The 139640-nt window shown below is 38.8% G+C and overlaps 3 protein-coding genes across 3 annotated transcripts; 2 read left to right on the forward strand and 1 right to left on the reverse strand.

The window, feature by feature from the left end:
- The first annotated feature begins 2279 nt into the window (after positions 1-2279).
- Positions 2280-103369, forward strand: LOC117296560. Its single transcript, XM_033779548.1, has 50 exons — positions 2280-3628; positions 29752-29907; positions 46316-46447; positions 51026-51163; positions 51935-52042; positions 53784-53947; positions 56741-56867; positions 58317-58349; positions 59900-60219; positions 60595-60739; positions 61818-61955; positions 63325-63515; positions 64680-64827; positions 65877-66031; positions 66585-66761; positions 67932-68073; positions 69204-69608; positions 70479-70604; positions 71264-71476; positions 71950-72112; positions 72774-73015; positions 74054-74280; positions 75143-75317; positions 76375-76797; positions 77313-77522; positions 78059-78164; positions 78718-78884; positions 79652-79702; positions 80227-80553; positions 81296-81421; positions 82554-82682; positions 83768-83884; positions 86821-86940; positions 87240-87383; positions 88135-88251; positions 89197-89313; positions 89763-89871; positions 90256-90375; positions 90763-90834; positions 91566-91637; positions 92465-92536; positions 92942-93013; positions 93529-93603; positions 93981-94052; positions 94790-95123; positions 95504-95899; positions 96217-96443; positions 97726-97844; positions 98437-98675; positions 99419-103369. The coding sequence occupies exons 1-50, from the start codon at positions 3553-3555 to the stop codon at positions 99587-99589; spliced, it is 8205 nt and encodes a 2734-aa protein (XP_033635439.1). The 5' UTR covers positions 2280-3552; the 3' UTR covers positions 99590-103369.
- Positions 103370-106503: 3134 nt separating this feature from the next.
- On the reverse strand, positions 106504-119155 carry LOC117297021 (dynein assembly factor 3, axonemal-like). The gene is made up of 10 exons (XM_033780145.1): positions 118956-119155; positions 117086-117201; positions 116357-116544; positions 115589-115735; positions 113876-114092; positions 111735-111857; positions 111084-111303; positions 109532-109646; positions 108595-108751; positions 106504-106739 (listed from the first exon to the last, which is right to left on the reverse strand). The coding sequence occupies exons 1-10, from the start codon at positions 119023-119025 to the stop codon at positions 106674-106676; spliced, it is 1419 nt and encodes a 472-aa protein (XP_033636036.1). The 5' UTR covers positions 119026-119155; the 3' UTR covers positions 106504-106673.
- A 63-nt stretch (positions 119156-119218) lies between these two features.
- On the forward strand, positions 119219-126626 carry LOC117297022. Its single transcript, XM_033780146.1, has 7 exons — positions 119219-119304; positions 120416-120540; positions 122029-122093; positions 122811-122848; positions 123993-124072; positions 125365-125427; positions 126398-126626. Exons 1-7 carry the CDS (start codon positions 119247-119249, stop codon positions 126500-126502), a joined length of 534 nt encoding a protein of 177 aa, XP_033636037.1. The 5' UTR covers positions 119219-119246; the 3' UTR covers positions 126503-126626.
- Positions 126627-139640: the final 13014 nt, after the last annotated feature.

Consider the following 139640-nt stretch of genomic DNA (forward strand, 5'->3'; position numbering starts at 1 on the left):
CACATTTTAAACAATACTGCAGCCGACCGTGTCTGACTCCATGTTATACACAATAACAAAAGTATTGCTCGGTTGGATGAAGTGATCAGGCGATTCTCTCTCGCAGCCTTAGTTAGAAGTTTGAAAGAAAACAACAACAACGACACCAACAACAGCAGCAACAACATCAGCAGCAGCAGCAGCAACAGCAGCAGCAGCAGCAGCAGCAGCAACATACAGAAGAACATTTTACTTGTTTGAGCTTTGCAAAGGAGCAAATACAATTCCGGAAAAAGGATCTATCTGTGTTGTTACTTTAATCTTTGGCGAAGTGTTCATCATTGATAAACCAAGACCACTTTGGGAATATTAAAACCCGCGGAAAAATCATTCAGCAGATGGCACTGGTATATTATGGTTTTCAGCTTCAGTGAAGCATATGGTGTCACTTAGAGTTTATTGGCTTCGGTTTGAACTCAAGTTTTGGAACTGAATTTTGTCTTAGATTAAAGAAAAAAAAATAACACAGTTTAAGAACTCGTCGCTACCCTTTTATTCTCTTGTTAAAATATGGTTCTCTATTGTGAAGTCAGCTTCAGAGGATTGCATTCTATTGGGACCTTCCCCGCGCTCCATCAAGTCAATGCGTTCTCTTGTACTATAGAACGTGCGGGAACTGAACAGGTTTTTCAGACAATTTAAGTATACTTAAATTGTCCATAATGTCCTTTCGTTTCTTATGTCTATACAATTTAACATGTCGTAAACAATTATCACGAGAAATAATATCAAATAAATGGGTCCATCAACGGAGCTCCGTAGTGGACTATCATTTGATGTTAACAAGAAACTGATAGCAGCGCTCGATTGGGTTAAACATTAAAAAAAAAATCAAAAACATATTTTTTATTTCATAACGCAAGGCCATTCAACATTATTGGTAGTTAATGATGTCTCCACACATGGGAGCTATTGCGTTAAAACATGTACTTAGTATGCCTAACGTTTCAAGGGTCGTTTTGTCCCAAGATTTGAGAGCCAAAGAAAAGGGATACAAAGTAAACATTTTGCCCATGCAATTGTGACCTGGGCCAAATTTCATAGAGCTGCTTAAGCACAAAATGTTGCTTAAGCAAAAAAAATCCTTGCTTAGTAACATCAGATTACCGGCCAAGACTCCACTAAATTGTTATGCTAAGTAAACAACAGCTAAATACCAGTCACAAACAAGCACTGTTTATGGCATGAAATTTAGGCCAGTAACATGTGTAAAATCAGCGAGCTATTTTCGTACTTAAGCAAATGTTTTGCTTAAGTAGCTCTATGAAATTGGCCCCTGGTTCTTGCTATGACGTAGGCCCTGAAATAATGGTCCTATTTGCCCAGCAGAGGTGTATGACGTTGTCAAAATTGGTCCTCAGACGTTACACTTGGTTCGGGGTGTTTTTATTTTGGAGAGAGGATAACTCGACGGGCACTGGGACTCCCCATATCAAATGGAGTGTAGAAGATACTAGTTCAAGACTCAATTGATAACTTCCTTTGAGACTTCTTATTATTTATATTTTATTTATTAATATTTTATAGAACTTTGCACTGTATGCTGGGAGATAATTTAGTTGGGTTCACCCATTGGCCCTGAATGCCCGACGATCTATGGTAAAACATGACGAGTTTTCTCACGGGCGATCATGAGCATATTGATTGAAACGTTGAGTCGTTAACCACCGTTTCGTTTCTGAACCAACACTACTCAAAAAGAGATATTCAAATAAAGTTACTTTAAAATCCTACTTTATGAGGCGTTATATTACATGATCAATGAACGGGCAGACATGTCTGCTCACGAAGACGTTAAACGTATACAGGGTCACTAATGTCATCTTATAATTACAGAAACAGTCGAACAAAAAGTCCACTTTGAAGGCAAAGTAAACCTTCTGGTTTTTGGAACCGTCGTTTTAATCCTATGCGTAATTAAAGTACCTAGAACTAGCTAATTAACTGCATTGCATAATCTCGGTTTTGAGATGTCGCCGAAAATCAGTCCCGAAAATCATGTCCACGCAGGAAGAAAAGTCCCAGCTAATAGGAATACACAAAATGATAAACGTTTCTCAGAGCTGCAGTAGCCAACTAATGACCACTGGTTCTCTTACGGCGCCCCCAATGTCGGGAGAGAGAGATAGAAAACAGGTGGTCGCTATTCCACGCTACAGTTTGTAACTCTTGCCGTCTCCCGCATCCCCTAGCCATCATCCACGTCTCATCAAGCACACAGCCGCGCAATGGAGCGAGACACTAGTCGCATCACCCAGAGTCATCCTCGCTTAATCTCCAACAAACCACTGTCAGCTTAATTTCATTTTGTCCCCCTCTCGTCAAATTCTTAGAACAACAGACGCGAGAACGGCGACCATCTGTGGCATGGAGAGAATTATTATGACGGGAGCTTCGCGATAGTACGACCGTCGGTTTGTTTCTTATAGCGATTGTTTCTGAACCCCTGTTGTCGCTGTTTCCGTTAAGGTGGTTTTTATACGTATAGTCAACCACAGATGGAGTTGGGTTTTGATTTTGAGAGTAATTATTTTGACGGTCTTTAATGAGACCGTCATTTCACGTCAACTGTGGGACTGGTTGTGGATGTTTTCTGCTTTGACAGCTCAACGAAACGTGCTCTGGACTGTTGGTTGAAAAGAGACACAGATTTATGGTAGAGTTGGAACATGGTCTTGATACCATTACGGTATTATCTGTGGTTATATTGCTCGATTGTGCACACACCCGTCCCATCTCTAACTCTGCGGCTGCAATTAGCTGTGTACGGCAAACTCTTTACAAAAGATAAAACGACCGTAAACAACTCGCCAACTATACATCTAAAGTTTCTTGGATGTTGCAGATTTGAAGAAAGAAAAGAACATACTGGAAATAACGATGCCTATAGGGAGATAGACTTGAAAGAAAAGACGGTTAAGAGGGGGGAATTTAGTTGTTATCAACAGCGATCGGGAAGTTCGATTTTAGCTCATTCTCTCCCGGGTGTTTTCCCCAGCGGCGGTTTAAGGAGGGCCGTAACATCCACTTGAGCGCCTTTTAAATGGTCTGGAGGTATCTGTGGACGTGTCAGAGCATCTCTATCATCAGATACTCCGAATCGATGTTGCGAGTGCTATTTAAAACCGTATGGGGTAAGCTGTGGCTGAGACAGGAACTTCTCACTCCGGTAATAATCGCTAGCAAACAGGAACTTGCAGATTTTTAGGTAAAACACATACAACAACTGATATTTTTTTAAGTAACCTCTACGCCGAGTGTCGTTTAAGTCCGTATGGGGGTAGGCTGCGCTCAGCAGGAACCTGTTACTCCGGTGTGTTCCGGATAAATCACCAGCAACTACCAGAAGAACTATAACACACTTTTAGGTTGATAAAACAAAGATCTATCTGCGTCAGTGAACTTCTTGAACTCCTTGGAGTTGGGCGGTACTGACAGAGACACCAGAGAGGGTACCACAGACGAAGGAAAACTTTCAACTTTATTGGTTTATTTTTTCTGAGAAGGGCAGAAATGACTTTGCAACAGAGGAAGATATTGCTCCTACGTGGTATTTGCACGGTGATGTTGTTCATCGGAATTGCATCAGGTGAGTTATGCATTCATTTCATCCTTTTTTTTTGAGGGGGTTAAATTTCATCTGTCAATCTTTTTTCAATATTTATTCAAATATTTTCTTCATTCCGGTTTTGCCGCGGCTACGCTGCCCTTTCGGTGGTTTGCCCTTTCTCGAAACAGGATATTGTGTCTCATGTTTTGCTCACATATTTAAATAAAAAGTACTTTCCGGTATGCCCTGGGCCCAATTTCAGTGAGCTGCTTAAGCACAGAAAGTAGCTAAGCACAAAAAAAATGTGCTGACCAGAATAGGGTTATCCAAACTACTATGTCACATGTACGATTTGTGACTTGTATCCTGTTCAATTCTGCTAAGCAGACATTCTTTTCTGCTTAAAGCATATCTCTATGCTATTGGGTCCTGCTTGGTTGACTCGTGGAACAGACACATTCTATTGTCAAATACGACAGTATTTCCTGCCCGAGCAACTCAAGGGAGACACCCTGTGAGCCCTCGGCAGTAGGACTTCCAAGCGTACTTTGGCGTAGCTTCAAGCAGTTGTTGACACAGATTCAAACCGGAGTTAAATAATAATAACATCGAAGTCTTATATAGCGCACGTTTGAAGTTACTAAACTTCCAACTTACTCGATGCTCTAGGTGCTGCACGTCTTCGTGGAATATTTTATTTAACTCTGACAAATAATAGGTTACATTTGCATCGGGGATAAAGAATATTCATATTGGTATAACCCTTATACACCGATGTGTGTTAGCACTGTGTACTCAGTACTTTCCCGAGCTCTGTGAAACAAAAGTCACAGGCATATTACTCGGGTGGATTCGAACCCACGACCTTTGCAATTCTAGAGCAGTGTCATACTGTAACAAATAAGATGATGTTTTACTGTGATTTACCTTGCAGTATTACGTTGCCTCAATCTGAGGTTAAACTTATAGTTTAGTACATAGACATGCAGACTATACTGTTCAAACGTCGAGACCACACCGGCACTTTTCAGAGTCAACACCCCTCTGAGGTTTAAACTATTAGTTAGTAAAACAAACAATGCTATAATGTTACAATTGATTAGAAAACAAATCTGTCTTCCTTAAGTGCATTACTCTTGACATCACACAAAAAGTGCACTCTGTGTATACACGCAACCGGTTCTATGGTAGTGTATTATTATGAAATCTTAACTTCGAAACATTTTGCTGAAGACGAGCAGAGTTTACTGTTCGAAACGGCGAAACCACACAGACATATAGGCGCTTTTGAAAGCTAACACTTCTCCTAAAATATGTTTTCGATTCCAGTCGAAATATCAATTCGTTCTATGAAATAATATTTTGTTCCATCGAAATACGTTCCGAAGAAATATTTTCTAATTCCATTGAAATATTAATTCAAGTGAATGAAATGTTGTTCCGATGTAACAAAAAGGTATATTTAAGTAATTTTTCTTTATTCTCATCTCGTTAAGACACATGTCCATAAAAATAACGTAAAACAGCCGTTGTGCTGATACTTGTATCATGTATAAAGATCTTGAAACAAATAAAGAAAATAAATACATAAATATATATACATAGCCCCATACTAAGAGTCCTGTTTGGGCGAACTTAAGTCGATATAACATTTCGAGGGAACATCCAAATATATATAAATAAAATGATTGCCTTCCTACGGGTTCCTTACTATACATATATAGTCTTGTGTAAATAGCGCTCGTTCTGAACAAGCTATATAGGTTATCATCGCCACTCAGCATAGTACCTATAATTATGTATATTATTTCCTTTATGGTCGAAGTCTTCCTCCGTCTGACGACTCTCCTGATTCTCCATTAAAGGGACTGGAAACTATTGGTAATTACTAAATCTACTTGTTAAATGTTAGCATGGAAACAAACTTGGTAACGCGCAATGGAGAGCTGTTGATAGTATACAACATTGTTAAAAATGGCTCCCTCTGAAGTATTACAAACGTAGTTTTTGAGAAAGAGGTAATCTCTTACTCAAATAATACAATACTATAGCTGAAGTCTTTTATTATGCATCTGAAAGCACACAAAGTAACGTAACAAGGGTGTTTTTTTTTTTGCTTTCGTTATTCTCTTTCAACTTCGATGACCAATGATTCCTCATTTTCACAGGTTTGTATTTATGCATGTTGGGATACACCAAGTGAGAATACTGGTCTATGGCAGTTACCAAACGTGTCTAGTGCCTTTAAGGGGAATTCGGGATAGTCGTCAGACGTAGGAAGACTCCGACCATAAAGAAAGGAATTATCTTAATTTACAAAAACAAAACATTTATTGATCGCCATTCATGACCTTACAAGTCCAACCAGCCGCAAGAATCAAGAAAGAAAAAGGGACAAATGAATTAAAACGTAAATGTGATCTTAACGAGCAGGTCCCATTTCTGCATCAAGTGAATCCCGATATCAAATTTCAAGATTTCTGTCGCCACTATCCTGGACAATATTTCGTCAAACAAAAAAACATCTCCAATTATGAAGCGCAACGACAATTCTTTAGATTTGCGCTGTAAGAGCCTATTTATACGTTAAAGTCACTGGATACTATTGGTAATTACTCAAAATAATTGTTATCATAACGACTTACTTGGTAACGAGCAATGGAGAGCTATTGATGTTATAACACATTTTTAGAAACGGCTTCCTCTGAAGTAAAGTAGTTTTTGGAAAAGAAGTAATTTCTCACTAAATTATTTGAATTTAATTCGAGACCTCAGCCGAGGTCTTGAATTCAAGCATCTGAAAGCACACATGCTTGTGCGACAAGGGTGTTTTTTCAAACAAACTAACTAGCGCTGACTTGTGATGATAATGACAACGATGATAATGATTACTTGTTGACATACAAGTTAATTGACTCCTAGTTGATTCATGCATTAATTAAGGAACTCGTGGAGCAGGTGAAGTAATTATAGATATAGGACTACCGTTCTTTAAACACGTTTCACATCCTTGAACATGTTCATCTCGCGCAATAAAACATCCAGTTACTAGGTCAGGTTGCGCTCCACGTGAAAGCATACAGTAACAAACCTGTGACACTTTGGACTCCATTGGTCATCGCAGCTGCAAGAAAATGGAAAAACACCCTTGGTGCAGAAATTTGTGTGCTTTTAGATGCCTTAATAAAAGGCTTCATGCCTAAAGTCTTTTATTATAATGAGTGAGAAATTACCTCTTCTTCAAAAACTATGTTACTTCAGAGGAAGCCAATTCTCACAATGATTTATACTATCAACAGCTTCCCATTGCTCGTTACCAAGTAACCTGTTATGCTAACAATTATCAATAGTAATTGCTTAGTGCCTTTAAAACCTTGATTGTTGATGTTGATTGTATGTAAGCTTACAGCTTTCTGTCTGGGGTTTGTTGAAAGTCTAAGGCCCACACTTCATGCTTTTCAACGTTTCTTGATCATCAGCTGTTGGTAAGATATAAGATTGCATGCAAGAGCTGTGACTGGACATGACGCTGCAAATAAATGTCTCCCGTTCGAACCAAAGGAAATAAATAAATAAATACGTGCAACTTCTTACTGCGAACTAGTGGGTTTGAAAGTGAACCTCTGACGTCACGCGTGACCTCGACCACGGTCCCGATTTCATAACGCCGGCCGGTGCAATAAAGTGCCACCAATGTTTTCAGTAAAAACATTGACGCAAAACAAAGTTAATGGCCTGACGTTTTGACCGTAGCAGAGTCTTTCTCGAAGGCTAAAAAATAAAATAAAACAAATATTGGTGTTAAAAATCTGTACCTTGAAATTGGCTCGCAACTCTATAAAATAATATCATTCTGCGGTGTCGTCCGAACTGGCGATCACAGCTACGGCACCGGCCACGGCTAGATTTCCGCGTCATAATGCGTTGAAGTATAGGACGTCATTAGCAACACACTTAGCAAGAGTCGTATCCGTAGCTGATGATGACACCTAATAGGGTACGGCCTAACTATAATTATGGTAAGACGGTTATCCATTATGAGCCACGCCCACTGTTCATAGTGCCTCCTTCTTAAAGACACTGGACACTATTGGTAATTGTCAAATACCAGTCTTCTCACTTGGTGTATCTCAACAATGCACAAAATAACAAACCTCTGAAAATTTGAACTCAATTGGTCAACGAATATCGCCAAAAATGCCAGACGTCGGCATAAAACGCTGGCTAAAACGTCAAGGTGTTACAGTGCCTCTAGGCTATGTTGCTTCTTCATGGCGGATAACTTTTGCGTAACTAGGTTGCTTTCATGATTGCAATGAACACGAAACTAGAATCGAACAGGCACTTTAATTATTTAGGAGGCCATGGTTTATCACACTAAGTAACTGCTGAAATGGATCGATCTAAAACCATACATTCATCATGATAATATCCAAACCAATTCGTAACACTAGTAGGAACTTTATGTTGGAGAAGAATAGTCAATCAGTGTCAGAGATTATTTATTAAGCAAGTGTTGTGTTTCCATTAGTGCAATATAACACTGTCAACTGGGACGCTACACAGAAACCCAATGCGATCTGCGGAAATTGGCAGCGGACAAATTCTACGTGACACAAAAAATGCATTGTTAAAGGGAAGTTATAGGACTAGAGATGCTACCTTTGTTTTATTTTATTTTCTCTTGGGAGTTAATATACTAGGGCAAATATACAGGTATTTACGGAAGCGTAATTTTTCTTCTCCCTTATCGTGTACGTACACGATAAATCCAAACTTATTATGTACGTACACGATAAATCCAAACTTATTATGTACGTTCACGAGAACTTATCGTGTACACACGATAACTTATCGTGTATGTACACGATAAGTTCGTGTGCGTACACGACAAGGTTGGAGTTAATGTGTACGTACATCATAAGTTATCGTGTACGTACAGGATAAAAGAGAAGAAAACAAATTCATGTGGCGGCAATACACTTCCGTAGGTAGGCATTCCTGCAATATTGTATATTATTCCAAAGACTACGAACAGATGAAGATGACAGGAAAAGAAAGGTCCTCTCGGTTCGTTCGCTCAGAATCGTCATTTGCGAACATTTCTCTTTCCTCAGTCGAACGGAACAAAACAAGAGAACATAATGAACGTAGGGTTATTTTATTTGGGCTGTTGAAAGCTTTTTGTGTAATGCGGCAATGAAATCGAAGTCGAGAGGCTGCCTGTGAAGTTTTATTCCTTTGGAGTCTAGTGACTAAAAGCTTCGTATATTGAGGTAGTAAATGGCGTTGGTTTCCTTTGACAGGGGAGATGTCATGACCATAAATAATGTCCACCTCAGCAACAAAGTGAAGGTATTTCTCATTGTGCAGCTCCTGATGATTCCTTTAAGTATTACTTAAAGACACTGGACAATATTGGTATAATTGTCAAAGACCAGCCTTCTCACTTGGTGTATCTCATCATGCATAACATAACAGATCTGTGAAAATTTGAGCTCAATTGGTCGTCGAAGTTGCAAGATAATACTGAAAGAAAAAAATACCCATGTCACACGAAGTTGGGCGCTTTCAGATGCTTGATTTCGAGACCTTAAATTCTAAATCTGAGGTCTCGAAATCAAATTAGTGGAAAATTACTTCTTTCTCGAAAACTACGTCACTTCAGAGGGAGCCGTTTCTCACAATGTTTTATACTATCAACCTCTCCCCATTACAAGTTACCAAGTAAGGTTTTATGCTAATAATTATGTTGAGTAATTACCAATAGTGTCCACGGCCTTTAAATGTATTCTACATTGAGGCTATAGTGACAGCATGCACTTGCCGTTTTTTCCAATCAATTCTTCACCTCAATTTTGTTGTAGTTTTATTTGTCACACATGGAAGACGAATTGAATTTAAACATGGCACCAGACGCACATAATTTCGCATAACCTTTCTGTGTTCCACTTTTCCCATTCTCTAATGTGTTGTAAAACCCAAAACCGTGAACTTATTACCAATTACCCATCAATATTCACGAATTTAAGACACCACTTCGAAACTCGAAATTCAACAAAAATTGTGGACGGACTTTTAACAGACTTTTAAGCGGGATACACACTAGGGACACCTACAGAATATTATACAGGTTTAAGAGAGCCCATTTATGGCACCAGCAAGAAAATTTAAATTCCAATCTGTTATTAAGGGAATAAATATGTGGATGACCGGTTTTAAACACTCTGTGTAATACCGGTTGCAGTCCGGATGCGATAATTACAGGTGCAAGCTCGCGTGTCACGCCCATGTTTAAACACTTCTGGCTGTGGTTATATCGTCCAAGTGATATGTCCTTTCAACCAATCATTTTTAGGTATTTATGTATACGGATTAAAATCCATTAGAACGCCACCATAATAGGGATTCGCAGTCCGTACGGATTCGCAATCAGTTTAATATGGATACGCAATGCCTTATTACGGATTCGCAATGCATTTTCAAAGATTCGCAATCCGCTACTTATACTGATTCAGAATTACGGATTCGCAATCCGTTATTACGTATTAACAATTTGTTATAACTAGATTCGCACTTTGTTGTTACGGATTCGCAATATGTTATTACGTATTAACAATTTGTTATAACTAGATTCGCACTTTGTTATTACGGATTCGCAATATGTTATTACGGATGAACAATATGTTATTACGGATTCGCAATCCATTTATACGGATTTGCAACCCCTTCTTTATACAAATTGCAGATTGTGAAAACAGCATTATAAGTTATAGGCCATACAAATTATTCGTAGTTGCAGACACATCACATGAAGTAGTGGTACAATCTCCTAGCTAATGCAAATACCCCCAAAAATATCTGCTTCAACTTCAGACTATATTATTATTCCCGTCTCTGAAAATCAAGCAAGACTCGAGAATCGAACAATAAACACGCGTTTGATATCGTCGTTTAAATTGCTCCCAGCGTCTTGAAGTTGAGACTAGAAGCCACTATTAGAGCCGCCGTTTCTCCCCATGAAGGACCTGATTTATATGTACCATTCGTCTTCAAGAGGTTGGACAAGTGTCCCATGAAGCGCCTTATGTGGAAGTGAAATATAACTCATCTTGTGCCATGGGATTTATTTATTGTGTGGCATTCTTAGTGGCACCTGCCGTCTTTAGATGGGATGCTATTTAGGGAGATGTTAGAACATGGTTGGACTGAATAGATCAAAAAGGAATTCTGCAAAGGATTCATGCGTAAAGCCATTATACACTTTCGGTACAGAAAAAAATTAAAAGTTCACAGATTTACAAATAATTTACAGGGTTTTAGAAGGTGATGGTGAAAGACTTATATTGAAATATGATTCCATGATATGCTTTACTTTTTGAGAAAACATTAAAACAATATAAATTCTCGATAGCGAGAATTACGGATTTATTTTAAACACATGTCATGAAACGGTGAAACGTGGGGAAAGAAGGGTGGGTTTTCCCGTTATTTCCTCCCGACTCCGATGACCGATTGGGCGTACATTTTCACAGGTTTGTTATTTTATATATAAGTTGTGATACACGAAAGTGTGGGACTTGGACAATACTGTACCGAAAGGGTCCAATGGCTTTAAAGGTAGTGCGGAGATGAGTTTGTGATTCACGCAAGTAACGTGGAGGATCAACACCAAATTATTATATGCTTCTCTGCAAAAACTTAACTATGAGCGGTCCGTGGTGATACGGTCATCGTGGACCAGTGGTAAGACTTCAGGGCCCAATTTCATAGAGCTGCTAAGCCCAACAACTTGCTTAGCATGAAATTTCTTCCTTGATAAAAACAGGATTATCAAACCAAATTTCCATTTTGTTGCATATTGTTGGTTACATGGTATTCAGCTGATGTTTGCTTCTATTGAAAATCATGTGGAAATTTGGTTGGTAATCCTGTTTTTATCAAGGAAGAAATGTTATGCTAAGCAAATTTTTTGTGCTTAGCATCTCTATGAAATTGGGCCCAGGACTTGCGATCACAAGGTTGTGGGTTTGAGATCTACCAGCAAGCTAAACGCCGATTTCACAATGACTAGAATAAGTATTGCTGTCTAGTAACTCGTGGTTTCCCTCCTGGTTTCTGATTTCTTCCCATTGTTGTTTTTAAATGGTGTTATTATTATTGTCTGATTAGCATTCACTGAATATTTACATGTATTTTTGTGTTTACATTGTCTCTGCTGCGCCTTGAACATATGTAAAGATTGATTTGGCGCATTACAAATACCTACTGTTATTATTATTATTATTATTATTATTAGTAACATACTCAGAATTTCTTGATTTTGTGCCATACGAAATCATAGTCGTCAAAACCAATGTTTGTATGAGAGAGATTGGTTGTTGCCAGCTTGGTGTTTATATTCCCTTGTGGGAGTTTGTCGAGCTCCCTTGATGGGAAGATTATTTTAAACAAACAGGCAAACAAATCTTCAATTACAGAAACCCCTTTGTTTCATTTGAGCTTGATTCCCGCTTCTGGATCGTTACAGTACTTCTATGACTTTAAAGATCAGTCAGTTTGCAAATTGAAATTACTGAGAATTGTCACCGTAACAAATAGCTCACTTTATTTTTGCAAACTCAATTTCTCACTTTAGCCTGACAGTAAACCTAACTGTGAAATTACTTTAAGGCACTGGACACTATTGGTAATTACTCAAATATTAGCATAAAACCTTACTTGGTAACGAGTAATGGGGAGCTGTTGGTAGTATAATACATTGTGAGAAACGGCTCCCTCTGAAGCAATTGATTCCGAGACCTCAGAATTAGATTTTGAGGTCTCGAAATCAAGCATCTGAAAGCACATAACTTCGTGTGACAAGGGTGTTTTTCCTTTGTATAGTTATCTCGCAACTTCGACCACCAATTGAGCTCAAATTTTCACAGGTTTGTTAATTGATGCATATGTTCAGATACACCAAGTGAGAAGACTTTGACAATTAACAATAGTGTCCAGTGTCTTTAAGCCCGACAGTAAACCTCAATGTGAAGTTACTTTAGGACAAATCAATTCATGCTATCCCCGGCAATAATAGTCCAGATCGAGTAGCAGAGAGTAATAACCTCAACTCAAAGTCCAATTTCCGTAAATCCATTCTGCAGAATGGCTCTTGAGGACTGAATCTTCACATAGAATAATGAGTGTAGGTTTCCTTTGCCTTCAATGAAGTCTCAACATTGATCAAAATATTTTCTACAATGTCCTCTCATGTGAACAGCCCCAAAGCACATCATGTGTTTTTATGTAACCTTCTGTACTACTGAGTTTCTTTTAAAGGAGACGCATATCTCCCTCTGTGAAAACGAAGTTTTTTAGAAAGAGGCATTTCTTTTCTCAAATACTAAAATACTTCAGGTCCGAAGCCTTTGATATGCACTAGAAAGCACACAAACGTTATGACAACAACCTTTCTCTTGCGTGGACCAATTCAGTCAAAATTTTCACAGATTTGGTATTGTTTGCACATGTTGGGATACACCAAGTGAGAAGACTGGTCTTTAACAATTACCAAAGGTGGCCAGTACCTTTAAGCAAACATATATATTCTCAGCGCAGTAAATATTCATAAGCAATACATGTTCCTTAACAAGCCAATATTTTCGTAGCGCAGAAGAAAACTTTCCTTAGGGAACAGGGAATGCTCTAGATAATTCTTTTTTTTTTTAGCACAAACATGATTCTATAAAGTAACAAATAATATTCTATAAAAAGGGCAGAAATTGAGGAGGCAAATATGCACACTTGATGAACACATTATGACGTGTGATTAAAACAATGATCTTAGCGGAGAGGGTATTGTATTCCTGAGAAGTATAACCCACGTACTTAGCGCAGAGGTTAGGAATTAGAAATGTTCTTTGTTTAAAGACACTGGACACTATTGGTAATTGTCAAAGACCAGTCTTCCCACTTGGTATTACCCCAACATATGCATACAAAAACAAACCTGTGATAATTTGACTCAATTGGTCGTCGAAGCTGCGAGATAATAATGAAAGAAACAACACTCTTGTCACACGAAGTGCTTTCATATGCTAAATTTTGAGACCTCAAAATCAAATTCTGAGGTCTCGAAATTCAAATTCGTGGAAAACTACTTTTTTTTCCCGAAAACAACGTTACTTCAGAGGGAGCTGTTTCTCACAATGTTTTATACTATCAGTAGCTTACCATTACTCGTCACCAAGTAAGTTTTTATGCTAACTACCAATGAGTAATTACCAATAGTGTCCAGTGGCTTTAAACAGTATTCCTTGGGAAGGAAATTAATGTTCTTGAGCCCGAAACCACCATATGCGTGTTCTTGGTCCCAAGGATGGAAACGTGGGCTTAATGCAAACATTTTCTCAGCGCAGAACTTATCCCTAAGGAAGCAAATGTTTTCTCAAGCCAGACAAATATTCTTTATTAGGAAGTAGACAATGTTCATAGCGGAACAAATTATTCATTGGGAAGCAACACTATTCCTAGGGCAGCAAAGTTTCTCCTTATCAGGAAACAAACAAAGCAAATAATAGAGTAAATATTCCTTCGGAAACAAACAGCATTTATAGAAAAACATGCAGACAGTGTTCATAGCAGAGCAAAATATTCCTTAAATTATTGCCAACAAATATTCTTAAAAGATCTGAAATTACTAAAAGTTGTGTTTCAAATTATTACTTTGTTCAAAAACAAACGAACAATTAAAACACAAACGAACAACAATGAAACAATGCAGTCAGAAAACAAAACAAAACCAAATAATTACACACAAGAACAAAACGATTACACGACAAAACAAAAAGCAAAGAAACACAAAAAACACACAAAAGAACAAAACAATTACACAACAACCAATAAATCAACAAAACGCCTCAACCCCCCCCCCCCACCCCTCACAAGAAAAAAATACATCTACAAAATTTGACAATCATACGAATGTCATATTATCTTCTTTGCTTGCCTTCTAAAAATTGCTCAGTATTTATCTGCTTATCGGGCTATGAAATGTAAGGACTATTCTTACCCCTGTCGTGATCGGCAAAGTGGCAATAATAATGATCTACAGGTCACCTGCACCTGTATGCATTAACCCAATTAGAGCCTTTTGAAATATTCCATATTTTGAACAATGAGTCAAAACGTTTGACATAAAACGCGTCAGTTCAGTGCGAATGGCTGCTTTTACATTTTCTGAGCCACGATATTGCGAACTAATGCTACTTACAGTGCGGTAGTCATCGACAAAACTACAAGGTGAAAATTTAAGCGGGAACAAAAGTGCACCACTTTTGCTTGGGGCACTTGTTGTCAAGTAAAACGTTAGTTTCCATTTGAATATGGCTAAGAAAGACACTCTCTTTATGTTATTTACTATTTTTATAAACTCAATCTGATTTTGAGGTAAAAATACAAAAAAGCAAATCTGCCGTCTTGTATACGTTTTCAGCTGTCTTGTACGTTTTGATGTTGTAGTTGTTTCTGTTGATGATGTTGTTGTTGTTGTTGTTGTTTTTGTCGTTGTTGTTGTTGTTGTTGTTGTTGTTGTTGTTGTTGTTTTTGTCGTTGTTGTTGTTGATGTTGTTTTTGTTGTTTTTGTTGTTTCATTTAAACACCAAGGATTGGTAAATAAACATTAAGGCTTCGAGAGGAAATGGTCTGATCCCTTTATGTTAACCTTGAATTCAAACTGTCGGCGTCATTGTGTATACAGGGAGTCAGACACAGCTGGCTGTAGTGTAAAGGTTTAAACTGTGTGGTGGATATAAGTATTCTTCTAACAAGGCTCGGTGTGGAGAATAAAGTGTCCTCACGGCCTCGTAATCACAGGTGGTAAAATAAGACACCCTCTTCACATGAATCGGGGCGCAATGTTAATGATTGATTTCTTTTGAACAAGTCCTAGGCTTTAAAACAAGAAAACTGGTATTTTTTTATTTCGCCGTGCAAATATCTTCGAGAAAAAACAAATGACTCTGATATGATCATTTGCCACATCTCCAATAAAAACATTTTCCAACCACACACTCCCATTTCATGCTCCAAAAACCAGTCCTGTTTGTTCCGTCACGACAAATCCACCGATCCTTGGTCAACAAATTAACATAATTTGATAAGGTAACCTTTACAATATATTCTTGCCATTGTTATTATGAGAGACTAGTGCAGTATTGTTATTGCCATTATGAGAGCACAACTACACGGTATCGTCAACGTAGCAATGTGTACCAAAGACCCGCAAGTGGGCATCGAAAACATGGGGAGATAATGTCAACGGCACGCACTGCTTTAGGGAAATCTAGGAAAACGGGACAAAAGTTACGCAAACACGTGAATATGGAAAGCGATCCATTTAGCCATAATAGAGTGAAGTCTGTAAATATGGATCCGGGCATCCGGGCATCCGGGCATCAAATATGGATCCGGGCATCAAATCGATGGCGGTTTACCAACATAATACTCTCGGTTTTTTGTTAACGAAAACAATGGGAGACTTTGAAATGCTAGGTGGCAGCAGACCTTCCAGGTAAATGTCCATAGACCTTATCGCAAATACCAATGCGCAAGCGCAGACTGTTGAATGAGGTGCATTGTGGGATAGATATGAATCAAATTTGGATACCAGCTAGACCACAATGCACCTAATTCCAAGCTTTACGCGCGCGCCCCGGTATTTGCGATAAGGTCTATTGTTTACGTAGCTCTGAGCATGCGCACATTACCGAGAACAACAGAATTTACCCGGTAAGTCTGCTGCCACCAAGCGTCACAAAAGTCTCCTATTGGCCTGCACCCTTAAAACTTCCGGGTCAGATTTGAAATGTTTTATTATCCTAATATAAAAAAGAATACTTGGGTCTGTACATTTATATAAGGGAACTGTTTAGTTAATTCTGAGTGTTCATGGTATTCAATGAAACGGTGTTAACTACCAAACAAAATTAGAATAAATTCGAAGTAATTTCTCGTTGGTGATGATTCTTTGTATTTAGCCATATCCCAAGGTTTAGTATCTCAATAAGCAGGCCAGCTCTTTTCAGAACTATAGTCTCTCAAATTCCAAAATTTACTACGCGGTAGTAGAACAAATGGCAAGACAAGTTCTCAAAGAACATAACAGCAGAGCAGGATAGTTCTTTTAAGAACTGAGAGTTCTCCCGAAATCCGAAAATCTCACTCCGCGGTAGTAAAATATAAAGCAAGACAGTTCTCTAAAGAACAAAATCTACCATGCAAGTAGACACACGCATGGTGTACTGCAAACCAAATATATATTGCCTAAAATCCCATTTAGTATAGATGACACTTGGTGTTACCGCAAACCCAGTACACATTGATACCTCACGGGCAATACCTCAAAACCCGTACTACCTAATGGTTGTATTACAACACTTACACGATAGTTTAGTTCGATGAACCACCTTCCATCAATTCGAGATTCTGAAACTAACTCTAATGTGGTTCAATTACCAGTAAACATACACCCCCTTTGAAGCCAACTTTCTAATAGACCTTACTAGCTTCCCCTGGACTCATTTCACGGAACTGTATCTTAAAATATGGATTTTCATTTATTACTCCCGAGAGTGTCTGTTCTACATTTGAAAGGCAAACACCCGTTCAGTCGCAGTTTTTCCAAATTGCCTCTTCATTTGCCTAGAGGGTTAGATAGATCTGTTACAGACCTCCACTACTACCTTGGGGGCCGTCTTGAGGGCCCTTGCTCCCCCACCATCTGCAGGGGTATGTGAGCGCGACGTCTCGGTGAAAAAAAGAAGAAGAGCGAGGCGTATGTTAAAGGCACTTGAGTGGATTTCACAAAGAGTTAAGACTAGTCTTAGAGTTAGGACGAGTTATAACTTAGGACGCCTTAAGTTTTTAATATCTCCTTAGGATTAGTCCTCAGTTAGGATTAGTCCCGACTATTTGTGAAATCGACACGTTTGGTAATTGTTAAAGACCAGTATTCTCACTTGGTGTATCCCAACATATGCATACAATAACAACCCTGTGAAAATTTGGGCTCAATTGGTGATTGAAGTTGCTAGAGAACAATACAAGAAAACACGCCCTTCTTCCACAAAATGTGCATAAAAGATGCATAACAACTTCAGCAGAAGTCTTTTGTTTTGTTTTTGAGTGAGACATTTTCTATCTTAAGAACTACTAAAGAGAGTCGTTTCTCACAATGTTTTATACTCACTGACCAACAGCTCTCCATTGCTCGTTTCTAAGTAAGTTTTTATGACAACAATTATTTTTGGTAATTACCAACAGTGTGTCCAGTGCCTTTAATGCCTGATGTTTTTCAAGTCTGATACATTACACCGTAGAAGTATCAAGGCGAAGTCCTGGACGGCCGAGGGAAACCTGAACGCCAAGCGAGGATGTACCAAACAACGCCCAAGGGTTGGGAGCTGGCGACGGTTAAGATTCTTCTCGCCGTATCAACAACTCCTCCAAACGAAGCTTGTTTAGACGGGCAGGTAGTTTGTAAAAGGGCTATGAATCCGGGTGTAGATTCTCTCTATGTTATCTTTCTTTCTTTCCTCAGCTATATACTGCCGTGTTTTCCGCGCCTTATATTTAAGGCACTTGCCAGTTGCTACTATTGGTAATTTCTCAAACTAGTTCATTAGCATACAAACTAACTAGGTAACGAGTAATAGGGAGCTGTTGATAATATAACAATGGTGAGAAACGTATAGTATAAGAAGTAACGTACTTTTTGAGAAAGAGGTAATTTCTCACTCAGCAAGGCGTGTAATTTGAACATCCAAGTGAAGATCTAAATAAACCAAGTTAACATGAATGTTGTGTTAATGTTTTTGACGTAAAGTCAATCACACGGATGTTGAGTTTTGTTTTTGAATTTCTCCTTTTCTCTCTCACCCTCTTTCTTTCTTTCCTCGGCTAAGTTCTACCCTTTCTCCACCAATGACTTAAATCTACTGCGGCGTGAAATCTGAACGTTTAAGTGTAGTTCTAAAAAGCAACATGAATGTTGTCTTAATGTTTTTTGCTGTGAAATCAATCACACGGATGTTGAGTTTGTTTGAGTTTCCCTCTCACCCCCCCCCCCCTCACCCCCTCCCCCTCTCCCCTCCCCCTCCCCTCTCTCTCTCCCCCTCTTTCTTTCTTTCCTCAAGTATATGCTTTACCCTCTTTTCTCCGCCCATGACTTAAATCTACCAAGGCGTGAAATCTGAACGTTCAAGTGTTGCTCTAGAAAAGCAAACATGAATGTTGTCTTAATAATGTTTTTACGGTGAATTCAATCACACGGTGTTGATATTTTCTAACCAGAGTACATAGCATGACCTACTCCGCAGTAACGTCCATTGGAAACTTATCCATTGGGCCCGGGGTATTTTTAAAGGCACCGGACACTGTTGGTAATTATTGAAAAATAATTGTTAGCGTACAAAATTACTTGGTAAACGGGCAATGGAGAGCTGTTGCTAGTATAAAACATTGTGATAAACGGTTCCCTCTAGATTTTGAGACAGAGGTTATTTATCACTCAAATAGTGAAAGACTTCAGGACTGTGGGGCCTTTTATAAAATGCATCCGAAAGCACACAGAGTTATACAACAAGGGTGTTTTTCTTTCATTATTCTCTTGCAACTTCGATGACCAATTGAGCCCAAATGTTCACAGGTTTGTTATTTTATGCTTATGTTGGGATACACCAAGTGAGAGTACTGGTATTTGACAGTGACAAAACATGTCCGATGCCTTCAAACAACATGTTACCGCATTCTTTACCTGGGGCACAAAATAAATCCACATGAGGCGAAGTATTGCTGTCCGGAAGTGCAATTTCAGATGTCCTATACGCTCGCTCATGAAAACATATATCCCTCGATGGAAAATTTGAAACCAAAACGATTCGTTAACTGTCACAATATTATCTTTAGGACGTCATGGACATTTCTATAAAGGATAGGATTCCCGTCCCCTCAAAACGCGAAATAAAAAACGACTAAATAACTCAGGAATTCATTGCAAAGGAGGAGCGGGGACGACGTGATGAGGTCGACCCCATTGGTAAGAGACCCGGGGCCAATTTCATAGAGCTGCTAAGCACAAAAACATTGCTTGGCGTGAAATTTCTTCCTTAATAAAAACAGGATTACCAACCAAATTTCCATTTGTTGCATAACTGCTTGTGACTGCGGCTGTTTGCTTATATGAAATTATGCTGAAAATCACGTTAAAATTTGGTTGGTAATCCTTTTATTTTATTTTATCAAGGCAAACGTTTCATGCTTAGCAAATTGTTGTGCTTAGCAGCTCTATGAAATTGAAACCTGGACGTTTCTCTCTGCCTTTATTACATCAGGGACAGTGGGACACCCCAATAACTGGGAATTGTTCCGAAACACGGAACTTGAGACTGAGAAGAGGAGGAGGGTTGTCAGAAATGGAATTCACTGGGGAATAATTCACAAACGGTCAAGAAGTACGACGACTTTTTGTTTTGATGTCTTCAGCGTGTCTTAAAAAGGACCCACTGCCGCTGCTGCTGTTTATTTAATACTTAGTGACACGTGGTTGTAATAAGAAATTTCATGTTTGAAGCTTTGTATTGTGTGAATAAACAATTTTAAGAAACTATAAATAAAATAATAGTCAACTTGCGGGTACAACCATGTGTTTGTATATGGCCTACTCTCCGAGGTCATTTGTTGATAGAGACAATAGGTCCTCACTAGTCGGTTCTTTGTTTTCATGGGTTCTCACTGTGCGTGCGTAACCAACAGGGACTGCTTCAATACAGGAACAATAGGTGTCCTCGAACGTCATGGTCAAACACGACTGTGTCTGTTTTACTGTGGGAGTGTTGGCTCTGAGAAGAGCCGGTGTGGTATCGACGTTTCGAACAGTGTACTCTGCCCGTCGTCATCGAAAGAGGAAAGTGTGATTACCGCTCTTCCATAATTTTGTATTCGGGTCAGATCTGACCCACTTAGAGTCAAAGTGTCCAGAGTGGACTTTACGAAGAGACGAGACTGTAGTCTTCTCGATTTGGACGAGTGATTCGTCTTAAAGGCAGTGGACACTATTGGTAATTACTCAAAATAATTATTAGCATAAAACCTTACTTGGTGACGAGTAATGGGGAGAGGTTGATGGTATAAAACGTTACATAGTTTTCGAGAAAGAAGTAATTTTCCACAAATTTGATTTCGAGACCTCAGATTTAGAACTTGAGGTTTTGAAATCAACCATCTAAAAAAATATTGTAATAATTTTACAATTTGACTCAAATAGATATTGACTTTAATATATATTTTGTAAGGGTAGACTGCATGTAGTTCTTTCTTATTGAAAACAAAATTACTAATGGGACTTATTTGGTCCGCTTCACTTATAGCATTTTGACCTTGGCTCAAGCAGGGAGAGCACCTGAGCTTAAAATTGACAATTTTTAATATAACAGGACTCTCGTCAAACCAGTTGGAGTCATGATGCGCTTGCATATCAATCACTTAAAATAATCAGAATTTTCTAATTTGATTTGCGATTTTAAAATTGAGGATTGCTAATTTTAATATCTGGTAAATGTACGGACTCGTTGTCTCTAATCACTGCGTCCAGTTCGTTCAGGGGCCAATTTCATAGAGCTGCTTAAGCAAAAAAATTGCTTAAGCACGACACTAGCACGCTTGTTTTACACATGTTACTGGCCAAAATTTCATGTCATATACATTGCTTGTAACTGGTATTTAGCTGTTGTTTACTTAGCATAACAATTGAGTGTGGAGTCTTGGCCGGTAATCTGATTGTACTAAGCAAGGATTTTTTTGCTTAAGCAAAATGTTGTGCTTAAGCAGCTCTATGAAATTGGGCCCTGCTCTGTTTGGGATCAACACAGGGCGTTTTGGGGGTGAATAATAATAATTGTGGCTAATTCTTATATAGCGCGTATAACCGTCACTCAATGATGCTCCTGACACTGCTGTGAAATACAGTATTTCCTGCAAGGTATGTGGGACTACGTTTGAATTACGAGACCTACTCCTTTTACATAGCACCGTGTAATGGTTTACAAGGTGCTGTGGCGCAATATGCTGCTAATCAAACCAGGAACACCGGGGCGAACCCCGTCTCTTTTCAAGAAGTGCTCTAGGTTCTTTAGCGCACTGGACCAACGGCTTTACGTCCCACCCGAAGGACGAACCACCATGGTTAAGTGTCACGACTGGGGCTCGAACCCACACTCTGCTGAACATAACCACCGAAGTTTGAATCCGGTGCGTTCCGCTAGGACATGGCACTACGCTTTCGTCCCTTACAGGTGGGGATCGGTTTATTTTAGCGCAACCCTAATTAATTTAGGTACAGGCTTGGCTACATTAGGTCTCAGAATACATATGCTTGGGTCTTAGACGGAGGTCTGGCGCTACAACGTTTACGGGCCGCGCTAGCAAAGAACGGTTCATTTAGCAGAACTCTCATTCACAGCCGGTCTCTATACCGTCGCGATGATGAGCACTCAACGACCAGTCAATAAACTGAAGTCACTGCCAATTACGAAGGGGACGGGGGGGGGGGAGGGGCAAAGGAACTTTCAGATTAACCTTGACCGTTCGGCAACTGTAAAAGGGCGAGAGATGTAACAGTTGCAGCATGCTTAAGAAAACTGATTTGATTCTGTTCAACTAGGTTGCGATAATCAAAAATGAAAATCATTACGGGGTGGTTTGGCTTGAAGCCCCGTTAACACGACCAACAAACAAAAACAAAAACATGGTCCCTATGCCAACGTACGCAATGTTCGATAATAACATTTCACTGGATATCATCCAAATACAAATTAACAGTTAAACAAAAGACATGTTAATATTTTCCGGGTAAGCGTGATCCAGAAATGGGATACACCAACTCAGAAATCTGGACCCGTGTTGAAAGTATCCCTAATCAGGTCAGAATCTTTGTCAGTTTCCTTTTAAAAGTGTCATAGATTTGACATACCATCCGTCAAACTGTATTAAATTCGACAGCTTGCATTCCATACATATATTCTGACAAGTCCGACGCCCAATCACTTTTACTTTCACAAAAAGGGCTTCTAAAGACTAATTTGCCAAAGTCACCCCCTCCCCCGTATTCCTACAATAAATTGAAATACATGTTCATACACACGTTTTCTAAACAATGTTAAATGGTTTACATACGATATTCCCAATGGCCATAGCGAATTCCTAAAATATTTAAATTGCGGGACACGAGAGCAAGACTAGACGGACTAGCATTTTTAGAAACTTTATACAGTCTTCTCAGGGGACCTAAATACGCCAGGGGCAGATCAAATTGCCCTCCCCTCTCTCGTGAGAAGCTAAAATGAAATTGTACGCAAATTTTTTTTTTAGCCTTCTAGAAGGTTTAACTCAAATATCTTTTATATAAGTATGTTTTTTTTTTTTTATATTATACGCCCAATACAATATCTTTCAATCAGTCAACAATCAATAACTGTCATTGTTCTTTTATGAGAGTATGGAAATAAATGTCTTCTTGACTTGAATTGAAATTGAATAGAGCGCCAAAGTCAAAAGTTTGCTTTGTAATAAGGCGCTTTAGCGAACCTGCTGGAACAGGTGAGCTTCAAGTGTCCCTAAAGTGTGATCTAATAATGTCTGCTGGCGTCGCACATGAAGCTTATTTCACATTTTGGGGCCATACACAGAGAACGACTTCTCTGCAAAAGTCGAATAGCGGTTTGTTTTCTTTCTTAAATCAACTTAAGATCTTGTGGTTTCTTTAAAGGGACATTGCGAACCAAGCAACTTTGTTTTCGAACTGCATGCGCAATCCCTTTGTTTGAACCATCGTAATTAGCTGACTATTATAGCTGATACCAAGTTAACGCCATGCATAAAGTTAATGATGATTGTGAAGATGGTAGTAACACACTTCAGCTGAGCTTAGTAAGACAATTTCAGGGATTGCAACTCAACATACGAATTTTCTTTTGAGATCCCCGATGCACTTTCCCTTTAAGTGACAACAAAATTGCCACTGTCGCAGCGCAGCGAATTTTTGAGCATAGAAATTCTATACTACTACCAAAAAATGAATCCGCGTGAACCATCGCAGTTTCAAGTTGATATTGAAAACGGAATAAAGTTTTTCTAGACAAAACTAATCTGCACTCGAGGACTGTACGTGCAAAGTGTACACCTGAGCACAGTAAGAATAGACTGTGGGAGTCCGTGACAAATCAAACAGCACAGCATTTTGCCATCTGCGACATCTTTTTCAGAGCCATCATAATTTCCAGAAAACGAAAAATCAAGTTAGTGCTAGACAAAACTGACGTTGGCTTTTTGAATTCTAGGCCATTGTAGACAGTACTTGCAGACAGTAAACGCAGCTGGAATAATGTTTGCACACATTGGTCAACATATCAGGTTGCACAGTACAAGTGCTGAATGTTCAATAGTCAACTCAATTCAGTTCACTTTTTTTATCCCTGAATTCATTTCGGCCACTACATCATATCTACAAAAATTACATACAACTTATGTTTACAATGTTCAGTACAAAATACACTACAAGCCACAATGCTATTAACAAACAAACAACAAAAACGAAGAATCCACTCACTTATTTTATAACTTTTTTCTTGACTTATTTTTGGCTGGCAACATGTGCATCTTATAACAGCATACTGGACTAAGCTCTGCTGTTCTCCTAAGCACAGTGTTGTCTTGGGTCCTAGTCTTGACACTGAGTGTCCTGAAGCGATATGCATACACGTTAGTCAATATTGCTTCGTCCGTCGGATGGGACGTAAAGCCGTAGGTCCCGTGTGTTATATTATACATGTAAAATAACCCATGTGCACTTATGGGAAGGGGTGTGCCAAGGTGTTTCTGACAGTGGCTGCTGAATGCACTGCATCAACCCGCGAATCTTAATGTGCTGTGAAATATAAATCGTTCACATAGTTTACAAGTTTCACATGTGTCTGAAATGTTTATCTTTGTTTAAGCGCATTGAGAGCACGCGTGCGCCAAGGCACTGGACGCAAGTGGTAATAGGTGAATCCACACTCATATATTAAATACTTCAGGCCCGGTGCCTTTTATAGGCCTCACAAATATGTGCAATAAGGTTTTTAAAAAAAAATTATTCAATTTTTCTCTTGTAACTTTGATGGCCAATACTGAGTCCAATGTTCACAGATTTGTTATTTTATGCATAAGTTGAGATGCACCAAGTGACAATAATGGTCTTTAAATATACTGCCGTCGATTTCACAAAACTCTTCCTAACTTAAGACTGATCTTAGGACTTAGGACGAGTCCCAAACCTGCAGTGTACCATGCAGACCTTAAGATTAATCCTAAGTTAGCCCGCCCCCAGTTTGCTCAGGCCCCTGCCGCCCAAAACGAAATTCACCCTTTTGCGTCAAGAAAGAATAACACTCCATCCCGATCGACTGAGGGACTCGAGACGCTTTTTAACCTCTCCTGTCCCGGTTCATAGTGCACTCTCGAACAAACTTCCAAAACACTCATCGTTTTAAGACCACACAGAGTCCGGACTATCGGCATTTTAGGGAGGGTATTAATCAAGCGTTTCGAGGGTCTTAATTGGTGCAGTTTCCAATAATTGGTGACACTGGACCCCCTCTCGACATTGCGAACATCAATACTCGATCCGCAATGTTTTGATAAACCTGTTCATAGGATATTGTGATGTACTGAAGGGGGGGGGGGGGGCGTGGGCTGGAGTACATACTTTATTTGAAATTTACCTGGGGAAAAAACTTTGTTTTATTATTATAAAAACCGGACACTTTGCACTTCGGTACCACTGAAGAGACTATTAAGTGACCGTTAAAGGAACACGTTACCTTGGACCGGTCGAGTTGGTCTTTGAAAAGCGTTTGTAATCGTTTGTTATATAATGCATATGGTTGGAAAGATGTTTTAAAAGTAGAATACAATGATCCACACAAACATGCCTCGAAATTGCATGGTTTTCCTTTTACCTCGTCGACTAACACGGTCGGCCATTTATGGGAGTCAAATCTTTGACTCCCATAAATGGCCGACCGTGTTAGCTCGCAAAGCAAAAAGGAAAACCACGCAATTTCAAGGCAAATTTGTGTAAATCATTGTATTCTACTTTTCTTTTAAAACCTCTTTCTAACCACATGCATTTTATAAAAAACAGTTCCAAACGCTTTTTATAGACCAACTCGTCCGGTCCAAGGCAACGTGTCCCTCTAAAGTCGTACCATTCAAGTTTATGTTTAACTACTTATAATACTTTTAAAAAGCAGGTATACGTTTAGCAACCACTCATAAAGTTAATGGCTATGACAAATACAGCGGAAAATAAAGTAATTTGGTTATGGACAAATATATCATCCCCCCCCCCCCAAATATTAGAAACGATACTGTCGATAACGATAACTTCTCAGAAATGTATTCCGAAAACGAATAATTCTTCCTGCGTGGACAAACTGCTCCGGATTTTCGGATATATCTCGAAAATGCGACCACGTTTTGAATTAAAATTTTGAGATGTTAGTTTTAGTGTATAGGCCTACATTTACATTTAGGATTGAAACAATCGAACGGTTAAAACAGGTATTTATTCGCCTTTAAAGTCAACGTATACATGAAAACTCAATATTCCTATAATAATTAAATGTAGTCAAATCTGTGCACGGCCTGTCAACAGCCACTCTGTTACCATAAGAGCTCCAAAAGCACAATGTAATTGCAACCCACTCATAAGATACAATGATAAGGAAAGGATGACATTTGATGACAAACAAAAAACAGTGTTAAAGGCAGTGGACACTATCTCAACATATGAATAAAATAACAAACCTGTGAAAATTTGAGCTCAATCGGTCATCAAACTTGCGAGATAATAATGAAAGAAAAAACACCCTTGTCACACAAAGTTGTGTGCGTTTAGATGGTTGATTTCGAGACCTCAAGTTCTAAATCTGAGGTCTCGAAATCAAATTCATGGAAAATCACTTCTTTCTCGAAAACTATGGCACTTCAGAGGGAGCCGTTTCTCACAATGTTTTATACTACCAACCTCTCCACATTACTCGTTACCAAGTAACGTTTTATGCTAATAAATACTTTGAGTAATTACCAATAGTGTCCACTGCCTTTAAGGAACAGTACAGAATTGGTTTTTGCTAACAATGCAGTTGCTAGCAGTGTAGGCACTTTATGTAATTCACCATATATATAAATTGACAAACCTGTACAGGTTTGAGATCGACCGGCCGCCTGGGTCACGAGAAAATAGTGAAAACCCGAGTATACACACTCTGATGCAAGACATCGATTAAATTGTTTTTAATAAAACGCTCACTGAGCGATAAACTCCAAACGGGAAATTATAGTTTAGATATTTAGATATAAATATTTCAAGGGATGTTTTCTACTATCATCATCATTAGACCGTGTATGTGTTGTGTAAATATGTGATCTTAGACGAGATGTTACCAATTCTGTAATGTTCCCTTTAAACATACTTCTGGAGGCCACCAAGCCTGATTCAAAGACCGATAAACAATGTTGTCTGATGTGAGATCATGTTGTAATGCATCACGCGTTGACTGATGCATTGAACCAGTGGGTGTACTTTTCTTGTACAAACACAAAGTAGTTCTTGATATGATTATAGTTTAAAGCCATTGAATGGGCCCTCTCGGTACAGAAAAAAAAGGGTTCACAGATTTACAAATAACTTACAGGGTTTACAGAAGGTAGTGGTGAAAGACTTCTCTTGAAATATTAGTCCATGAAAAGCTTCTGTTTCCAGAAAACAGTAAAACAATATCAATTCTCGATATCGAGAATATACGGATTTATTTTAAACACATGTCGTGACACGACGAAACGTGCGGATACAAGGGTGGGTTTCGAAATCAAATTCGTGGAAAATTACTTCTTTCTCAAAAACTACGTTACTACAGAGGGATCCGTTTCTCGCAATGTTTTATACTATCAACAGTAATTACCAATAGTGTCCAATGACTTTAAAGATGATATGTCAATGGTTTATAGAAAGTGCATTTCATTCCATGACTCTATAATGTTTCAATTGATACTCAAAAAATCAGCCTGTCAGAAATTAATATGTGACTGCTCTTTTTTTCTCGACATCTCTAGGTTTCAAAATACCTATGTTCCGATAACCCATTGTGATTCGCAAGGTTTTCGAGAAAGAAGTAATTTCTCACTAAAATATTTGAATTTTATTTCGAGACCCCATTATTTGATTTTCAGGTCTCAAACTCAAGCATCAGCTGAAAGCGCACAACTTCGTGTGACAAGGGTTTTGATTCTTTCTCGCAACTTCGACGACCAATTGAGTTTCACAGTTTTTGTGTGTGTATATGTTGAGATACAGCAAGTGAGAAGACCGGTCTGATGGCAATTACCGAAGGTTTCCAGTGTCTTCAAACTTTGCCTGTTTAATTAATTCGTCAAGCCTCTAAACAGATTGTGCTTCGTTCCAACGCGTTTAGATTTCACCCTTTAATGCTCAGAAAGAACTAGAGCAACATCTTCGCTTTCATTAGCCTCCTTTAACACTGGATGCCTTTCCTTCCACGCTTTGCAGTAATGTTTACCTGACATTGAGCATGTAACTAATATAATATAATGATATCACTCGCTTAAACAACCACTTCTACAGTCAATACTATAATACTCCATAACTATCGCCACAGCAACTGGCTAGGTTGCATTGGATAGGGCGAGTTGGTTTATCAAAAGCGTTTGAAACCGTTTATTATGAAATGCATGTTTAGAAAGATGTTTTACAAAAAGTAGAATTATAGAATACACACAATATGCTTTGAAGTTGCACGGTTTTCCTTTTAATTTGCGAACTAATACGGTCGGCCTTATAGTGGCGTGTCAAAGATTTGACTTTTCAAAATGGCGTGGTATTATAACTTTGGGAAACATTTTGGAGCGTAAATGAGTTTAAAGACACTGGACACTAATAATTATTTTGAGTAATTCCAATAGTGTCCATGCATTTAAACAACCACTTCTACAGTCAATATTACCATACTTCATAAACTATCGCCAAAGCATCTGACTAGTATAGTGAAGGGACTCCACGTTGCCTAGGATCGGGCGAGTTTGTTTATGAAAAGCGTTTGAAACCGTTCGTTATGAAATGCATGTTTAGAAAGATGTTTTACAAAAAGTAGAATATAAATAACACACACATATTCCTCGAAGTTGCACGGTTTTCCTTTTAATTTGTGAACTAACACGGTCGGCCATTTAGTGGAGTCAAAAATTTGACTCAACAAAATGGCGTGGTATTGTAATTTTTTGGAGCGTAAAATAAATGAGTTTACGGGTATTAGAAAACATAATCGTGCATTCTTATTAAAACCCTTTGAGGCAGAAGTTAATGCTTCAAAAAACACCATGTGCTGAAACACACCAACGCTAATTAAACTGCCATGAAGGAAATTTCTTTTTCTTGAACAATTAGATGATGCATTTATGAGATGGCAATTGCGGCAATTTTTTGAAATGGCTCTCATTTACAACAAGACAGTCAATATAATGGCAGCACCCATAGATAATGAACTTATAGTCGGTTTATAGTCGGTCGCGCGATGGTCGCGCGACGGAAGACTTGCGCGCAATCCTAAGACTGAGGCCTAAAAACCATGTCTTTTTATGATCGCGCGTCAAGATTTCTGACGCCCGACCATCGCGCGACCGACTATAACTCGGCCTTTAGACTGAATATGGCTTTGAATCAAACTACAAATAGGCTGTCGTCTGAAAGCGCAGAATAATAGGCCGTATTCATAAAAAAAATAGCAATTGCTTTTTCTAGGCTTTTGCTTACATCTGTGTATAAAGATGGAAGCAAAACCCTAGAAAAAGCAATTGCTATTTTTTTTATGAATACGGCCCATTGAAATGTAAATAAAAAAGAGCTTCATGTAGTGTTCAGTATGCCAATAATATGTTGAATGTGTCTCAAAATGACAGTGAAGTTGAACTGAGTATAATTCTCTTATTCCAACGTACAATATTCTGCTGGCGTCTTGAGTGCCCAGAAAAACGAAATGTAAAATGTTTGTTTTTCCGTTATACAGGTCAGTGGGACTGTTACGACCCGAACCGCAAGGAGTACCAGGGTAGTGTATCTACGGCATGCACGACCAGTACAGTGGAATCAGCCTGCATGGAGTGCCTACAATGGCAGACTGTGCTAGACAGGATTGAGAATCCGTCATTCAACACGTCTGTTGGTAAGTTAGAGCATCAATATCAGGGCTTAGTTTTATCATATCATGGTTTCTATAAAGCCAGTAAGCACAACAACTTGCTAAGCACAGAAATGTACTGCTGAACAGAAATGGTTAACCAGCCAAAACTACATCAGTTTACATTGTTGTGACTGGTGCCCCACTTATTTGCGCGCCCAAAATTTATTTCAGAGCCCCAGGTGCCCCCCTTAACCAGAGAACCCCAGTGATTTCCTCGTCATGTTTCATAATATCTAAAATGAAACAGTTTTGACTAATCGAAGTCGGTCCGTATGATCCATGCCTGGGCAGTGTCGGACTGTCATGCTCCGTCAACCATGAAGGAGAAGTCAGTCTGTTCGAATGACATCACATTTTATTTTTTTAATTAGAGGAACTCCTTTGCCGCTGCCCGTATTTATCAGCAATAAGTTTCGCATGTGGCTGATTAATGACCCGTATATGATGGATGGCGCTCGCATAAAGCTGCATTTATAAAAATGGTTAACTGTAAAAACGATAGCAGCCAAATGGCTAATTTTTTTTTTTTTTTTTTTTTTTTTTTTTTGCAAATTGTTTAAAAGGCTACAATATAACAACGTTTGACCAATACTATGTTGCATACATCGTTGAAAACTGCATTAAATACCCCACACTCAACACTCATGGCATGTAATTAACTATTTCTAAAAAGGAAAACAACATTGGTACATTTTCATGAACTGATACCGACAATTTCCTGTGCGTTGAAATGGGTTCCATTGGTTAATAATTTATGGAACAAGAACAACGACGACGACAAAGACGCCATTAATAACAACAGCAGCAACAATAACAATAACAACAACAACGACAACAACTGCATCAGTACACCAGCAGCAGCTATAGCTGCAGCTACATCAACAGCAACAACGAAGCAACAGGTAAAACAGCGATAGAAGCAACAACAACAAATTGCAAAGTGGCCATGAATCGTCAACCATATTTTTTAAAACTAAATAATGCAACTTCCAGTAGAAAACAAAATCCCTCAAAAAAGCAAGGAAGAGATAACGCACACCGACTCCTTCATTTCCCATTCACGTATAAATGTTGAAGCAGTATGCAAGCATTGACATCTTTTGTGATATATAGTGTATAATATTTCACAGAAAAGTGTCAGACATTTATAACAGCATGAAACAGAATACTGGTGTTTCTGGACGACTGATGGTTTACAACAGACTAAAACCCTAAACACATCTGTCACTGTCCAAGAATTTATCTTATTTAATTACATTCTAGCTCTTCTGCTGCCGTATTGAGGAAATATTTCCGGCTATTACTATTATTCATAAATACCTAAGACAGTTTCGCTATTCCTATTGGTGGAGAGCGCGTCACGTAGGGGTGTTTAAACCTTTGTTAATGACCAGTAATACGTGTTGAAACATGGGCGTGACACGCGAGCTTGCACCTGTGCTTATAAGACAGTTTCTTCATCGAGACCAACGGCCGGGACAGTGTTGCGCCACATCACGCGATACGCGCGAGGCGCACAGCAATCTCCTTATAGACATTTTCGCAAATACTGGGGCGCGCGCGTAAAGCTTGGAATTAGGTGCATTGTGGTCTAGCTGGTATCCAAATTTGATCCATATCTATCCCACAATGCACCTCATTCAACAGTCTGCGCTTGCGCATTTGTATTTGCGAAAAGGTCTATTACGAGTTGTTTACCCGAGGGCCTTACCATTTCATAGCTGGAGGGGTGTTGTGTTGAAAGAAATCTTTGAACAACGACATTTTTTGCATTTATTTTACTTTTTGACAAAAAGTGTTGATGTTTTTTGACCAAAAAGGTATTTATGAATGGGAATCAAAGTGTGTTAAATCGGTTTTCAACTAGTGGTTTAAACCCGCCGAGGCCTGGTTCTTGATAATTTACATCGACTTCGTCTCGGTAAAATTATCAAGAACCAGGCCTCGTTGGGATTAAACCACTAGTTGAAAACCTCTTCACCACACATCGATTCCCTTATTATTGTTCGATGATGACTTCATTTCAAAGAATTGTATCTTCGATTCCCCTCAGATATCCTTTGTCAGGGCCCAATTTCATAGAACTGCTTAAGCAGAAAATATTGCTTTTATGCTTAGAAGGAATGAGCAGGATACTAACAAATTGTACAGGTGTAATTTCGTTGGTAATCCTGTTCTCGTAAGCATAATTAAGTTGTGCTTAGCTACTTTGTAAGCAGCTTTGTGAAGATTGGCTCTGGAACATGCGAGTTGTTGTTGTTGAGTATCTGTTTTCATCATCTGCGTCTAGGGGCAAAATGCTGAAAATGTCAAAATCTTGAAATCGTTTATTCTTAAAAGAAATTCAATACAGTTTAAGGAATGTTTTTGGTAAAATGAAGTAGGTAAGATTTCACAATGATGGTGGTACGGAAAGCTTCTAAGAGCTTCTGCTTAGGAAATCATATTTGTGGAGCAAATTACTGAAAATGTCAAAGGTGGAATTCGTTTACTTGAGGAAGAGTTCAAAACAATTTGAGGAATGAATTTGACAAAAAAAGCAGGCCAACGGTTCTACAATACTGATGATACTGAAAACAGTAGCTTTCCTGAACGTTCAGTAGCTTTTAAGGAAATCATGTTTTGGTAGCAAAGTGCTGAAACTGTCAAAACCTGGAAATCGTTTATTATTAAAAGAAAATCAATACAATTAAAGAAACGATTTTGGTAAAATGAAGAGGGTATAGATTTCACAATGAAGATGGTACTAGACGCTACTAAGAGACTTCCTTAACTCACTAAGGACGTAATGTTTAAAGAGCAACTTGCTGAAAATGTCAAAAAAAATTGAAATCGTTTATTCGTAGAAGAAATTCAATACAGTTTTGTGGAATGAGCTTGACGAAATTTAAAGTGCAAGGTTGAATACTGATGATATATTGAAAGACACCAGGAGTTTTCCTGGGCTTACAGTTGTTGTTCAGGTTTTGTTTTCATTGCTGACATTCAATTTAGGGATTCAGAAACTGTCTAAGATAATAAATACCCACAAATTAAAAAAAAATAATAATAATATACAAATTAAAGTCACCTGGAAGTGGTATTTTGTCAAAATAAATCTTCTGTCACTAAAATGTGTGTTTTGGTGAGTGGAATATGAATAAACAATTAACTAAGGTTTCAGAAAATTAGTTTCCATGTTATTTACAAATTAATTTGAAAATAAGCCCGACCCGAGAGGGCGCTGTTCGTGACGTCAATCGAGGCGCGATGAATCGCATGCACTGCGAACACAAGATAGTGACTTGAATGTACTTGCACGTACGTGTATTCGATGTTCGATCGAGGCAAAGTCTGCCTCGACTGACGTCACAAAAGGGGTAGGCGGAGTCACCCCCACACAACTTTATTGATTTGTTTAAACATATAAATCATTAAAAACAATTACTCAAACAATTATTTTATTGTACAAAAACATATACTCTAATGTTTGAAGAAGAAAAAATCTATTTCCAGGTGACTTTAAATAATAAATTTATAAGAATATATTATAAATTTTAAGAGAGAAAACTCTTTAAAATATAATAAAATCACCGTAAAAGATAAATATATACATAACACAGTCCCTTATATGAAAAACAAACAAAACACAAGTCGCCTATTCACAACAGAACGTGACTAAAAATAATGGCATCGAGATAACAATAAACTGGTACAAAGAGAAATATAGGTGTCCACATGGAATACAACCCGAGCAATTATTAAATCCTCCAGGCATTTCATGTCATCATGTGAACACTCCTAGAAAGCAAGTATGTATGTTCAAGTAGTATTTACTCTCCCCGTTTCGTGTTTTGTGGCTGTTTTCAGGCAAGGTAAATTGCGATATTTTTTGACAAACATTTGTACAGCCTCTCTTAAAAACGTAAAAAGCATTGTCCTCCGTTCGAAGGCTGGTGCGTCGTCTTACCATTTGCAAAATATTTTCCACCTAGTTGCATTTTGTTTTAATTATTCTTCATGTTTGTTTGTTTTGTGTCTGGTAAGTTGAAATTGTAGACATGGTCGTCTTTTTACACAAGGATGTTTTCAAATTGTTTACTTTACTTTCTTACATCTGAATGATGATTAATTCAAGCTTGATTTGGATATAGTTTATAATTCACATATATTTTGTTATTAATATTAGTTATTGTTCAGAATTCAAACTTTTTTATTATACTCATTTGTTATTTTGGGTTGCATTCTACTTATTTATTTTAGAGAACTTGTTTGGTTAAGGTTGTGATGTTGCTTGTCATATATTTATTTATTCATTAAAACTGGCCCTGAATTACCAATGATAATCAAATACATATAGTTATAAAGTAACATGCCTTGTGTTTTAAAGGCGCTATTTTAATCAAGCCTAAACTTAAATAAAAAAAATCAAAGGATCGCTCCAAAAATCAAAACAGACCCAAGACATGTATGCTATGATACGAATTATGAGTTATTATAAATGTATGCTCTATAAGGAGTTAAACCAGACTACCTGTCGGCTGACCGAAGCTCAGCAAGGTCGCACAGCGCAACTTTTAATTATACTTCCCAGTCCCATCATTTAAAGGCAGACAAGCGAAACATTAACTGGTGATAATTACAGGGAGCCGTCTAACCTGTTATTTAATGGACCGTCTGTAACATGATGGCCTTGTCGGGGGGACTTTGGAGTATTTCCTGGAAAATGTTCGGCGAGGCACAAGCTAAAGTTCGCCCGCGAAGACCCTGAACCCTGACAGTTCTACCATAAAACACCATGGGTCAGGCTGAAGCAAGAAAAAACACTGATCAAGTTTTTCACTTTTCTAATTCTCGTTAATACATGAACTCACACTTTTGTTTTCGGTAGGAGGTTACAATTCGTGTGATATTTAGTGAACAGATTAATTTCCTCAATGTTCAGGTCTAACTTTCAATTTGTAGTAATTGAAGTTTTGTTAGATTTATTCCAAGGTTTACCTATCGGCAGATTTAGAGCAAGCAGAAGACGTAAACCTGTTACACGGGGCAAAGCCTTTCCTTTTCAGTTCAAAAACTCGTGGCTCGTACTTTAAAGTCACCTTTCAGTCAAAAATCACAAATTTATGCACACTCGTTTTTTATACGAATTACTTTATATACTTATTACTATTAACATTTTCAGCAAGTTTCATGACCTTATTCGTAATTATGAAGTCACATGACTTTCAAAGATCACAAATTTATGCAAATTTGTTTTTTTTATACAAATTACTAAATTATGCTCATTACTGTTAAAAATTTCCATCAAGATTCAATAGCCAATACGTATTGGATTTGTAGTTACATTTAATTAATTGGTATAAACGACCTATCACTTGGTGTTCAATTATTTTTTTTTTTTCCAAAACCTTCTCGATACGCCACGAATACAAAGCGCAATTTTGTGCGTGTGACATTTTTCATTTTCACGAAGTGACCTATCTGAGAGCGAATCATATTTTCACGAAGTGACCTATCGCGATTGGTCCAAATTTGTATTGGTTTGTTATTAGCGCTTTCCTTCACGAAGTGCACTTGCAAGTTTAGGAATTAATTAATCATTTGGCTATAGTTGTAGAAATGAAAACATTGGCACTTCTGTACGGATAGAAGTCAGCTTTATTTGTGTCCTGACAAATTAAATAAAACAGTATAAAGCGGACTCCGAAACAGCAGTTTGAAAAATAGAGAAACTTCAATTTTATTATTATTATTATTATTTTTATTTTTATTTATTTATTTTTTTTTTTTTTTTGGGGGGGGCTTCAAGATAGGTTGCGTCGAGCTACGAATTGTACAAATAAGGTCAAGTTAGTGCCTACGTCACCCCATCAAGAACAACATAATATGTCCCTGTTGTGAATTGCATTTCATCTAAAAATCTAAGCCCTCGGTTTAATTTTAAAGATTTTTTTCTTCTTCTTCCTTCAGCAAATTGGCAGGTGATATGCCTTTCGTAATACATGCATCGTGGGCGATGTGATTCTGATTTATACGTTTCTTTATACATGGAAGGAATGCCTATGGGAGCAAGGGGGTGTTGAACCCCTTACAAAACGAGGCTTTTAGAAGCCCTCATTGTGTTGTGACACAATAACACCAAATGTTCGAACTTTCTGACAGCTCAAGTGCGAAATTAAAGGCGAACTTAACCATTTAACACAGATTGATGACACTTCAGACAGAAATATACTTCAGGGGATGTTTTCTATCATCATAGACCGTGTAAGTTTAATGCAAATCTGTGATCTTACACGAGTTTTTTCTTACAAATTCTGTCATGTACCTTTACAGACACTAGACACCTTTGGTAGTTGTCAAAGACCAGTCTTCTCACTTGGTGTGTCTCAACATATGCACAAATAACAAACCTGTGAAAATTTGGGATCAACTGGTCGTCGAAGTTGCGAGATAATAACGAGAGAAAAAAACACCCTTGTCACACGAAGTTGTGTGCGTTCAGATGCTTGATTTCGAGACCTCAAATTCTAAATCCGAGGTCTCGAAATCAAATACGTGGAAAATTACTTCTTTCTCGAAAAGCACTCCACTTCAGAGGGATGTTTTTTACTCCCAACCTCTCCCCATTACTTGTTACCAATTAAGGTTTTATGCTAATCAATATTTTGAGTAATTACCAGTAGTGTCCACTGCCTTTAAGAATCGAGTTTGGAGTGATTTTAATGCGATAGGAATCCAAAGTCTCCACCTAAGCCGCAGCGTAGTAATGACATTCTATTTTGAGGAAATTGTTTTATTTTCCTGGTGTTACTTGACACAGTGGAGAGGTTTCCAATACCACCCACGGTCATAGGAAAAAAAAAAAGATTAGCAGCAAATCACTTGGTTTTAGTTCTGACTTTTCCTTATATGCATACGGCATTTTTTCAATCGTCTGTCTGGCTCTTTAACTCGATCTCTTTCTCTGACTGAGAAATGTCAGAGGCGAAGAATGTTATCTCGTACGTTTTTAATGAGCGGAAACTGCCATTTTATATTCTGTATAACTCACTGCATAATTCGTTTATTGGAAATACGATACCGGCGTGCGATGGTTGTTCTTAAAGGCACTGGACACCTTTGGTAATTGTCAAAGACCAGTCTTCTCACATGGTGTATTCTAATACATCTGGACAAAAATCACTGGGCAGGCGACTTTACAATGGTGAATATGATAATGCATGGACTAACAAATCTGTGAAAATATTTGCTCAACTGGTCATCGAAGTTGCAAAAGAATCATGAAGGAAAAAACACACTTGTTGCACAAATTTGTGTGCTTTCAGATGCCTAGTAATAAGCTTCGGGCCTGCAGCCTTAAATATTTAAGAGAAAAATTACTTCTTTCTTAAAATCTACGTTACCTCAGAGGGGCCGTTTCTCACAATGTTTTCTACTATCAACAGCTCTCCTTTGCTCGCTACCAAGTAAGTTTTTATGCTAACAATTATTCTGAGTAATTACCAATAAAGTTTCCAGTGTCTTTAACGCCACTAACTGTGGAACTCCATGTTCAGCACGAGTTAATACCAAGGGGTAATTTATTACCGAATTTTAGAACTCGGTTCCGGCGCTTTAATCTAGCATGCTAAATGTTTCGCATTAATTAGTATAATATAACGCTAATTGCTTTTTTCTTTTTTTCGGGAGGTTGTGGGTGAGGGGGATGGAGGGGGCTGACTATCAGTAATGATAATTTGTGTTCTGAGGAAAAAGAACAGTGAACTTTTAAAATGGACTGACTGGTAGAGCAGAGGTCAATTAGGAATCATAATTAAATTATTCATAATTAAAGTCAGAAATGTTCAATCCTTTGCACGCTACCATTTCCTGCATACCCTGTTTCCTGCACGGTAAATCTCTTTTATCAAATCACTCTAAACATACGTGTCAGTGCTCACCAGCGTATTGTTCTGTGTGAAGACATAATGTTATTGCAAAATGCAAAGTTTTATAAATGTTTAGTACAATATTTGCAACTAAAAATAATAATTGTGGCTTCTTATAATATAGCGCACATGTCTATCACTCAGTGACGCTCCTGGCGCTGCAACATCAGTATTTCCTGCAAGACTTGAGACTATGTCTTTGAATAATGAGACTAAATCCTTTTAAACCACCATGTACTGTGTACTGTTTTTACAAGGTGTTGCGGCGCAATTTGCTGCCGATCGGACCGGTACAAACAAACTGATTGTGTGTGCAGAATTGAGAAAATGCAAGCTTTCGCATGTTATTTTTTATCAAGGCAATTTGTTGGCAACATCGCTGACATTGCTCATTCGTACACGCGGAGGGTAATTTGCAATTGAAAAAAACAAAAACAAACCTTAAAGTCAATTGGAAAAATTTGAAGGGGCAATTGGAAAAATTTGAAGGGGCATCAAGGCCACCACCAATGATATGTATTCAGGGGAGGGGGGGGGGGGGAGCTGCAGCGGCTTTATATATATAACGAGCCGCCAGTGACTTTGTGCCTTTCGTTAATTTGGTGTTCTTGTGTGAACTTGTTTGATGTGTCAAAGACATAATCCAATTCATGTTTGTTCATTTATTTATTGAATTTGCTTCTGATTAAAATATTCAGCTTGTAAAGATGTCTCCTCTCCTTAAAGTTTGCATAATATAAAAGACAAATCTGAGCAAAAAGCCAACCACAAACAAACTGTTAGACTTTAATATTTGAGCTTCTAACAAAAATAGCAGTCTTCGTAAATTCCCATGATAGCCTTGTATGCAAGAGCAAAAGCTCACGAATGTCCAAAAATAGTTTTAATCCAAGAGGAAAAACACCCTCCCAGCCGACAAACTGTCGAGTTTTGAAAGTATAAATCAAATATTAACATCGACTCATAAGATCGTATCATTAATGATTTAATGATGACCTTTTTACAAAATCGGTTCATCGCAAAATCGGTTCAAACCAAGTTCAATGACTGATTATTAAGTTGACATGTTATCTGTTTGACGTTCATGGTGAATGAATGTCTGAATGGCGTTGTCGTTGTCGTTGTTGTCGTTGTCGTTGTCGTTGTCGTTGTCGTTGTCGTTGTCGTTGTCGTCGTCGTCTTCGTCGCCGTTGTCGTTGTTGTCGTTGTCGTTGTCGTTGTCGTTGTCGTAGTCGTTGTCGTTGTCGTTGTCGTTGTCGTTATCGTTGTCGTTGCCGTCGTCATCGTTGTTGTTGTTGTTTTTTGTGTAGTTGTTATTTCATTCAAACACCAAAGGATTAGTAAATGAACTATAAGGCTTCGAGAGAAAATGGTCTGATCCCTTTATGTTTAACCTTGAAACTTGGAGCCGATTTCTGAAAACATTTGAACCCAATGTAAATAAGAAAGAAAGAGATGGGGCTAGACTTTGCAATGTCTTAATTTCTGGTGCTCTAAACCTCTACCGGACAATCAAGTCAATCGAGTTACCCTCCTTGTCCTAATGATCGGTGCGTCAAAATTGAGCCCCGAGTCTGTCAAAAAATGTCACTCCTCTAAAAACAAAATGTGCACATTCCGGTCGATATGTCCCAACATTGGGAGCACCCTCTGGGCATTTTGGACAAGTTATGTCTTCTTCTTTTTGACGAGATTTGTGTCAAGTGATCTGAACAGTCAGTCAATCGAGTAAGAAGTGCGATCATGGTAAACTCGACCATATTGCTGGGCGCGTACTGTAATGTAACCACAGTATGAACCGGTGAGAGCTGAAGTGCCAACCTGTGCAACACTGAAATGTCATGCTGTATATCACATACAAAAACATGCACTGATTCAAACTTGAAGTCTATGCACTCTCGTGGTGGATGGAATCAGTTTTGTATAACTGTTTAAAGGGAAGGTACACGTTTGGTAATTGTCAAAGACCAGTCTTCTCACTTGGTGTATCCCATCATGTGCATAAGATAACAAGCCTGTGAAAATTTTGGCTCAATCGGTCATCGAAGTTGCGAGAAAATGATGAAAGAAAAAACACCCTTGTTAGACGAATTTGTGTGCTTTCAGATAGGAATAAAAGACTTCTAGCTAGAAGTCTTTTGTTATTTTAGTGAAAAATTACCTCTTTTTCAAAAACTACATTACTTCAGAGGGAGTCGTTTCCCACAATGTTTTATACTATCAACAGCTCTCCAATGCTCGTTACCAAGTCAGTTTTTATGCTAACAATTATTCTGAGTAATTACCAATAAAGTGCCCAGTGTCTTTAAGTTAATATTTGTTTTGGGTAATTACCAAACGTGTACCTTCCCTTTAAGCACAGTGCGTCAAATGTAATTCTCCAAAGATCAGTATAGCATTTTGTGTGAGCCTGAGCCAACATACACATGATTAAAAAAACAAAAATTGTTGAATAAATAAAAAGACAAGTTCTAAAGAACATATTTTCACAGCACTAGATATACTACATACCGAACCTCACCAAGCAATGTCTTAAGACCCATAGCCATTGATATAACTTTAAAAAGACAAGGTGTACACCATATAGGTTTAAAAGCTAGGACACACGAACTTAAAATCAATTCAGCATGCTCATAAAAATATATCATTTGTCTGAATTCTAAGTTTCCAATCCGAATATATCAACCTACAAAATCCAGAAAAAACACCTGTATTCACGTATTAGGTCAGTTATCAATAGATTCTCGTCAGAATGACTGACTGACTCGTAGCCTTGTTCCAAGGCGAATCAATATTCACGAATGATAACAAAACTGTACATCGATCCGGCCACATGTAGACAAATTTGACAGCTGAAGTATTGAGGGTAGACTATACTAATCACATTTTGTGCTGTCCCCCATTGTTTACAGTGGCGTGAATACCCATGTATTCGTTACGTCCGGAACTTGAACCCCTCTGGCCATGCGCCTTTAAAGCTACTTATAGAGAAATCGTGATAAGATTGCGCTGGAGCAACAACAAAATAATCATATCTAGTCTTTTCTCAAGGCCCTGTTAATTCCATGTCAATTTCCTCTGAATGTCACGGCCCATTAGGATAAGACACTAGGGGCGTGGGGGACACCCCCTTCGGGAAAAAGGGATGAGATGTGATGATAACTCGGAGGTCTTGTCTTAAAACGCGAACTGGCGTCTGTAGGATTTTGATTAGTGTGACAATGAACTTTACTTGTTTTAAGTCTGTTTTCGTATGGCATGATGGTGTGGCAAGTGGACAAAATTTAGTGGTGAGCTCTCCTTTATGAAAGTGGTCATTTGGATGTTATCTAGCCTAGTTTTGAATGAGTCTATTGAAGGAGCTTCTCTTATACATATGTATTTGTGTACAAAAGGGTTCTAGTTGTCTAAAAAAGAGCCACAAATCCCCGTTATTCATTCAATTCTGAACACCACAAACTATATATCTTAAAACATCATGCTTTGCCGATAAACACTGACACTCAGAGCCAGTGTGACTACTGTGGCGAATCCAGGCAATGTTTTAGAGGGTGGGGGCTGTGAAGGACTGTCACGGACAGATTGTGTGACTCCACACAGCAAACACCTTGCAGAGATTGACAAATTTACTCTGGCAGGAATGAGTTCGGTCATTGGAAAGGATACCAAATTTACACAGTGTATCATTCATTACTCCTGACTGACAGTAATGCATACTACATAGATTGATTGTTCAATGTAATATTACCTGAATATTTGCTTTCTGAACAGTTGGAGATAATATATCGCCATCTCTGCATTTAAGGGAAGGTACACGTTTGGTAATTACTCAAAACAAATATGAACTTAAAAACTGACTTGGTAACAGGCATTGGAGAGCTGTTGATAGTATGAAACATTGTGAGAAACGGCTTCCTCTGAAGTAGCATAGATTTTGAGAAAGAGGTTATTTCTCACTAAAATAATAAAAGACTTCTAGCCAGACACATCCGTCCAACAAGGGTGTTTTTTATCTCATCATCTCTCGCAACTTCGATAACCAATTTAGCTCAATTTTTCATAGGCTTGTTTTATGCTTATGTTGGGATACACCAAGTGAGTAGACTGGTCTTTGACAATTACCAAACGTGTACCTTCCCTTTAAACAAAACTATTGGTAAATACTCAAAATAATTATTTGCATAAAACCTTACCAACAAGTAATGGGGAGCTGTTGATGGTATAAAACATTGTGAGAAACGGCTCCCTCTGAAGTAACGTAGTTTACGAGAAAGAAGTAATTTTCCACGAATTTGATTTCGAAACCTCAGAATTAGATGTTGAAGTCTCGAAATCAAGCATCTGAAAGCACACATATTCGTGTGATAAGGGTGTTTTTTCTTTCATTACTATCTCACAACTTCGACGACCAATTGAGCTCAAATTTTCACAGGTTTGTTATTTAATGCTGTTGAGATACACCAAGTGAGAAGACTGGTCTTTGACAATTACTGACGATAAAAAAAAACGTTGGGCTTTCATGGTGAGAAGCACTGCAGCTGTTTTTGAGTCACTTTGAAAAAAATAAGGTTCGGACATTTTTCCCTCCTAAAACATTCCTACGTCAATGCATGTACACGTCTTTCAAAACCCTCTTTAACGTGAACTTCCATTGCGAAAGTATAATTTTCTACGTGAGGCATGTAGGCATGTCGTTCACACCCGTCCTTCGAAATCCTAACTCACAGTACTCTTGGCAAAAGCCCCTTTCACACGAGAGCAATTTAGCAAGGGTCCCTTGTTAAATTGTACCATGTTTGTAAAATTTTACAGAATGGTACATTGTGTGAAAAGACAACAATTTATTCTACTGTCCAAGTCATCTCGCAAAATCTTGTCACACATTGCTACGTTTTACAACCTTGCTAAAACTAAGCAAGGGACCCCAGATAAATTGCTGTCGTGTGAATGGCACCAAAGTATCATTTTCTACGTACTTTCACACTACACGTCCTTCGAAATCTTAACCTCACAGTTGGCAAAGTATCACTTTCTACAATAGAGAACTCGTCTGATCCCCTATATAGCCAGCTCGATAAAACTGCTAGACACTATCCCCTAAAGATGCTCTCCTGCGTTATCAAAACAGACCCGTGCTCATGGCAACGTCTCTATACAGTTTTCAAGAAAACTTATTGATTCTCGAGAACAAAATGATAGAAGACTGTCACTGCACCCTCTGGTAGCTCTTTTGGTCTGGTGGGTTTATGTGTCAATCGCCAAACAGTCAGGATTCATTCGAATGTTTGCAATCACGACAACTACCACCTCACCAATACTCTGGTAATTCTATGGCCCTTTTCGAAACCACGGCTTCCGTGAGGATTCGGCTCAGGCTAGCTTGGCCCCGCAAGCGTTTGTGACATTTTGCGCGTGCATTGCCTGTACGTGCCCAAGGCTTCAGACGAGAGAAAGGAGCATACAGCCGAATCCAAAGCCGGAGCCGTGGTTTTCGATTCGTAACGGCAAGGGACCTCATTATGTGAAGTGTTTTACGTTGTTTAAGAGATCTCTCTCTCTGAAGGTCACGGTGAAGTATGAGGGAATTACTATCTTCGATTAAAAGCAGAAGAGGTCTGTACACATAATACACTACTGTTCCATACCACATGCACCAAGGGTGAGGGGGAATTCCGATTGGCAGGGATTCTTGTGTGATTTGTCAATTCACATTGACGAGGATGTGTCAAGGATAACAGACGGCAAAGCCGAGGATTTCATCAGCGGCAGTTTTGTTTGGACATGCTTGACAGGTGTTTGTAATATGTTTAACTTTGATCTTCGGACAGAAAATAATAATTGAAAGGAAACGGGAAACAAAATCCCATTCGAGAGAGACCCGGGAGTTTTTAGGGGGTACGGATGACATTGACATTGCACGTGTTTGTGTGTGCTATAATATTTCAGCTCCAATATAATAATAATAAACAGTTCTTATATAGCGCATAATACAAAATAAAGTCTCTATAAGCACTTCTGTAATTGAAGAGATGGGTTTTAATAATATGAAAACATCTACCTACTCGTAAATATAACTTAACAAAAATGAATAATACTAAAACAAACGTGTGCACTAAAAGAAAAGTAATCGACAAGCTTTTGCCTCTAGCTACATCATTTGATCAACTTGTATTTCTCGAAAACTACGTTACTTCAGAGGGAGCCGTTTCTTACTCTCTTGTATGATGTGAATGTGAAAATAAATATTTGATTGATTGATTGATTGATTTTATACTATCAACAGCTCTCCATTGCTCATTACCAAGTAAATATTTATGCTAACAAAATATGTTGAGTAATCACCAATATTGTTCAACGCCTTTAAATTGATGTATGTATACAGGTTTACACTGCAAGCTTCAAACAATAAGGCGACTACGATAACGGAAGATTTATTCAAAACAATGAAATCCATTTAAAACACAGATTAAGTTGAAGGTACTTCTTGTCAACACATTGAAAGGACAAATCGACATCTGTAAATTGAAGTCCACATATAACGTAAGCTTTAACGCGCCTCAAAAATATTGATTTGAGACTTGTAAAAGGTTTTTACTTTGTGTATTTCGAGGAAACACTATACGCTTGGAGCTGTTTGCCCCCATAATAATATTGCTACAGCGCAGCTTTCTCTGTGTACGCTGCCCGATTTTGTGTGTTTACTGTAAACTTGTCGGGATTTTAGACTGCCCTAATGCTGTTAATACAGAGGTGAGTAGGTTTTCAAATAAAATCATGACCAGACGTTACTTCAGAGGGAGCCGTTTCTCACAATGTTTTTATACTACTACTCTCTAAATGTAAAAGAGTGCAAAAGAACTCTTTGAAGAGCCATATATGAAAGACACTCTTTTTCGAGTGGTCTTCCACTCTTTAAGATTGAATTTTGCATCTTTTTGAGTGATTTTTCACTCTGTCCTGGAGTGAAACCCCTTTTAAAGAGTGGAATTATCACCACTCTTTTAAAAGAGCCATTATGGAGGACAGCTCGAAATGTAAAGAGTGGTGTTTTTCACTCTTTTACATTTAGAGAGTATCAACATCTCTCCATTGATCGCTAACAAGTAAGATTTTATGCTAACAATTATTTTGAGCAATTAATACAAATGGTATCCGGTGCCTTTAATGTAAAAGAGTAAAAACCCACTCGTTGTGTCTGCCATACCACTCTTGCAAAGAGCCATTATGGCGGACAACTCTTTTTAGAGTGAAAGACGGGTACTTTTAACTCGATTTAGAGTGAAGGTCGTTCCAATATCACTCAATAAGAGTGAGACAGATTGACTTTCACTCTCAAAGAGCGAAATTTTCACCGTTTTACATTAGAGAGATAGCTTACATGTTTCATTTTTGTCCTGGTCATTACTCCATTTGACCATAAAATGTATACTGCGTGCATTTATTCAGGGCCTGTCTCTCTCTATATGTCCCATCTGCTCCTTGTAAACGTGGTTAGAGCGTCCAAGGTAAATTACGGTTAATTTCAAAATTATCTCAGGGCCCACGTGCCTGCCGAGTCTGTTTTGTAGAAGGGTTTGTGATGTATAGACTTATGGCGCTATGCGAGAGGCTGTAGGCAATGAATAATATTATGTGTTTCCGTTACATCGCGGATGCATGATACAGCTTATATGTATATTTTATTACACATCAATCGTTTGGGAGTTTGAGTTGGGGGGGGGGGGCGGTTATTGCTTGTGACACCTAACTATTAAGGGAATCCTGCGGAATGTTCTGTATTCAACAAACAGACTTCTGCTGTGAAACCATGGTTTGTGGCCGGTTAACGCGCAGAACACATGTAGCGTAACAAACAGATTCGCGCCTATAAGGTGCCAACAGTTTTAATCAACTTAAAGAATAACTTGATATACGTGTACCCATTCTGAAAAATATTTAACCCCCGCCCCCCTCCACACATACCCACCCAAGCTTTTGTATACGCCCTGCACCTGCAACCGTATACCTCCTATTGTCCCAGGTTCTTTTGTTTATACTCAACGGCTCCTATTGTCCCAGGTTCTTTTGTTTATACTCAACGGCTCCCATTGTTTCCAAGCTGTGGACCTCTCCCGAACTCTGGACTCTAAGTTTCCTCTTTTGTTAATAGGCCCCCAGTTTGAATGCGTATTCCTGAAAATATTATTGCTGAGGTACTGTAGTGTTTGAGAAACGAGTAAAACAATGTCATTAAAATAATGTTTGTCTCAGTGATCATGAGATGATAGTTATTTTAGCATGTAAAAAAAGTATTTTCATGACATTGTTTTACTAATTAATTTCTCAAAAACTACAGCACCTCAGCAACTAGTATTTTAAGGCACGCTTTCTACTATCATTATTTTCATAATCCTTTAAGCGTAGTACGAACTGGTACCAGTATTTGTGTATCTCGACAAAGTTTCACCAAGTTTTGTTCATTCCCTCTCAATTATTTACAGTAAAAGACATAATGGACAAGAACTACTGCCGCTTCTTGAACAAAACTACAGACATGGCGCCCAAGTGTTTCTTCTATAACAAAGAGGAGAACTCTACGCTGATGACAACGTGTTACATTCCACCGTGTGATGGTAAGACTTGTTGTTAGTAAAAACAAAAAAATAATGAAAACAGGGAAAGGGAAGAGAGTGTTTCCAGTTGATAATCATACTTTTATGTAGTGCATTTTCACCTTTCTCGTGTGGCCAGTGTAGAAAATTGGCTGGAAAATGACAAACAATTCATTACTCGAGGCAGCATTGTTCATAGCTGATGCCCACAGTGCGAGAAAAGCAGGACAAAGTCAAACATGCAGATTAGAGCTCAAATTTATCGAACCAAAAAACTTTACTTTCAGCAAACTTTGTCACAAGTTTGAATTACATGGTATTTACCTTAAATAATGTAGGCTAATTGGTATAACAGTGTTTTTAATTGGCTTAGTAGTATTGTTTAGCATTGCTCATGCCATCCCACTTCTGCACCCAAATCCCCGGCAACCGCTTCAGACCCTTCCTGATTTACTCAAGTCCCCTTAGCAATTGTTCACGCTAATGTGTTCGAAAACCAAGATTGTGTAGTCCGGCAATTTTTGTTTTGCACTTTAGAATTCCCATCCTCAAAAATTTTCCTGATTCTTTTGTATTATTTTATTATTCCCTTTTCATAATCGCTTCAGAAGACAATAATTCCCCTTTGAAAAGCACTACGACAGTGGCAATTTCTTAGTGCAAACAAAAATTGCATCGCGGAAGACACAATATTGAACTAAACCTTCTTCTTTGAATCTAAAATTATAAAATATAAAAGCAGTCGAGTTGTCCCGAAGCACACAGAAACTAATAACGTTTTCCTGAAAATCATGAGGCAATGTATGACCTATTGATCTCATGAGAGAATAACATCAAGAAATAAAGGGAATAACGTCAAGAAATAAAAGAGAACAGTGAAGATTCCAGTCAACTAGAGAGGAAATTAAAGTTGACCAAACAAGGGAACTATACTATGAAGTGAAAAAATGTGAAGGGGGGAAACGTTAATGCACGAGTATTAACTTACCTTTAAAGGCACTGGACACTATTGGTAATTACTCAAAATAATTGTTAGCATACGAGCAAGAGGTTGATAGTATATAAAACACTGTGAGACTCTGAAGTAACGTATTTTTTTTAAGAAAGAGGTAATTTAACACTCAAATTTTAAAATACTTCAGACCTGAAGCCTTTTAGTAGGCATCTTAAAAACATACAAGTTTGTGCAACAGGTGTTTTTTTTTCTTTCATTATTCTCTTGCAACTTCGATGACCAATCGGGCCCAAATTTTATCAAGTTTGTTATTTTATGTTGGGATACCAAGTAAGAATACTGGTCTTTGACAATTACCAAAGGTGTCCAATACCTTTAATGCAATAGGGGCTACTCATATAATTCACTCATGATGAGAAACAGCCCTCGGGACGTGTATCATTAGTTTCCACTTGTGTACAAGTACTCTACGGGGGCCGGTAGGAGACATCGTTTCCACCGTCCTCATATAGGCCAAACTAAACAAAAACATGTTTAGCGTCATGTACCTTTTACAAAAAGTATGGAAGATTCTTCTTTTTTGTTTTTCAAAATTTTTCAAAATGGCCGGGCGACACATTTTTAAAGGCAGCCGGCTGGGCTATTTTTCGTCTGAAATCGTTAAAATGTATCATTTTCTTTTCGTTAAAAAAGACAATTCAACATTTTCTAAAAGGAAAAGGACGGGGACGTTAAACTTTGTTTTCTTTTAATTTGGCCTTATTCGATCTTTGGTATTTCAGCCTCGTAACATGACGCAGGTAGCCAGAGGCACCGGGTGGCGTCAATTGATTCGTATGGGGGTCAGAGAATTTGACCCGATATGAGATCAAGTTATACCACATTATAAAAAGCTCTGGGGTTTCGTCTTGCAAGAATCTTATTTGCAAGAATTTCACCTGCCAGGGTCAAAGACGCTGGAAACCATTGTCTCTTTTTTCATATTATTATGTGTGTTTTCTTTTGTCAACTGATCAGATTTTTGTAATAAAAAAAAAATCATAGTTTTAGGATATTGCGTTACTACAGCCGCGGAAATGCCCAAAGCGTAAAACCACCCCAAGAGTTCATTCTGCGGTCATAAATCCAATGACGTGGGAATTGTTTTTATTTTGATTTATTTGTTTTAAATCCTCGGACATAACTCTTTGTTTGTTGGTGGGGGTGAGGGGGGGGGGTCATCAAACCAATGTGCCCTGCAAGACCCCATGCCAAACAAATGACATACATGTGTATACAAATAAATAGACAACAGAAGTATGAATATTACAAACATTGAGAATGTTTCGCCCTCACACTTTGGGGACTGGGGATTGACCGTAAGATCATTTACCTCTTTCCAAAACAAGTTAAGAACGCGGGTGTATGGATGCAGCAGTTTCAAATGAGATGACGAAGATGTGTCATCTCATATAGCTGTGCTGGGAGATATATGAAGGAGATGGGCAAGATCCAGAAGTACCAAGACATGGACCCATGTTTATAGAGCTGCTTAAGCACATAAAGTAGCTAAGCACAATAACAAAGGCTTAGCAGGTTACCAGCCAATATAGCATGTCACATGTGCAATTTGTGACTGGTATCCTGCTTATTTCTGCTAAGCAGGAAATTGTTCAGCAAAATGTTCTGCTTAACCAGCTCAGTGAAATTGGGCCCCAGCCAGGGAACCTCGTAAGATTTGGCAGCTGAAAGTGAAAGTAGTCCCTGTGGTGGTTGTAGCACTGATTCCAAATGATTGGGGGAAATTAAACAGGATTATGAAATAGGCAAACTGTGAGGGTATAGATATGTTGGAGAAGGCGGCGCTTTTGGGAAAAGCGAGGAATGTGAGAAAACACCTTCGAGATCTAAGCCTACGGGAGCCCGATTCGACGAGTTATCGGCACACAGGAAAATGTACGCTTCCTTTTGGCTTTGATACAGTGAATCAGAACAGTACAAATTAACAACAACCAAATAAATATAAAAATAAATAATTTGCGCACTGTGTATTTGAATGTTTTAGAAGCAAAGCCGAAGTGCTTTTCACTGTACTATACTGTGTGTGTGACGTAATCAAAACAGACTACCACGACAACCCCCGGTCTCTTAACAATTATAAGCATTGTGTAACAGTTCTTTTATGTAAACTAAATGAACTGTGCTGTAACCAACTTGCAGTGCCCAAGTGAGCGAACTTTAAACAATCCATCCCAATTTTTCCGCCATTGATGAACTCCTCTTTTCTATAAATCTTCAATTTGCTTACATTTTAACTGCTGACCGTCAGAACACTATTAAAGACACAACTGAAACCAAAGTTTGGCTGGCGACAATAAGCGAGAGTAGATATATAAAAACGTAGATTTACGGAATGAGGTTTCGAAATTGCTTTCTGTGCCAATGCGGAAATAAGCATCTTCTAAATTGAAAACCACTTGACATAGATGTGTTTCAAGCCTTTTCCATTTGTTTATCTGGAAATCCCACGATGAAAATCGCCAACAAACTCCCCCAATAAATCTTGACTCAAGTTTGACTGACGCATGCCTGGATTCAATTAAATTTCCATCACTCATTGTATATAACTCTTTGTAGATGTCTTCGGACTTGTGTTGTTTAAGAAATCCGAAACGAATGAATGAATTAATGTTAACATGAGCGTCTGTCGGGCAACATTTTTTATTTAAAGGAACATTCAGAATTGATTTTGCTAGCAATTTTGCTGGCAGTGTAAGCACGTTATGTAGTCCACCATATTATACATAAACTGACAAACCTGTAGAAGTTCGAGATCGATCGGCCATGTGGGTCACGAGAGAATAGTGAAAAACCGATTACCAATTTTGTATTACATCGATGCTAAAACAAAAATAAATAAAAAACACTGAGCGATAAACTCCAAACTGGAAAATGGATAATTTGTTTCTCATAAAATATGAAATTTCAGACAGAAATATTTCAAGGGATGTTTTCTACTATCATCATCATTAGACCGTGTAAATTTTATGTTAATCTGTGATCTTCACGATTTTTCTTTTTTCACAATTCTGTAACGTTCCTTTAAGTAACAGGAACCGGAGTCAACTTTTGTTCTAGGATTTTCTTTGTTTACTAGTTTAATTTATTTTGCTTTGAAATCGCACATGGCTAAACTTGACTTTCCCAACAGTATGACACAATTTATTTTGTTAGCTATAAGTTATCTTAAAATTATACAGTGTTAGAAACAGAATTTCACACCTCAAACTCAATAATGGTTGAATGGAAGTTCGAATACTCTCAAGACTTATGCACAGTCTATTTAGATTTGTACAAGTTCATTGCATTGTTTTTTGTTGCTTCACCTAATTGCAGCGCATAATGGACGTTCGAATACGCGCGAGACTTATGCACGGTCTATTTAGATTTGTACAAGTTCATTGCAGTGTTTTTTTGCTTCACCTAATTGCAGCGCATAATGGACGTTCGAATACGCGCGAGACTTATGCACAGTCTAATTAGATTTGTACAAGTTCACTTACAATGTTTTTTTTTTCTCTAATTGATTGCAGCTCAAAATTGAAGTTTGAATACTCGCGAGACTAATGCTTGATTTTTTTGTTCTTTTCTCCACTTTACTGCAGCGCATGCTGGGTGTATGAAGTACGGGAACAGCAGTAGCTACCGTGACGCTGCAATGTTCACAGCGGGTGGTTACAGATGTCTGCCATGGGTCGATCGTAGCGATCAGCCCGTCAATCCAAAGTCATTCCCCGCTGCTGGTAATGAAAAAACGTCAACACGAACCGAATGTCAGAGTTATACTTTAGATTGATTTATAACCCCAGATTGACGAAAGGCAATTATGTTCTTATCTGCATAAGCTGTCTTGAATGCCATGGTGCAGAATATTAGGTATCGGGTATAAATAGTACGCATGGGATGTTTGGGATCACATCATCAGGGGTGTGAAGGTTGTTTGTTTGGTTGCTTGTCTTTGGGAGTAAAGAACCGAGAGAGTCAAAAAATCATTTCAATTTTTCGAACCGTCAATTTTGCTGCAGTTTTTGAAGTAGAATACAATGATTCACACAAACATGCCTCGAAATTGCACGGTTTTCCTCTTATGTCGCGAAGAAACCCGGTCGGCCATTTTGTGGAGTCAAAAATGTTGACTTCATAAAACGGCCGACCGTGTTAGTTCGCAACGTAAAAGGAAAACCGTGCAATTTCGAGTGATCCTTGTGCGGATCATTATATTATTCTACTTTTAAAATATCTATCTGTGATAACAAATTGTTGATCAATTGTGAGTTAACATCTCTTTAAAAGATGATTCTCGTGATTCTCGTGATTACTCGTAGAGGTTCTCGAAAACAAAATCATGTTTTTTGCATCCTATAAATTATTGAAAGATAGAAATATGGACACATTAATCAATGTAAGGTTTACTCTTGTTATAGATAGTAGCCTAAGGCAGATGGGGGAAATATTTCACACATTCAGAGTATGTCATGAAAAGAGAACCCGTCTATTTTTTTTTGATACCACAGGTCTTGAGGAGAATTATTGCCGAAATCCAAACAACAGCTCGAAGCCATGGTGTTATTATCTCGATCAAGACAATGACACGACCTGGGACTACTGCGACATTCCCTTTTGTAAGTACATTGTTGTGGGTTCGAATCTCACCACCATGTTGTCCAAATCCATTGCCCTTGGATACGTGCGCATGCTCTCAGAACTATAAGTACACAAAGGACACTTTGTCATTGTAGGTGACAATACGCTACTGTGCCCCACTTTTCTACATAATGCCTCACTTTTTTTTAATCGATATTTTTCAAAAAAGCCAGTCATCATATCTGAACAAACCACATAACCACTGACCAACAAATTTGTGTATACGTTCCCTGATGTCTCAACTTATCAACATCGAGAAAACCACCTTTTTAAAAGTGTATATTCGATTAACACAAACATCCTAGCTAACAAGAACTCAAATTACCATGCGAAGACAAGCATGAACTACATATCCCATTACGGATTCCATTTTAAAGTGGCTTGTATAGTTTAGCATTTCCGATTGTAAGTGATACTTGTTTAATGAAGTACTTATGAAGTTGAAGGGTATTAATTGCCAATCATTGAACTTGCCCCAATAGGATTAGTCTTAAACTAAACACACTGACAAGTTGCCTCTACTGAGTCTATCACAATATAATACATTTTAAGTAGGTGAGTCGAGCATCCCACCAGGGCCCAATTTCATGGCTCTGCTTATCGTAAACACGGAATTGGCGCACGGAAGCAGGGAATTCTGTGCTTACGGCAAGCGTATTTCACGGGTTAGCGGCGAATTTGGGCTTCTGCGCGTGCGTATTCCACGTTACTAGGCATTCTACGCTTACAAGGCTAGCGCAGAAATTCGGCGCTTGCACGTAGGCGGGGAATCGTGATCGTTAGCGCAGAATTCGGCGGTAAGCAGAGCCATGAAAATGGGCCCTGTTGTGACTGGTTTAATGAACATAAAATGGCATGGTTTAAAGGGACGGTAAACGGTTGGTAATCACTCTTCAAACTAATGCCAATACATTTACTTGGTTGGAAACACAGCATCTTTCTATGCAGCATTTTGAGAATCGTAAAAAGTATGGCCCTATTTACTTGAGAAAACAGTTCGTGCAATCGTACGAATAGCTGACAAACTAAAAATGACAAAATTTCAGATAGACATTTTAATAAACCCGTCCCATTAGAACTGGGTATCGGTGGATCTTTCATCCCAACTAATGGCTGAGTGGAACACACGAATTACAAACCAAGGTGCGCTGACACACAGTCAATTCTTGTGGGCCGTAAAGAGAATGTTTCGCAGGACAAAACATCCCTGGAACAAAACCTATATATATACTGATAGCAATCTCCCAGTTTTCCAGATGGTCTAAAGATTATATTTCACATTTCCAGGGGGCGGTACCATGGATATGCTCAATTGGGTCAGGTTCATCAAACAGTAGTGCTGCACGACAGACTAGCCCTCGTTTATGTACGAGTCAATGGAGGAAATTTCATAGAGACAGCGGACTAGTCTATGTTGTGAAATATCCGGCGGATAAACGACGTTGGCTGACACTCAAACTTTAAATATTGTTCCTAAAGCGTATTCACTGAGAAGTTTATACACAAAGTAACTAATTAGCCAACTGCAATCTTGCAGTGTAACGCACTAAGGGTTGTTCCTCGGTACATGACTGGTATGTTGAGAGCATTAGCAGTTGTCATAGGGCAGAGTTTTTTTTTTTTTAAACGTCTCCAAATTAGTCTCTTGCACAATGTCCTTGTCAAGAATCAAGGTACTAAATAAACAACCTGTTCCTTTTGTATCTGTTTCACACCCAGGCAATACAGACAGCCTGTCGCATTTCAACCGTTCAGTCTTCGCCACCCTTGATCTTTCTCTTGGCCTGCTTGGTAAGCAGCCTTCAATCAGCAATGCTGAAGAGTGTGCTAAACAGTGTCTTGATGAGAGAGATTTCACCTGCAGGTCCTTCATCTTCAATGAGGTATGATAGACGCGAATGTAATTTCACCGAATAATGTTTTGCTTGAGTGATTTCAAATTCACTACCTTCTGGTATTTTTTGTTCTTCATAAAAGCTTGAAAAGAAAAATAATTTCTCCACAAGGACAGGAACAGAAATGTATGTTGAATAAAACAAATTCTGAACTGCACAGAAAACAAGGAGTGTTCACAGAGGGAATGCAAAACCGAGTCTTGCGCTTCGTGTGTATTGGTTACATGCTCCGAGACCCAAGTGTGTTGTCCCTAATCCTTACCACTAATCCTTACCCTAATCATTATTAACCCACAACCCTTACCCAAACACATGTTACCCGCGAGATTTTATCGGAACATTGATGTCGGAAAAATAGAGCGGTCAACGAGTGACACCAATGTCCGCAGCTTGCTTGCTTAATATAAGGGAACTTATATGAATAGAAAAAATATATTATCGTACTCTGTGACACTTCAATACCTGTACGGCGTATGTTAATCTGAGCATGGAGGAAGATATATTTTCTTCCTCCATGATCTGAGTGAACGTGACATTGAAACGTATATCTTACAACATCACACCATGCCATATGGGTGCAGTGGAGAATATGATGCATGTTCAACACTGCAGTGGCCCCACCCTCAGGCATCTCTATGTGAGGAGGTGATCGAATCTACTGATCCAAGTCGAGGTCTTAATCCTGATCGATAAGCAAATTACTACTGGTTGATTGTCGATTGAAATTTAAGAAGTGTATTGGTATAGATGTAATTTGACAAGGTGAACAGAAAGAGGGTGGCGAATCTGACTGACACACAGTGTTTATTACACACAACCTTATGGGTCCAGCTTGTGGGGTCCTGCTGATGTTTAAAGGTAATTACTCAAAATAATTATTAGCATAAAACCTTACTTGGTTACGAGTAATGGGGAGGGGTTGATAGTAACAAATATTGTGAGAAACGTCTCCCTCTGAAGTAATTTTCCTCGAATTTAATTTTGAGACATCAGATTTAGATTTTGAGATATCGAAATCAAGCATCTGAAAGCACACAACTTCTTGTAACAATGTGATTTTTTCTTCCATTATTATCTCGCAACTACGGCGACCAATTGAGTTCCAATTTTCATAGGTTTGTTATTTTGTGCATAATGTTGAGATACGCCAACTGAGAAGTCTAGTCTTTGACAATTTCCAATAGTGTCCAGTGTCTTTTAGTGTTATCTACTTAATGTATATAGGTTTAAAATAATCGAACGATTCAAAGAACCTATGTATATTTTGCCTTTAAAAAGCAAATCTGGAACTTTGATCCCGTCCGAAGCCATATTTTATCCATTCAGTAAACCAGGGCAGAGTCATTCTGCACATCATATACTCATTCTCTTTCGCAAGAAAAGGATGCGAAACAAAATCCAGACTCTTACGTTAGGAGTGTTCAATTTCGCGTTTCAATTTCCGGGTTGCGTATTCTTTCGTGTACACCTCCCGAGTTGAGAATGTGATTTCCTTGATTTTGTCTTAAGATTGGCAGCTTGCCTGTCACGGCCCATGAAGCAGCCGTGTGTTTGTCTTGTCCTACAACTGACGTATTTATCGTATTTTTTTTTTAAGAGCATTCAGATTAAGTTTTTCGAATGTTCGGGCGAGTCCTTATAAATTGATCTTTTACTCCGAATTCGCAGTACCATTTTTATGACACGAGTTACGATTTTGATTGTTTGAGTCCACATTGGCACTGTTTTTCTTTGTTTCTCTGTTTCAATTCCATTTTTTTCCCGAAAGCTGCCATACTTCTAACCAAGCAAATTGTTTAATGCCAATGATTTTAAGAGTGATTACATATACGTTACGGGATTTGAGGCACTGCGTGGTAAGGTATCAATATAATATTTGGTCTGCAGTATCACCATGTGTGTGTCTATTCTTGCCAGGTAGATTTTGTTTTCAGTGCTAATATTCTACTTCCGAGGAGTAAATGTTCGGAGGAAGACAGTTCTTTAAAGAATAAAATCCACCTAGCAAGAAGACACACACATAATGTCACCTCAAACCAAATATTATACACATAATGAATGTTTATGAGTGCAATGGTGCGAATATGTTCATGAGTTGAAAGATGGAATGTTCTATTCAACGAGGCGGAGCCGAGTTGAATGGAACATTCCAGCTTTCAACGAATGAACATATTCGCACCATTGCACGAATGAAAAACATTCATTATTTGTTTTATATAACATCCAAGTAGAACTTTGTCATTTTGATTGAAAGATACAACTTTCAAAACAAACAAAGCGTAGGCCTCCAATTTTTAATTGTAGAAGACTAATGCTAGTAATTTTACTTATATGCCTTGCTGCGTTACCGAAGACAACGCGCACGCAGTGATGTTTTTACTCAGCTTTTTCGTTCCATCCGAAAAGTACCATTGCACGCTGCCAGCGTGCAATGGTACTTTTCGGATGGAACGAAAAAGCACGGTGAGTGACTCAGCGTGCAATGGTACTTTTATTTGCTATCACGTGACGGACAATCCTCCAATCAAATGGCAAGGATCTGCTTGGGTGTTATATAAATATTGATACCTCATTATGGAACGCCTCAAATCCCAAAATGTGAATGGATACGCTTCGTAATCACTCTTAAAATCGATGTCAATAACAACTTACTTTGTTAGAAATATAATAACTTTGTTAAAAACCAAATGTTGTATACACTCCTCTTTAAAATCGTAGAAGTACCGAATCTTTTCTTAAACTCAAACAGTTCCCCATTGGCATATTATTATTTTCTCACAGATTCAGAAGCATTTCCACCATCCCGAGGGCCACTGTTACCTGACCAATCTTAGCGTGTACATGCTGGAAATGTACCCAAAACGGAAACACTCCAAACACTATGACCTCTTCACGCGGCTCGATACGGGTGAGTTGTCCAATTTTGAAGTGAATTGGTAACTGGAGGCGAAGATTGGGGTCAACTTTGACAAATGCAATCAATAGTTGAAAAGCACAAATCTGGCATTGGTCAGCTGTGAATAAGTAGCCAGGCCTTGGTAATGTTTTGATTGGTCTTGGAGATGTATTGGTGATTATAGGAAACACTTTTCAATTTTCCAACCGGTAACTAGAGGCGTAGATCAGGGTCAACTTTTCAAAATGCAATCAATGGATGAGAATGTTGAACACAGAAATTATTGCATTAGTCAGCTGTGAATAAAGTAGCTAGGTTTTTTCCAAGTTCTTTGTTGAGTCTTGGGTTTTCAAGTGAACCGGTAACTGTAGAGGCGAAGATTGGGTCAGCTTTTGAAAATGCAATCAATGGATGAGAATGTTGAACACAGAAATTATGACATTGGCCAGCTGTGAAAAAGTAGCTAGTTCTCGGCAATGCTTTGTTTAGTCATGGAGACATATTGGTGATTATAGGAAACACAAGTTTCCAACCGGTAACTAAACGCGATATTTGGTTCAGCTTTTGAAAATGCAACCAATGGTTCAGAATCTTGAATACAGGAATATGGCATTTGTCAGCAGTTAACAAGTAACTGTACAGACCTCAGGAATTTCTGTGTTTAGTCTTGGAGAAGAATTCGCGATTATAGGAAAAACCCTTGATCGATTTAATTAAAAAATAACTGACAGTTACAAACCCAAACAAGTTCTCTAGAATTTGTTTCCGACTGGAATACTGCGTATACACGCATGGATTTGCCAATTGCTGTTAAGCCCTGTTCGTTGTTTTCATCAATATTGGAATGAGTTGAATAAAATATGTTGGATGTTGTTTTAGAAAGGGGGGTTCCAAGGACAAACTTGTTTGTTGTCCAAAACAAGCATGGCGTCATTGGATAGTTCCGGTATTAAACGTTCCGAAGAGGAATTTGTGTGCAGGCGAAAAGGTCAAATATGTAATGCCTGTTCCATGGAATGTCATAGAAGTTCAGGAATTGACTCAAATTTGTATTCTGATTTATATTTGCAATGAGAAGGCAGTGAATGTTGTTGGTTGTCAATATAATTTATTCAAGAAATATACTAACCAAATGAATACAGTGATTCGTAGAAATATATCCAACCTACAAGTCAGAGAGAAGTAATTGCTCGCCTTGATAATTAATACAAATTAAAATAAATATGTAAAATAAGGTATTTATTTATTTAGCTCATCTTTATATTTTTGTATACATCGAGAGCTAAATGCCTACGGGCAGCAGTGATTTAATTCAATATTTTAGTTCATGTCAACAAGTAGTGTCTCATGTTTTGTATGTTCCTTATTTTGTATGTTTTATTGTGTTCGATGACAAATTAATAATTAATAATATTTGTTGTTTATTTATTTATGTTTAATTTATGTATTTGTTTCTTTTAGTGTGTGACGCGTATGAAGAGGAGAGTTACCCAGGTGAGCTGGTTTGCTTTCTCTTCAGAAAAAAAACCCAGCCAAAAACAGAATCAAACGCAGTACTTTCAGTTTTAGCATTCAAGAAGACTAACAAACTACAACTTCCACAAAGTTGAATAATAAACTCGACTTACCATTAATGCGAGTAAAAAAGAAATTAAGGGAAAAAACATAATCTAAAACCAAACCTTGAATACTCAAAACTTCCGGAAATCAGAAAAAAAAGATAGCATACAAGTACATGACATAAAATTCGATGTACCAAAAACATTCAAACAAAATATTTCAACCTAATTTGGCCAACCTATCCTACATTGTTTGGCCTTTTATACGCCAATTAAATATTATATTATTTAAGGCCGAATGCAGACAAAATTAATGAAGAACTCTACTTTAAATGTTAAACCTGATTTTGTCGAAGAGCGCAAATTGTGAAGGTGGCTGACATTTTCTTTGCTCTATAAGGTAACCTTTTTAAACGCAATCGTGTACGGTCGGAAACCTTTAAAACAACAATCTCCTGGAACTTTAGGTAAATGAAGATCCCTTTATGTAAATAACAGTTTACCCTGCGTGTCCATGACATTTGCCATTAATCACAGTCGGGTTTTTCCAATGAATACTCAACTGCGTTAAAATAAATAAACCCACTAAAATGACACCTAGTAATTGCATAAAACGTACTGCTTGTCTCGAGAAATTATTAGGCGTTCCTATTACCTGTAATTACCAGTGTAATAGGCCCAATTTAGCACACAAATATGCTTAGCATGAAATATTTCCCTTGATAAAAAGCAGGATTACCAACCAAATTTTCACGTGATTTTCAGGATTTGCAAACAACAGCTGAACACCAGTAATTAGCAATATGCAACATCTGGAGGTTTGGTTGGTAATCCTAATTTTATCGAGGAAGAAATTTCATGCTAAGCAAGTTTGTGTGCTTAGCAGCTCTATGAAACTGGGCTGAGATCTATCAAAACAAGGCAATGCATTACAAAACAAAGTGCGTTAGTGTGGGTATGTATACTCAAACTGGGATCCTATAACAAAAGCGGACAATAGAGTCAGGTATTAAAATGGCTTGTGGGATTGAGATCCAAGAAAGTAGAGTACAAACAAAAGGGGGACAATTTGAGGTCCGATTGCAGGTGTTTGCAAGCGTGTCTACCCGTTGAAACAAATCGGGACGTCTCCAAAAAGTCCAAACAATGGAAAACAAATACACTCCTTTATTTACTGATGAAACAGGAGTAAAACGATGTCACGAAAATAATTTTATCATGTACACTGTATTTTTTATGCGACTCTCCTGATGTGTTTTTCTCAAAAACTTGACGAATAATGAGCTGAAACTTATGAGCTGTAAATTATATTACATACATCTTCATTCACAGTGAGTAGGCACTCGTGTCGTGGCCAACAACTTGATCTACAAAAGGTATCAAACCCCTTTTTTAAAGTGTGCGTGTTTGTGGGAAAACTGCCCAATAATACGTTCGGCATCAAATCCCAAGTCTCAAATCCTTCGTGTCATTTTCCACCCTTAGCATCTTGCCCGATGCCGCTTGGCATGGTATCCGGTGCCATCAGCAACGACCGAGTGACAGCCTCCTCCTGGTTAGACGACGACCACACACCGGGACACGCCCGTGTGGGTAATTACTCCTCATGGCGCCCAGAACCCAGTGACACATCCCCCTGGCTCGAGATAGGGTTCAATGAGAGGATGCTTATCACGGGGCTGCTGATCCAGGGTGGGGGTCAGGAAGAACACAACTGGGTCAAGACTTTGAATCTACGATTTGGAAACGACTACTCGTGGTTCTGGACCTACAACGAGTATAGGAAACTGGAGATCAGGCCAGCTGTGAGTAATTGCCAATGACTTGTCCAAAACCGTCCCACTGTCTGACCATTCAACGAATCAAAAGTTATCACCATGGTGTTCAAACAACATCAATGTTATGTTTTTGCAAAATGTTGTGTCATTTTATTGTAGAGACGGCGTAGACAGTACGAAAATATCAACAATTATTTTGTACTTTTGCGAATGCTCGTCCTTTTTTAATTAGAGGACCCGCTTCCTTCCCGTGTCTCTAAACAATTAACACGGTGTACAGTTGGATTCGTTTGTTGGTTTCTACATAATGTGACATCACGCATGGTGTCAAATTTACACCAGTTTTCGTCGTGTACACGGCGAAATCAGTCTGGTTATCAGTTGCTCTCTTTAATATTACAGGAAATCAAAGCAAATGGTGAACCGAGCTGTATAAAGCCGATTTACCTCGACCCACCCATCAGAGCTCGATATCTGGAGATCAGCCCGAAGGAGTATTACGGAGCGATTTCACTGCGTGTAGAAGTACTCGGATGTCGAGATAATGGTAAGTTCAGTTGTAATGTATTTCATACAATAGGTTGGGGTGGTTCTAAAAAGAACCGTTGGTTTCAACTCGACGTTTCGATTAGATGCTCTGACTGTCTTCTGCAATAGGCTGGTTCGTGTTATCAAATGTTGATAGATATGTTGTTTTTTGCAAAAACACACAAATCCACGTTTTTTTCTTGGGCAGCTGCCCAAGAATATGGTTCTACGAATGTAGACAACAGTTATACATTATAGAAATCCCCAATCACTGTGCCCCGCTCTCTCCTTTCTCCTTTCACTCCAGACATATCTTCGCTCTTCTACTGGTAAATCTCTTTCAGTTCACAAAACCCACAAACTTGCAGGTGACAGGGCATTTTCTATTGCTGCTCCCCGATTATGGAATTGTTTACCTACCCTAACCAGAAGCCCAAACAGTGTCACAGTCTTCAAACGTGCTCTCAAAACCCACCTTTTCCCATCTGTGTAGCTATTCGTCTTTATCTTTGTTCTGTCTTTTCCCCCTTCTTTCTCAGCGCCTTGTTGGCAATTTGGCGCTTTGTGAATACTGTTATTACTAATATTATAGTCGCGATGTGCCCAATTTGCTCATTTTACGGTGTGTGTACCAAACGGAGATAAAATTTTTTAATATTGTTCAATATGTGTGTCCAAACAAAGTTCGCAAGAATAATTTATCCGTGGTATATCTACCGGTGATATACTCCTTGGTTAAATTTACTATGTGGGAACCAAAAAGAGAATGATTAGATTTGTTAGTTTTACGGTATGAAAACATTGTTCAATTTGTGGGTCCACGGTACTTCCCGAGAATATATACTTGTGATATGATCCTTTGTTACTTTTACAACATAGGAACAAAACAGAGAAAGGCCTATCCAGTAATCAACGATTCAACAACTTTACCCGCACAATATCTTTCTTGATATTTACTGTGGTTCCAGAGTGACTATCAAACGCTTTAGTGCAGACAGCCAGAAACAGTGTACTAAAACTTTAAGCCTCATCTCAGGTATACTCCACTGAGATATTCAAGTGACTGTTCATCGCTTTGCTTTAAACCCTGGTTACAGATTGCGACCTTGCGGCTGGTCTAGCACGAGGAGATATCCATAGTAGCGAGATAACAGCCTCATCCAGCGTGGGGGACGACAAGGGAAAACACGGCCCATCCAGAGCCAGACTCAACCCCTTTGGAGCCCCAAAATCAGGTAAATATATCACCTTAAAGGGAGACGTTGCCTTTGATTGGGTGAGTTGGTCTAGCGAAAGCGTTTGAAACCGTTTATTATAAAATGCACATCGTAGAAAGATGTTTAAAAAGTAGAATAGAATCATCAACACGAGTCTGCCCCGAAAGTGCACGGTTTTCCCTATACGTCGTGGAACAACACGGCACGCCAATTTGTTATTGTCGAAATGAAAAATAAATGTTCATTGAATTGAATTGAACGTATCCATTTAAAACACGGGTGATTTAAATCCATTATTATTTTAGACAAAATGTATACTGCGGTAGTTCCTATTCACCTTTACTGAGTAAACACAACAATATTTCCTACAATTGCAAATGTTTATGTTTGATCTATCATACGTCTCAAAGGATCTTATAAATTCTAAAGAGGAGCTCCAAATTCAAATTTGGTTTTTATTTTTATATAAGAGTCGAAATGAAAGTGGGAGTATAAAAATCACAAGTGTCTTAAATGCTATTAGCGTTTATCTAAACAATTATGGCAGTGGACACTATTGGTAATTACTCAAAATAATTATTATCAATAAAACCTTTCTTGAATACGAGTAATGGGGAGAGGTTGATAGTACAAAACATTGTGAGAAACAGCTCCCTCTGAAGTGACGTATAGTTTTCGAGAAAGAAGTAATTTTCCACGAATATGATTTCGAAACCTCAGATTAAGAATTTGAGGTTTCGAAATCAACCATCTGAAAGCACACAACTTCGTGTGGCCATGGTGCGGCCAGGGACGTTTTTCTTTCATTAATATCTCGCAACTTCGACGACCGATTGAGCTCAAATTTCCACAGGTTTGTTATTTTATGCATATGTTGAGATACACCAACTGTGAAGACTAGTCTTTGACAATATACCAATAATGTCCGGTGTCTTTAAGTTTAAAGTCTATTCCGACAATGGTAAGGTAAACATCGAACACACCATAACGAATTTATTCAGTTCTTTTCATCAATGCAATTGGTAAATTGATTTCAATAATGCGCCATATTGATTATTCAACGGACGCAGTTCCACCTTGCAACAAATCAAATCATTATCAGTTGACAACAAAACCTCTGCTATCCAAATAATAATAAAAACCGAGGAATTTGCTAAAATGCATTTTCCAAAAGATACGTGAAAGAAGAAACTTATTGATTGAAGAGGTAAGTTTTTAAGTTCTTTCTGAACTGAGAAATAATAATTCAAAACAATTCCACCTTGTCAAAAGTTGAAACCACTCTGCCACTTCCTGACACCCTCCTCCCCAAGGATCTTGACTATACACACGCGATACTTAATATTATTAAATGAATACATATTTGATGGATTTCCTTCTCCCTTAGGCTGGATGCCGTCTATGTCAGACGCCGCCCCGTGGTTGCAAGTCTTCCTCCCCTCTGTTTACCAAATAACAGGTGTCATCACACAGGGCTGTGGCAACATTGACGGCTGGACAGCAGACTACACCATCAAGTATTCCCAAAATAGGAGCTTGGACTATCTCACGGATTACGCGGCTATGGGGAACATCAAGGTACGAATGGGATTGATGTATAGAGAGTCCCAATACGCCCATGTATTCATTGCATGTTGGTGCAGCTGGTGCAGAGAGAATGTATGTAGTTAATTATTGGTTTGAAACTTCTGCGGATATTTTTCCTGTGTCATGTTTGCTCATAATTCATGAAACACGGATCAATTTGGAAGCAATGCTTGCTTTTGTTCATTAATGCATTCTTACATCCGTGAACATACTTCAAAGAGAGGAGTGTACATAGTCAAACAAGTTCCGTGGCTGATACTAAAATAACTTCGCATCAAATATTATCGACTATTTCGTGTCATGTCGTGTTAAGGGCACTGGACACTTTTGGTAATTTGACAAAGATCAGCATTCTCACTTGGTGTATCCAAACAGATGCATACAATAACAACAGAAACATTTCACATCCAAATAAAATTAAAAAAAAGTCTTGTCAGGGTAGGAACAGGAACAATACGAAAGCAGTGCCAAAATATCATCACATTGCAGAACAAAACAATCGGAAGTCATCAATCAATCAATCAATCAATCAGAAGTTATTTATATAGCGCCACAATCAACGACAAAATTCAAAGAGGCCCAAAGTTAAATACAATACACTTGTTGAAAAAGATTACATTTGTAATGAGCACAGTCTGAGCATCCTTATAGGGTGTATGTAACTTTTGTAGGACAAAAAACACAATGTATACAGATTTACACCAAACTTACACAGTTTGAAGAAAATGATAGTAGAAAGCTTCCCTGACAATATTACGTGCTGAGGTGCTGTAGTTTTTGGGAAATGAGTAAAACAATGTCATGAACATAATTTTCGTCCCATGAGACGAACATTATTTAAATCATTTACAAAATAGATTTTCATGACATTGTTTTACTCATTTCTCAAAAACTACAGAACCTCAGTAAGTAATATTTGAAGAGAAGCTTTCTACTATCATTATCTTCAAACCCTGTAAGCTTAATGTAAATCTATTGACATTTTGAAAAGGTACCAAAATCCTTTAATTTGGAAGAGTGTTAAATTCTTGTGGTCCATAATCTATAAATCCTTAAACTACATCAAAGAGAAAAAATAAAAAAATACATCATTTGAAAAAAAATTAATCAATTAAATTTATAGTATTATCATGAATTGATACAATATACGAACAGGTGTTTCCTGGGAACAAGGATCGCAATACTGCCGTGAGGAACGACTTACACCCACCCATCCACGCTAAGGTGTTAAGAATCTACCCGAGGAAGTCACCACTGAGGGATGTATGCCTAAGGCTCGAGCTAATCGGCTGCAAATATAGAGGTCGGTTGCTTGGTAACAAATTACAAATCAAATCCATTAAGTCGGTCGCTTTCACATATTCGGACTCTGTGGGGTACATTTCAAAAACTTATGAATAATTCTGTGCTGACATGGATTTTTGTTGTTGAAAGGAATGACTGGTTCATTTAAAGGTGTTGGGGTATAATGCTATGGTTTCCCTGTAGGCTATTACATTTCTGAATTGGATACAAATTATCGATATCAAAGGAAACCAGGTTATATCATTTGATGGAGTAGAGTCGCTTGGACATATTAATTGGACATGATCAGACTATGATTGTGTTAGTTACTGAGATAAAACGCAGGTGTTGGAAATTATCAATGCTCTCCGGTCATGTTCACAATTTTGAAGGTTCAACACTTCGTGTAATATAGTTTTTTATTATCAAATTATTTCGTACATTATCGTCATCTGTTGAAGACGCTTTGCCACATTGAGCATTAAGAGCACAGTTCACCTATTGGTTTATTTCAGCTACGCTGTGAAGAAACCCGGGTCATAATTGACCCCCTTCGAGTCAAAGGGTTTCGTTGCTCTTTTCTGAGTCAGGCTGCGAGAATTTGTCCAAACAAAATAATTTTCTGAACATGATTCTGCACAAGTTTGAGTCCCAGGGTTCCTGACAAGTGTCGGGGTCAGGGTGAAGCGGGAACTTGTCCCATAAAAAAAAGAATTGTTGACTGGGATTATGTGCCAATTTGACCCATATCGGGGTAACTTTGACACATTTCCGGATAACACTGACCCAAAAATGGGTCAGATTATGGGTCAGGTTTTGGGTTTGGGTCGAAATCTGGGTGTATTCTGACCGGAATTTATGTGAACAAGAGTATACAGTGTATGGGATTTGAGGTATTGCATGATGAGGCACCAATGGTTTGCGGAGCATCTACTTGCCATGTAGGGTTTGTTCTTTGGAGAACTGTCTTGATATATATTCTTCTACCACGAGTAGTACCACGAGTAGTTTTTTTCGGATTTGTTTTCCAGATTTAATCTAAGTCATTTGTTAACTCCTGGTTTTTAGCATGTGGACGTCGACTTGGCATGGAGTCCGGCTTTATCAACGCAACGCAGATATCAGAGTCGTCGAAGTATACCGGACAAGATAGCAACGTGGGGCGACTACACCACGTTGACTGCTGGAAACCAAACGGCATAGGGGATAAACATTGGATTCAGGTAAACATCACCTCACATGGGTGGATGGATGGGGCTTGGGAGATGGCTAGATAACAAATTATTATGTATTATATAAACTGATAATGTCATGATTTTTAATTATTATAAGACTTTAACGATAGCACAGACACTGGACACTATTGGTAATTGTCAAAGACCAGTCTTCCCACTTGGTGTATCTCAACATATGCATGAAATAACAAACATGCTTCGGGAGAATGATACCCAGGCCGCCATTCGTAATGGGTGTAATTCTACCCAGGAGTAGGTGGTAAGGGCCCCTTGAAAAATAGTTGATTTGTAGCTTAAAGTGGCCTTCATCAGGCCTTGAGTTGTGTCTAGCGACAATGGCATCAATAACAGCACAAACACGAAAAAACAAAGACATTTACTCGAACAACAACAACATCAATGACATCATCCAACAGCATGCAGCGGCAGCATCATCAACAAGAATGTACCCCCCCCCCCATCGCATCGAATCAAATTGTACTTTTAATATCAGTTTATTTTTTGGGTCAAGTTGAGCCACTTTCTGCCGTTCTGATTCCAGGTGGACCTACTTGAACTTTACACGATAACGGGTCTGATCACACAGGGCGGATACTACGATGCCCTCCTTGGGGATCAAGACATGTATTATTGGCCAGATAGCTACAGGATTCTCTACACCAGCTGGAGTAATCACAGCGATTGGAGGTCTTATTACAACATAGAGGGCGACGTCATGGTAAGATTTTTTATTCACTTTTCAATAATGAAGTCTCCTTATCTTTTTTTTTTTTTTTTTTTTTTTTTTTACCCATATACACCGATGTGTGTTAGCACTGCATACTCGGTACTTACCCGAGTTCTGTGAACAAAATAACAGGCATATTACTCGGGTGTGAAGTCTCCGTTACATGTTTGTTATTTTTTCCTTTCATCAAAGCCTTTTTCCCCACTTGATTGTACCCATTAGCAATGATTGATTGATTGTTTGTATGTTTTAGTACAAATACAGTAAGAACATGCCAAAAAACATACACAACAACAAGGGAAAAGAAAATGAAATCAGATAAACCAAAAAAGAAACACAGGATAGAAATACTGGATTAAATTATCCAAGGATACCCCCCCCCCCGAAAAAAAGGGCCAATAACTTAGACTATTTCATTGGGGTCCTTACAAAAAACCGGCAAGAACCAACACAAACAAGAAATGGAAGTACCAAAAACAGACAAACCTAGACAAGAGCAATAAGATGAACCGTGAAATACAAAAGCAAGAAAACACAAATAAACAAACAAAATAAATCATAACCAATGTGAAAGTGAACAATATGCTTGTAACTAATCTTATTACACTCTAGAATTTCCCGGGTCAGAAATGACCCGGCGACATGCTCCCAGGGGGCTTGACCCCTGACCCATAGCTAGGACATGTTCTGCACTAGCAAAGTAAGGTATCTCTGTTTCACTGATAAAAAAGGCAGACTATTTTGCCCCATCTATAGCCGTTTTGGAGTTAGTGGAATTACAAACATGGCTCCTGCACACTGTAAAAAAAAAAAAAAAAAAAACTCTCATCACCTATTTATACTCTCCATTTGAACCATAAAAAATAGCACCTGAAGAAAGGTTGAAGAACAAAAAGTACATCCATTTATTTTATCAGGTGATTTCTTTCTGGGTCTTTAGGGAAGAGTGAAGTATATTTTCATAACCGGGTTTTTTTTTTGCAAGAGAATCTCAGCTCCCGTGGGATGTTGTTTTCTAAACATCTTACAATATTCACTTGGAGAATATTTACTGAAGGACCAATTAAATAGGTTTGACATTGTAGGGGGAATTCATAAAAAAATAAAAATTCCTGACACGTTTTGTTTTTACTGCTCGTTAATGGTCTACAACGCTCATAGGATTTCCCAGCCTACCCTGATCCGCATACAGAAACGAGACATGATTTCGACAGGCCGTTCATCACACGTAAACTCCGGATTAACCCTAAGTCATGGAGGGGGTACTGCCTCCGATTGGAGATCCTCGGCTGCGTGCTTTCAGGTAAAAATAAATATCGAGCTAAGATTCAAACAAGCCTATTATTATATATTTGGTTTGCGGTTAGCCCGCCAACCACTCAACCAATCAGAGCATTGATTGACTTCTTCTGAACCCATATACATAAGCCCACTCATATCTTACCTCTTCAGTCTCCTGACGATGACTAGAGCAAGCTAGTCGAAACGTTGAGACCAACCCAAGAACTGACTCCGCGGTAGTACAGTTAATTACGATCCTATAAGCTAAAGTTGTAGTCCCAGCCTATTTCTTTACCATCCGCACAGGTAACAGTTAAAAAGCAACAAAGTTCCTTTCAGAACTGAGAAGTCTCCCGAACACCCGAACAATCTACTCTGCGGTAGTAGAATTAGGCAAGACAGTTCTCTAAGAACAAACTCTACCTGGCAAGTAGATACACACATGGTGTTACCACAAACCAAATATATATTGATGCCTCACCATGCAATGCCTCAAATCCTATATAAGCTTATTATTGCCTGTGAATTACCTTCCTCCCAGGTAGCAGTTAAAAAGCAGGACAGTTCTTTTTTCAGAACTGAAAAGTATCCCGAAAAATACGAAAAATCTCCCCGCGGTAGTACTAGTAGAATTTAATAAAGCAAGACAGTTCTCTTAGAACAAACTCTACCTGGCAAGTATAATATACACATTGTGTAACCGCAAACTAAATACATTAAGTTTTTAATTACCTTTCATTCAATTCACATTTATTTCCATACTGTCAAAGACCCGTTACAGAGTGCATAATACAATGTAATAGCGAACAGTGCTGGATAAGGTTTATAGATTCAAAGAAAAAGAACAGTATATGGAGGCCGATTATAATTACTATAACAAGGAAAGGGTGGGGTTCTTTAGGGTGCAGGTGTCCGTGTTTGTTGAACAGAGTTGATTTATGGCGGATAGCCCGTAGCTTGCTATTGCAAGGTCCTCAAATAGGGTAAGAATAGTGCCTAGAGATTCAGGTTAATAGACAAGCTTTGTAGACACCAACAGCTCTAAGGTTACATAGATTGTTCAACAATTCTTTATCCGAGAAGTGCTAGCTGCGGGCAGGCGCGATATTGATTCCTTTTTCTGATTTTTTTAATTTTGATATGAAAACAAAGAGGGCCAAGTTTGCGGCGAGTCATCCCTACGTCACGACGGCTACTGCGTGGGATCCGTCAACACGCAATCCAACGGGTCGTGTGACGTCATCTTTGCCGAGAAGAGCCAACCGATCACGGTCAACTCGCTGGCCACCCAGCGGTGGATGGCGGCAAAGCGGGACGATATCAAAGTGAACGACCGCCACTATCAGTATAAGATTGGCCTGAAGACCAAGCCAGGGGAGGAGGAGTTTTCCTGGGCGGACGGTACGCCGATGACGTACAACAACTTCAGGTGGCCAACGAATATCACTAACAACGCCAGCGAGTGGTGTGTGTACATTGATATGAATGACGATTTGAAATGGCGGGAGTTTGAGTGCAAGAATGACGCTGTACCTCGGGCAACAATATGCGAGCTAGGTAAACACTTCTCTCTTTTAGTGTCGGTCCGTTTTGGACAATTGTTTTCTTTTTGAGGAGATGAATAGAGCTGCCCCAATGACTTTGTTCACATGCACAGGGTTATGTTTAATATATTTGTATACACCGTAATAAAAGCATCCGGGATGAAGCTTGAAGAATAATGTGGTTTTAAAATACAACGATGAGTAAAATATTCAATGCTTTCCCGATATCCACAGACAAACTACACTAGGAATGGGTTCGAACCCACGACTCAACATAGAAACTCACTCAACATCCAGAGATTTGTGTGGAAATATTGCTTGAAATAATATAGGCAATGTGTTCTGTTTGTTTCTGTATTTATATGCTTGCGTGCTTTGTTCCCGTGGGTTTTGCTGATGTCATTGAAACAAATTACGTCTTTATCTCGGTTAAATGGTTCAAATTAGTCCCCAATATAGTGTACAATCTCAAATTGCCATTTTTCTGCTCGATCAATTATCATATAAATGCAAAATAGTGATATTGAAACCTGTATGAGTCACAGAACCCCGAAGGTGCACTCTAGCGCACTCTATCACAAAAAAATACTTAAAAAAACTGCCAGCAAGACATAATAATGGTTGTTTTTACCCATATATACCGCTGTTTGTTAGCATATACTGAGTACTTTACCGAGTTCTGTTGGGAAAAAAAATCACAGGCATATTACTCGGTGTGATTCTTTAACATAAAAACGTATGTTGTTGTGTTACACGCTTGATTAAAAAAAAAAAAAAAAAAAAAAAAAAACGAGTTTCCCGCGTTCGGTTTTTGTAAGGCCCATCAAAATAGACTTGAGCCGACTTCAGATTTCTTTATTTTGATATCTTGACTGCCTTACAGACATCAATGAGTGTAGAGCAAACAGCCAGGAATGCTCCCATACATGCTACAACTTCCCCGGTGGGTTTCAGTGTCTGTGCCCAAGAGGTTTCCGTCTAGACAACATGAATGACGTCACATGTACAAGTATGTATTCTTTATTATTATTGATTCACAAGTGAGTCAAGAGATATGCAAAGATTATGAAATGTGGGGAAAAAAATTTTTTACGAAAAAAACGTAACAATATTCACATGACGGACTGCAAAAACCAACACAAACTCAAACAAAATATATTGGCATAAATCACTGAGGATGTAAACAGTTAAAGTGGCTAAACTAACAATAATTGGTGTTTTTCGTATAAGTAATTGCATATCATTATCATTTTAATATCATTACGAAGCGGTAAATAACACATTTCTCCCATAACACTGGATACGGTGAAACTAACAACGCTTATAGGAAATTCTTTAGTTCGCAATTATAAAACTTGTGAAATCCCATCACTTTTAGGTTCGCTAGTGTTAGTAGTGGTAGTACATTGTAAGTTTTCTGTATTTTCTGTACAATTGTATGTGAGTTTATGGTTGTTGCAGTTTTTGAATTGAATTATTCCAGTTGGCAATTGATTATACAATTATCTGTGTTTAATGCACACGGACTAAAGAAACTACACTGCAAAAGCAAGTGTTTAGGTTATGTAACATATTTCGAACGCGTCAAAGGGTTTAGGTTGTTTTTACAGTGTATATTATAAATTAAAATTCATAATAATCATCAGTTGATTTTACTTTATACTACAGCACTTTGTGACGACGTACCACCGCCTAGAGAGCCGGCTAATTCTTCTTCTCTTGACTGTACGGACCCAACAGCACCGGGGTGCTTTGTCCCTCAGTTTGATTTTGGGTGGGACTTTCTGAACCCATGGCAGAGCCTGGCGGGCCATGACGAGGGTGATACCGGCCCTACTAAACTACCAGCTGGGTCACTCGTCGACGAGAGTGTATGCACAAGTAAGTTGTGTTGTTGTTTATGTTGTTTGTGTTGTTATTGTTGTCGTCAATGTCACTGTTTTTATGAATACTTTCCTTTACCGATATACACCGATGTGTGTTTAGCACTGTATACTCTGTGCACAACAGGCATATTACTGGGCTGGGAGGCACTCGGACAGAATTTTATGGATGGCGAGTTGAATAATGAATGAAATACAAGGCAGAGACGGGACTGGGAAAATGTCCCCGCCTTTTATCCAGCATTTCATTCATATTTAACGTTCATGTATAAACCAAACAGACTAAGAACTATACAATATCGAATAAAATTTTGAGCAGGGCCAAGAAGTTGCCAATGCTATAAAAAGGCACGCAGAACGATGTCAAATTATTCACTTTTACAGTACACCACCGTATGCTTGGGAGCATGTATTTTCTGATGTGTAATAAATAGGCCTACCTCACTGGTATCACAAAAATCCACATTTCAGACGCTGGCGACGTAAGATGTGAGGAGATGTGGGCAAGGGGTGTGCAGCTTGAATACGTGTACGAGCAGCATGGCTACATCCACTCGTTGAGTTTCCCGCCTTGGTATAATCAGGGCTCAAAGTGTGAAATCAATATCCAGTTACAGCCAGGGAGACTCGTCAGGTAAGTAAGGACAAAAATTGAGTTGTTGCAGACATTGTTAAACTATGAGGTGGACGGGAAGAGTGGGGGAAAAAGTTACAAATGAAACCAGACTTCAAATTCCACCCTACCAATGGCTGCCAACGAGGCAAACGACTTTTTAATAAGCAAAAGTTGGTCCGGACGATATTTTAAAAGGGACATTGTCTTCAAACATCTCAAATGTTTGTTTTTTGGAATTACTCGTTATCTTTTTAAGAGTCATGCATACAAAAAACATTACAGTGGGCCTATGATGTAGTTAGTAAAAGGGGCCTATTTCTTATAAACTGGTCCACTCTGCACTGTGCTATGAAAACGGTTATTGATAACCAACGATGCCTCCATGCCAAGTAGGGAGGCCGGTTCCAAATAGTTGACTATAGCGTTATCCAACTATCGTAGACTAGACAGAGTTCGGGCAAACTTTTAGTCGAATGTAGTCAACAATAATCCTTGGGCGAACTTGGCCCCAAAGTCCAATCAAGCTACTTCTCACTAATCCAACTCTTCGTTGTTTATATTTGTCAATGATATTCCTGTGAATTGTATCCATGAAAGATAATATGGATGGAAAAAAAGAAAGAGGTAATGCACAAAGGGATTTCAAGGATTTATATATTTGCGCTGTATCTGTTTGCAGGTTAGAGATTCACGAGATGGTGCTCCGTAGACAGCCGCGCACCTCGCGTTGCATTGACGTCCTCAACGTCACAGACCACCTGACACCTTACAACTCCATGTCACGTGGTTCGTTCTGCGGGGAGCTGCAAAGCTTGGTGATCATCTCTCGCTCCAACAACGTGACGTTGAGACTGGACATCGGCGCCATCGGGCAAGACATGCCCAAGAAACTCGGCTTTATGGCGTCTTACAAGTCAACGGGTACGTTACCACTTCACTCTCAAGTACATAGTTTTTTTCTTGTTTTTTCTTCCTTTTGTTACGAGCAAAGTATCTGACTTGAGCAAAATGGATCAAGGACGGCCCCCTTAGTGGTTTGTGTGCAGCTGGAGGGTCGCTGCCAGCATTTGTAAAACGTGAACACAATCGTACATAAAATATGGCCAATGTTGCCAACTTTGTACTTGTTTGTCTGAACCGCAGACTGCACTCTCTTGAATGGGTCATACAATATGCATGCTATATTTTCCTCATGTTTAAAATGTTTAAAACAACAGCGTCACAAGAAAAGCGAATTAAGGCAAAACCGGTTGAGAAAGACTTTTTTTTCGGAAGGAAACACAAAATGGAAAAGCCTAATTCACCAGGTAGCGAACTAATAAAAACATTTCAAATATTTGTTGTTGTTTGTTTTTGATTGTGTTTTACTGTTTAGATGATTTTCACAACGAGGGAAGGCAGCAAACACACACACAAACACCAATATGCCAACTGCAAATCTCTGTCATACAATCATTTTAGTCACACACACTTGTAATTGCCTCTCCTGCATGTCTTCTAAACCCTCACTTAAAATTCATTCAATATTCGGCTCAACCACCCACAGATCACTTCTAAAAATATACCAAACATTTTTTTGGTTGATCAATTGCTGTTCCAGCTCTACTCATCTCAGTTGTTGGCTTCAAGATCTTAGTGACTTAATGTCAACCTCAAATCATAGAACACAAACCTACATTTCCAAAAACTAATAGTTGATTAATATATATAGAAGAGTTTGCGGTAACACCATGTAATGACTATCTCTAAATGAGTTGGGGTGGTTCTGAAAAGAACCGTTGGTTTAACTCGACGTTTCGATCAGTATACTCTGATCGTCTTCTGGGGAATGCTGGACTCTGATTTAGTTGATTAAATGATGTTTTAGCCCTGCACACCTCAGTTGTTTAGATCAAATATATTCTTGACTTCTGCCAACCTCGGACTGCTATTGATAGCTATGTTGTTTGTTCTTCGCAGATTGCACAGCACCAAACGACGAGTGCGACCCAGGGTGTGGGAAGAAAGACGTAATGACGTCATCAAGGGGAAACTTCTCTACCAATGACTTCCCGTCCCGATTGCCCCCGTTCTCCATCTGCGTCTGGAACATTAGTCTGCCCACCGGGTCGTACATCGCCCTCAATTTCTCGCAGTTTATCGTCTCCCGAACTGAGGACAAGACGGGGTGTGCTGACTACTTACAGGTGGGTCATTTTGTACTGTAAAGGTGACAGGACTCCAGTCGTGCATTTCACAAAACTATTCCTAACTTAGGATTAATCTTTGGACTTAGGACGAGTTATCCAAATACGTAGGATGCATTGAACCCATCCTAAATTAGGACGAGTTACTCGTCCTAACTCGAGATAGGATTATACATGGCGTTTGGTGAAATCGGCTGCTGTAATAGCATTCACTGAAAGTGGTTTATTTATAGCCCATGGCATCATCGTACAATAAAGGCTACGGTGGCCTATAAATGCCACTCCATAATGTTATTATAATGTTATTTATCCTTTAAAGATGGTGTGATGAAATTGAGGATGTCATATAGAAACAGGAAGGACAACAAACATGATAGATTTACGACTTTAAATAGTCTCAGGAATTCCGAAATCTACACCGCGGAATTGGAATATTAATAGCAAGACAAGTTTTCAATGAACAAATCTACTCAGCAGACAAGATTTACACAATGGTTTTACTGCAAACTGTGCATGGTATACCACCGTAACAATGCAATGCGTCAACCCAAACATCAACCCCACATCTGGAATTACAACCTGTACAGAATATCATCTTGTCAAAAGGTGGTCAAAACGTGAGACACTGCCACTTTCTACTTTAAAACAAAGTGTAACGAGAAGTTCTTTGGGATACAAATTCTGGGAAAAGGCGAACGTGAGGTTGTTGAGATATGAATGTTGGTGTTAACGTTTGTTTTGTTTCGAGAAAGGGTCGAAACTTCAGGCCGTTAACATTATTTTGCATTTATACCATCGGTCCTTTTATTTGGTAAGTTGTTTGCGACAGCTAATTCTATTTTCTCGTTTGTTTTGTCGGCAGATATTTGTAGGAGGCGGGACCGGTAGTGGTTGGTATGATAAATCCGATGGAGGGCATGCTATTTGTGGCTCCACGCCCTCACTCATCGTATCTAACTCCTCATCAATTCAAGTGGTATTCCGTACGGGACTGGATTCCAAATCGCTTGGTTTCCAAGCTCAATACGAAAGTAGAGGTAAGATGTCATTATTTTTGATTTGTGTTTTAAAGGCAGTGGACACTATTGGTAATTGTCACCGACTAGCCTTCACAGTTGGTGTATCTCAACACATGTATAAAATAACAAACCTGTGAAAATTTGAGCTCAATCGGTCGTCGAAGTTGCGAGATAATAATGAAAGGAAAAAACACCCTTGTCACACGAAGTTGTGTGCGTTTAGATGATTGATTTCGAGACCTCAAGTTCTAAATCTGAGGTCTCGAAATCAAATTCGTGGAAAATTACTTCTTTCTCGAAAACTACGTCACTTCAGAGGGAGCCGTTTCTCACAATGTTTTATACCATCAACCTCTCCCCATTACTCGTAACCAAGTAAGGTTTTATGATAATAATTATTTTGAGTAACTACCAATAGTGTCCACTGCCTGTAATACATTGATTGATTGCTCTATGATTGAAATGGTTTATTTGAAAAACAAACATTCGATAAAATGTAGCTCGAAATCAATACATTACGAGATTACAAGAAATCAATAAAGAGTAGATAGAATAAGCCACTGTATTTAAAGAGATCTTCAACTCAGGGCTGTCAGGTTGACGTAGTGGTATCTTTCTTCGCCCTCCACCTCTAGGTTTTTCAGTTTTCAGTATCTTTTAATTGCGTGGGGTTTTCATCGGAATACTCTTCTCTGGGGTTTTCGTTCCAACATCAAAAGCTAAAACTTCCAAACAAAAATTCGTTTTGTTTTCTCCATTGGGTTCTTGGTACTAAGGGATAATTGCAAGTTTCTGAGAATGCTTAGACTTGATTCAAGTCCCGTTCTCGTGCGAGAGAGGTCCCTAAGCCTGCCCGCAGTCAGAATGTAGCTATCGTGGTCGTCCCGAGAATGGAACAGGTTTGCGAATGCAGAGAGCATCACAAAACAATAGTTTTCTGGCGATGGCACGGCGGGATTGGGACTTGAGTCACGTCTAGAGAATCCTTGACTTTACAACCAGATTATTAACAAATGTAATAAATGTTATTTTGAAATCATCAAGTGGTTCCTGTATTCTGTTCTCTTCACCACAGACATCCCAGGCTGCGGTATAGGGTACTACACCGGCGAAGGTATCCAACTGTGCGACATGTCAGAGGCCGCCATAGCATCCGTCAACTACCCCGAGCCCTACCTCGCTGGTACGTCCTCAGTGTGGCACATCATCACGCGCACTGGTACCTACATCGAACTAGAGTTCGTTGCTTTCGACGTACCGGATCCGTACGGTATTTCCAATGTACAGATCAGCGACGGACCACCAGGCGCTAGGGTAGAGAGGCTCCTGGCGAAACTGACCAATGAGAACCCGCCACGTGGACCAATCAGATCCAGTTTTAACGAGATGACGTTGCGGTTCCGTGGAGACGGGTCTGTGGCTGGGAACGGGTTTTATGCCGAGTATAGGGCCACGACGTTTATACCAGAGGTTGATTTGGATATCCATGGTGGCATTGGTAAGTGATGTAACAAAAGAAGTGTCGTTTTTCTAGAATAGTACTCATTTATTCGTAAGTCTGATTATTACGTAAGATTTCCGTTGGTTCAAATCCCTCACATTGTAAATTTTTCTTCGTTTAACCTCAAATCCAAAGTAAAACTCAACAGTAAAAACAAGGTTTGTTAAAACATGTAGCTCATATTATGACAACGTGACGAAAGTGACGAACACCATTTTGGTTGCGTCCTTCGGGTTGGACGTGAAGCCGTTGGTCTCGTGTGTTGTGTAATGGTAAAAGTACCCAGTGCATTTATTGAAAAATAAGGGGTTAACCCCAGTGTTCCTGGTTTGATTGGCTGCTGCATATTGCGTATAAGCACCTTGCATAATAACCATTGCATGGTGCGATGTGGAGCAATGTGTCATGTTTCAACAACGTAGCTGTTGAATTGCCTTTAAGCATCACTGAGTGCTACGACGAGAAGTCATTATTATTATAAATATAACTAAGTACTTTCATTGCATATTTAGCTGATGCCTGCGGTGCTAAGTGGTCATCCTACAATGGACACTGCTACACGTTCAGAGAGGCCAATCAATCCATCAGGTGGACTGACGCTCAGCGTCTATGCACAATAGAGGGCGCTCACCTCGTTAGCATCAATGACTTCGCTGAGATGAACTTTATTCATCGTCTGATGACGTCAGAGTGGCTGACGAACACGTCAAGTACATATATAGGTAAATGGTTCTCAAACTCGAACGAAAAATGTCATCGTTAAGTGGTTGGCGTCTCAAATTTCTTCGAGGCAGTGGCTGAATATCGTTTTACTATTTATTTATTTAGCTAGCTATGACAGTCTTCCCTTAAGATCAGCCCAAACTCGTTTTCACCAATGTGTAATTTAAAATCTTGCGTTGAAACTCCCTGATTTGAAACTCGGTCAGACGGGTCCCACAAGGGGAAATTGACACCAAGTTGGCAATCGCTTCTTAATTCCATACCCTTTGTACGGACTTAACACAGAATTCAAATCCCTTCTCAAAACTTATCTTTTGTCAAATGTTTTCGGTGCCTTTTTTTTTTCTTTTTTTTTTACTGTGCCTTGGATAGTGTGCGCATTAGAAGTATCGGTTAATGTTATTTTTACCCGATTTGGTTAGCAACAAACATTTTGGGAACCTTTTAAAATCTATAAAGCTGTCTATACATTAAGAAGTGTTAAGAACTTAGTGCTTGTTAAGATTTGATCACCGAACTGTTTAATTCCCTCAAGGTTTAACATACGATACCAAACATCAGCAGCATCGTTGGGTAGATGGTAGCCCACTGAGCTACGCTGATTGGTTTGTCCCACGAACAACAGGTCAATTGCCACGAATGTAAGTCAGCATTTCTTGTATTATTCTGTTTACGGTAAAATCACAATTTACTTTCTTGTGTAGGTTAGGTGTTTACATTGATACCTCACCGTTATCGTCGCCATTCGTCGTCATTTTAAGCTGTTTTCATCCAATGTAAGATATAGCCCTCCTCATTAAAATACAAATCATTTCTATTTCTTTGCAGTTCTGGTCCACGTTGCTTCGGCCTATTAATTATACCATGATGTCATCTCTCCATCTTTTTTTTTCTTTTTCTACCCCGCTTCCCTTTCGTTCCCAGTCATTGGTTACCAATCCATTATTCTTGTTCTCCAAGTGTCTTTTCTTCGGGTGGTGTGTCCAGCCCATCTGCCTTAAGCTTTTTTTTTTTTATCTACAGTCAAGTTTTCGTTGTTCAACCCAACAAACATTTAACAATCAGTTTCTCTTGTGGTTTATTGATTGATAAATAATAAATAAAATAAAAAACAAAAACACGAAAAATAATTTGAACGTTGATGTTTACTACTCAGTGGTTGCACATAATGCTTAAATTTCTATAAATTTGTAGGATGGCTCCATCTTTCACGATGGCCCCACAACCGGATGGTGGCGCTCTTGAAAGATGCTCTCAGATTATCCTACGTGATTTACACTCGACGAGCCACTGGCATGACGTGCCGTGTGCTTCAACCAACTCCAACCAGTTCATCTGTGAAAAAGTCGCCATTTCCAGAGGTATATTACACCTGTTTCATCAGACAGGCTCGCCAGAGTCGCGCCGAACCAAATAGATTAGGAGCGACTCTAGGTCGACACGAAATTTTGGTTTTAAGACAGGCGAACTTAACATAACATTTTACAATTGGCTCGGCTCATGACAAGAATGACATCTGAAACCATGGCTCTCCAGCACAGTCGATCTTTCAAATTCTACCGCAGCCAGTCGCTCCTAACTGTTTCAGACGTCGAACTTTTCATGTACTTAATTCAGAAATTGCTTCGGCTCTGGAGCACCTGTCTGAAACGGATGTCATACTAACTTACTATTTTCTTCTCTTCACGATATTGAAAAAATACATCCGACAAAACAGAACAAGGGATATTAATCAAGTTTCACTCAATCAAGTAACTCATTTTTGGAAAGATAATTGGCTTAGTGTGGCAAATATATTTGGTGCACTTGAAATAACAGCGTGGCGTCACAGTAAAAGTACGCCATGTTCTTGTTTTGGATCTGGCTAATTATATTCTCAACACACTATAAGAGCCAGACGAGAAGAGCAGATGATGAAGAAATTCTCAGTTTTAGTTGTGGGAGAAAAAACAACAGAAGTTCCATGGCAAACCCACGCTGTCAAGTAGGGACTAAAGAAATGCATTATAGCACCCTATCAATCAATCTTGCAGTTTTTATGATCACATCTACTCATAGTAGACACCAACAGTGTTTGTTTGTTGAGTACAGAGGAATAATAAATAGTTGTTATGGATTTTCTTCGCAGGCGATACAACGACGGAACCTGCTCCACTTCTACAAGGGCCATCGACAGCAGGTATGTTGGACTTGTGGACAAGTCGTTAAATGTCTGTCGCGGTGATAGCGTTCCTACTCTCCCGCGGTATTTTTGCGAGACTGCTGGTCCGCGAGTCCCTTGAAAATCTGAAGAGAGTCATTTGGCGAGTTAGTAGAGGTAATTAAGTCGTTCCATACGAAGGTGCACAATAAAGAGGAAGGCTCTTTCACAAAAGAGTTTAAAAAAGTAGTCTGCGTAGGAATCGACCAGCAGCAGAGCGAAAAGGACGAACAGAAATAAAACAATATTTATGCAGAAATGGAGATGAACAGATCACCTAGAAAGGGGTATGACAATTCAGGTGGGTATGCAAAGTAACCAACTGGACTCGATCCAAGAAACCGGGCAAGAAAAAGAGGGAGAAAAAACGGAAGATTGGGAAGTAGGGACATTGCTTGGCAACAAACAGTGCAGGATAAAGACAAAATAATTGAGAATTGGTGAAGAGGCTTTCTCCTGAATGCAGTGAATGCAGTATCACTGTTTTTGTATTTTATAAACAGTTTGCCAAAGTCATTGGAGCCTACTCCACGGTCGCTACTGCGTCAAGGTACTGGTCAACCGGAGTACCGCCTTTCTGAACCGCTGCCCGACCAACTCGACCCTCGCCACTGCGCTCGATGCAGGCATTGCCACCAAGCTCCCGTTCTTGCTCAAACACGTGTGGGGTATAAACCCAGACGTGCTCACAAGGTTTCTGATTGGACCACGTGGTCACGGTGAAGACACGGTTTATGACGTCATGACGTTCTTGGATGGTGATTGGATACAAGTTCGTGAGCAGGTGGATCAAGGCGTGGATGGAGCTATTTGCGCCATGATGGCGACAGGTAAAATAATATACACAAGTTTTGTTTAGGCGCAAGCCGTTTGATACATGAATAATATACAACACATGATCCATATTTAGTTGTAATAGTTGCTGTCCTTATGTCGACCGGGAACCAGATAAAAATGGGAAAGAAAAGGTATCCATATATTGGGAAATTGTCTGAGACCGGGCCGCAACGGGGTGTGCCCCACAAGGCAAATTTTTGTATTAAGGTATTATGGGCAGATGTTCTGTACAGGAATAAAGGAACAAACAAACAGACGATGTCCACAGGGGGTGTTCAAACTAGAGTGTGTGTGAGTAAAGCTACTGTACTTCTTAATATAATGTTTTACTTTTATTTATTTACAGAATATTGCTACAGTTGTTTGTTTTTGCCGTACCAAACCATTGTTCACGTGTTGATCTCTTGTGTCAAGTTTGTGGGAAAGCGGAGGCGGGCTCCCGCTTACCACACCATGGTTACGCCATTTTACCTATACACTTCATCCATCCAAAAAATCTGACACAAACTTACAACATGATACAGATTACAAGGTACGGTGCTGCAAATAGAAGTTGAGCCCACGACCGTCTGTATTATAATAACCATAGCGGGTTACACAATCAAACTGATGACATACAGGCCTATTAACCCCATGTTAATTCTGGCGTCGATATCTCAACATGGATTTTATTCTAGTGCTTTGTTTTTCATAAACACATACATTTAGTTGTATACTTGTTGTTTTTTTGTTTAGTGGAAACCCCCACATGTGCCAGTGGTATGTTCAGTTGCGGGTCCGGGGAGTGCATCCATCTTGTCTACGTTTGTGATTATCGCAACGACTGTACGGACGGTAGCGATGAAGTAGCCTGCAGCAATGGTAATAACTCTTATTACAATATTAAGAATTTATTATTATATCTCTTTGTATTTTATGATAGTTAATCTTAATCTAATCCATCATTCCAGGTTTTTATAACTTGTGTGTATCAATGTTTATTCTGTCTTTTAAACCATTGTGTCATGTATCTTGTTTTCATTCCTCTCTGTGAATACTTTTACATTGTTGGTTGAATTGTTTGTTATTGTTGGGGGTTATTTCTTATATCTTGCTAGCCTATAGGTTTTTGCTTTCGATTGTCTATGTAAATGTTTGATTTGTAATAGCAAGGATGTCATTTTTAGTATTACTTTGTGATACCACGACCATGTTTTGTGATTTTACCCTCTTAATGAACAAGAGTGCAAAAACACTCTTCGGACAACTCTTTTTCAAGTGGTCTTCCACTCTTTTAGATTGAAGTTTTCACTTTTTCCTGGAGTGAAACCCCTCTAAAAGAGTGAATTAACCACCACTCTTTTTAAAGAGCCGTTTGAAAGACAACTCGAAATGTAAAGAGTGGTGTTTTTCACTCTTTTACATTTAGAGAGTAGACCTGAATAAATAAATAAATAAATAATTAAAACAAATGAGATAGTCGCAATTAGCGTAAATAAAACACTTTGGAAAGAAATATAAGCAAAGAAGTGAACTCTCTATATATAGATACACATACTGAAAGGTTGAATTTCACAACATTTCTAACTAAATTTACTACTTGTTTAACAGAAACAACAAAATTTCACTATTGTAGTCTTACGTCGTGTGTCCGGGTTTTACTGCGCCACGCAGTATACAAATCATTGTCGGAAAATAATTAATAGAATTTTAAAATATGATTTTGAAGGGTGATTTTACAGTTTAATTCAATGCAAGTTTTTTTTCAACAAATAACTTAATTCAACCAAATTACTAATGTCCTACACCTTCATTTGGAGACTTTGGGACGCTAGGTGGCAGCAGACTTACCAGGTAAATTTCCATTGTTTACGTAGTTCTCAGCGTGCGTACATTACCTCGGTAATGTGCGCACGCTGAGATGGATTTTACCTGGTCGGCTGCCACCAAGCGTCCCGAAAGTCTCCCATTCTATTGTCTACGGTTGTTTATTGTTTATTTTATTTATTTACAGCCATAGGAATGTTTGGATACACGTGTTCCGATACGAGTTTTCGTTGCCTCTCCGGTGAATGCATCTCACTTTCCTTCTACTGTGATTTCTTTCCTCATTGTGACGATGGGTCGGATGAAGCAAGTTGTAGTAAGTTATGACTTAAAGCCATTGGACACTTTCTGAACAGAACAACAATTTAAAGTTCACAGATTTACAAATAACTTACAGGGTTTACAGAAGGTAATGGTGAAAGACTTCCCTTGAAATATTATTCCATGCAATGCTTTACTTTTTGAGAAAACATTAAAACAATAATTATCAACTCTCGATATCGAGTATAACGGATTTTTTTTAGACACATGTCTTGACACGGCGAAACGTGCGGAAACAAGGGTGGGTTTTCCCGTTATTTTCTCCCGACGTTGATGACCGATTGAGCCTAAGTTTTCACAGGTTTGTTATTTTATAAAGTTGTGGGCCTTTGGACAATACTGTTTACCGATGTTGTGCGATTGCTTTAAAGACCATGTCTCAAACGACAACTTTTCAGGCAACTTCGAGGCATTAGGAAATGTACCTTTCTTTATGTACTGATATTCTCATATTGAATTATTTTCCACAAAAAAAGGATAATGTAATAAACGTCAATAATACTGAATTGAATTGGACATATTTCTAGCAGTAACTCACTATCCCGAGAAAAAATATGAGCAAAAAGGAAAATTAATCAAACGTTCTATTGCTAGAGATTGCGACATGAGCTTAACTCTAACTGTTTTGGCTGATTCAATTATTAGGATCAAACTATTAACAAAATTCAGCAGCGTATGGTAACCCAACACCAACACTGTTGGACTCTGATAATGTAAACACGATATAACACGTATACCTGATTTCATGTTTGAGATAATCAGTTTACTAGTAAAAGAAAAAAAAAATGCAGTCCTCAATCTGACAAAATCAAACAACACATGTAGTTGGATTTTGTTGGGGTTGGATTTTGATGAATTGAAAGGTGGTTAACAGTAAATCACAAAATTAAACGAAATTTAACAAATGACATTTAAAAAACAATTACCTTATGTGCCAGCTGATAGTTTGTCCACCCACAGTTTTTGAATGCTAAGATTTTGCTGAATTTATAGTGCTATATGAGAGTAATTTGACATTTAAAAAGAGAGTATATCCAAAAGTTTACTGGAAAGTTATGTGTTATTCCTTCCTTTGTATAGGCATAGTTGAATGCACAGACTCGCAGTTTCGCTGTGACAGTGGTCAGTGCATCAGCTTAGCTCTCCATTGTAATCTAGTACCAGACTGCATGGACCAATCTGACGAATTGAATTGCGGTAAGAAATTAAGAAAGGACACCCCTATATAAAGATACCACACTGCTAAAACCATGATATCTTAATATACCACGCATCTTAAATAATCTTATTATAAAGTCTAAACAATGAAGTAAAATAATACTATCATCAACATTCCGAAATTAAACATCTAAAACACTTCGATGTGACGGATCACAGACTCACCCACCCGGTGTGTTATTGTTTGTACATAACTTGACTCCAAGATCATGGTGTGAGTTGTATCTTATGGTAGCCGAGTTTGGCGTAGGTGCGAGATGGGGTCACACTTTGTTGTATTTTTGATATTGTGTGTTCGTTTTAATGAATGTCATCCTTTTTTTTTTTAGGAGATTGCTCTTTTTAGATTTATCTGATTTAGTTTGCTTTTTGGCAATCCTTAGACTGTTGTTTGTTTTATACTTCTATTCCTATAATGTTTTGTTTCGTAAGTCTTTGTGCCATTTGTTTCTCCGTATATACGTTTATTGTATTGTATTTTAAAGCCTGATTTATGTATAGTGCCGTTTCTTGACTATATACATCCTTTGCATATGACGTCACAAGCCCAAAACAGTGTACCCTCACTGTGGTCAATGAGGAGCTACCATTGGCTAAAAGTCGTGCGCACGCGTACACGATTCCATTATTGGTCATCAAAGATGGCGGCAACTGCAGCGTTTTACAGTAAACTGTGGATCTAATGTAAATAAGGCGGTTATTGTGAAATGCGGCACATAAACACTTGTTATTTTTTTAATAATGAATATTAAACAATCAGAAAGACCTTGTCTTTTTGTTTATCTACCTCGAGCCTGGCGCTTTTAACTCGTCCAGAGTTTGTGTCTGTTGTTCTAAAAGAAGCTTTAGATTGTGTATCATCTCATCCCTGGGTGATTCAAAGACCACAGGGATCTCTCTTCCTCGGCCTTTAGATGCCACTGGCGTAGTCTTAGCCGAGAAAACCGGTTTATCGTAAACCCACTGCGGACAATCCTCAAGATCGCTACTGGTATTGCTGTCAGTATCACTGGTGTCCGGTTGGGATGGCCGTGCCTCCACAATGGAGCTGTGAAAATCCCCACCGGACGATGCTGCGCTGAGTCGACGTCTCTTGTGTGGGAAACCAGCGGATGCCGAGCTTGTGTCTGTAAACGAATGATCACCCCTTGGCGACACCAGCGGCAGACTACCAGTGGATAGTGACGTGGTTGGGGAATGCGGTCGAGGTTTTGACTTTCTCCGGTTTACGTTGTACTGCATCGACAGCTCTGGTTGGTAGGTCGAGTTGTCAAATGAATGAATGGAAGAAGTTAGCGACGGTTCTGTGGTGGTAATAGTGCTCGATGATGACGATGATATGCACGGTGCAGCGCATGCCGCCCGGGGTTGGTTTGAAAACGGCTTGCACCGTGCACACGTCTTCTCAAATTCTTGCATTCTCCATTTGCGTGTGAGGTTAAAATCACTCTGTCTGATTAGGTGCTCCTTGGTCAAACTTTCAGAGCTGCCATTATCAGAAGATTGCTCCGTTAATGGTCCCCTCAGTCTGCTGTCTATGTGATCCTTTTTAGACACTGGTGTAGAGTTGTATGGAACAACCCGCCATGTTGTACTCGGATCGGCGCTCCGTTGGCGGGAAAATTTAATTTTCAGTTTTGCAAACTGATCGGCTTCCGACGAGCCAAGTGTCCCTGCGTCTTGAGTCGAGTTGGTTTCTTGGTCAAGGCTCATGCTCTCTGTGTCAACTCCATGAGATTTCTCCTGACTCTTCATGGCAGTTTTGTTGTATTCGTTTATGCTTATGGATTTAACATCGGTAATGGACAATCCAATGTCAAGCGGTTTAGGGACTATTTTGGTTGAGCAAGAAGGAAAAGAACTTGCCTGTTGGCCGTTGCTTTCAGGGATTGCTGATGTTGTTTCTGGTTTCTTGGATTCTGTTCTGCTGCGTTTAGACTGTTGCATCCTACCCATGGCTCGCTGCAGGATGCTGTACGGTACCGCCTTCACCGATGCCTGTCCGTTCTTGATGAGAAGCAGAGGTATGAAGGCGTTTGCAGCCGGCCTTTTGAGGCCCGATGACGGTGTCGTCGTTCGCTGCCTGTTTGCACTTCCATCCATGTTCAAACCTTGATGAACTTTGGCTCTGTCGTGAATTTTTTCAAAGCAACTTTGTTGAAGCATTCGATTCTGTTGCCAACTTCGAAATTCAAACAAAACAAACTTGTGTGACGACCGTTTTTCTGTATGACGCGCACGAACTTTTGAATTGTCACCTTTATGACGCAGTATGTCACCATTCAACCAATCATATCACAGGGCGTACACTCAGGGGCGTACGCGTTGACTACATCGGGGCGTCACGCGTTGACGCGCTACCGTTAACGCATGCGTGTGTATTGTGCGTGTGCCGTATGCGTACGACGCGCAGTTAATTTGTTGTGGAAAGAATCTTTATACATTAGTTTGCTTACTTTGTTGCTATAAAACTTTACCATTGCAAAACCAAAAAAAAAAAGCTTGTTTGAAATGAACAATGGGTCTATGGTCAGCAAGGTATCTATTCATTATATTTTGCACGGAATTTGAAAGTAAAAACGATAAAAAATTGCATTACAAGGGCACTCGACGATGATGACAAATCCCTAAAATAACCATGATTTAAATAAATTCCACATCCTTGTGGATGAATGTGTCTTTGGCATGATTGTTTGTCGGTTTGTGGATTTTCTTTGTCTGTTTGTTTGTTCGTTTGTTTCAGTGATTGGTTTGTTTGTTTGTTTGTCTTTTATTGTTTCCTTTCTTTTGAAGCACTGAACGGATTCCAGTCACAGCACTTTTCGATGAGATTTTCAATTATTTTTTTTATAAATGAGATTTTAGACCAGAGTGATAATTCATAACGAGCTAAGTTTATGTTCACTTGGTTATAGCGGCAGTGCATGGTGGATTCCAGTGCTATGATGGGGCGTGGCTGCCTGACCACACCCACTGTGATGGAACAAAGGACTGTCCAGGGAACAGTAGAGAAGATGAACCCACCAACAAATGTGGTAAAAGTCTTTTTTTATTTTTTTTTTATTGATGTGCTAGTGTCCATTTCATTACGTACACAATTATATCAATTTTGAAAAATGGTATGTGAGTGGTCAGGGAATTTATTATACTTAAACCAATCAGTTTGAGTTCGACTCATTCGACTTTCTTAACTCAAAATTCCAAAACGAAATAGGTATAACAATGGCATAATGGAAAGAAAAAACCCAGATATGATCCAAATTGTTGTGTTTTTATTGTTACAGTAATGTCAATATCTGTAAGATTTTGTGCTTGTTTTTGTTTCGACTTGCAGAGTTTTTCCAGTGTGGTTCAGACCAAAGTCTGATCCAGTGCAACAACGGCGCATGCGCCGACAGGAAACACATTTGCATATACGACTTCGATCAGTACGGCTATCAGACGGGATGCCGTGACGTCACACATCTACGTTTCTGTGGTGAGTTTGTACTTTTGGGGCGTTTTCGAAACGATGGTTTGCTTCAACTTCGGCTCTTGTTTTTGCTAACACTAAACAAATTTGCAATCATGCGCTTTCGGAAAAGAAAGCTCATTTCATTTCATTTGTCCTGGTTGGTGAAGCAAGTACTCTCAGAAAAGCGAATTGAATCGCTATAATTATTAGTCAATAACCCAAATGGAGTGAAAACAAGGAAGGAAGTTAAATTTCTAGTTGTGGGAGGAAAACCAAAGGGAAATATTCCAGTGAAAAAATACACGAACTCTGGAGTTTTTGTTTTTTTTGCAATGCCTCAAATCCTGTATGAAGCAAGTTTACCCTCAAGTTTACTTTACATAATTTTGTTGTTGTAATTTTTTTTCCATTTTTCAAATGTCCCCTAAAAAAATGTGTAAAGAGAAATAAAAATCTCCAGTAAGACGCCATTTCACATCAATCACAACTTCATCCCAAGGCAGTTTTAACACTGAGTATGGATTACAAGAAAAACAAGATTGTGTTAATTTGATACCGAGAACTATGCATTGAGGTAAAATTTTTGCAAAACAGAAGACCCTGTTACCAAATCAACGACCTCTTTTCGTACAGCCGGATGATCAAGTGTACCAGATACTACCATAACACTGATATTTAAGACAACTATGTGATTATTACTGGGGGATTCAATCCGAAACCAAACTCGCTCGGAGTAATTTAAAACATGATTGTGTGCCAATAATGTTGACCACAGATGAGTTCGAGTGCAGCAATAACACATTCAAATGTCCGGGGTCGTACTGTGTGCCCCTGCACCGGCGATGCGACCTGACGGAGGACTGCCCTGGGGGTGAAGACGAGCTCGGATGCGGTAAGTCTAAACCCTTCTTTAAGTTTAACCTATTTCATGTTTATCGAATAAAAGAGATGTGGTTGATGTGAGTATAGGCCAATATAATACGATATCCAAGTCGGGCTTTTCTTTACACTGTTAATATTTTTAAATCAAAGCGTCCAGACAAGATTGTGTCAATTGGGTGAGGTGACTGTGTACCAGAATGACCAATATAGAGAGGGGTTGCGGATAAAGGGCCCAACAAATATGGGGAAAATTGTATGTACAAAGGGTGCCAAAGTAATGCTACACACGCCCACGTGTCAAAACATTGCTGGGTAAAAAATAATATGACTAGAACGAACCGGAACATGTATCAAAATGACAAAGAAATTAGTCCAACTTTAGCAAAATCTGAGTTAAAAGGGCTTTAAAAACTTTCCGGAATGGGGCGATGCCTCCCTCCTGGGAGCCCAGAATCCATGTCATTTGTGACCAAAGATGCGCCCTAGCAGTGGAGATATAGCACAAACAATGAGCACAACCAAAGCTAGACAGAGATAGAAAAGAGGAGGGTTTGAGGAGGTTTTTTGGAACTTCATTGAGAAGAAGTGTTTAACCCGGGAAGTTATAGAGGCATAGCCCCTAAACAAAAATTGATTCCTACAAACTAGCCGCTTTAGAATAAATAATATGTCGTCTAGTTACTGGTCTGATACTGGTCTGATACTTCACTGAGACACCAAAGGCGATTGCCTCCATGCCCCCTATGGTCATTGCTAGTGGTGCCCTTGAACTGCTCCAGTAGAAAATTACCATTTCCTCAAAGGATGCCTTTTACCGTGCCCTAATCATACGTCAAACCATGTTTAGTATGCCAAAAGAGACAATGGCTGTTGCAGCTTGTTTATCCCCATTGAGTTTGCCAAGTTTTCTTACAACGGGAATTGATAATCGCAATGTTGCTGTTTTTATTTCCAGGTAACTTTACATGTTCTGGGCAATACCAATGTCACAAATCCAATGTCTGCGTAACGCATGCAGAGGTATGTGATGGTGTCAAGCACTGCCCATCTGGGGACGATGAACTATTCTGCGGTAAGGAGACAACACGTCGTTTCTTTCACAAACAAAATATTCAAACATCAAACCACAAAAGAAGCTGTGGGTAATTTTGTTCAATGATTTGGGGTTTTAAAAAAAGAAGAGCGGGATTTGAACCAACGACCCCCGGATTTTTGTGCCGGCGCTCTACAAACTGATCTATCTAGCCCTATTTTGATGGTCTTTCTATTTTGTCAAATAATGTTTAGTTTCGATCGGAGGCAATGCATCCCATAACTGCCGTGTAGCCAGGGCTGACATAGTACGATATAACTTGGGAAACATCCAATAATAAATTTGGCTACAAAAATAAACCGTCTTTCTCAGTGGAAACTCCTCACTTATTTTCCTTTTCCTCGTTTGTTTGTTGCACTGTTTGGTTTGTTAGTACAAATTAATATTCGTTAACCCTATTCCATTTTCTGATTATATGACACGCGCAGAAGCTGAGTGCCCAGCCGGGTGTTTATGTTCCGGTCTCTCGTACGTCTGTAAAGGTATCACGTGGAACAAGGACACGGTCCGTGGAATACCGGTAAACATTCGCAAACTGTAAGTGTTTTGTTTTAAAGGTTAGGTGTGCATTTAAAAATACATTAAAAAATTACTCTTTACATTAACTATATCCATTATGACTGATCACATGAACACACTTTTACAAAAGTGAGGTGTGGATTTTACAACAGGGGTGTTGTCACTTTTTCTCTGACGAAATATTTTTGAGCAAGACATGTGCTGGATCTTGAACTTACAACAGGCCCGCTTAATTTATCGCCATTTTGCTGATACAGGTATACAGGGAGATAATTAAAGTTTTGTATGATGAATGCATAGCAAGAATTGGCGTAAAATGTGATTTTAAAACAAAACTTCAAATGCTGTGTTTGTGCTTATTTTGGTTGATTTGTTGTTCTATGTTTTGTTTTCCTTTAACAGGGAACTGAGTGGTATTTTTGCCGAGCACAGACATCGGAGGGAGGCATTGCTTAATTACAACATATCCCTGGAGTATACGTTGATATTGCGTCTGGAAGAGCTTCAACAACTAGCTGAATTGTAAGCAGATATCTTCAATTTCTGGAAAAATAAAATGGAAGGGGACATGATTTTATTTAATGTAGTTTTAATGCACTGGTTACGTTGTGGGAAAGCATTTTATTTAGAACGAGAACGAAACAAAGAATTTATTCAGCATAATATACATTTGTTTTTTGAACCGTTCGACTGTATTCCTACAGACTGTTTTATACTATCGATAGCTGTTGTAAGCTTTTAATCAAACGTTTGTCTTGCAATTCCTTTTATGAGTGATTACCAAACGTATATATACACCGTTATCTTGCACACACAAAAGTGCTAAAGAAAACTATGAGCGAAGTTTTTTAACTGTTTATAATGAGATTATCAATACCATAACATCAATCCCTTTTGTGTTATATGTAGAGATCTTTCCGGTAATAACATTGGTGAGCTGAAACCAGGGATGTTCAGGAATCAGAAGAATTTGTATAAACTGTAAGTACATGAAATATAAGGGATTGTTTACTGACTAATGTCAGCCCACCAGCTAAAAAGGGAACTTTTGTCTTAATCACAGCGTCAAGCTCATATACAAAATTATAACACGTAAGCTTGGGAACTTATTGTAACAAATCAAAATATAATGTCCACAGATTTACATTAAACTTACTCAGTTTGGAGATAATGACAGCAGAAAGCTTCCTTTAAAATATTACTTGCTGTAGTTTTTGAGAGATGCGTACTAAAACAAGTCACGAAGATATTTTTCGTCTCACTCTGACTGAGACGACAATAAATTATTATTTTGTCTGTAAAAATGTATTAACCAGAAATTATGGTTTGTTATGGTAAAATACCATAACTGGTTGATACGTTTTGACACGCTAAAACTGAGACTAAAATAACTTTTGTGGCATGGTTTTACTAATTTCTCAAAAACAAAAGCACCTCAGCAAGTAAGGGAAGCTCTCTATTATCATTATTTTTCCAAACTGTTTCAGTTTAATGTAAATCTGTGGAAATTGTGTAAAAAGTACCCAGACCCTCTATAAGGCACATTGTTAGCATACAATCTGCTTGGTCACGAGCAATGGGGAGCTGTTGATATTATAAAACATTAAGACGAGGTAATTTCTCTCTCAAATAATAAGAGACTTCAGCCGAAGGCTGTTATAATGCATCTGACAGCGCATAAAGTAACAAGGGTGTTTTTTTCTTTCGTTCAGAGTTCTGGCGAACAACAATATCACGAAGCTTAAAAATGGAACCTTTGAGGGACTTCGACGTTTACAATTTCTGTAAGTCTATTTTATTTGTGAAACCGATACATTGTTTTGTTTGATCATCTATATTATCTGTTTTGATTTCTACGGTTCATGTATGCTTTTCTGCTATTTTTTTTTTTTTTTTTTTTAATATGCAAACCGAAAAAGTGGTTTTTATACGCGAGGCATGATGTAAAAAGATTTGAATTGAATTTGAATTGGTTAAGGAAATTAGTAAAATAGTTGCACTCACACTGTCTCACTTTCACTTTCCCAAGTAGTACTTTGGTAATATTTGTAAGGTGAGACCCTGTAATTGTAAACTTGCTTGTAACAACTTGCCTTGCTGTTATTCAACTACCGCGGAGTAGACTTGGAATTCTTGGGGACTAACTTAGGTCTGAAAATTATCGTAGAACTATCTAAAAGCCACAAAAATCAGCTAAGCACATCACAACTATGATTCCAAGCAAAAGGTCACAGCCAAACACGTTGTAACTGTTTATACTTTTGTTTTGTTTTTAAGGAACATTTTGGTTGTATTAGTCTTAAATGTATAGATAAATGCACTAGGCCGACAGCTAACACGACAAATTGTTTCACGTTTTTGAGACATCGCCGAAAATCCTGAGTGTGAAGAAATACACTGATAAGCGTTACTGACGGTAAAGCGTGTCGGATTGAAATTTTGGGCGGTAAAAACATACATTAGTTTTTACATAACCACATAACCTCGATCTAAAATGTTTCTTAAAAATGCTTTACTTTTTTTTATGGAGAGCTGCTGTATAGGCTTATAATCAAAAGTTGGTTTGCCATTCAGTTCGACATGTGTGCTCAAAAATTATGTTTCATTGCAGAAATTTAACGGGCAATCCACTGGTCGAAATAGAGTCAGGAGCTTTCTCTGACGTCATCGCACTGCCTGTTTTGTGAGTATCTTTTAGTATTTTCTGCAATTTTTATATATGTTTTTTTTGTTATGCAAGTTTGCTCCAAACAAGGCTAAGGGTCACTCTGGGTATAGGGCTACAAGAGGAAGAAAAATATCTCAAGTGGAAAGTTAACTCAGGGGAGCTGAAGGTAGGAATTGGCATTCCTCTTAAAACAGTCTAGATTATTTTAATTTGTTAAAAAGTACAATTTTATTAGTACAAGATTTATTTAAATGACGTGAGCATTCACCAAGCAGCTGTTTCAATTACATTGTTATTTAGCCAGCAGCAGGTCAAGCCTTTGGCAACCAAAGTCTTGACTATTAAAATGTTGCCTTTCTTATTGTCTAGATCTATATAATCAATAATCGATAAACGATACTAATCGATTTCTCCCTGCAGGGATCTTGGAGGGCTGAATTTAACTTATTTACAAAATGGTGTCTTCAAGGGATTGGACGCCTTGCAAACACTGTAAGTTCTTTTCTCATCGTGACGAAACTTTAACCCTCCCACTATCACTTTTGTTTTTCACAACAACCCTACCAACGTATAGACAAAGAGCACATTAATCTTTCCTAAAATTACTCGTTGTTGTTTTTTATGCGAAAAACCCCAGGTGAAACCATTTAAAGGTCTATCCTCAGACAAGCCTGAATTCCATGGTATGACCCTTTGAGCACTGTAACTTAAGGGCTGATCTGTAACTCAGTTAAGAAACACTTTTACGGTGTGTACAAAACACGTGCAGTTTTACAGTGTAAAAACATAATTATTAGCACATACAACACATTTTTTGTTTGCACATAGTATCTCCAAAAGCTACGTTAGTTAGGCCTAGCTTAAAAAGGGTATGAAAACAACATTGCAAATGAGGCAGCCACGTTTTCCCTGCTGATGTGCCTTCATATATAGTAACGCCATAGCAAAGTTGAAGTGGAAAACATTGAATTATTATAATTGTTGCTATTTTTTTATTTGCCTCTTAGAGACGTAAGCAACAACAGTGAGTTGACTGTTGTCGACAGTGGAGCTTTTGACGGACTTCGGATGACAAATATACTGTATGTCATTTGATAAACTTCTTACTCATAGTTAAAACAAAATTATGAAGATTTCTAGCGATGTTTGGTTTGGATATTTTGCATGGTTGGGTCGAGTGTATCGGACAACGTTATAAAACACGACAGACGAAGGTTCCTTTGTGTACGAGAAAATGGGGGAATTCCCTTGAGACAGAGGACAAGTCTATGTTGTAAAAAAATCCAGCGGATAAACAACCTTGTGGCCACTCAAACTTTGAGTTGTTTTGTTTTCAAGCGTTTTCTTTTAGTCGGGGAAAATGGGATATTGACTAGATTCATACGCAAAGTCTGTTGTATCGCACTAAGGGGTTGATGATCTTTTACATCAGTTTAATTCTTTTCTTATTCTCTGATAGGGATATTCGTGGGACAACAATACGCAAGGTGGACCCCAATATGTTTGATGGCCTGGCTAGCCTGCAGACACTGTGAGTAAAGACAGGAGGTCAACTTTTTATTGTGCCTCCTACTATGAGGCTTACATATTGATCGGTTTTCACTGATGAACCAGCCACCTCAAGGACAAGTATTACCCTCCCAAACTATTCCTAGTTTACAGCAGTATGTGAAACCAGTGTGGCTTCGACATGTGTGTGCAAACAATTAGTACCTCTTCTGTTGCCTCTTGGGCGAGGTAGACAAGACACTCGAGGTTAGGTACCCTATGAAAACAGCCTTTATATTCCTTCGAGAAAAAAAATACCTCTCTGTTGCCGCATAGACAAAGTTAACAAGTGTGAGGCACTATCCCTAACAGCCTTCACTTTCCGTTGCATACGGTACGCAGCAAATAATTGACTCCTTTCAGGTATGCAGACAAGTACCTCTTCTGGTTGCCTCATGGACGAGGTGTGAGGTACTATCCCAAACAGCCTCTCCATTTAATATACATAAACAGCATAAACATTTTATTGACTCCCTTCAAGTATGTAGACAAGTACCTTTTCATCAGCTGCCCTCCTATAAGACAAGTCTGACACAGCGTACGTGTGAGACACTCTACCCCAAACAACCACTTTCCATACGATATACAGCAAAAACAGTGACTCTTTCCAGGTATGCAGACAAGTACCTCTCTGGTTGCCTCCTGGACGAGGTGTGAGGCACTATACCCCAAACAACCTTTGACTTTCCGTTATACGATAACCAGCATGACTCTTTTCAGGTATGCAGACAAGTACCTCTTCTGCTGCCTCCTGGACGAGACCGACACCTGTGTGGCTCCAATCGACGAGTTCTCCTCCTGTGAGGACCTCATGAGGAACCCCATCCTTCGAGTCTTCATCTGGATCCTAGGGTTTAGCGCCCTCATCGGCAATGCCTTTGTCATCATCTGGCGAGTCCGGAGCAAGGATCGTGAGCAGTCCAAGAAGATACAAACCTTCCTGATTCTCAACCTGGCCGTAGCGGACCTCCTGATGGGGGTTTATATGATCATTATTGCCAGTGCTGATCTTCACTACCGGAGTGGATATATGATCCATGCTGAGGAGTGGCAGGCAAGGACTTAAAAAAACTTAAGTTTTGACGCCCCAAAAGATCAAACAAGACGAAAACAGACAAGGTCATGCTTTTACAAAAACAGTTACTGTTTGAAGACTTGTTTTCTACTCAGTTGGTATAATTTGGGTGATATGTATTTCTTTTGGAATTATCTTTCATGTTGATTTGATACCCCCGGCAGTTAACCTGTTTACTTATTCACTTGATACGCCTGGCAGTTATTGGCTGTTTACTTATTCCCTTAAATATACACGTTTTTCAGACAGTCTTAAAGGTCCATTCACAGTCATCCATTAATTATTAAGAATATATACTCGGCTGTGATTGTTTTATTATGTTGCTTTGTTTTAACAAACTTGTGTTTGTATTTCAAAAGGAGAGCATCGTGTGCCAAATGGCTGGCTTTATATCCGTCCTCTCCAGCGAGGCCTCGGTCTTTCTCCTCGTTCTCATCACAACCGACCGGTTCCTCGGGGTCGTGTTCCCCTTCAGCATCTGGCGTCTTCACACCAAGTCAGCCCGTTACGCCGCGGCCGTCCTCTGGCTGCTCGCCCTGTTCCTCAGCCTACTCCCAGTGGTGCTCCGGCCGGTGTTTGTGGCGCGGTTCTACGGACGGTCAAGCGTGTGCCTCGCGCTGCCGTTCACACGGACGAAGCAACCGGGCTGGCAGTACTCGGTCGTGCTGTTCCTCGGTGTCAACCTCCTGGGCTTTTTGGTTATCTTCTTATGTTACTTTTCCATGTATATTGCCATCAAGAGGGCTTCCAAACAGGTAAGAACCATGTATTATGAATTTCATTTCATATCTCTGATGTTTTGGGGTTTTTTTAAGGTTTTTTTTTACCATGGTATCTTTCTGCTCCCTTGTGAGTATACGTATACAGTCCCGGGCTGCCATGTCCCTCCGAAGACTTGTTCATACACAATATCAAATCTTCCCTTGCAGGTACCCATTTATACCCCTGTGTGAAGAGAAGCAATTATAGTATAAAGTAACAAACAGAACTTGACAACCTATGACTCAAATACCCCAGACTTGGACAATGAAGGACAGATCTCACAAACCGCTTTCTCGTATTCTCCCACCAGTGCACGAGAAAACGCGAGACGATGGAAGAGATCAAGATGGCGACCAAAATGGGCATTATAGTTGGCACTGATTTCCTTTGTTGGATGCCGATCATCACAATGGGTCTATTGTCCCTGTCAGGGAAGACGACTATACCACAGGAGATGTACGCCTGGGCAGCTGTGTTTATGCTACCGGTCAACTCTGCTGCAAACCCGTACCTTTACACTATCTCAAGTCTCGACAGGTGAGTTATTATGTATGCCACTACGTAACTACAATGACAATGACAAGGACATTGACAATGACAGCTGTCAGATATGACTATACGGCCTCCAGCTGCTGCTAACCATACCTTTATACCATCTCAAGTCTCGACAGGTGAATAATTAATGTATGCCACTACGTAACTACAATGACAATGACAATGACAATGACATTGACAGCTGTCAGTATGACTATACGGCCTCCGTCTGCTGCTAACCCCTACCTTTATACCATCTCAAGTCTCGACAGGTGAGTTATTATATATGCCATCACTACGTAACTGCAATGACAATAGCATTGACATTAACAATGACAGCTGTCAGTATGACTATGCGGCCTCCACCTGCTGCTAACCCATACCTTTATAGCACTCAAGTCTCGACAGGTGAGTTATTATGTATGGCTCTACGTAATGGCAATGACAATGACAATGACATTGACAATGACAGCTGTCAGTATGGCTATACGGCCTCCACTCTGCTGCAAACCCCTACCTTTATACCATCTCAAGTTTCGACAGGTGAGTTATTATGTATGCCACTACGTAACTACAATGACAAAGACAATGACATTGACAATGACAGTTGTCAGTATGACTGTCACAAAATTGCCTCCATTCGGCTGCTAACCCCTACCTTAATACCATATCAAGTATCGACAGGTGAGTTATGTATGCCACCACAAGAACTACTATTCTTACTACAATTCCATGACAATGACAATGACAGTGTGACAATACATATTTCCCTTTATATTACAGCCTCCAATGCACGGAGATAAGGAAACTTTAAAAATACAATACTTTTAAGTATTGTATTAGAATAAATCAAAGTTACAAAAACACAATTACTTCTTGAATTGTGCAATATTCATAATCATGGACGTTGAACCAATGTTTGTATGACCAATTATTCATTAAGCACATGTGAAAATATGAACTTAATTGGTCGTCGAAGTAGCGAGATCATAATTATTGGAACACCCCTGCCACACGAAGCTGTGTGCTTCCAAACGTTTGACTTCGGGTCCTCAAAATCTAGTTCTGTGGTCTCGAAATCAACTTCAAATATTTTAGTGGAAAATTATTTCTTTTTCGAAAACTACGTTACTTCAGAGGGAGCCGTTTCTCACAATGTTTTATACTATCAACCTCTCCCCATTACTCGTTACCAAGTGAGGTTTTATGCTAATAATTATTTTGAGTAATTACCAATAGTGTCTAGTGCCGTTAACTCGGATTTTGTTTGTGAATGACGCTACAGGACAAGGAAAAAAACTAGGACGTCAACATCATCGCCAACATGGCGGACAGAATGCACGCGTGACGTCAGTGTTGATTTCGAGATGGTGAAATACGCAAAAGTTGACGGCAACTTGAAAGGTATCAATGTTGTTGTGTTATCTCTTATTTAAGAATGTTCTTACATAAACGCCGATTCTTAAAAATGCCGAAAATTTACCCAGACTATGCTCATTTCCGAGTCCTTGTGCACCGTATGTCCGGGAGAAAGGGTTTGCTCTAGTAAGCTTACATTATCATTGTCATACGGTTTTATATTCTTTATAATCATCCAATAAGGCGATTGAAGGCGATAAAGTTTTCAAGTTTATGAATAATGATACCGAATTATGTAACACCTCACAGTGGTTTACAAGGTGCTGCAGTGCATTCATCAGCCACTGCCAGAAACAACAGGGCAAACCCCCTTCTCTCAATTGTGAACTGCTCTTAAACGTATACATTACACAACACACGGGACCTACGTCTTTACGTCCCATCCAAGGACAAAGCAACAATGCATTGTTTTAAGGGAATACGTGTCAGGACTGGGACTCGAGCCCAGACTCTTCTGCTCAAAAACCAAAAACGTCACTCTTGACCACTCGGCCACACGACACGCCGATGTGTAGCCTTCGCTACAAATAACCCAAAACAGGAGGTAACACAATTTCGGCTTTATACTGTTTTTCAGAAAACCAAACTCTGATGTCCACGGTCTTCACGGAGCAGACTGAGAACCGGGTCTTGCCCCTGATGGGTACCCGTGGTCATGCCTTCATGCTACGGCAGTACATCGCCACGATGAAGACCCCTCTCGGTGTTTCGGCCGTAGCTGCTATCGAGAATGATTTAAGGAGGGCCCTGGATTTCTTGCATAAAAACGGCATCGCACACGGACAGGTGGACGAGGATTTTGTGGCAGTTGATAAGGTTTGATTTTTTCCTTCCAATTTGTTTTATTTTTCACATTTGTCTTGCAACCATCTTTAACATCACATATACTGCGCCAGGAATGTCTTTTAGAGTATGCCTTAATTGTTAATATAAATGGTTATACTACCTATCATGATTATTAAATTTTAAGTGTCAACTATCCATGACCAACCATATTCCGAGACGCTGGAAAATGAATATTGAAGACAAACACGCATGAAGACGATGACTAGAGCGAGTAGTGCAGTTAATTACGATCAAAGCTAAAGTAGTAGTCCCAGCCAATTGTTTATACATCTACTCTGCAGTAGTAGAACATAGCAAGACAGTTTTCTCAAGAACAAACTCTACCTGGCAGGTAGGATACACACATATGGTGTTACCGCAAACCAAATAACTTGAGTATAGGGTTAGATAAGTTCCTTGAGATACCACGGTGGTGCCTTACATTTAAATGTATAATTGTGTGGCCTATTCATAGATTTACTTGCGAGCAACTTAATCTTTACTACCCCATAACACACATGCCAGCTCTGTATTGCAACCACTGTGTGGACATTCCTTTGTTCTTAGAAAAATCATTATTCCTCACCGGTAGACAAAACTGGGTCCAGTGTTTCAAGTCACTAGATTATGTGGACCTCTTTTGTTCACAGGTCCACACTGCAAAAGTAGTGATAAAACACACACACAAACACCTCAATAAAAATGTCAATCTAATCCCTCTTTATATAATGTAGGAAAAGAAAGAAGGACGCATTGCATTTCTTGTCATGCGCGGAGAGCCACTTGATTTAGAGGACAGGAATGGGGGTGGGACGCCCTCTTCGGCCGATGATGAGGTACCACTGCTTCGTCGAGACAACCGACAGCTTGATGAACTACTCGCAAGGCTCAGGGGATCGCACTGAGGGACGGTTACAACAGTACAATTTCGAAATCCTTCAGAACGCACGTGCGTGGAAGTCTCGCCGGTTGAAGCAGAAAAACAATGCTTAATAAAACCTACATCTATGATTGTTTGCACGGACTTGTAGGTCACCTGAAGTCAACTTTGTGACCAGGAGATTAGACTACAAAAGAGGCGTTTAGATGTTTTAATATGACAGAACAATCAGTAACGTGGTGGGCAATGTGTAACAAACTAACAACACAAACACAAAAATCCACCAGTCACGTGTAACCATCAAAGCTGAAGAAAGATTAAACGATTAGATCATGAATGTGTGTCGCAAAAAAAGGATCATAAATGAAGTCCAGACCACACGTGCTTCTTGCGATATGAAGTTCTTGCCGGGTAAAGTCCAGGCTGAATATGGCTTGAAGATGATCAGCAACGACAGAGTGTAAGAATCCACCCTCTGGTAATTGGTTGTGACGGTTGGTGTTGACGACCTCGGGAAGTTTTACTCGAGGAATTGGTTTGTTTTCCATCTGTCAGTCTTGTGCTTTCAAAGAATACCCCATTCAAGATTGTTTTTCTTTTTTAACTGCAGATATAGTAGTGACGACATAATTAACGGGCTTTGAAGTCGTTTAGGGCTTGCCCAATGGTAACTTTCTGCTGATGAGGAGGATTACAAGGGGAGGCGGTGGGATGTTTTTTTTTTATATGACAAACAATCAATACCGGGATGGGCAACGTGTAACTAAAATAACATCCCAACAAAAATCCACCCGCCTGTATAACCAAAGGATGGAACAAAAGTATTTTCGTGTATAGTAACCAAGCTTGTTCCATAATATTGCACAGAAAGTCATATTAAGGGAAGTTGTACTTTTTGAAAATGCTATATTTTTGGAGAAGATGGATGTAGGATTTAATTTGATAGGCCTATATCTGTTTGTCTGTCTTGTGTGTTAACTGCCGAGAAAAACGAGAGCAAATAGTAACGATTTAAGCACTCAGTAATAACTCACACTCAAACGGTGGTCGGCCAGAGTATAGTTGCAATTTTTCTCTAAAACGGAATGACACCTGGTGAAACGATAATCACTAAATCCTCGAGAATAATCTACTTTCAACAAGTTATCTTCGTAGTAACTTTGAAGTTTTGTTCTTCTTTTCAATTTCTTTTCAATTCCTGCAAATGATGTAAATACAGAAATACTTTATGAACTTCTTTGAGATTAAACATTGGGACCGAACTCCTGGCTCGAAATTTTATGAAGCTTGTGAATTGGAAAAAGAAGACGAAAAAAAAAACCAATTTTATTGACGTGCTTTTGTTTACCGTCCAGCTTTACAGCGTGATTTGTACGCAAACATTGAGCTGTTGTTCAAAGTTTCAAAAAGTTTCAAAACGTTGTATTTGTTTTGTGTGCATGGTTATCTAAAAATGATGAACCTTATGCCACATCAATATATAATTATCACAGTTAAAAGCAAGTTTGTTTTGGTCTGATGCAATCCGTGCAACCGCCGACTACAGCAAAACATGATGACGGTCTGGTCCCCTCCTAACGGTGAATCGGAATAATGTTGTAGATGATGAGAAAGAAGACTGCTCAGATTTGGCGCCAAAAGAATTGTGAGGTATGCGAAATGAGCGTGGCAATTATTGGGATAGGTGAATATGAGTGGAGACGAATGAGAGGTGATATAGCTAGGTTTGAGAGTGATTTGTTTCACTGTGTCGGGTGTTATAATAAGAAGTGGCGTGTCCAAGAAGCAAAGACAAACACTCTGAGAGAACATGGGGCTACCAAAACACCAGACTACAAACGAGAGACGAGGGGAGTGGTGATAGAGTAACTAATTTCTTAAAATACTCTTTCATATAGTTTATAGTTTTGTTAATGTGTATAGCACATGAGGCTTGAAGCAGGACACGTGTATTTGGTCTTAACCAATAGCAAAACCCTGAAAACATGATCTTCGGACCGTTGACATTTCCACGGCTTATAAGCCTACAGTGTAGAGAATGAAAAACAAATTTTCTATTATGAGAGAGACACGGGGGAGGGTAGTCATAGGTATCTTGTGCGAAATGAAAGGGGTGAAGATTATGATAGAATAAGTGATGATACAAAAGATGACTATGACGATGATGATGATGGTTATGATTACGGTGGGGGGGGGGATGGTGATGACGATGATGATTTGATGATTACGACGGGGGGTGGGAGGTGATGATTTCACTGGTGTTATTTCAACACCACATTGTGTTAACTTTGACTCTGTCTTGATGTGTGTTTGACGTAACCAATGGTGTCAATGTTAAACCTCAGTGTAGTGTAATGTTGTTGATGACGCTGATGATGATGGAGCAATAAAAAGGCGATGAGAACATGTGCGTTCTGTTGGGGACCAGACCCGAGACTAAGAGTGAAGGGGACAGGAACCCGTCCAACAAACAAACTCATAACGAGATTCCATTCAGTTCTAACGATAATATACAAGTACAAATCTTATGTTGACATGCTCTAGGGCGCTGAACAAAAGGCACCAGTAAAAAACTTAGCGGGTACAGTCATTGTATGGACAAAATATAAACAGAGACCGAATTATAACAATAGAATATGATTGCCAATCATGTTGGGATATCATTAGATACACAGATATCTGGTGCCGGGTAAGGAAGACAACTTTCATATTTTGCAAGAGGAAAAACCCCCAACACAAACCAACAATCGACGATTGGTCGTAATGATTCCCCAAGACAGAGAAAGTATTTTTTTTTTTTTTTTCGCAATCATTGATATTACACGTTTGGCAATGACTCTGAAAATGAATAATACAAAATTCACAACAACTTTGGCTAGTATAAATGCATTTTGAGAAAACTTTCACTTCAAAGTATGCGGTTATGGAAAAAGATATATGTTTTAATTTTTGTACTCCGAATTTTTGTAATCAAGCGCGACTATTGTTTCACCGACTGTGTATTCCAGTGTGCGAATGATTTTCGGCAAAATCACAAAAATGCTACCACATTTTGAAATGTGTTTGACGGTATATATTTACAGCCATGTAGAATTGACACAAACAGTGGGATCCCATTTTAATAACAACAGGTTTTAAGAAATGCTCCCCATAGAAAACTATATCACAGCGCTTACAAAAACTAAAATTGCACAATTAACAGCAAAATCTTATCGGAAAAGCTACATCTACACAATTATTTGAAAAGCATGAGAAAAAGAGAAAAGCTTAAACAGGGAAAAGATAAGTTTTTAGACGTTTTTTTAATGTGTCTATGGATTTTGCGGCTATAACGTACCAACGTTTCCCATAACGTACGCAATCCCTAACGTTTTTCTGGGTATAGTACTGGGCTTGTTTGATAATTGCAAGAAAAAGATCGAAAAACTAATGAATAAAATTAGCCTTTTTACTTACAATCTGATCTTTATCAACGTTCACAAGTTTTTTAAATCGTAGTTGTTGTCAGAATTTATTGTTATCATCGTTTGACGAAGTTGTCATTATTTAGTTCTCAATCAAAATTGAAGAAGTACTCTGTTATTTTTGTATGTTTGCCAGTTAGACTATCACAGTTTACTTGGCAGTTGTTTACTGTTGTCACGATATTATGCATGAATGTTTGTAAATGCTCATACAAAAATGAGTTATAAATATTATTTCACTTCTTTTGATAATTAATTATGCAAACAAATAAAAACAGTTTTGTAAATAATGTACAACGCGGATTACGAATTACTAAATACATGTATTTACAATAACACGTTTTCCAAGTTTATTTTCACCATATTTTAATTGTAATGTATTTATCGATACTATTATTTTCATTACGTGCAATCATTTGTGCAAAACACAAAAGTGCAATTTGTTTTTTTGTTTGTTAACTTGTTTATATTTTGCACACTGGGAGAATTTCAATCTTTGTATATAGACAATAATTGTTTTTGTTGTGTGGTACACAGACTCAATTTTGTTTTTAAAAGTATATACAATAATGTGTCTGCTGCTCACCAGAAATTATTCCTGGAATGAGCATGTTTAAAGTCTCTGTATAGATTATTGTCCAATAAATTTTTGCTTCAAATCCTCTTCTACAATTATTTTTTTATAATCACTAATATTCCCAAAACACGTCTTTATTTATACAATTCGAATGACCAAATTTAATTCTTTGTTATATATTTGTTGTAATAAAATACATGTATGTGTTGTGTGTATTTTAGTAAGATTAGGAACAAAATGACCAACATGTAACATTTGAATATAGGCCTAATCCTATTTGAAATAAATAGGCCTACGCCAGATAATCTTCGTACGGTATGTTTGTGACAACTTGCAAGGCTTTCAGCACTTTCCCAGTGAATTGATCAATCACTCAACTGAGTGCCAGCTTAGTATGATTTAAAGCCATTATACACTTTTGGAACAGAAAAAAAAAAAAGTTCACAGGTTTACAATACAGGGTTTTCAGAAGGTAATGGTGAAAGACTTCTCTTCGAAATAGTATTCCATGAAATGCTTTACTTTTCGAGAAAACATTAAAACAATTATAAATTCTCGTTGTCGAGACTTACGGATTTATTTTAAACACATGTCATGACACGGCGAAACGTGCGGAAACAAGGGTTGGTTTTCCCCGTTTTTTTTTCTCCCGACACATCCGATGACCGATTGAGCCTAAATTTTCACAGGTTGTTATTTTATATATAAGTTGTGATACACGAAGTGTGGGCCTTCGGACAATACTGTTTACCGATAGTGTCCAATGGCTTTAACAAAACAATAATTGTTTAAGATATCGCTTATATCACAAGGCCACTTCAAGTTGAGAGCCACACGTCACTGATTTTGGTTATCAAAGGCCCAATTCAACTGACACCAAAGGCACGTTGCCACCTATACTCTTGGGCTGGAACAGGGTTACCCCCTTCACAGTTTGTAAGGACGAATAACTGCGCAACTTCTGGTAATGTGTGGATGATTACTACTACATTTCATACGATCGTTATTTGTCATCACACAAAACCATTAGCGAATAATTGGGTAAGATTTGTTTACAAGAAAATGATACGGCGCGCTGCTCACAGTAATGAGGCAAACGCGTGCACTTGTTTACTGCTTTTCATCAAAGATGGCGGCCAATGACGTCATGTGAAACCCATCCAAAACCGAATGTGTATGACACAAGCTCGCCCCACCACCCATACTACCGCAAAGCTAGCAATTTAACGCTACGTGCATGTGTGTCCTTTGCAATTGTTTGTACTCAATACTATTATGTACATTTTAACAAGTGCCAAACTGTAACATACAAAAAGTCAGCAGCTTTCCTGGTGGCAAAATATTCGCATGCAAAACTCTGATAAAGAACAAAAGGCAAACAAAACAGTACTGATATTTCAATCTATATTTTATAATAAAAGAACAACCACTCTCTTTATTTATAAATGTAACAAACACAGTATGTACAGACATTTTGTACAAAAGTAAATTGTACTGGACGAAATGCAGAATAATATTTATAAGTATGTACATTCATTGTAAGCGTAAAAGTAATTTTCTTATTTGCTTTTTATCTTAATTTATGAATAATTAAAATAAGCATATTCATTTTTAGACTTATACCTCAGATGGAATGTTAGATTCCATGGTCGGGATCGGACAAGAAGATGATGACTGAGCAAATCTCAAGTGCAAATAAAGTTTATAAAAATGTTGAAGAATGTTGTATTTGCTTTTGTTTTGTAATGTTGAGTGTTACAGTATGGTCTTACTCTGTATAAAATATATTTTTTAAAGGCAGTGGACACTATTGGTAATTGTCAAGGACTAGCCTTCACAGTTGATGTGTCTCAACATATGCATAAAATAACAAACCTGTGAAAACTTGAGCACAATCGGTCGTCGAAGTTGCGAGATATTAATGAAAGACCACCTTGACACACGAAGTTGTGTGCATTTAGATGGTTGATTTCGAGACCTCAAGTTCTAAATCCGAGGTCTCGAAATCAAATTCATGGAAAATTACTTCCTTCTCGAAAACTATGGCACTTCAGAGGGAGCTGTTTCTCACAATGTTTTATACCATCAACCTCTCCCCATTACTCGTCACCAAGAAAGGTTTTATGCTAATAATTATTTTGAGTAATTACCAATAGTGTCCACTGCCTTTAAAGCCCTTGAGAAAGACTCTGCTGGGGTCGAAACGTCGGACCATTAACTATTTGTTGCATTAATTACCATCCTTTTGGTTGGTAAGCAGTTTTGAAACAGCTGAAGAGAAATTCCCAATATATATTGCCATAAAAGATCAGACCAACCAATTCAAAACTCAAGGCTAGGAATGCGAGCAGCTGCTGAAAAAAAGGGAACTAAAAGTGTGGGTTCCAGATCGTAGGAGGTACAGTACATTGACATGATGGCATGTCCACCTTTTGACCCCTGTAGTTATAGATTCCAAGGAGCTTTTGTGAGCAGTATCCTCGGCACTAGAGAAGTAGATTAAAGAGCAGGACCTAGTTTACGTGGAGACAAAAATATTGTTAACTGAGCAGACTTTAACAAGAGTATGAATTCAGACAAAAGTCTGAAATTACTCATCCAAGCAAAGCACTCTTAGAAAATTCCCTGTATAACACACTTAGATATGACAGGTCTTAATCTTACTTTCTAAAAGCAGGTACCAGACTAATTCCCCTGCAGCCTGGATACTGTTGGCAAACCTTTCGTGGATGTGGACCAGCGCCCAATTTTATAGAGCTGCTTAAGCCAAACAAATTTGCTTAAGCACAAACATCCTTGCTTAGTAAAATCAGAGTACCGGCCAAGACTCAACTCAATTGTTATGCTATGTAAACAACAGCTAAATACCAGTCACAAGCAATATACATGGCATGACATTTGGCCAGTAACATGTGTAAAAAAAGAAGCAAGCTATTTTCGTGCAATGTTTTTGCTCAAGCAGCTCTTAGAATTGGCCCCTGGGTCCACAGGAGGGGGAAGTTTCACCAGCTCAACCTGGTTGTCCCCTTAGAGTCCGTGTATTGTGCCTCGTGAGTTTTGATGTCTCGTCATGTTTTCCTCACAAACTTGAAGCGCAGAAAAGAGTCTTTCCAAGCGTCAGTATTTGCAGTGATCTGTTGACAGAGGGTTAACAATACTCAGTTAAAAAGAAGATACAGTAGTTACATGTAAAGCAAGGACCAACAATAACATGTGTAGATGGTTCTACAACTAGGCCTACATGTACATGTAGATAGATAAAACATTTGTCTCCATGAAAAAGTTTCCATGATTAAGTACATGTCTAGGCCTCCAAACTACAGCACCCACAACAGTTAATGTGGTGCCCTGTGCTTTTGCTGTGGTCTTTGCAAAGTTCAAATATATATTTTCAAAACATTAAGAAAAGTGCTCTTTATGAAAGGAAAATTGCTGTGCCCCTTCAAGAACGAAGATACGGGGCCTGCATGTGTACATCGCTAAACGTGAACATTAATGATAACAAGATATATTGGTGAACAGTGAACTAGAGTAGTAGTAACACTACAAGGAACCAAGTAGTAACACTTAACACGGAATTTTAAGAAATAACCTTAGCCAAAGAATCTATCAGTTTTATGTACTGAAAGCTAGTGCTCTAATCTAACAGCTTATACTGAGGCCGTGTCCGAATTGGCGACTTCGGCTACAGCTACGGCTAGATCAGCGCGTCTGTCAGTGTTGAAGAATAGCAGACGCGCGCGCGCGCCCTAGCCGTAGCTGTAGCCGAAGTCGCCAACTCGGACACGGCCTTAGGTTACATTGAACTCTTGTACCAGTGTCACATGAGACTTCTTAACTGTCTGCCATGCTTGCCATAATTATATGCAAATTTGCATACAAATTTTATGTAAACAATATGATAAGCCTGCAACCACTGAGTCGCCTACAATGCACACTACACTAATATAACACAGAGGATGGACATTCACTCCCAAAATGAAGCGACCAAGATGAGTGTGATATATAATATGTATATGTAAATGAACGCCATTTTGGGAGTCAAATAGCATCAAATCTTATGACAATACGTAAACACTGAATCGCTTAAACTACACTGAATAGGCCTACAACAAACGGACAATGACTCCCAAAATAAAGCGACCAACATTATTGCGACACTGACCTCTAGTGAATTAGATCAGTACCTCAAAAAGGGTATAACACAACATAAAATACAACACAAAATAAAAGACTCAATAAAAAAGTAAGAGAATCACAAAGAGAGCAAAGTTTCAGTTCATAAATATACACAATCAAAGTCAAACAATGCAAAACAAAATCACAGTATTATTAATCACATTTAAAAATACTCTTTGAAGTTAACTCTGCACAAAATAAAATATGGACAAAATGGATACATACATTGTATTAGTGTACAATCATATAAAATAAGCACAGCAGTACAATTCAATGACATCAAATATCACAAATTCTTACAAGGTTTTCGAGAAGGAATATACAATAATATACACACACACGAATGAGTAAAAGAGAAGTCCATTCAAGCAAAAAAAAAAGGGATATATACATTTATATAAACCCTTTGCATTTTATATAACATCAAACACTCAAAAGCCCCAATCCTTGAGGCCAAAAAGAGGCAGGTCATTGGACGATAGCTGTTTTTTGTGTGCAAAAATGTCCATACGACCTCAACGTACCAGGTATTGCCTCGCGTCATGCAAGGGCGTCTTTTGTTCAAAATTTCAGCCAAAATTGCGGACAGGATAGGCGCATGTGAGTTCCCTGTGCATTAGCCTTTCTAAGGTTGGACACTATAGGAGTGTGTTGTTCGGTTAGGTTGTACACAGACAAATTTACCCAAACCAAATGGTGTCATATGAATGTGTCCACTCTATCTTGAAATGGCTAATTGTGCAAGGGGTCTCAAAAAAGACACTCAGATCCAAGGTCTGACTGACTTCGTACCTGTATCTCAGTACATACCTGACAGCCCAAAGCTGTTGCCATTCCAGTGACTTTGGTAATGTAATCCTGACACTGCTCTTTCCTTAGCTCCAACATGAAGCGAGCCGTCTCAGCGATGACGGTGGACTGGTCAGCAAACACTGTACGCAGGTCAGCCGTCATGTGATGTACCATGCTGTCAATCCAACACAAAAGCACACGTAAATTAATTGTGAAAATAAAATCAGCTTTTTCAAACTGATTACCAACCGAAAGGACCTATGGTATACATGTAAATGCAAGAAGAAAAAAAAACGCTCAAGGGATAATAAAAAACAAAGCGCGTCAGCATCCCACACAAAACATGACCTTCGAGCTCTTATGGGATGCAGAAGCACTATAGTTTCCAGTATTCTACAAGTAGTTTGTGTAAGAACTGAATACTATAGTAACGTGCTATCGAGCATCCTATAGTCACTCGTTGGATATGGGACACACTAGACACGCAAAATTTAGGGCAAGCGTGCAAAGTTGACCTGCAGCTTTATAGTATAATACTGTTGTTGTGAAATGCATGCCTGAAACTTCTTGGAGGTAATTTCCATTGCCCCTGGGGCCAATTTCATAAAGCTGCTTAAGCAAAAAATTTGCTTAAGCAAGAAAATAGCTTGCTTATTTTCACATGTTACTGGCAAAACTTTCATGTCATATACATTGCTTGTGACTGGAATATTTAGCTGTTGTTTACTTAGCATGACAATTGAGTGGAGTCTTGGCCGGTAATCTGATTTCACTAAGCAAGGATTTTTCTGCTTAAGCAAAATGTTGTGCTTAAGCAGCTCTATGAAATTGGGCCCTGGTCACTGCCTTGGTTTCACTTGAAAAATTAAAACCAGAAATGTACAATCTCTCCTTAGAGATGCTGTTTTAACCGAGGAGAAAACACCTCGGTACCCAAAGCAAAATCCTGTCTGACCTGTTTGAGAAGTACACGATGTCGAATAACTCCTTGTATTTACTCTTCTTATGCATTTCCTTGGCAGACCCAAGACCAAGGAAGTATATCTTCACATTATTCAGCTGAATCAATTCTGTAAAACAGAAGAAAAAAGGGCAAAGAAAAATGAAACATTTGTGGAAAATTCACACCTTAATATCACGTATTTTAATGGTTGTCACAGTTCAATGAACGTTTTGGGAAATTTTTAACCCCAAAGCCTCCCCGGATTTGACATAATTTGATTGATTTGTTACAACATGGCTAAACATGCAAGTTTGACACTGCACCGATGTTACACTGTAAATACGAGGGTTTAAGCTCTAATTTATACTATTTGAATACTTTCCTGTAACAGATTTCGAACGCGTCAAAGGGTTTAGATTAAACACGTAACAATGCATAGGGCCCATGAGTTGTGTTGTAAAGCAGTGGTTGTCGCCCATTTTCTTAGTAAAGGCACAATCCCCCCAAAAATCGAACTTAAACACTGGTGTTTAGAAACCTTTCATGTACTAAACACATTCTAAACACAATGTAAACAGCTGATGCATCAAACTAAACGCTTCAAGATATCTTAAACCACTAGTTCAAAATGCGTGCCTGGTCTAGTGACGCTTGGCCAGTTCCTGTTATTAGTAATCGATTGCAGTTGGTTTTAAAAGGAACACGTTGCCTTGGTTTGGTCGAGTTGGTCTATAAAAAGCGTTTGTAACAATTTTTTATAAAATGCATACAAGTATGGTTGGAAAGATGTTTTAAAAGTAGAATACAATGATCCACACAAGTTTGCCTCGTGATTGCGTGGTTTTTCTTTTACTGTGCGAACTAACACGCTCGGCCATTTATGGGAGTCAAAAATTTGACTCCCATAAATGGCTGACTGTGTTAGTCGTCGAGGTAAAAGGAAAACCGTGCAATGTCGAGGCATGTTTGTGTGGATCATTGTATTCTACTTTTACAACATCTTTCTAACCATATGCTTTTCATAAAAAACGGTTACAAACGCTTTTCAAAGACCAACTCGACCGATCCAAGGCAACGTGTTTCTTTAAGAGGACTAATTTTGGTTTACTATGTAGTGATGTGTGACTTGTATGATTTAAGCACTGTCTTGGTGCTCCTCAACCCCCCCCCCCCCCACCAAGTCATGTGGGAAGAAACTCACAGGACTACTACTTGTTGGGATTCGAACCCAAAACCCCCGCATTCAAGAGTAGATTATCTCAGCCACAAGACCACTCAGCGCTTGACCCAAAAACTCTTGGCGTGATGGTAGGCCTACTACTCTATTCAGAATCCATAGTCAGAGTCAGTGTTTAAGTGGAATCAAACTTTTGGGAGTCGAGTAACTTACTGGTGTTGAATGAGTTTGGTTTGATTCTCTGCGCGGCACGAATGTTCTCAAATACACTAAGGCTCATGTGTGTGTGGAAAAATCTCCAAGCCTATAATTAGGGTAATAAGCCCCCAATTAATTTTTGGCCCGGTACATCAAAACCAAGAAAACTCAACCCTAAACCTATCTCACCATGTTCCTCCTCATCTTTCCTCTTCTCTTCCGCTCCATCCTTCTCCTCCGTCTCCGCCACATCCTCCTCCTCCTCTTCAATAACCTCCTCCAAAGTCGCTCCTCCTGCTTGGGGTGTCTTCTTGGGGTCTTCGCTTGGCTTTGGGAGGATGTACCGCTCCCCCGTTGTTAATTCATGGAGCATGGCCAAGACGTTGTACTCGGATATGTCTTGGGATGACTGAATAATTGTTAACAAAAAAATGTTGAAGATGAAGGGGTTAAGTACAACTCACAAGACAGACAGGGGCAGACTATGAGGGTTAGAGTGCCGGTCGTGACACTCAAGTGTCCTTAGGCAAGACACTTAAAACCATGATTGCTTCGTAGAGTTGGGGAGGAAGTGCTTTCTGCTCTACCAGCCAGGCTTCTGATGGATGATACCCAAGCCTACATCTGTCATTCTGTATGGACTGTAAAGGGGGTAACCCTGTTTCAGCCACAGGAGTAGGTGGCAACGGCCCCTGGAAGTTGATTGTAGCCCACACCTTGAAGTGTCTTTCAGGCCTTGTGTGTCTGGCAACTTCCATAAACAAAATATCAAAACAAAATTGTTAACATTTCAAAACAGGAAACTTAAAATAAAAGATTCTCCTATAAAAGGCTACCCACCTTGGTGTAGACATCGTTGGCTTTCTTCATTAGACTAGCCTCCTCAGTCTCTATACCAAAGGCAAGGTATGGACTACTGATGATGTCACCCCAGTAGCCACGCTGTAATAGGTTCCCTTTGGTCTGTAAAATGTAATAGTAGAACACTGTCATATACAGCGTTGTACAAAGCTAGACCAATTTTAGTGGTGGGCAATAAATCAACAACCTTTCGAGTTAAATGGCCTTTTGACCGCGTGTTCTTTCTCTGTAACATTTGATACTCCTTATATTAATCCGTGTCTCAGATCGATGCACAGTGGACAATTTGTGCTGGGCGGCACAGTGTATTCTGCTCAAAGTGCTGGGCAAACATTGTGGGCCCTGGGCAGGTCCGCCCAGGGCCCACCTTCCACCCTGGCTACAACAATGTATAAAAGCATCAATAAATACACCTACAATAGTCAAAATGTATGTACAATGTACATGTACATAAAAAACAACAAATGACAAGATTAGGGTCCTGCCAATACAGGACCATACAAGTCAGGACAATAGATGTATTGTATACAAAGGCAACAATCATACAAATGTAACATTTTGAACTGCACTGAAAAGGGCTACAATCATTATAATGTAACCCCTTGAAGTCCACTGAAAAGGGATGGCAGGGCCACCATAGTAAAAGTAGTACACAGAACATGGTCCTGCCAATAATAACAGGGCAATACAATTACAGGATAATAAACACATTATAAAAAGGCTACACTCATAAAAAAAAGTAACTTTTTGAACTGCACTGAAAAGACTTGGCAGTGCCACTATAGTAAAAAAAAGATTACACAGAACAGACATTTATTTATTTAAATACAGGATAAATAATAGACATATTAGGAAAATGAATGGACTACAATCAGTAACATGTCACATTTTGACCTTCACTAAAAAGGGGCGGCAAAGCCACCATAGGAAAAATAGTACACACAAAAATATTGAGCAACAAAAATGAGTCCAGCACCGCTAACCGTCCTGGGCAAGGCCGCCCAGCACCGCCGACCGTGGCTACAACACTGGTCTTGGTAATCACAGGATAGAAAACAAGCTATACAATCATTCACCCTCTGAACTCCACCAAAAACATTAAAAAAGGGAAGGAAAAGCCACCATAGAAAAAAAATAGTACACAAACAAATATTATGGTGCACAAGGTATTTTGCTCAGAGTCCTGGGCAGGGCCCCCCAGCACCGCTAACCGTCCTGGGCAAGGCTGCCCAGCACCGCCGACCGTGGCTATAACACTGGTCCTGGAAATAATCACAGGACAATAAATAGTCAAATAGAAAACAAGCTATACATCCATTCACCTTCTGAACTCCACCAAAAACACTAAAAAGGGAAGGAAAAGCAAACGTAGGAAAATGTTACACAATATAAAAGCACACACTAGATGCAGTGAAATTCAAGATGGCGTCTTGTCATCAGTTGTTGTTCAAACTGTCAGGATACCACCTGTGAAAAAATTTATTTGCATCAAAAGTAGATAATGATAATTCAGATAGAGTTTTTATGAACTTGAAAGTGTAGAAGACACGTCACCCTGTTTACAAAAAACAAGAAGATATTTTACATGTACATTCCAGAGCTTTTCCTGGCAGGGCAAGATAAAACATCGATTATGAGAAACATTACATTTTTGTCTCATAATTATCACAACAAATGAAGCATTGTATAAAATAACAGTTGAGCAAGATTAAGATGTGCTCCCTTTCTTCACAAACCGAAGTTGTTGGCTCTGTAATAACAATAATATTAGGCATTTGTAATGCGCCACATACAGAGATGTTCAAGTCGCAGAGAAGCACAGACAATTTAAACAACACAATTATGTACATAATGCGTCCAGTAAAAAGAAAGCAAAATAACCATTAGGGAAAACACACAACAATTTATAATGGAAAGAAACAGAAAACTATAAAATAAAGAAATTTTCTTGAAAAGGTGAGTTTTGAGAGTAACTTTGAATTTACACACATCTTGAGGCAGTTATATGCAAAAATATTTAAAAAAAACGAAATTTTCTATTCAATACTCAAATGAGTAGACAATTTTTTATAGTTTCTAAGAAGTAGGCAGCCCTCATACAAGGGGGAAAAAGAGCTCACTGTTTTGATGATCAGTCCTGAAGCCAGCGTCTTATTGGGAACGTTATACGTTCCTTCCCTGACGCTAAACGCCGATCCCGTCTCACGCCAGTAATTGTACTCCTTCTTATGGATGATACCAGCGCCTCGTTCAATCATCTTCATGTTATAGTCCCAGTCGTAGGCACCTGTTCTTGAGTCATATCGGTCCTTTAAGTACTGTCTTAATCTTGTATCCCTGAGGAGATTGAAAATGCAAGAGACTTAAAGACACTGGTCGCTATTGGTAATTGTCAAAGATCAGTCTTCTCACTTAGTGTATCTCAACATATGCACAAAATAACAAACCTGTGAAAATTTGAGCTCAATTGGTCGTCGAAGTTGCGAGATAACTATGCAAGAAAAAACACCCTTGTCACACGAAATTGTGTGCTTTCAGATGCTTGATTTCGAGACCTCAAAATCTAGGTCTGACGTCTCGAAATAAAATTTGTGGAAAATTACTTCTTTCTCAAATATTACGTCACTTCAGAGGGAGCCGTTTCTCACAATGTTTTATACTATCAACCTCTCCCCAATACTTGTTACCAAGTAAGGTTTAATGCTAATAAATATTTTGAGTAATTACCGATAGTTAAGCTTGGGCGATATCGATTTATTTTATTCACGATATATCGCCGACAATATATCGCGATATTCGATATGATCGCGATTAATTAAATTTGACATCATCAGTCTTCAAACTCCAAGTGAAAGTTGTAGAAGAGACAGTCATAGCATAAGAGAGGTGTTCTAATGACCTATTCTTCTGGTTTAACTCCAAACCTATTGGGTGCAAGATGTCTCAGCTAGCAAATACATCGCTTTTTTTAATCGATATCGCGATATATCGCGATTATCGCGATTATCGCGATATATCGCGATATATGGATATTTCGATTAAAACCAAATCCATCCGATATCGAAATCGTTTCAAAATTAATATCGCGATATTCGATAATATCGTGATATCGCCCAAGCTAACCGATAGTGTCAATTGCCTTTAAGTTACAGTTACTAACCCTCCAACAATCAGTACACTTTTTAACATACATGTAGGCAACTTATTCCACAACATTCCTGACAGAGGCTAGACTTGTGAACAAGTCGTTAAATGACTGTTGCGATGATAGCGTTCTGACTCTCTCTCTCTCTCCGCGCGGTTCCGAATCTCTCCACGATTCCCGCGAAACTGGCGGTATTCTCGCAAGACTGCTGGCCCCGAAAGACTACTGCTCTCATGACTACAGTTTTCGCGCGAGAGCAGTGATTTCGCAAGAGCGGAAACCTGAATCATTACGTCATCACCACGACTCGGCTATCTCACCAACTTAAACGACTTGTCCACATGTCTATACAGGGGCGGATCCCGGGTTTTTTTAACCAAGGGGCACAACAGCGAATCCGGGATTTTGTATTTGAGGGGGCTTTTTAAAAAAATGAGCGGGGTCCTGGGGCTGGCCTTCTGACCCCTGGTGGGGTCCAGGGGCGAAGCCTTGAGTGGCGAGCCTTAACTGGCGAGCCTTAAGCGTTTTCAGGGGTTGAAAAATTCAGCTTCCATGTGCCTAAATCAGAGAAACAGACACACCTTTTTGAGCAATTCAATACATATCAACTTTCTAAATTTACTGGGAAAATTAACAGGTCAGAGCAAATTAAAACAGAGGATGTTACAGAAAAAATGCGTCTACTTACCAGAATTTTGAGATGTCAAACGCTCTATCATCGCTACTCCTCCAGAACTTGAAGATGGCCTCCAGCTGATCTCGCTCCTTGAACTTCAAAGCTGAGAGATCAAACATCGGTAATCTCTGAGATAAGTAGTCAAAGTCTGTCACCATCCTACAGGAAGAAAGAACAATTCAGAAATAGAACGGTTCTTCCATAGTGCATAACACTAAGATTTCCCTATGCGCTTGCGGATAGAAGACAAATGTGTTTTGAATAAAGGAATCAATGTGTGGTGAAGAGGTTTTCAACTATTGTTTAATCCCAACAAGGCCTGGTTCTTCGCTTCAGGTGCCATTTTCCCCCTCGGGTTTACAAAACGCCATGGACCCCGTCACAGCGTGCAACAATTGTATAATGTATAATGCAACTCATGTATTAAAGCATTACTTCGACTGAACATGACCGAAAGAGTTCTGACCAAAACAAGTCAAGGCGTCATTGCCTCTTTCCTTTGAGTCTCAATCGAATGAACCCATAACACATGATACACTTCTTGAATCAGTATCCTCTGATCGTTTGTGATCGTTCTACTAAAGACGATCAGAGCACAGTAGTCGAAACGTTAAGTCGTCAACCACCGGTTCTTTTCAGAACCAACCCCACTCAGACATTTACACATGGTACTATCGTCACCATAAATTGTACATTATATGTAGCTCTACATATAATGTACTCCCACCATGACAAGTTTCAAATCCTACTTCAAAACATCAACACGCCAGTAGTACCAACCTGATATAGTCATTTGCTTTGTTAACAATGTAGTCCCTGGTTTGTTGCCTGACTAAGGTGTTGCCCAATATCTCAAGGAGTAGTTCGGTCTTCTCCTGTAGACCCATCATCTTGGGAGACTCCAAGGCGAGGTTAAGAAGCAGCAAGTGGCGACCAAGAAGCTCAAGATTACTCTCTACGATGTAGAACTTGAGAGAAATTTTTCAAAAAAGTAAAGCTGAGTATTGATCCAAAGTCACCTGACATCATTCTCACATCATTTATTACAATAGACCTTATGAACATGACGTTATTTCAGTAGGGCGCCCTCATCTAAAGGTCAAAAGGAGGTTGTTCATTGGCCAATCCTGTGCGCCGCATGTGCAAATCTGTGCGTTTCGATTATTTCGTCACCGTTTTTCTTCTAAGATGGTGGCTGGATGACGTCAATGCATAAGGTCTATAAACCCTTTGCATTGGAAAATTGGAAATGTGCATGACTCTCAGTCATTGATTGACAGCTCTTCACGCACATGTGTGCGTTTCATCACAAATGGCGGGCATAACAAAATAAAATAAAAAAATAAAAAATAAAATAAAATAAAAAAGGAAGCGGGCGGGGACGCTAAACATGTTTCTTTTTTTACTTGGCCTAATACTGTAGTTTCAAGTCCCACTCTAGTGAACCCAAAACTAATATAATACAGATGTAACAGATACGTGGATTTATCATTAGTTTTATGTACTTACTTTGATTGTTCTCTTTGTATGTCGATGAGATAAAGCAATGGTCTTCAACATGTGCCTGCAGTCTCCAGCACCAATAATCAGAACATTCAGATCGGAGGATCGGTCATTGTCTAGGACTGTAGTCAAGAAAGGGAAAAAACTTAATTAGCCTACATGTAGTTTAAGTTATTGATTTAAAATTTAGCACCAGTCTCCCTTTGAAATAACACTCTGTACTAAGGCCGAGTAAAAAAATAAACTTGTTTAGTGCCTCGCCTGCTTCCTTTTTAGAGGCCGCCTCCTCTTTTTTTTATGGGCACATTTTTAACAAAAAATATGTTTCATGGTTTTTTTTTAATGAAAAAAGGGTTATTTTAAACGATCTCAGCTATAACAATCTGAATGTCTTGTTTGAATGTCTTGTGCAAAATGTTTCATTTATGTATTGTGTATTTGAGCAGTAGAAAAAACAATGGATATTTGACATTTTTTTAATTAAAAATAAAAAGCCCCTTCTCCTTCCTTTTTAAGAAACCCGGATGCTAAACATGTTTCTTTTTTTACTCAGCCTAATGCTAAAAATAAAGGCCAGGTAGGCTAGTTACATTACAATGGAGCACGAATGAATTGAGCTTGAACTACCAAAATGGGAGCCCGGCAGAATGCCCCAGTTTTGAAAATAAAAAAAAACGAGGACAATCCTGATTTGTTCATCCTGCTCATTTGTCTTGCACCAACAAAAGTAAATCAGACTAAACTAGTAAATTTGAATCACAAACAGTACATTTTTTTTCTTTTCTTTTTTCTCCAGATTTAGGGTTTATTTGAGCATGGTAGGTCAATATAACTTGTTCATGTATTTGTAGTTTAAAGACACTGGACACTATTGGTAATTGTCAAAGACCAGTCTTCTCACTTGGTGTATCTCAACATAATTTATGCATAAAATAACAAACCTGTGAAAATTTGAGCTTGATTGATCGTCGAGGTTGCGAGTTAACTATGAAAGAAAAGAACACCCTTGTCAAACGAAAGTGTGTCATGCTTTCAGACGCTTGATTTCGAGACCTCAAATTCTAAACTTAGGCGTGGAAAATTACTTCTTTCTCAAAAACTGCGTCACTTCAGAGGGGGCCGGCCGTTTCTCACAATGTTTTATATACTATCATTTTCATCAATCTCTCCCTATTACTTGTTACCAAGTGAGGTTTTATGCTGATAATTATTTTGAGTAATTACCAATAAATACATGTAGTGTCCACTGCCTTTAAGTACTGTTTCCTGCCACCATGGGCATGGCCACTACCTTTTCATTCTTTTTTTTTTTTTATGGAAAAAAACGTATCTAATTTATAAATACAATAATTAGTAAGAACGTAAGACTAGGATAGGAGTAAGACTATTTAAATATATAAAAAAGAGATATTCCTTTACTTTAGTTTATTTAGTGAAAAATTAGTGAAAAGTGGTGGCAGGATTAGCCTTTACTTAGGTAGGAAATGTTTCACAAAATTATCTTAAAATTCTTAAAGCTTAGCCCCAGTTCTTCCTCCATGGTTGCACTGTTCATGGAGGTAGAAATATTTCAACCTCCTTGCACTGTTGCAGCGATACATTGTTTTACAACACCAGCTAGCCCACCTTGTTGAGCTGTTAATGGCTCCGCTTTTAACATCGGTCTCATCACTGTCGCCATTAATGAGACCGATGTTAAAAGCGGAGCCATTACAGCTCAACAAGGTGGGCTAAACACCAGCCTACCACACACAGTGCAGGTGCAGGGCAGCGCAACAAATGCAACAACCAATGACATGTGCTACATGATGTATGTAAGTAACATCCAAAATGCCGCAACACGCTAGAGACGAAACACAAGTTAAAAACAACTCACCCTTATCTTGAAGATCAAGTGCAGGGCTAAAACCCCACCACGTAACTGCACCAAAAGCATCCACCATCATTAAACAATGTTCTTCATTTAAAAGAAACAAATTACCCGCAACTTTTTCACCAAGAAACTTCTCAACAACAGTAAACACAAATTGGACGGAATGTTTTTGACTAAATCGTACGCGCTGAAATGATAGTTGTCTCCGAGTCCTCTCTGGTAATTCAATGCTGAGATATTTGTATTTTTTAGGCGCCGGAAATTCAACAGCCGATTGCGTGCATAACAACAAAAATGGCCGGCGATCAAGGAGCTAAGATTTGGGTTGTCGTGAATCGGATTGATTTGGGCGGTAAGATCGACCAGTTATTTGTCATTGTAATATGGCATTTGAAAGATTATTGTGTCTAGAATTAAAGTAGTGTGTTTGATGTAATGTCGTGTGTGCCAAAACCCTCGGATCTCGAGTCATCATGACCGGTCGACGGTGACTTTCTGGTTTGTGTATGTTTTGTGCTTGTGACCTACAGATGTAGTGACCTATTATTATGAAAAGGGGGGTGGGGCGGGGGGTCACTGTGCCTTTGGGACACTGTCAAATCAGTTGTCAGTTATTATTATTATAGCTCCATGGTGGGATAACAAATGACTGCCGTTCCGTAAGCTTGGGAGTGTACACAAACTGTTTTTAGTATTATACAAAATAATGACAAACATTGGATTTACTTATTAATTAAAAACTAATATTGCCTTATAATATATAGAAATATTAAGTAATGGAGACAAGTCAAAGTTTAATGTGTTAAACAAGAACATTAACTTTACTCGGTTCAGTAACACAAACAGTTGTCAGACAGATCACCCCCTCTTTGTTGAGTTCTTGCGGAATGTGGTACAGCTGTAGGTAGGCCTGTAAGTGTAACTTCATGTACGCTGGATTAGACACAGTTAGCTGCTTACTGGATGAATGACTAGGCAGTGGACACTATTGGTAATTTTCAAAGACTAGCCTTCGCAGTTGGTGTATCTCAATATATGCATAAAATAACAAACCAGTGAAAACTTGAGCTCAATCGGTCATCGAAGTTGCGAGATAATAATGAAAGAAAAAACACCCTTGTCACACAAAGTTGTGTGCTTTCTGATGCTTGATTTCGAGACCTCAAATTCTAAACTTGAGGTCTCAAAATCAAATTCGTGGAAAATTACTTCTTTCTCGAAAACTACGTCACTTCAGAGGGAGCTGTTTCTCACAGTGTTTTATACTATCAACCTCTCCCCACTACTTGTAATCAAGAAAGGTTTTATGATGATAATTATTTTGAGTAATTACCAATAATGTCAACTGCCTTTAATAAATGGTGTCCTCTGCTAATTTACCGTTCAACAACTTTATATAATTATGTTTTACATGTACTCTATTTCTAATGGATTGTGCGATTTAATGTTTACTTCATTTGAAGGTACTCCTTCCTTTGAGCGCCAGGCTGCAAGTTCCATACAACTAACTCAGAATGCTAGCTCTGGTGAAGTCCAACACGCAGTCCGGAAAGCTTTAGAACTACAGGGTGAAAACCTTGTACTCAAGGTTTGTATTATTAAAGGAACACGTTGCCTTGGATCGGTCGAGTTGGTCTCTGAAAAGCGTTTTGTGACCGTTTATTATAAAATGCATATGTATGGTTAGAATGATTATGTAAAAGTAGAACACAATGATCCACACAAATATGCCTCGAAATTGCGTGGTTTTCTTTTTACCTCGTCCAATATCACGGTCGGCCATTTATGGGAGTCAAAATTTTGACTCCCATAAATGGCCGACCGTGATAGTTCGCGACGTAAAAAGAAAACCGTGCAATTTTGAGAGATACTTGTGTGGATCATTATATTCCACTATTAAAACATCTTTCTAACCATATACATTTCATAACAAACGGTTTCAAATGCTTTTTATAGACCAACTCGTCCGATCCAAGGCAACGTGTTCCTTTAAGCCTAATTCAATCGGAGCCCAATTCTGCTTAATTACAGCACCAAAAAAAAAAAATACCTAAGCACAATACAGAGTTAAGCTGACAAGAATAAGATTACCAGCCAAAATACCATGTATGTTTGTTTGTTTGTTTTATTTCTAAATATCACAATAAATAATACAGGAAAAAGGAACAGAGGGTGATACGAGGAGGGTGATAAAATGCACAGTGTCTGATTAGTATTCTACTTAGCATGGAAATGTAGAAATGTTTGCTTAATTCACACTACTCACAGCCAGTGGTGCCGCTGTGCTTTTGATGTTGTGCCCTTGGCAAAGATCCAATAGGAATTTACATTTTCCTCAGAAGTCCCCCATGCCAGGAGGAAAACTAATGTGCCCCTTCAAGGGCAAAGTTTAAGGCATGCCCCAGTGTTGGCCGTTTTTAGATATGGGTGACACTATAGACCATGTGAACCTTCGTTTACTATAAGTGTGACCTTGTTCATTCTTTTGAGTATTCTGGCAGGCAAGTTACTGCACTGGTCCTGTGGGAAAGTTGACGTTTTGTGTCATAATTTCCACATAAAACAAAGAGTTATTAAAGTAAAAGCTGGACAAGTTTTGAGATGTGCCCCCTTTCATCATATCAAAAGTTGATTAGAATTAGTGCAATCTCAATCAAATATAAGATTTTATGTTTTCTTCCATTAGGCTGTGTAAAAATCTTGGCTGCAGGAAGTCTGGGCTCTGTGGCTCTTATGTAAACATGTGATGTCACACGTCACATTTGGATGTGGTTTGGCTGTATACAGAAATTTATCCAAACCTAGCAAGAAGTGTCATCTAAAATTGGGTTCACCAATCTCAAAATGGCTGATTGCCTATCATGTTCATTTCAAAGTATTATTGGGAGAAGTGGGGAAGGGCGGGTTCAAACTTCCCGTTGAGACTATCTGAATTAAAAGATCATCTTTTGTTATTTTTCTTTGTTTATTTGTTAATCTTTCTGACATTGGAAAGCAAACAAAAATGACAACAATAAGATCAATCACAAATGCTTTTTTTTTTTTTAATAAATGAATGTTCGATTTCCAATTTCAGTTGAGGAACAGTCGCGGTTCACTTATTCCAGTCAACAGTCATATCGTTCCGAACTCCAAATTTATGTAAGTAGTAATTTCTAAGTGTTCAGTAGTTTCACAGAGAAAGCTGGCATGCTGGTATCACTCGTCAGTTGAAAGAGGAACTAAAGAAAGTTGAAATAAAAAACTTACTAAAAATTGATGTTGAAATGACCTTAAGAATAGAGACAAATTTATTGTCAAATCAACCTAAGTAAGACACTTATTATTTAAAAAGCAAGGCCAATATAAAATTATGACTTTGTCTTTGCACCAGAAGTGTCAGCCTCAACAGACATGGCATACTAGAATTGATAATTGCTTAACCCTCCTACCATTTGACCATTCAATATTACTCACTGTGGTTTTTGTACACACACAACCAAACAATGATAAACACCAAGTAAAACCCATTCTGAGGACCTCGTCTCAATTCAGCGTCCTTTGGGCCAAACTTAAACAATTTGGGTCCAGAATGCCCCAAGTTTTGAAGAGAAAAAAACCTGTCGAGAATCCTGACTGTACATGTACTTGTTTGTCCAATTAAGCATCGGGTTTGCTTTGGTGTTGTTATTTACCCTGACTTTCACCTCTGCAGTCCAAGGTTCGAATCCCACCTCAGACCAGAGCCTTGCATGTGAATAAGGTCTTTCGGGTCCGTACCTGATTGTGTAGGTTTCCCCCGTTTGGGGTTCTTCTCCCACGTCTAAACCATTTCTTCTTGCTTATCCCATATTCTTGATGAATATTTACATTTTCCAGGCCATATACGCTTGAAGTTGTGCAGAGATATCAGAATGGTGAGTTATCCAGCAACTTTTCTTCTTGTGGACAAGTCATTAAATGTCTGTCGCGGTGATAGCGTTCCGAAAAACTGCTTTATCAAAGGATCTACAAGAACTAACATTAAAAAAATTTAATTAAAGATTGCGAAAAATGTAAAATTATGTGGCAAAGTACTGAGGAACCTGGCTGGGTGGGCAGATACATGTAGGAAACAACCTCCAGTGGGGGTGGTACACTCAAACAATTAGAAACAAACTAAAAAACACAGGAAACCTAAGCGGGGAAAACTGGTGTTAAAGGCAGTGGACACTATTGGTAATTACTCAAAATAATTATCAGCGTAAAACCTTTCTTGATCACAAGTAATGGGGAGAGGTTGATGGTATAAAACATTGTAAGAAATGGATCCCTCTGAAGTGCCATAGTTTATGAGAAAGAAGTTATTTTCCACGAATTTGATTTCGAGACCTCGAGTTTAGAACTTGAGGTCCCGAAATCAACTATCTAAATGCACACAACTTCGTGTGACAAGGGTATTTTTTCTTTCATTATTATCTCGCAAGTTCGATGACCGATTGAGCTCAAATTTTCACAGGTTTTTTATTTTATGCATATGTTGAGATACACCAACTGTGAAGGCTAGTCTTTGACAATTACCAATAGTGTCCACTGCCTTTAAAAAGTAACTTTAAAAGTGGCTGACCACTACTATTACGGAAAATGGAAAAGAAAATCCGTTATATATCATGTATATATATTTAAAAATGTACCCAGTCAGTTTCCCTTGTGGTTTATTATTTGATATCTGATATAAAAAGTCGCATCCCCTTAAGGTGATCCCCTGTCTGCCGCTTCCCAGGTTGTATCGTTACCCGGGTGTGATCCCTGGCTACACGGCAGTTTGCGGTTTAATGGCTTCTGACAGGCACCCCCGAACAAAGATATTGACAAAATTGGGAGACCACCAACATAGGGCTAGATAGCTCAGTTGGTAGAGCGCCGGCACGTTAAACCGGAGGTCGTTGGTTCAAATCCCGCTCTAGTCAATTTTTCTTTGTTCAATCCAAAAATCATTTAAAAATGTACCCAGTCAGTTTCCCTTGTGGTTTATTATTTGATATATGTATATATAACGTATATATATATTTTTGTACACAGTGAAACCCATGCCACGCTCAGTGAAATTAAACGGCTTCAGTGACGTGACTAGAGTAAGACTACAAAAGATTATCAAAAGAGTAAGTATCAGAACAAAATATTACATTATCACATCACTCAAAAGACATCAGTACAAAGGTTATAACTTCACAGAAACGATTTCAAGAACTAGATGAAAACAAATGATACCACAGAAAATCTGCGGCGCAGAGGGAAACATTTTAGAAGCAGAGCTTGTGAGCAATCGTCCCTAGAGTCTGCATTTACATTTCGGAGTCCTGGTAAACTAATTTTATTTGCTTTTCTTCCTGACATTTTCAGTTGTCACGGTCTTTGTAAAAATGTTATTTGTTTCATTCACGACATCTCCAGTAGTTATTTATTTTTACTCCAAGACTTTCCTAGTTGTCATGGTCTTTGGTAATATGTTATTTGTTTTTATTTTTGACATTTTCAGTTCTCATGTTTGTCGTATTAATGCTAGTTGTTTTTATTCTTGACATGTTCAGTTGTCATGGTCTTCGTAACAAAAGGTTATTTGCTTTTATTCCTGACATTTTCAGTTGGCATGGTCTTGAAATTGTTTGGTTATTCCTTGTTTTCAATAGAGGGACTGTATTAAGTGTTGCATACTTCTTACTGCGTTCAAATTATTTAAAACTCAGGGGTTTTATAGTACTAAATATTCTTATTATTGTGTACTAGAGAAAAAGAAATAGACTTTCCAAAAAAGAAACATCTGTTGAGCTGTAAAGCGTTTGAAGCCGTTTGATATGGAATGCATATAGTTAGATAGATAATTTAAGAGTAGAATACAATGGTCCACAAAAACATGCCTCGAAATTTTGAGGAGACAAAATTTTGACTCAACAAAAAGGCCGACCATGTAAGTTTGTGACGTAAAAGGAAAACCATGCAATTTTGAGGCATGTTTGTGTGGATTATTATGTTCTACTTTTAAACTATCTATATAGCCATATCGATTTTATAACAAACGATTTAAAATGCTTTTCAAAGACCAACTCGCCGGATCCAAGGCAACGTGTTCCTTTAATAAACCTTGCTCTTTGATCTACTTCTCTAGTACTGAGAATACTGTTCCCAAAAGCTCTTTGAAATCTATAACTTTTGGGGCTACAAAGAGAAGAAAAAGACATCTTTTCAACATACCTACCAAATTCTCTCTCTTTCAGATTATTTTCTCCACAATTTCCCCCGCCCCTGTTTATAAACTAGTCCAATCTTGCTTTTGGCCTGCAGATTCAGTTGATCTATAATATCACAATGATGACCATACCACATTGCAATAATGTTTTTTTTTTAACCACCAAGAACAAACTTTAATTTACTTTTCCTGTTTCTCTTGTCACAGATTGAGCAATTAGAGGAAAATGTTCCTGAGTTGAGGAATCGCAGAGAGGATAAAATTACAAAGGTACATTACAAAGAGGGTTGACTTAAAGACAGTGGACACTATTGGTAATTGTCAAAGACCAGCCTCCTCACTTGGTGTATCTCAACATATGCATAAATTAACTAACCTGTGAAAATTTGAGCTCAATCGGTCATCGAAGTTGCGAGATAATAGTAAAAGAAGGAAACGCCCTTGTCACACGAAGTTGTGTGCGTTTAGGTGGTTGATTTTGAGACCTCAAGTTCTAAATCTGAGGTCTCGAAATCAAATTTGTGGAAAATTACTTCTTTCTCGAAAACTATGGCACTTCAGAGGGAGCCGTTTCTCACAATGTTTTATACCATCAACCTCTACCCATTGCTCGTCACCATGAAAGGCTTTATGCTAATAATTATTTTGAGTAATTACCAATAGTGTCCACTGCCTTTAAGCCCGGTTCATACTTCCTGCGAATGCGAATGCGAAGCGAATTTGGCGTCACAACCCTACTTTCGCACCGATATTCGCAAATGAGTTGAGCAGAGTTGAACTGCTGCAAATTATTCGTTGCGAAATTGTGACGTCAACATTCGTATCGCATTCGCATTCGCAGGAAGTATGAACCGGGCTTTGCAGTTGTAGATGCATTCACCACATGATATCATAATTCACATCGGCATATTTCATCTACCTATCAAAACCACAGTGTCAATATTTAATGGTCAGACAGTAGGAGGGTTGACCGTTTACTGTTGTAGATGCATTCACCACATGATGTCATATTACAGGCTGCAATAGTTCATGTACTATATTCCAAAACCACAGTGTCAATATTTAATGGTCAAACAGTGAGAGGGTTGACTGTTTACTGTTGTAGATGAACCAACCAATCATATCATACTTCACACCCACATAGTTCATCTATCATTCAAAACCACATTCTTTTTTCAGAAAAAAAGTGATCAAGAGTAGGAGGGTTAACTTCTTGTGTGTGTGTTTTTCCCCCTTTAAGGAAATGGATTATCTGAATGAGAAGATGAGGTTTTTGAATAAGCGGATGCAAGAAGCGGAGAGTCTTAAGTGGAAAGGAATGTTTAAGAGACATCCGCTATGGTGAAGAAGGGGACGTCAACATTTAGATCCGTGTCCGAAATTGTGACTTCGCGTTAAGTGTCTTGCTTAAAGGGACATGTTGCCTTGGATCGGGCGAGTTCGTCTTTGAGTGGCGTTTGTTATGAAATACGTATGGTTAGATAGATAATTTAAAAGAAGAATATAATGATCCACACAAACATGTCTCGAAATTGCTCGGTGTTCCTTTCACGGTCGGCCATTTTATGGAGTAAAAATTTTGACTCCACAAAATGGCTGACCGTGTTTGTTCGCAACGCAAAAGAAAAACCATGCAATTTCGAGGCATGTTTGTGTGGATCATTGTATTCTACTTTTAACACATCTTTCTAACCATATGCATTTTTTAAATAACAAACGGTTTCAAATGCCATTCAAAGACCAACTCGCAGATCCAATGCATCGTGTTCCTTTAAGGATACAAGTGTCAAGACCAGGACTCAAACATTCACTGTGACAAAACCAAAACTTGAATCTGAAGCATTATACCACTCGGCCATGCCACTCTCTATAATTATGTCTGGCAGTAATGGATAGATACGAAGAATGGCGACTTGCAGACAACACGTCCATTTAAAATTTGTGTATATAGGCCATAGATCATAGAAGTGACAATTGTATGTAAATTATTTATATGTAGATAAACACCAAAGTGTAAGTTATTGTGAAAACAGTAGATATTGTTTAGTTGTGAAATCGTGTTGAGTAATTATTCTGTCAAAACATTAAGTGTGACGAAGAGAAGAAAGGGTTACAAAATTTAAGGTTACATACATATTAATTTTTAATTGATGTGAAACTTACATCATCTGCAGCCGATTTCACAAAACTTTATGCAACTGCTTTTAAAGTCCACTTGCGCAACGTTTATGGCATAGTTTGTTACGCCATAAATGTTGCGCAAGTGGACTTACCCAGTTGCAAACAGTTTCGTGGAAATGGCTGCTGGATGTAGAATAACTGTGTTTCACTCAGTACTTTCCCCCAAGTCCTGTAAAAACAAAACGACAAAACACTCGGGTGGGATTCGAACCCTTGACCTTTGCCATTCTAGAGGAAATGTCTTACCACTATATATATAAAGATCAAATAATGACTGTCAAAACTTACTTGGTTCAGAAACACTGCAGCTGTTGATAATGTATAGCATTTTGAGTCTCTTCTAATGAGTGGGGTTTGGAGAGGGGATTTCAAAACAGAATTTCAATCTGAGAAACATTTCTACGTAAAACATTTCTCAGATTGTTTATTCCAATTAGGTATTGTTCTTTTACTGCTTGGGCAATGGAATAGAACCTCTCCAGCTTTCGGCAATATCTCAAAAAAGCTACCACCTCTTGAAATGTATTTTTTTGTTCGCAGTTTGGTAGTTTTTTTGTTTTGTCTTCATATAGGATTAAAACAATTGAACGATTCCAAAGGCCAAAAGATGTACTTTCCAGACCTGTATGCATCATTTTTGAAAAGGGCAAGGGCACCAAGGCATTTGCTCCTTGGTAAAGGGCACCCTATGAGGTAATTGTAAATTCTACTGCATTTCAAGGGCACCAATGGAATGACCAGGGGCATGGAGGCAATCGCCTTCGTTGCCTCTGCGAAGTGTTAGGCCTGGTTTTGTATTTAATTGAAGTTGATATAAATGTGCAATAATGCTCATCCATAAATGAACAGTGTACTAATTACCATTCGTAAACAATAATATTGTACTTACGCAAGCACCGGCCCGCTCTGAATTCACGAACTGCATAGAATAATGTACCGCACGGTACATAACAGTACTTAATACCGCGGGGTCGAAGCATGGCTTTTCGGGGTTTTTGAACCTCGTACTCGGCCTCGTTGTTAACCTCGTTGATACCTCGAAAAACCATGCTTTGACCCCACCGTGTCAAGTACTGTTATGTACCGTGTATATTATTCTATGCAGTTCGTGAATTCAGAGCGGGCCGGTGCTTGCCTAAAGAGCATTGGACAAGGCTATTGTACTTGGGATTAAAGAAAATCTGTGTAAACACATGGACTCACCTTTGTCTGGTGTAATGTATTTCTGTGTCTGGTTAGGGTTTTGCTGAGTGGGAGTTAATTTGGAGGGAAACATTTTACTTTTATCCAACCATAACGAATCGTGTCAACCGAAATGCTTTAGTTTTTTTTATACAGAAATGAGGCGAAGCTATTAGTTTTGATCTTACGAGGCAAAAACTTGATGTTTGAAAATATGGAAAACATAATAACATGCATTATACTAGGGACAACAAACCCCAGCCCCCCCCCCCCCCCCCACCCTACAACGTTCAATTCGAGGTGTGGTAATTGTATGTCCCCTCACAACACCTCAAATACAAGACAAAAATTATCAGCATGAGTAATTCTGTCTCATAAATAAAATTTGATTTTTATAAATCATAACTAACGGGCCCGATGACCTATAATAATACCACATATAAATATGATTTAAGGGACACATGATGACTGATGTTTAATTGCTAAATCATAATTGTGAGATATAAATCATATTGTGATTTATGCTATAATTATGACTTGATTAAAAATTATTCTCCTATAAGCCCCTTTATAAATATTATCTTCCCCACAATTCAACCATTCGTTTTAAACAAATACATGTAGCTTTATCACAATAACCTATCTGGTCCTGCGTCACTGTAACCCAAGCGAGCTGAACTGAACACATAGACTGATCAAATCAACGTTTTTTGTCATGGTTCTTTTCTTAGCAACGATCTAAAGGATGGACAAATATGACACTGAGATGAACCGTTACCGACAAGTATTGGCGACTCAACTATGTTTCCAGAGAGGTTTGCTCGCTGAGCTGTCACAGTGAGTGGGTTAAATGAAAACTAGGGGCCGGTGTCGCAAGCAATTATGTCCTCTATGCAATACTATCCGGAGGGCATATGCAATAATGTCAGCCGGACGGTTTTGCATATGCAATCGTGTCCGCCCGGACGCTGCTGCATAATGCATATGCAGTTGGGTCCGCCCCAGTGCAAAACCGTCCTTGCAGTAAATTAAACGCCCTTGGTCGACGGAACATGTTCGCCATTTGTTTTACAAGCTATAAGTACATGTCATGAATATCATGGGAAATGTTCGGCCGTTGGGTATTTGCTACAATCATAAAATACGTGAATATTCATGATGCATATACGTAGGTTCAGTGAGTACTTGCACGCTCGCTTACGCGCGCACATACATGTACCGTCATGTACATGTCCACCGAACGGTTTTTGCATAGCCCCGGACACGATTGCATATGCAAAAGTGTCCAGAGCGGACAGTATTGCATGGCGGACACAGTTGCATCTGACACCGGCTGAGGGAAGGGAGACATAGAGTTTTACTTCACATCACTTGAAGGCACTGGGGTGGATTTCACAAAGAGTTAGGACTAGTCTTATCTCGAGTTAGGACGAGTTACTAGTCCTAACTTAGGACTAGCTGTACGTTTTTGATATCCCTTAGGACTAGTCCTAAGTTAGGACTAGTCCTAACTCTTTGTGAAATCGACACCTTTGGTAATTGTCGAAGACAAGTATCTCATGTGTATCCCAATGCATGACAAATCTGTAAAAATTTGGACTCAATTGGTCATCAAAGTTGCAAGAAAATATTGGGGAAAAGACCCTTGTTGCATAATGTGTGTGCCTTCAGATGCCCGAAGAAAGAAAAAAAAAGACTTCAGGCCTGAAGCCTCTTGAATTTTGAGTAAGAAATTACCTGAGTAGACAGTGCTAAATCCAAAATGGGGAAATTTACCTCTTTCTCAAAAACTACACGTTATACTTTAGAGGGAGATGTTTCTCACAATGTTTTATCAACAGCCCACTTTGCTCGTTTTAATACCAAAGATTTATAGAGCGCTCTATAAGCTTTGCTTGTTGAAGGCAGTGGACACTATTGGTAATCACACAAAATAATTATTAGCATAAAACCTTTCTTGGTGACCAGTAATGGGGAGAGGTTGATGGTATAAAACATTGTGAGAAATGGCTCCCTCTGAAGTGCCATAGTTTTCGAGAGAGAAGTAATTTTCCACGAATTTGATTTTGAGACCTCAAGTTAAGAACTTTAGGTCTCGAAATCAACTATCTAAACGCACACAACTTCGTGTGACAAGGGTATTTTTTCTTTCATTATTATCTCGGAAGTTCGATGACCGATTGAGCTCAAGTTTTCACAGGTTTGTTATTTTATGCATATGTTGAGATGCACAAAGTGAGAAGACTGGTCTTTGACAATTACCAATAGTGTCCACTGCCTTTAAATGTATATTGTTTATATAATAACTATTTCAACTAATTAACAATAGTGTCTGGTGCATTTACAATGTTACAATTTGCTAACATATCACAATCAACTTCATTACTTAATCACCATGCACCCAAATCACTCATTATTGCTGCACCAATTACTATCACAATTCTCCTTCTTACATGCTACACACTATTCAATTTAAGAACGCAAGTCACAATTATTTCCATACTTTACAAAAACGAACAGAGTAGTTCAAGGTTTATACATTTAAAGAAGAGGAACAGTAGGCTATGCATCATCTGCTCTCTATTACTCTAATATCTTTAAGAACTCATTCAGACCCACGCGATCTACTTTCAGGGATCAGAAATTTCAGACTTTGATTCGAATTTAGTCATTATTAATACCTGCCTCGTTAAAAAATTAAATGTTTTTTTCCACACGGCCAAAAAATGTGCTCTTTTATCTGCTTCTTTGTTTTGATCTGTGCCATAATGCACCCTAATTGAAATTCTAAAACTCCAAGGATTGTCACAAAGTGGAAATATCTTCCTTTCAACGGTAGGTCTTCCTCCAAAAAATTAGGAGCGTAATGCTTTCAGATATTAATAACCGATTGCTCTCCACCCTCTAATATTAACCTTCCTGTGGAATCATCCCATCCACAGAATTTCCTTTTAGATTAATCCGTCTTTTAGAGTTTCCCAGAGTGGATATTTGTATAACTTTTGTCGACCTCCACTTCTCCGTAAGGTAGCGAATATGGGGGCATACTAAAACACCAAAACCAGCCACCTAGTTTTCACTATATCGTTGCTTTTACCATGACAACTCAGTTCAGTCTCGAAGCTCATGACTCTATTCCTATAGACCATAACTCTTTCTCCTTTTAGCGCGCACTGTCTGTCAACATGTATATTATTATGATTTTTTTTATTTTTGTGATTTTTGTTTGTTTGGGGGGGGGGGGCGGGGGGGGATTATGATACTTTTCTTAAATTATATAGGATTTGATGAGGCATTGCATGGTGAGGTATCAATATATTTGGTTTGCGGTAACACCATGTGTTCATCTACTTGCCAGGTAGAGTTGTTCTTAGAGAACTGTCTTGCTTTATTCTACTGCCGAGGAGCAGATAATCGGAGGTTCGGGAGACTTCTCAGTTCTGAAAAGAACTGTCCTGCTTTTAACTATTACCAGGGCGGATGCTATAGAAAATAGACTGGACTACTACTCTAAAGTTGTTTTGAACATTTAAAAATTGTGCTGTTCTCATTATAAAGAATACTTATGTAAGAATTGTGAGCATACACCCAGTAGACAAGCTCCCTTGTTGCTAAAGCCTATAGCCCAAGAGTGGAACAGATAGATTTGGTTTCAACTGCTACTCAAAGCAAGCGAAAAGGGGGAGGGATTAGATTGTTTATGGGAGTCATTTCTCACATTGTTTTATACTATCGTGCACTCTCCGTTGCTCGCTACCAGGTAATTTTTTAAGTAATACCAAACATGTCCAAAGCTTTTACACATGACATACTTTTCCATTCGGCCTGTCATGAATTATCCCGTTTAACAAAACGGTTAAACAAAACGGTTCAAAATTAATACGCCATTATTGTAACTTGATACATTATGAGCCCGTCCCGGTAAGAAATTACTTCAATCCATCAGTTTGCTGTGCCATAAATCTCTTCAAATGATTGCAATAATTAGTCCATCAACATTGAGTGGCAGGAGATTCAGGCCTTCCCCATTACCTCGGATCGAATTGCCTGATTTATCAAGACAAGTGTTTCTCCATGGAGATCCTCCTATAGTCCGGTCCGAACTTCACAGGGCCCCTTTAGCAGAAAAATGGTGCTTAACAATTGCTTGCTAAGCAGAATTTAGCAGAATACCAGTCACAAATTGTGCATGGTATGACGTTGTAGTTTGACTGGTAAGCGCATCTTTGTTGTGCTTAGTTCTTTTGTGGGCTTAAGCAGCTCTGTGAAATAATAAGACATTGGGTCCAAGGCCCATAATTTCACGAATCTGCTTACCACCGAATTATGCGCTTCTGTGCTAAGCAAATTTGTGTGCTTAAGGGTTTTTATGAAAATAGGCCCTGTCCGGGCGGACATTATATCTACAAGAAATATGATGACTACGACGCCGACATCAAGTTTAATAGTTGGCAATCGAGATGTGAGACAAACTCAAGCCATGAAGTTTCGTGACAGGTAGTCAAAAGAGATGATTAATTTTTTAGTAAATTACGTTCACTTCAAAAAACTAGGCCCCTACAAGAAATTAATGGGAGTGGTGGTTCGGGGGGGGGGGGGGGTCGATGCTCATAATTTATTGTCAGACAAGATGCACGTCATGTGCGAAGAAACAAATTAAAATAGTAAAATAATCAGGCCGGTTCAATTGCTTTTCATTATGAACAAAAAAAAATGGAAAAAGAACTGGAGCATCATGCTTGATAATGCAGTTGTATGTTTCTTCGTCCGGTGTGGCGGTTTCAGTCTTCCGCCGTGTTCAGTTTTCCGGGTGACGTAGTCGGACATATCAGCACGTTGTTCGAACGGTTTATCTTTCCGGCGTGTTCAGTTTTCCGGGTGACCTGTCAGATACCGCCGCGAGTACCCTGGCGAGTACTGTAGTTCTCTCAGCAGTGACCCCAAATTGTTTATTATTACGATTCTTTTCTGTGTAGTCACATTAAATCTCTTGCCCCATCTTTACATGTATTCATGGGTGGTCACACTCTGTGCATAAAAAACAACTCATACGATCCACGCGTTTGCCGCTAGTTGTACTCGACTCGTGGACGCCGCCATGACAGCTACCGGAGGGTAACGGATGACTCAATACGGCACTAAAAATAGACTACTTTCGCTTGCTGTGCGCAGGCATCGCATGACGTAATGCTACCGTATTTGGTCATTCGGAAAACTGAACACAGCGGAAAGTTGAAACCGCCACACCGGATTGATTTAATCAATACGAGGAAACCAGACTAACTTGATATGAAATGGGGGTGGGGTTGACCGATGTTTTTATTTTAGTTTGGGGTTTTAAACGAAAATGTAATCGTGCGTGTTTCAGTGACAAGTTAATTTTTAAAGGCAGTGGACACTATTGGTAATTGGACTTCTCTTCTCACTTGGTGTATCTGAACATATACATAAAATAACAAACCTGTGAAAATTTGAGCTTGATTGGTCATTGGAGTTGCGACATAACTATGAAAGAAAAAAACACCCTTGTCACACGAAGTTGTGTGCTTTCATATGCTTGATTTCGAGACCTCAAATTCTAAACTTGAGGTCTCGAAATCAAATTCGTGGAAAATTACTTCTTTCTCGAAAACTACGTCACTTCAGAGGGAGCCGTTTCTTACAATGTTTAATACTGTCAACCTCTCTCCATTACTCGTTACCAAGTGAGGTTTTATGCCAATAATTATTTTGAGTAAGTACCAATAGTGTCCACGGCCTTTAAGGCACTGGACACATTTGGTAATTGTCAAAGACCAGTCTGTTAATTTACGTGAGCAATTATCTCTTTTTTTTTAAACTACGTCACTTCAGAGGGAGCAGTTTCTCACAATGTTGTCAACAGCTCGGGAAGGGGGGGGCATGCTCGTTCCAATGCATGTAAGTTTTTTTTTATGATAACAGTTATTTTGAGTGGTTACCAATAGTGTCCACTGCTGCAGTGGTGGATCGGTCGAGTTGGTATTTGAAAAGCGTTTGTAACCGTTTGTTATAAAATGCATATGGGTAGAAAGATGGTTTAAAAGTAGAATATAATAATCCACACAAGTATCACTCGATATTGCATGGTTTTCCTTTTACCTCGTTGACTAACATGATCGGCCATTTAAGGGAGTCAAATTTTTTGACTCCCATAAATGGCCGACCGTGTTAGTGTTCGCAAAGTAAAAGGAAAACCACGCAATTTCGAGGCAAATTTGTGTTGATCATTGTATTCTCCTTTTACAACATCTTTCGCATTTTATAATAAACGGTTACAAATGCTTTTTCAAAAAGACCAACTCGACCGATCCAAGGCAACGTGTTCCGTTAACTGTCATCGTGCAAGATTCAGCGAAAGGTAAGACAAACTATACACCTCATGTGGCATATTCGTATTGTTTTGTTGAGACGCATCAACATACCCTTTTCCTATTTCTGAACTACGTTATCTCACTATGTCGTCCATTAAAGGCAGTGGACACTATTGGTAATTGTCAAAGACTAGCCTTCACAGTTGGTGAATCTCAACATACACATAAAATAGCAAACCTGTAAAAATTTGAGCTCAATCGGTCATCGAACTTGCGAGAAAATAATGAAAGAAAAAAAAACCTTGTCTCACGCAGTTGTGTGTGTTTATTAGATAGTTGATTTCGAGACCTAAAGTTCTAAACTTGAGGTCTCGAAATCAAATTCGTGGAAAATTACTTCTATCTCGAAAACTGTGTCACTTCAGAGGGAGCCGTTTCTCACAATGTTTTATAATAATAATAAGACTTGTAATGCGCACATATCCACCCTGCTGGGTGTTCAAGGCGCAGTAAAAACCAAAAACAAAACAAAAACAAAAACACAACACAAAGAAAAACAGACACAACAAAATTAGTCATTAAAAACCTGTGACATAAGATAAGTTTTGAGAAGAGACTTGAATTTTGCAGTACAAAGACAAGATCGAAGATTAAGTGGTAGAGAGTTCCAGATGCGTGGCGCGGCTGAAGAAAAAGACCTGTCACCCCATGAGTGTCGAGACTTGGGTTCAATGAGGAGAAGCATAGAACTTGATCGAAGATTCCTTGATGGAGTGTAAACTTGAAGCAGTTCAGAAATATAGTGGGGAGCCTTGCCATTAAGAGCTTTGTGGACAATGAGCATCAGCTTGAAGATGATTCGTTGAGAGATAGGGAGCCAGTGTAGTTGTTTCAGAATGGGGGTGATAGAACACGATTTTCTAGACAGTGTCACAATGCGGGCAGCAGTATTTTGGAGCCGTTGAAGTCTGGAAATCTGGTTGTTAGGAAGACTGTAGAGAAGAGCATTGCCGTTGTCAAGACGAGAAGTAACAAATGCGTGAATGACCTTTTCAGTGGCACTTTTGTCCAAGTACTTGCGAATCTTACCTATATTCCTGATGTGATATGATGATAAACGAACAATGTTGTTGATGTGTGGCTGAAGTGTCATTGATGAATCAAAAATAACCCCTAAGTTTCGAGCTTTCAGCGAGGGAGCTATCCGAGCATCACCGATGGAGATGTATGGCACTGAAACCTTAGTTAACTGTTGACGTGACCCAAATAGAAGGAACTCTGTCTTATCATCATTTAACTTCAGGAAGTTTTGTTGTGTCCAACGTCGAATCTCTTGGATGCATTTCTCAAGTCTTGCAATAGATGCATTGGCGTTTTCTTGAGAAGATTTAAACGTGATGTATAGTTGAGTGTCGTCTGCGTACACATGGTAATTCAGATTAAATTTCAGGATGATGTCACGAATCGGTAAAGTGTATAGCGTAAACCACTGCGGGCCGAGTACCGACCCCTGTGGCACAGAGTAGTTCAAAACAACAGGGTCGGATATCGCGGTGCCAATACATACATGCTGAGTTCTATTGTAGAGATACGATTTGCACCATGCTAGGGCTGTGTCCTCTATGCCAAGGTGATTCTGGAGCCGAGAGAGAAGGATGTTGTGATCGACAGTGTCAAAAGCAGCACTCAAGTCTAGCAGGACTAGTGCTGTAAGGTTACCATTGTCCATTGCAGAGAGAATATCGTTGCTCACACGGACTAGTGCAGCCTCGGTCCCATGGAAAGGCTTGTATGCTGACTGGAACACGTCGGACAGGTTGAAAGTATGAATGTGATCAGAAATACGTGATGAAACTACTCGTTCGATGACTTTTCCAAGATATTTTAAGTTTGCAACCGGTCTTTAGTTTTTGAATATCTCCTTGTCCAGGTTTGGTTTCTTGATGAGCGGCCTGATGTAGGAAACTTTGAGGCTATCGGGGAAACAACCGGAACTGAGGGATTCGTTTACAAGCTTAGTGATGTAGGGTACAAAAATATCGATGTTTTGCTTTATCATGGATGTTGACACTGGATCCAGCTCACAGGATTTTGAAGGAGATTTCATAATAACCCTTTGAATCTCAGCAACAGTCGCAGGCTCAAACACAGATAGTCTACACTCTGGTTGAAGTTGTGGCAATGTCTGCGACACGTTGTAAGGGACTGATGAAAATGATGAGCGGATGTTATACCCTCAACATCTCCCCATTGCTCGTCACCAAGTAAGGTTTTATGTTAATAATTGTTTTGAGTAATTACCAATAGTGTCCACGGCCTTTAAGGCACGTTCAAAAGTGTTGTTTTTTAACATGATTAAATCAGTGCATTTGTTATGGTCACTCTACAAACCCTAATTGCGTGTGTCTTGTACTTTGGACGCTCTTGCCCATACCGAACGCGTCCACAATTAACGATTGTCGACGACTTGCAATTCTCCGTTGGCATAGAAGAGCACATCCATCTCCGTAAAAGGTCAATTTATAAAATAAATAAGTGAAATATGTAAAAAAGGATTAACAAATAAAAGAGGACCCCGGGTCTTTGCAAATGTATGTGCTGTCCTTGATGAGCTGTGAATCTAAGTTGATGTGATGTAACATCAAATTTACATTTCAAATTGTATTAGGGACTGTGAGCTTACTGGGGAATTCTTTTGCTTACGAAGACAAAGCCTGTGTAAGCCAAACAACTTGCTAAGCACAACAAACCTTCGCTTAGCAGAATTATGTTACCAGCCAGAATACCATACAGTTACCATTGTTGCGAGTGGTACCCCAGTCGTTTCTTTCTTAGCCAAGAAACTTGCTAAGCAGAGTTGTCTGCTTAACAGCTTTATGAAGTTGGGCTCTCGGTGATTATAATGGGAAAGGACGCACAGGATTCCGCGGTAAAAGAGCAATATCTCGGAGAGGGTGAGCGAGTGCTTTCCAACGGCCCTTGACGTCAAGAATATTCTGCTAATTTATCGACACTGCTGTATGTGTTATCAATTATTGCAAATTAGTTAATAGTTAATCGGTCCTGCAGCAGAGTTTGTTTCAAAGGCTTAGAGAAAAACATTCGGGTCGAAAAACTTCAGGTTTTTTTTTGCATCTACAAGATTAGTCCTTTTGGTTGTCAAATTGTTACGGTTTTGGAGAAATACGTGAGCGGTAAAAACCGAGGTCCCAATAGGCCGAGTAAAACAATAAACATGTTTAGCATCCGGGTTTCTAAACCAAAATGAACGAGGAGGGTTTTGTTTCCTTTTTGTTTTCAAGATGGCCGCCATTCTTTTTAAAATGTCAAATATCCATTGTTTTTTTTCTACCGTTCAAACACACAATACAAACATGAAGCATTTTGCCTTTGCGGAACGGCTGTTTGACACACTATGCGGAATGTCACAGAATATTATAATAGTAGGTAGAAACGGAACGTCCTTGCGATAGGAAATTTAAATTGACACTTATTGGTGGGGCCAAGATACAATTCCGTGCGCTCCAATTAATATAGTAGGCCGATATTTGTAGATGCTCGAGCAAGACGTGCGCGAACATCTCTTATCAATGTTTTATTAAAATTGCAAACACACGTCGGCTCCGGGATCCGACCGGTTCGATGGTGAGAATAATGAACGAGCGCCTGTCAAAATGCTTGTTTATTTTGATTGAGGGGTTGGAAAAACATAATTGATTTACAAACATACTGTTGGCGCACAAAAAGGTACAAGCGAACGGAGTTGGTTTCGTGATGGGCGAAGAGCCCTGATTGTTCATGGCGTATATGGGTCATTCCATGTCAGACCAACGCACTTTTTTACCTCATGTCTTCCGATTTTGATAAAAATTGCTGTGATTGTAGGTCCTTATGAGCAATTAATGCACAGCAATTTTTAGCCCAATCGGACTTATCATGTGGTCAGGGCAGAAACCACTAATATCTGACATTTTAAGGGTAAAATACCGCCTTTTTGGTAAAAATATGTCATAACCATGTCAATTCTCATCACATAGCCCTTGCACAAAAAGTAGAACATAAAATAAAAAATAAACTAATATTGAAACCACTCTAATGTAAATCCTTAATCCTACACAAGCTAACAACGTGATATTTTGATGTAGTCGGTCTTACAGGTATTGCATTGATCAGTATTAAACTTTACAGTCGGTCTTTTTTTGCCATGCGAAATCGGCATTCAATTTAGATGCGCATCTTTAGATGTTTCTGCGAACTATACATTTTGAGTGCAGTGAGTTCCAAATGTAATGGTTGTCTGTTTAAATTGCATGACGCAAAATGTACATTTTCCTTAAACATTAATTGAAATTGTCGAATACCTGGGCCCAATTTCACTGTCCTGTAAGCTAGGACTACTGTAAGCATGAAATTTCTTCCTTGATAAAAACAGGATTACAAACCAAATTTCTATGTGATTTTCAGGATAAGCAAGCAACAGCTGAATACCAGTAACAAGAAATATGAAATTTGGTTGGTAATCCTGTTTTTATCAAGGAAGAAATTTAATGCTAAGCAAATTTTTGTGCTTACAGGCTTTATGAAATTGGGCCATGTTTTGAGGATTTTCATATTCGTGTGAAATGGCAACGCGACGTTTAAATTTACCGCGTATTTTGGCGAAAATTACAAGCACAAGTTGGGTCAGTGCTTCATTGTGTTTTACATCACTGTAAAACATTAGAACATCTTAGACCAGAATACTGGTCTAAAGAGGCAATTTCAACGTCAAACCGACCGGAATTTGTG

Source organism: Asterias rubens, chromosome 11 (genome assembly GCF_902459465.1).
Source record: "Asterias rubens chromosome 11, eAstRub1.3, whole genome shotgun sequence".
Lineage (NCBI taxonomy): Eukaryota > Metazoa > Echinodermata > Asteroidea > Forcipulatida > Asteriidae > Asterias > Asterias rubens.

Coding starts and splice junctions, on each gene's coding strand:
- LOC117296560 (XM_033779548.1), top strand. CDS start 3,553: ATGACTTTGCAACAGAGGAAGATATTGCTCCTACGTGGTATTTGCACG. Junction 29,908..46,315: donor GTCATTCAACACGTCTGTTG/GTAAGTTAGAGC, acceptor AATTATTTACAG/TAAAAGACATAATGGACAAG. Junction 86,941..87,239: donor TGAACCCACCAACAAATGTG/GTAAAAGTCTTT, acceptor TTCGACTTGCAG/AGTTTTTCCAGTGTGGTTCA.
- LOC117297021 (XM_033780145.1), bottom strand. CDS start 119,025: ATGATGGTGGATGCTTTTGGTGCAGTTACGTGGTGGGGTTTTAGCCCT. Junction 116,545..117,085: donor ATACAAAGAGAACAATCAAA/GTAAGTACATAA, acceptor ATTTCTCTCAAG/TTCTACATCGTAGAGAGTAA. Junction 114,093..115,588: donor TTTGACATCTCAAAATTCTG/GTAAGTAGACGC, acceptor CAATCTCCTCAG/GGATACAAGATTAAGACAGT.
- LOC117297022 (XM_033780146.1), top strand. CDS start 119,247: ATGGCCGGCGATCAAGGAGCTAAGATTTGGGTTGTCGTGAATCGGATT. Junction 120,541..122,028: donor GTGAAAACCTTGTACTCAAG/GTTTGTATTATT, acceptor TTCCAATTTCAG/TTGAGGAACAGTCGCGGTTC. Junction 124,073..125,364: donor TACAAAAGATTATCAAAAGA/GTAAGTATCAGA, acceptor CTCTTGTCACAG/ATTGAGCAATTAGAGGAAAA.